The 144,166-nt window shown below is 39.1% G+C and overlaps 1 long non-coding RNA gene across 2 annotated transcripts; it reads left to right on the top strand.

Moving 5' to 3' along the window:
* Window positions 1–38,635: 38,635 nt before the first annotated feature.
* Window positions 38,636–134,707, top strand: LOC124520468 (uncharacterized). 2 transcript variants are annotated; one of them, XR_006964326.1, is made up of 9 exons: window positions 38,636–39,056; window positions 74,184–74,272; window positions 80,804–80,848; window positions 81,687–81,739; window positions 91,500–91,591; window positions 106,543–107,531; window positions 117,204–117,318; window positions 126,977–127,160; window positions 133,178–134,707. It is a non-coding gene; the product is annotated as an uncharacterized LOC124520468 (long non-coding RNA). The 2 variants fall into 2 exon arrangements; XR_006964327.1 differs by lacking the exons at window positions 80,804–80,848; window positions 81,687–81,739; window positions 91,500–91,591; window positions 117,204–117,318.
* The last annotated feature ends 9,459 nt before the right edge of the window (window positions 134,708–144,166 follow it).

The raw sequence follows: 144,166 nt of genomic DNA, 5'->3' as shown, positions 1-144,166 counted from the left end.
AATACACATTTTTCTGTACTAAATTAAAAAAAATTAATATGTCTTTATTCTATATTATAAAGAATGTCTGTATGTGGTTTTGTTTTTGTTTTTTTTACAATTCACTGTGAAATTTTGATCTTTTTTTTTTTCTAAGATTTTATTTTTAAGCAATCTTTACCGACGTAGGGCTGAAACTCACAGCCCTGAGATCAAGAGTTCCATGCCCCTGCCGAATGAGCCAACCAGTTCCCCTGAAATTTCAGTCTTAAGGAAAAGTTGCCAGAATAGCACAAAGAAAGTCTGTATCCCCCTTCATATTTCCCAATTATCAACATTTAGCCACATTTATCCTATCATTTTTTTTCTCTTAACACAGAGTATGGTTTTTTCCTGAACCATTTAGGAGTAAGTTGCAGACATGCCTTTTAATCATCCACTTAGTATCTAAACATCAGTGTATAATTTCTAAAAATCAGAATGCTCTTCTACTTAACCCCATAATGTAACCTTCAAAATCAAGAAATTAATATGGATACATTATTACCCAGTCCACAGACCCTGTTCACATAAGTTGTTCCCAGTAATGTCCTTTATAAGTCTATGCAGTCTATGATAACTCATAGTATTTCTTACCGTTTTTCAGCTTCAACCTGGAACAGTTCCTCAGTGTTGTTTTCTCTTCATGATCTTGACTTCTGACATCTCTCCGTATAAGAAACTGTAAATTCACATTGATACTTCCAATGCTAATATTGCCCCACAGGGTTTATTTTAACTTTCTTTTTTTTTTCCTGTGTTTGTAGCTCCATTCTCTGACAGAAACCTAGCTCCACTGTTCTTAATATGCTTACTAATTGGCTCAAGTCACCTATAAGAACCATTCTTCTGGGGGTGCCTGGGTGGCTCGATTGAGCGTCCAACTCTTGATTTCAGCTCAGGGTCGTGATCTCGCAGTTTGTGAGTTCGAGCCCTGCATCGCTCTCTGTGGTGGCAGCACCAAGCCTGCCTGGGATTCTCTCTCTCCTCTCTCTCTCCTCTCTCTCTCTCCCTTTATCCAAATACATAAATAAACTTAAAAAAAAAAAACAATTTTTTTGATTAGAACAATTCTGATCACACCAAGTTCTTCTGCTACCCTCATCATAGACCTCCATGAGCCAGTTGAGCATGCCTGAACTCTAGGCCATGGCCTGTTTGAGGCCACCCCATCCCTCCCCCAGCTGATGAGGCACTGCACCAACAGCCACAGAAGTACCACGTACATGCAGAGCACCAAAGAAGGAACTAGGTATTCTTCCATAGCCATATATATTCCATTCTATCAGTGAATGAACCAGAATTTATTTAATCTGTTTCTTGATGATGTGCTATAGGTTGTCAGAATTTTAGAGCATGCCTTCAGTGAGCCCAGTGTATAAAGCACTTAAGTTTGTGAGACCTTCTTTTCTACTATATGTCCACAGACCTGTAAACCCACAGGTATATTCTGCAGGTACCGGATATATCAGTCTGGAATAAGAATACATTCAGAAAAAATTCATTATCAAAATAGGAAAAGAGCTTGAAATGGATCTGAGTGTATGAAGAAAAGTGGAAATAGGAAACATCCAACTGTCCAATAAAACCTTTAGGAGAAATTACTGTTGGAGTCTAAATTAAATTATCTCTTTGAAAACCAAATCATACTTAGTAGTAAATAAGCCAGATTTAATTCAGTTGTGGAGGTTAGTCAAGAGAGAATTTTCTGGCTTGAGGGCAGTATTAATGTAGATGAAGAGGAACCTTCAAATCTGGATTTCAATGTGGTTCTAACACTTGCTCCTGTCAAGTTATTTTTCCTTTGAGTTCCAGTTTCTTTTTAGAGTTAAGTGGGAATAATACCACCTGTTTCACAGGTCTGTTGTGGAAATGCCTAGAGCACAGATAATTAGTAAAAGCAGCAGTGGACTCAACCAAGTCCCTGGGGGAAGAGCTTGGGAGTGTGTGGAGGAACCTATGCGTAGACACTCTGTCAGCTGCACTTTCTGACAATAAGACATAGGAGTTTCCCTCCAGAAGTAGGATTACGAGTAGTTTTTTCTTAGTGATTTTTTATATTTTCCAAATTTATACAGTGAGCATATGCTTAGTATTTTGGAAATACATTTTAAAAGATTTTTTTTTTTAGTTTATTTATTTTTGGGGTGGCACAAGAGACAGAGAGAATCCCAAGCAGGCTCATATGTGCTATCAGCCCAGAGCCTGCTGTGGGGCTCAGTCTCAGAAACCTTGGGACCATGACCTGAACCGAGATCCAAGAGTGGATGCTTAACTGACTGAGCCACCCAGGTGCCCCTGAGAGATGTTAAATAAGATAAATTATTCTTGTACCCTGTTTAGTGTAACAGCTTCTGAAGTTCTGTATTTTGCCACACAAATGCAAAATACTTGAATTTATATGTACTTAATTATATCTCTGGAAATTGGATAAGTTAAAATTCCTGTATTTGCAGTTGATTTATTTTGAAGTTTTTTACTTAAAGTAGGCTCCATACCCAACGTGGGGCTTGCATACATGACCCTGAGATGAAGAGTTCATGTTCTACCAACTGAGCCAGCCAGGTGCTCCCCCTGTCCCACTTTTTAAAAATTGTTGTGGGGTGGGCTTTTTGCAATTGGCTTAATATCAAAAGATGGCCATGACATTGCTCAGCTCATTGCCACAATTGTTTTGCTTTCCGTGGATCCCATCTTCATTCTGATTTTTGACAAACATGGAACATATTGAATAATTTTAATTTTCCCCCAGTTAAAGAACTCAAAGCAGCCTTTGAAATGTAAACTTGGTATAGAGGTTTCAAAATGTTTTTTGTTTTTTTTTTTAAGTAAGTTTGTTAAGTAATCTCTGTACCCAATATGGGACTTGAATTCACAACTCCAAGATTAAGAGTCATATGCTCTTGTGACTGAGCCAGCCAGGCGTCCTGGTTATAGAATGTTTTAATGTGAGATGCTAAAACTTACCCAGGATAAGTTAAACACTTGGGCATGTTGACGGTCTGGGAATAATTTTTTATTCTCTGCATCAGGCCTAGTGTGCTAGTACATACTAAGTTATTGGATAGTTGAAAGGGTGATGAGGGTTCTGGCCTTTGGAAGTATTCTAGAGGAACTAGAGGACAAGGATGGATGAGGGAAAAAGTCTGAAATGGCACCGTTGTCTGTCTAGTTTGATTACATCTCTCAGCAGCATGAGGGATAATCATCTTTAAAAATGTCAAACTCAAAGCATTCTTCATTACTGTTAGTGATTCATTATAGACCCATCACACATGATCCACTTAAGTCATCTAAACCAGTTTAAGTTAAGATCATCTCCAGGTACAGATGGGCTTAGCAGGCCCAGGTTATTTATTTAAAAATTTGAAGGGTTAAGAAACCTAGATATGAACTTTGGTAAATAGATTGGTTTCATCCCAATCTTAGAATTTAAGTTAAATTGTTCTAAATTGTGATAAGACATACATACAAAAGTGCTTAAAATGTGTGTGCAGTTTAAAGAATAATGATAAATACCATATACAACAACCCAGGTTAAGAAATAGAACATTACGGATCCCTTAGCAAGTCTTTTATACAGTAGTCCCCCCTTATCTGCGGTTTCGCTTTCTGTGGTTTCAGTTACCTGCAGTCAACCGCGATCCAGAAGCAGATGATCCTCCTTCTGACGTATGGTCAGAAGGACAGTAGTAGCCTAATGTTACGTCCCAATGCCTACGTCATTCACCTCACTTCATCTCATCACATAGGCATTTTCTCATCTATCATCACAAGAAGAAGGGTGAGTACCATACAACATTTTGAGAGAGAAACCACATGCACATAACTTATTTTACAGTATATTATAGTTCTGTTATTAGCTATTGTTAATCTTTTACGTTGCTTATTTATAAATGAAACTTTATCATAAGTATGTATGTATAGGAAAAACTATATAGGATTCAGTACTGTCCACTGTTTCAGACATCCACTGGAAGGTCTTGGAACATATCCCACGTGGATAAGGGAAACTACTGTATGCCTTTCTCCTATTATACGTGTATTAGGGTTCTCCAGAGAAACAGAAACAATAAGGTGTGTACATACGTTGAGAGAATTTATGATAATGAATGGACTCTACGATTATGAAGGCTGGCAAATTCAAAATTGGTAGGGTGGACTGGCAGGCTGGAATCCAGAAGAGTCAATCTTTCAGTTTGAGTCCAAAGGCAGTCTGTTGTAGTACCAGGAAGAGCTGATATTGCAGATAGAGTGTGAAGGCTGTCTGCTGGTCACTTGAATTGAGGCCCACACACATGATGGAGGGCAGTCTGCTTTACTCACTGTCCACTGATTTAAATATTAATCTCCTCTAAAACACCCTCATAGGCAGCTCTTTCTGCCCATGGGTCTTGTCCCCCTGCTTTAATAAAATCACCTTTTTGCACCAAATAAATAAATAAATAAATAAATAAATAAATAAAATAAAACACCCTCCCAGAAACACCTAGAATAACGTTTGCTCTGGGCACTTTGTGGCCTAGACAAATTGTCACAGAATTAACCACTACAGTGCCACCTCTCCCTCCAGAGTTAACCATTATACTCACTTAAAAAAACTTTTTTTTAATTGTGGTAAAAATACACATAACACAAAATTTGCCATCTTAACCATTCTGAAGTGTATAGTTCAGTAGTGAAGTATATTCACCAACAAAGTTATAGAACTTTTCCGTCTTGTAAAACTGAAATTATGTCCATTAAACAACTTCCTGTTTCCTTTTCCCCGTGGCCCTGGCAACCACCATTCTACTTTCTCTCTTTATGAACTAGACTATTCTAGGTACTTCATATAAGTGGAACCATGCAGTATTTGTCTTTTTGTGACCAACTTCTTTCACTTGGCCTAATGTCCTCAAGGTTCATCTGTCATAGACTCTAAGTCTAAGTTCTCTTTTGGCCAGCAGAAGAGTGGACTCAGGATTAAAGCGAGAGATGGCTAATGTCCAGGAAAAGACAAGAGCCCTGAATAAGGGTCCTTGCCCCGTTTTTATTAGGATCAGAAGGCTTACAAACATGGCGATGGACGTGCACAAAGGGATAATGAATCTGTGAATATTAACTTATGGATGTGAGGGAAAGGGGATCTTAAGGATATTTGTGGTTAGGGGTTTGGGTTAATACAAAACAAAATCTGGGCGCTGGGCAGTCGGGAGGAAGGTTGTTCACAGCGGACATGAGGTAGCACCTCTGTTTATCTTAGCTAGCCGGGGATGAGACAGATAGGGGATATAACCTCAGGGTTGGCAAAGCACTTTTTCTTTTGTTAACCATCTCCGCTCTGGGCTGCTTTGCCTGCAGCGCAGCGGTCCAGTCCATAGTTTAATTCACCCATTTACCTAACCTGCCCCTATGCTACTGTGAAAGGAACTTTTCTGTTATAGTACTAAATTGGGGGTGCTTCCACCCTGAACATCTAATCTTGTTTATTTCCTATACCTGTGTAATGGGCACCTTTGTACCATTTCTATTTCAGGCCTTTGCCTCTCCCTCTGTCTTTTGGGGGCTCTGCACCCCCTCCCTATTTTGGGTGCCTTTGCACCTCCCTATTCTTGGGATGCCAATCTGGTTTACCCAAACTCGGGTGTGAGCATTTTATGACTTTGTATTTCTTTATGCCTTGTCAACCCATTGGTGTAAGCCCAGGGGATTCCTAAGCTTATCCCCCACATTCAGCCATGTTGTAATGTGTCAGAATTTCTTTTATTTTTAAGGTTGAATAATACCCCAATGTAATGTATATGCCACATTTTGTTTATCCATGGATGCTTCCAACTCTTGGCTGTTATGAATAATGCTGCAGTGAACGTGGATGTCCTGTGTTGCTTCAAGACCACGCTTTCACTTCTTTTGAGTACATACTGAGAAGTGGAATTGCTAGATCATATGGTAATTCTGTTTTTCAGTTTTTTGAGGAGCTGTCGTACTGTTTTCCATGGTGGCTGTGTCATTTTACATTCCCATCAATAGTGCACAAGACTTCCAATTTCTGTCTTTTTTTTTTTCCCAAAACTTATTTTCTGTTTTTTTTTTTGTTTTTTTTTGTTTTTGTTTTTTTTAATGTTTATTTATTGAGAGAGCAAGAGCAAGAAAGAGAGTCCCAAGTAGGCTCTGCACTGCCAGTGCAGAGCCCCTTTCGGGGCTTGATCTCAACTGAGATCATGACCTGAGCCAAAATCAAGAATTGGGCACTTAACCAACTAAGCCACCCAGATGTCCCTGGAAGCCTTATTGATTACACAGCCGATTAATATGTATTTTGTATGTTACAAATACAAACATGTATGTTACAAACATGTATGTTACATGTTTTGTATACTGGATTCTTAAAATACAGTAAACTAGAGTGAACAAAATGTTTTGTAAATAATGAGGAAAATATATTTATAGCACTGTACTTTAAAAGCTATAAGGGAAGCTAGCCTTGGGGGCTGGTGGTGGCACTCGTAACTACCCAGGAATTCACTCACACCATCCTGTTCTACTACGTTAATTAGATCTTAGAGATTCCATAATTAGTAATTGTTGAGGGCCTTTGATAGAACCAAGTTTACCTTACATATAACAGGCTTTCTTAAGATTGTGCAATTCATCCAGTAGAGATCTAGTCTCAAGATACAGGTTAAGCAGTTTTGGGTTCCTTGCTAGATGATGTGAGTTCCCTCACAGTTCAGAGTTCCTGTGATTAGCATTGAGCCTTCATAAATTCACTTAATGCTCCCCTTTTCAGTGCAGTTCCTCCATCCTCACCCTGCCCATCTCACACCCTTCCAGTCCAGTCTCTCTAGAATAGAAGTCCATTAATCTGGGGGTGTTGGGGAGGGGATCAGGGAATCTAATTTAACCCACTTCTCTTTACTCTTCCCCTTCCCTCTCACCTACAATTCAGAGTTATCTATTGGGTCCTGAGACTTTGAGGATTTTTAGAGTAAATTATGTTGGTTCTTAGCTCTCCCAGCCATTGGCTATAATTCAGTTTTGGGGGGTTGGTTAAATTGTTAGCTATTAGTCCTCTTTGCCTTCTAGCTTCCAAAATTTTTTTACTGTTGTCTGCTTCCTTGTTCTCTCTGTCCTTGCTATCTTGACTTTTGTTCAAAAATTTCTTTCACTGGGATTTTGGGAGGAAACAAAATTTGATACGTGTCTTCCATCCACTATCTTAAAATGGAACACCTTACTTGTATTGATTTTTATAGGCTTGGATCATGAATCTCTTCCTGACCCACTTTATGAACTGAACACTCTGTTTTCTTTAGCTTAATGCCTCCATAACAGATTTTGTGATGTCCTGGCTCACTTGAATGGCTATTCTTTGCCATATGTATTTGGGAAAGTTGATTAGCTTCAATAGGAACAAAAGTATCTTAGATGAATTTATCCATCATTTAATATAAATGAAGCACCAAACTAACCATTTTATTTTTGGTTATTAATATTGCCTGCATTCACCTAGAAAAGGTGATGCTGTTGTTAGTCATGATTCCTATTGTATTTGGACTGTTTTTTAGTTGAAAAGACCTAGAATTCTTTGAAGTCCTGTGGACCTCTTATTACAGAATGCCAAGGCTAAGCTTTAAAATTGAGAAACAAAAGTTCTATTCCTTCCAAGAGCAGTTCTTAGGAGATGATTAAGAGTCAGCAGGGCATCTTAACAGTGTTGATCTAAAAACAAAGCCAATAATTTTCATCCTTTACCCAATGTCCCAATCAGTGTCCTTAAGTTAATAATGCCAGCTTCCTGAAAGGACACTAGATTCTTTGTTTTCCATTTGTGAGATTATAATTTTTTTTTAATTTTTTTTTAACGTTTATTTATTTTTGAGACAGAGAGACAGCATGAACAGGGGAGGGTCAGAGAGAGAGGGAGACACAGAATCTGAAACAGGCTCCAGGCTCTGAGCAGTCAGCACAGAGCCTGACGCGGGGCTCGAACTCACGGACCGCGAGATCATGACCTGAGCCGAAGTCAGCCGCCTAACCGACTGAGCCACCCAGGCGCCCCTGTGAGATTATAATTTAATTTGATTTTACCAAACAGTATTTGAATTTCCATTGCACAGGGCTAAATGCTGTATGATAATACAATTAATATTAAATCTGTTGTTGGATACTTCAAGGATGATCTGGATATATAAAAAGGATGTTACAGGGGTACCTGTCTGGCTCAGTCAGTAGAGTATATGACTCTTGGTCTTGGAATCGTGAGTTTAGGCTCCACGTTGCACATAGAGATTACTTTAAAAAAAAAAAAGTAGGATCTTATACTATGTAGACAATGTGTTGATTTTTCTATGCAGCTTTAACAAATTACCACCTATCTAGTAGCTTAAACAACTCAAATGTATTATCTCACAGTTCTGTAGGTCAGAAGTCTGACAAAACTCTCCCTGGGCTAAAATCAAAGTGTTTTCAGGCCATATTCCCTTCTGAAGGCTCTAGGGAAGAATAAGTTTCCTGCCAATTTGGGTTGTTGATAGAATTTAGTCCCTTCTTGCTAGTTGTAAACTGATGGCTGTTCCCAACTTCTAGTGGCCACCACACTCCTTGGCTTGTGGCCCCCTTCCTCCATCTTTAAAGCCTGTCACAGTGGATTGAGTCTTCATGTTGAATTTTTCCAACCCTCTGTCTCCTCTTTGACTGGGAAAGGTTCTCCAAATTTAAGGAGGCATATGATTAGATTGTATATCCCCTAATATCCAGTAATATCTCCCCATCTCAAGGTCAGTGGCCTTAATCACATCTACAAAGTCCATTTTGCCATATAAGGTTCTGGGGATTAGGGTGTAGACATCTGTGGGTGACCATAATCCTGCCTGTCATTAAACCACAGTTTTGTTCTGTAACTAAAAAATGAAATTATTTAGAATTGGCAAGTTGAAAATTCAAGTAAAAATGTTCCCTTAATGTAAATAAGTGTTCCATCATTTACTTACATATGTTAAAGGAGGGTAGCAGAAACAACCACCTTTTGGGACACCTGTATGGCTCATTCGGTTGAGCATCTGACTTCGGCTCGGGTCATGATCTCTTGGTTCATGGGTTTGAGTCCTGTGTAGGGCTCTGAGCTGAAAGCTAGGAGTCTGGAGCCTGCTTCAGACTCTGTGTCTCCCTCTCTCTCTGCCCCTCCCCTGCTCATACTCTGTCTCTTTCTCCTTCAAAAAAAAAAAAAAATTAACATTAAAAAATAAAAATAAAAAAAAAAGGAACCACCTTTTGACAGTATTTCTTCTCCTCCCCATATTTGGTTATTTTATTTTTGCTTTAATCTTTATTTAATCTTTGGTTAAGATTCTTGAGAATAACAAAGACTATCCTTTTGTCCTTTCATAAATATTGACTGCATCTACTCCCAAAGTGACAGCCATTGCAATGGGGCAGATAGAAATGGTGGGGACATTTTCTTTTTTCTATTCTTAGCCGCTGCATGTAAGGGAAGTCAGATTAAAATGGAGATACTGAATGGTTTAGGAGGCAAATGTTGCCTTTCTTTGCTCTTACCCAAAAACTTCAAAAACTTCAGCATGTAATCCTAAGACAGACTGGCAATATTGTCTACTGTCTTTTATCATGCTCCAAAAAGCAGTTGATTATCTTGGAAGGGCTTCAAAAGCAATTAAGAAAATCCCTTATGTCAAGTTACATTTCAGACAGGACAAATTAGATGTATGGGGAAATGTCCTGATAAAGTACTTGAGAAATAATGAATCCGTGTACAATTTGTAATTGCTCCTGAAAAAAATTTACAACATAAAAGAGGCTGTTAACCTGAGACTGGAAGCTCAGAGATGTATTTTTTTTTTCATTACAAATGCAAATGCCTTATGAAACTGAGCCCAGAGCATTTTAAAATGTCCAAAATGTAATTCAAAACATTGTTTATTACATCTCTTTCTGGGCTCTTCACTGCATCACAAGCTCCTTTGTAAATGCTGATTTTTAAGCCAGCAGGTCTGCAATGAAAAAATGACCGATTTGACTTCCTAATGTGGAACAGGCCCTACAAGGCAGCTCGTGCCAGAATAAAGGGTCAGGGTCAACCGCAGTGCCACAAAAGGGTGGTGATGGATGGTGACTGAAAAGACATTCAGTTATGTGTTTGCAAGATTGTTGTCTTTGGTTTTTACATTATGTATTAAAGATAAATGATCTTCAATCTACATAACCCTATCCCTGTGACTACAGACCAGCTCCATGGATGGCCAGTAATGAATTAATAGGGTCAGAGGTTGGTGGATTGGGTGCTGGAGGCTAGGGATACTCAGTGAGAAATAGGTATCATCTAGATAGAGTACTTTTATCACAGCGCTGAGAAATTCAAACGCAATTTCCTTCCCTTATGAACTGCTATTCCCCTGTGAATAAAATGATTTCAACTCTTCAAACTACTTGGATTTTATCCTCAATTTCCTAACTTTTGAAGTATGAGTGTGCCCATTGCTAATTTTCCCCCAGTGATAAACATTAGCAAGTGGGAAGTTATCTAGGGTTATTATACAATATTTATAGACCACTTTTTATTTGTGAAGTGTTTGAAGGTCTCTTAAATATGAACTGTTTCCAAATAACCTTGGGCTCATTTTTCATCTTGATCCAAATCCCATGGAAGCAAACCAATCATGAAGCTCTGTAAAAAGTCATTGGAAGCCCCAGGCTCAGAACCCAGCTGTGGAGCACGAACTATTAGGTTCTGTGCTGCTGGAAGCTTTGAGTAACTGAGCCACAGGGACTGATGCTCATTTAGGAATCAAAGTTGGTGCTTTGTTTCTGGAAGCCTTTGCCTGAGCTGAGGAAGGTGGACTAAATCCCTCATAGGAGTTCACATTGTGTAGACTTTACTTTTTACACAATTGCTTTTGAGATCATTCAACAAAGTGATGTCTTTTCTGTTTAAAGAACAGGGAACAGGAACAACAAACCAATGAAAAACAAACTTCAGGGTATTCCTATCTGCAGGACGAATCTGATTTCTAAGTTTGTTTTCATTAATGTTCTCATCCACTTTCATCGGTTCGTGTTTTCTCTTGGTAAGCTTTTCCCCGCTCCCATCCTCAAATCCCATCACAGGTACATACCTCATTATTTCTAACTCTGATGTGCCTTCTTCTGATTTACAGCTTGATCATGTTAATTTTCATCTGTCATCAAAGTATGATTGTCCTGACTCTCTCCAGAGTCAGCATTTGACATAATAATAGTAAAAATACTTGCTAAGTACATTTCTAACTGTTTCGCTTGTATAAGTCCATTTAGGCTCAAAATAACCCTCTCGGGTATTTACTGTTCTTGTGCTCATTATACACATGGAGGAATGGGAGACACAGTGATGATAAGCATGTTGTTTAAGCCTTGCAGCCAGCAGTTGGTAGAGTCAGGGTTCCTGCCCAGGTGACCTGGCCCCAGAGCCCACACTGTTCACTTTTGCTTTTCACTGGCTCTCATAGTGGGGAGAACATCAGCTTTAGGTAAGATAGACCTGCGCTTACAGGCAGATCCTGATACCTATATTGGCTGTTTTGCCTTGGGAAAATTAAGTAACATCTCTGTGCTTTAGTTTCCTCAGCAACATATAACTATTTGTGTGTAGAAAACAGATAATCCTCATAAGCTTTCATGGCCATAGTAGGTGCTTGAGAATGTTAACATGCAGCTAACCCTTTCTCACCCTCAATGTTCTCTCCACTATGTAATTTGCAAGTGACATTGGTTGATTTCTGTATGTTACTGGGAAAAATGGTTCAATATGATTCCTCTCTCTGAGGTAACTTCAGGCATCATGAACTTTTCAGACTGGCAGTTTTCACCCCTTCAGTCCATGTAGGCAAGGACTACATCTCTGAAGCTGTACCAAGTTACATGTTCTTACATGTACGGGTTTTTGATCTGAAACTTTAATATTTCACTTTACGTGTGCTCTTTGATATGATCTTCAGAAAATGTTTTGAATGAAGAAATGAAGTGGAGTAGCAACCACCTGCTCGTGGGTTTCTATCATATCACGAAGAGCTGGTGGGCTGGTCCAGCGCTCCAAGAATGGCAATGACCCATGGCAAATGCTCTGGCAGGAGTCAGTATATTCCCTGGCCATGGGGCCAGCTGTTTCTAACTGTACACTATGTGGTGGGAAGTTCCCTCTCCAAGCTGGCCCGTTCCTGGGAACCACACGGGCTATTAATTTTACGGTGGCGGATATAACTGCAGATGTCTGTGTGTGAGACTGGGTTGCAAAATAAACTTGATGAGTTATCCACTTTCTGGGGGACAAAACAAAGAGTTTTATCTTTTCTGTGACTTATCACAATAGCAAGTAGAATGCATAAACTCTTGCCAAATCAGTTATACTTTTTTATACGTGATAAGAATATGAGAAGAATATGGTTGAATTGTACTTAAGTACTTCCTCAAATAAGCCCTCACAATGTTTTGATTAATCGTTTGGACAAATTTCTCTCTCTGCACCCCTTTCTTTACATGGCTTTACCATATGTAAATCTGATCCTGTTCATCCACAGATGGATGTGGGTACTATGTAATTTCCTGGGTATGTGGTAATATCACAAAGAAGGAAGCATAACTCTTGTCCTAAAGGATCTTGAAATCTAGTAAGAGCCAAGAATCAAACATGTAAAGATGCTACACAGTAAACATTAATATATATGGAATAACAGCTATTTGTAAACTACCAATTATTTATGTATCCTTCCAGAGATAGCTTGTGCTATGAGCATATGTTTATATACATTCGCCTTTTTAAAAAATATGATTAAGAGCATGCCGTAATCCTTAGGTTCCTGGCTGTTTTTTCACTGGACAATATATTTTGTAGGTCATTTCATAGATGCACACATATATATGCTTCATTATCTTTAATAGCTTTGTAGTATCCCATTATATGGAAACCAGTTCTTTTCTTTTATTATTACATAAGTGTTTTAACTCCAAACATGTACATCAAACTTAATCACTTACCTGAGCCTTGGAGTCTTAAGGGAAAAAAATTTAAACACAGCAATTTGGAACTTTATTGAAACAAGTTTATATCTTTTCTTTATTGAAGGTGATGACATTTATTTGGATATATATTCTGGCTTATTTGTTTAAAAAAAGCAGCCTCATTAAACTGTAGTCATATCAACATACCACACAACTGTTAAGGGGTTCTGTGTGTGGAGAATTTGTTGGAGTAATTTTTTGTGTGTGTGCCCTCCCTGGAGTAAGTTTTAGTAAAGTATGTATCATGGCCATGTATCATGGCCACCAGTAATAGTAGATGTAATTCCTACCCTACTGCTTTACCCACATTTGAAAGGAAGGCTTTGGTTTCCTCACTCACTGTAGGTTTAAAAATTTATTCTATTGTGGTAGGAACACTTAGCCTGAAATCTACCTTCTTAATAAATTTTTAGTTGTACAGTATGTTATTGTTAATGTTGCACACTGTATAGCGGATCTCTAGAACTTATCAATTTTGCATAATTGAGACTTTATGTCTATTGATTAGCAGTTCCCCATTCTGCTGCACCCTCTCATCCCCAGGCCCCGGCACCCACCATTTTACTCTGCTTCTGGGAGTTTGACTATTTTAGGTATCTCATACAAGTGGAATCATGCAGTATTTGTCCTGTAACTGGCTTATTTTACTCAGCATTATGTCTTCAAGGTTCATCTGCTTCATATTGCAGGATTTCCTTTCCTACTTATTTATTTATTTAGGAGATAGGCTGCTGAAGGGTCAAAAGAGAAAGGAGAAGGAGGGTAGGATCCCTCTGAAGGGCAAAAGTAGAAATTCCTCACCCTTCTGGGCAAGAGTAGTTCAGTGGGTTTGCCCTGGGGCTTTGGATCTGCATGGAGGAGTAAACTTGGCTGGAGGTTGTCAGTTTCCCAAGGAGTACTAGAGTTAGTCCACTGAGGGAAAGTCCCAAGAAATTCTCAGAGAATCTGGGGGACATCCCCGGGCTGGCAAAGGCTCCCTGTACGGGCCACTAAATGTGGGGCAACCAGTTGGGTGGAAGCCTGCAGTGTAAGAATTTACCCAAGGCAGAACAAAAGAGATAGAAGCTTATTGAATACACAGCAAGGAAGTGGGGGGCAGGACAGCAAAGGAGAGACTGTCTGTCCCTTCTTTTTTAAACCTAAATACAATTCTATTGCATATATATATGACATCTTCTTTATTCATCCATTGATGGAAGCTTAGGATGTTTCCATATGTTGCCTATTGTGAATGGTGCTTCATTGAACATAAGAGTGCAGATGTCATTTTGAGATCCTCGTTTCAGTTCTTATAGATAAATACTCAGAAGTGAGATTGCTGGATCACAAAGTAGTTCTATTAATTTTTTGAGGAATCTCCATACTGTTTTTCATAGTGGCTGCCTCATTTTATGTTCCAACAACAATGTTCTAATTTCTCCACATCCTTGCCAACACTTACTTTTGTTAGTCTGATAGTCATTCTAACAGGTGGGAGGTGATCTCATTATGGTTTTGATTTGCATTTTCTGATTATATTTTTCATATATCTGTTAGCTATTTGTGTATCTTTGGAGAAATGACTATATAAGTCTTTAGCCTATTTTGAAGTTGGGTTATTCATTTTTGTTGTTGTTGTTGAGTTGTATGAGCTCCCTATATATTTTGGAAATGAAACCCTTGTCTGGTATATGGTTTACAAGTATTTTCTCCCATTCTACAGGTTGCCTTTTCACTCTGTTGTTTCCTTTTCCTCACTCTAGTTTTTGCTGTTGTTATTTTTTGTTTGTTTGTTTTAGGGCAACATAAAAGAAGATATGCTTAGCAAACTTTAAGTAGTAATTTTCACATTTTTATTCAATAATAACTGATACTTATAATTATGTTTTAGGGGTACCTCGGTGGCTCAGTCGGTTGAGCTTCCAACTTCGGCTCAGGTCATGACCTGATGGTCTGTGAGTTTGAGCCCCGCATCAGGCTCTGTGCTGATAGCTCAGAGCCTGGAGCCTGCTTCAGATTCTGTGTCTCCCTCTTTCTCTGACACTCCCCCATCCATGCTCTGTCTCTCTCTGTTTCAAAAATAAAATAAAACATTAAAAAAAATTTTTATAATTTTGTTTTAGAAATTCCAAGATGCCGGTATTACTGTTGAGGAAAGATGAAATTCATGCTAGTTTTTTTTCTTATATATATTTTCTATATGTTTCCTTTATTTTTACCTATATATTTTTAAAAAATTTTTTAATGTTTATTTATTTTTTGAGAGAGAGAGAGAGAGAGAGATGGAGTGCAAGTGGTGGAGGGGCAGAGAGAGAGGGAGAAACAGAATCTGAAGCAAGCTCCAGGCTCCAAGCTGTCAGCACAGAGCCTGATGCAGGGCTTGAACTCATGAACTGTGAGATCATGACCTGAGCTGGAGTCGGACACTTAACTGACTGAGCCATCCTTGGGCCCCTACCTATATTTTATTCTAAATTTTTCTTATGCACTTAGTGTTGTACTAGGTGCTTTACATGCATTATGTCATTGAATTCTCACAACACATGAAGTACATATTCCATTTTACAGATGGAAAAAGCTCAGAGAGACTAAGTAACTCACCCAAGATTATAGAGCAAATGGCAGAGTTGGAACTGAGTTCTGTTTGTATCCAAAGTCCTATTATTTCTGTCCTAATCTTTGAAAACTGTGGGTCTGAATAGCATACCCATGAATGCAATTGTTTATGTGCACACGTGAAGAGTGCTTATCCATTCTGGGTGGACTTTTCTTGTAGATAGAGGGTTTAGACCCCCACGGTGTAACATCCTGCTCATTTTTTCACCTTGAAAATCTTTGGCCGGCACTACCAACAGGTAAACAACTTGATTTATATGAATTTTATCTCATCTCAGATTTGCCTGTTTGGGGATGGAAGTGATGAAATGAGACAGAAGAGTGAGTTGATGGAAAAGTCATTGTATAATATTCACTATGTGCCACACTAAGCAAAGAACTTTGTAGATGTAGCATGTGGTAGAACCCTATCTGTATCATACTAAAGACCACTTTTCTTGGGGAAAACCCATTCCATGTGGTTCTTAGAGACTGAACTCCTCCTCCCTGCCTGTCAAGGAGTGGTCATTTGATCAGTACTTGGGCAGAGTACCCCATTTCCGTGGCTGAAGGGATTGGATTAGAAATGGGCAGATGATCCAGTCTGTGTTAATTTAACCTCTTCATGGGATTTTTGCTGTGACTATCAAGAGTTTTCTCTTTTCTCTTAGGAAAAATAGTTGTAAGGGTAAGCATTAGTGGCCATCTTGGCCACCATGTGTAGGCTAGAATGTAGTCTAGGAATGAAAGCTGAGAAAAGAAGAGCCAAAAGTTTGAGAGAAATATTTGAATTCCAAATGACATCAGTTGAAACCTTTGATTCAGCTATGCCTGAAGCCAGTCTCATTGCCTGGAACTTGCCAATGACATGGGACTCCTTGGAGCAATGGCATATTCCAGGGCTGGAATTATGAGATGCACATAGGTGCCAGAAAATAAGAAAGTGATCAAAAAATAACAGGGGCATGTCAAAAAGACATAGGAACCAACGTGAAGACTATCCCAATAGCCACATCTAGGACAATTTTAGCATAATAATAATAATAATAATAATAATAATAAATTATATCCCATAGAATAAATATTTGTGAATATGGACTTACAAATATTTCAATAAACTATTTAAATTATTTAAGTAAATAATGGAATAAACAAATAAATCAGGGAAATGGGTCAACTCTTTCTTCACAGTAGAATTCCAGTTAATAAATATAGGATGCATGGTGGAAACAGAAGTTTACCATTTGCCAAACACCACGCTAATAATTGTTGCAGGCAATAATCATTGTGGAGACTAAAATGAGTGAAAGTGTGATGAGAAAAAACATATTTATACTTTCCCAAGGTATCACCTTGCAAAATACTTACTTACGAAGGAAAAAACTCTACAATAGAAAAATTTTGTAGGCACTACCCTGACCAAATGATCAAAGTTAATATCACAGCAATGAGACATTGACATGTGGCTTCTGATATGATGCCCTAAGAAGGGCACAATGTCACTTCTATGGCATTCTTATAAAAAATGTGTAATCTGAATCTAAATCATGAGAAAATATCAAACTCAAGTTGAGGGACTTATTTAAAATTCTAGCTAGTATGCTTGCTTCGGCAGCACATATACTAAAATAGCTAGCTAATATTCTTCAAACTTGAGGACACAGTGTCACTTCTGTGGTATTCTTATCAAAAATGCATAAGTGATTGCCTGGGCGGCTTGGTCGGTTGAGCATTCAACTCTTGATTTCAGCTCAGGTCATGATCTCATGGTAAAGCCCCTGAGCCCCTAGTCGGGTGCTGTGCTGACAGTGTGAAGCCTGCTTGGGATTCTCTCTCTCCCTCTCTCTGTCTGCCCCTCCCCCACTCATGCTCTCTTTCCCTCCCCCCCCAAATAAATAAATAAACATTTTTTTTAATGTATAATTTAAGGGGTGCTTGGGTGGCTCAGGTCATGATCTCAGGGTTCGTGGGTTCCAGCCCTGCATTGGGCTGTGCACTGACAGCTTGGAGCCTGGAGTCTGCTTTGGATTGTGTATCTTCCTCTTTTTCCCCGCCCCCCCCTGTTCCCCCCCCCCCACCGCCACCCAGCTTGTGCTGTCTCTTTCTTTTAAAAATAAATAAACTCCTCAAAAAACTGAAAATACAACTACCCTACGACCCAGCAATTGTACTACTAGGCATTTATCCAAGGGATACAGGTGTGCTGTTTCAAAGGGACACATGTACCCCCATGTTTATAGCAGCACTATCAACAATGGCCAAAGTATGGAAAGAGCCCAAATGTCCATCGAAGGTTGAATGGATAAAGAACATGTGGTATATATATACAATGGGGTATTACTCAGCAATCAAAAAGAATGAAATCTTGCCATTTGCAACTACGTGGATGGAACTGGAGGGTATTATGCTAAGTGAAATTAGAGAAAGACAAAAAATATATGAGGACTTTAAGAAACAAAACAGATGAACATAAGGGAAGGGAAACAAAAATAATATAAAAACAGGGAGGCAGACAAAACAAAAGATTCGTAAATATGGAGAACAAACTAAGGGTTACTGGAGGGGTTGTGGGAGGGGGGATGGGCTAAATGGGTAAGGGGTACTAAGGAATCTACTCCTGAAGTCATTGTTGCACTATATGCTAACTAATTTGGATGCAAATTTAAAAAATAAAAATAAAATCAAAAATAAATATGTAAATAAATAAAAAAACATTTTTCTTAACGTGTAATTTGAATCTAACTCATGAGAAAATATCAGACAAACTCAAGTTGAGGGACTTATTTAAAATAATTAGCTGGTATTCTTGAAACTTGTCAAAGTCAAGAAGGATAAAGACAGACTGAGGAACTTTCCCAGATGGGTGGAAACCAAGGAGATATGAAGCCTCAAAGCAACATAGGATCCTGGACCACAAAAAGACAATTGTCAAAATTTGAATTTGAAATTGGTTTTCATAGTTTATGACAGTAATTTGTTTATATTTGGGGAAGCTGGGTGAAGGGTGTATGGAAACTGAGTAACATTTCTGTAATTCTTTTGGAAATATAAAATTATTCTAAATAAAAGCTATTTCCCTCTTTTGTTATTTTATTTTAGGTTTCTCTCTGAAACTGAAAATTCCATAATTGAATAAAATATACTTATTTTGTTGAATTTTCACAACAGCCCTCTATAAAAAAGCTTTAGGTGGTTTAAATAATTTTCCGAAGATCACATAGTGAATGACAAAGCCAGGATTTGAATCTACATCTGCTTGACTTCAAAATTTTATACATGTTATAAAAATAACCAACTGAGTAAGCAATCCAGCTTATTTTAAAATTTACTGGCTTTTCAAAAATGCTGCCTTGTTCCAGAGAAGACTTGAGGCAGAAGACTTGTGATTTGAGTGCAGGTTAGGAGAAATATTGGCAAAATATTAGAAAATGTTTTGGTGTTTATGTTTTATAAGCATACAGCAGAACTCTGTAATTATGTGGTGCAGGAGGGCATACCAATTAGCCTCAATATGGACTTCCTCTGAAAATAATTAACATTTGACAGACAGTATGATCTAATAAACCAGATGACTGAGGCATTTTCCAATGGGATACATACTTAGTTTAAGCCTTCGATGAGTTGTTTTTTTATATGGGAGTCGTTTAAATTTAAGAAAAAGCAAACAGTAGGGCATGTTAAAATATCTATTAACTAAACACCCTGAAAGGGTATAAAATGCCTCCAGCTGCCAAAAAACAATTAGGCTGCAAATATGCCTTTGGTTACCTAACTACACATTCCCTAAACATTTAGTTCTAATTAATTTTCTTCATTACACAACAATGCCTCTCCTAATTACACTAGAGAAATTCTATAAACCTACCAGCTATTCGAAGTCTTTATTGCACAAATTATTCTGGTAGGCCCCTATTAGAAGCAAATCCTCACTCTCTAATTTATACATACCTCATCTCAGCGGACATGGGCTACTTAGTAAACCCTTGACAGCCAGGCAAACTAATCCTGTATGTGACCATTTTCCAAATTAGTAATTTCAGCGTGATGGAACATCAAGGCTGAATAATTTAAAACATACCAAGGTAAAGGTGAAAAGCACAAGCACAAGAACCGTGTAGCATCTGAATTTGTACACATGGTGCCAAAGCTTGTGATCCCTGGATCAGCAGTAGAGGCTGACTCAGAGGAACAGAATGCCTGTGCTCTCAGTTGAGTACAAAGGGTAAGCTAAGTACAAAGGGAAGGCGGTGGCAGTCTGCAGGCACCAGAAACAATACAGCAAGTACAGTAAGAAAAAAGGACTGAAGGGGCCATAGAACCATAGATTTTTCAGGGTAGGCAAAGACCCCAGACCCATCACTCAATAAGTGAGGAAATCAAGGCCCATTGAAGTGATGTGGGCTGATAGCAGGACTCTTCGAGGTCCCGACAGAGCCAGCTACACAGCACACTGTCACTCTAGAGAGGGTTAGTACACTTTATTGGAACCTATTAGCTGTTTGAAAGTTGGGCAAAGGCAGAGTTTGATTCCTGCAAAGCCATTTTGGCTCCCTTTCCTGGAAGATGGCATGTAGGCCAATCAGTACAAATGCATGCTTAGTATTCAAAACTCAAAACCAACTGATGGTGTTTTGGTAGCTTCACTTTCTACGCCTGGGGTATGCTGATTAGCCAACCATTTCAGCCCAGGCCTGGGGATCTGCTTCTGACTTCTTTTTTTTTTGTACATATGAATTTTCTCTCATGACATTAGATAAAAAGTAACCTAGAGTTTTGCTACTCAAAATGTGGTCTGTGAATCAGCAGCATCAACGGCACTGGGGAGATTATTAGTTCCCAAACCTACTGAAACAGAATTTGCATTTTAACAAGATCCCCAGGTAATTCATATGCTCACTGAAGTTTGAGCAGCATGGGTCTACAGCAGTAATCCTCAAATTTTAGCACGCTTCCACTCATCCGGAGGGTACCCCATCCCCAGAGGTTCTTATTCACTAGGTCTTGGCCGAGGCCTAGCGCTCTCATCTCCTAACAAGTGTCTCAGGAGACTTCTGAGACAAAACCTTGGATTCTGGCATAGACTCTGCTTTGTCAGATATTTGCAGGGGTTGGATATTCAATTGCTGGAGGTTTTGGTAGACAAGTGCTCTTCATTGTTCACAAAGTGCCGATTTGTGCAGTCTTTTAGGTGATTCTGGAAATTCTACACATTTGAGAATAGCAATAAGTCAGGTAAATTGTCAACAATGCAGATTCCTGATCCCCACCACCAACCCTCCCACCTATTTTAGTGGGTCCTGGATGAGATCCAGAAATCTGCATTTTCAATAAACATCCACATGATTCTGACAAGGGTAGTCAAACAGCACACTCAGAGAAACATTGATTTAAATGCGGAGCATCTTAGGGAAGAAGCAGGATTTGTGCCCTCTCAGCAGCAGGATTTCAACGTTCTCCCAGTGCGGCAGCAAGCCCTTCTCATAATTTAGCATTTGAAGCAGTTCCAGGAAATCAGTCCATTGAGCCTTTCCCTCACCAAAGCCCCAGTAGAACTTGCTCACTCCTCCTTTCTTAATTATGTCTGGCCAGCAGTGAGCACTCCAGCCGCTGTGTTCTTTAATCTACTTATCCATCTTACAACTGCAATTAATCAGGTGCATCCATCCATCTGGTTAATATGAGGACAAGCTGTTAATTTGTGAATGAAGATAAAGGTCTATAGACAACAAACAAACTAGCAAGAAGCTCTGGAAGGTGACATTTACCCCAATCCTTGCAAAGCAGGGTGAAGGAACAGGGGAATTCATTTGTTATAATAAAAGAAGGAAATGCTTTTTGGTGGAGGGAAGTGAATATAGAATTTAGGCACCCCTGGGTACCCATGTGGCTTGCCCTAGGCCATCTCTGAGTGGAGAATCTTTAGCTGTAAAATAGGAAAATAATAGGACTTAATCTTCATCTCAGGGAAGTGAGGAGACTCCACTGAGATTAGGTGAGACCAAACACTTTGTAAAATGCAGCAGAAATATTTTTGGTCATTTCTGTGTATTTCTTTTACTCATTTAATACATATACATAGGGGAATCTCTTTTCATGCACATCTAACACTGAGATTTCTAGCAAGCGGATTGTGCACTTTGATCACATGGTAGCTTTACTGTTTTATAGTCTTCCAAGTTTTTTTGCTTTGTTTTGTTTTCTTTTTTGGTTTCTAAAATCCACAGGACAGATTCCCCCATCCTTTCCAACCCCAGTATTAAACTTAAGTGCACATTTCAGTGTATTATGGACTGAATGTGTCTCCTTCAAATTCACTTGTTGAAACCCTTACCCCCCAATGTGATGCTATTTGGAGTTGGTGCCTTTGAGGGGTAATTAGATTAAAGGTGGGACCCTGGTAGTGGGGTTAGTGCCTTCATAAGAAGAGAAAGAGAGCACCTAGGAAAGGCCCTGTGAGCACACAGCAGGAAGGCACTCTTCATCAAACTTGGAAGAGAGCCCTCACCGAGAACTGAATCTGTCAGCACCTTGATATTGGACATCACAGCCTCCAGAAGTATGAGAAATAAGTATTTGTTAAGTATCCTGCATGCCACCCCCCCCCCCCTTCAGCTTATGCTATTTTGTTATAGCAGCCTGAGCTGACTCAGATGGTGGGCTTGCAGCCATAGTTTCTGATTCAGTAGGTCTGGGAGGGGCCTGATAATTTGCATTTTTTGACAGATAACTTTCTTTTTTATTTCTGCTAGTTGTGGACGTCATTTTGAGGACCACTGCATTAAAACAAAATTTCCCCTGATTATGAAATGTAAGCTTTCTTTACTTTAAAAAGTTTATGTTCTCTACCTCATATTTCTGCTCCTCGTCTCCAATTTAAAAGGAAGCATACCCCAGATTTAGAGGTAAATGAGGTGTAGTAGAAAATATACACCTAATGACCTTGGATGCACTTTTGTCAACAACACTGCGCTAAGCACAATTTCTTTCTTTCCATGTCATTAAGAAATATTTTGAAAGCCTTTCAGCTACCCCAGGAGTTTACGATCAAGCTGGGGAGACTGAATATATCCTGTAAAACACTTGGCGAATAATTACTGAGCAAAATAAACTATAAATGCAAAACAGCCTTCCCTAAAGTCCCCAGGTGAGAACACTGTCACATTCCTAAAAGGAGAAATTGATATTTAAATCCCAAATGCTCAGAAAATCTACTTTATCACTTCAGCATTTTTTACAGCTAGCTAGAGGCAAACCTCTTGACTTCAGTTCAGTCACAGATGGGGTAAAACTTTGAGGCACTTCATTGGCCTAACGGCCTGTCCTGTGTCATTAAATAAAGTCTGAAACCACTATTTCTCAGAATGTGATCCATGGACCATCTGCAGCAGAATTGCCTTAGAAACATATTCATTGTACACATTAAAAATGACCTACCCCAAAACAACAACAACCACCACCACCCTTGGAAGCCAGGTCATGGAAATTTGTCATTTACCTAGCTCCTCAGATTAATCTTATGTTTAGTTTGAGGGGACATCCTCCAGGAACTTCTCCCTATCCCCACCCAGTACATCTGACTTTGGGATGACTACTTTGTTCTTAAGACAACACCATGCAGTAGGCATCAGTAAGCCTGCAGATGCAAGGAGATGTTTAGTTTTCAGTTTGAGTCTTAGTTTTTGGGTAGATACAGATAGGATAGGAACCTTCTGTTTGCACCTGCAAGAAACACAAAGATCTGTGATGGACAAATGGGAGGCAAGACTTTGGTACATAGATAAGAAAAGGAATCCAAAGTAAGAGAAAGGATCAGAGGATACTTGGAAGAGCCATGTTGCTGTTGGGTGAGTCCCAGGGAGTTTAACAGATTAGGTTGAGATTATAGTGTAAACCCTGACAGGTGTTGTATGTTTGTTTGTTCGTTTGTTTGTGATGCAAGTGCCTGATTTAAGCTTTGATGGCCCAGGAATCCATTTCAAAGAGGCATCCATTTCAAAGATGACTATTTCTCATAAACACATGCCAGCCAGTGAATAGGTATAGAGCCAGGCCACCTCCCCTTTATAGTCATCTTTTTTCCCCTTTAAAATATATTCTGTAATCTGATTTTTAAAATGGCTACATAGTTTCCCATCATATTGAAATTATGTTTTTTATAAATAGCCATTGATTATGGGGGGCAGGCAGTGTCCTTTGATAGTTCCCAACAAGATCTCTCTATTTTATACCAGATGGCTTTTCCTAGCTCTTGCTTAATGATCAAGGGGTAATGTTCTGATTACAGTAGTTGTTCCATTTCCCTCCCTCTAGATCACTTAAGTTCCATATCATCCTTAGGGGCTTTCTAAAAGCAACTGCAGCATTCTCAACCCCTTGTATTTCATCCATTAATTTATTTATTCATCAAATATTGAGGAAATGGAGGTGACAGATACAAACCCTGCCTTTTGTGGGTTTGATTCTGGTTTGAGCTCAAGAGCAATATACAAGTAAAAATAAATATAATACCAGGTAGTGAGAAGAATAACTTAAATAGGTCTAGACTTAATTGCTCTTAATTGGAAGGACATCTGTTATACTACAAACATCACCTTGAGCAAAATCCGGGTAGCAGGCTTAGGTCATTATAGGTCAAGAGAAGGAGGTTAGAGACACTTCTCCAATATATATACACTTCTTGCTCTGTCACTGATGGTATCCCCTTTTATGGTACTGATGGAGCCATATAAAGAGATGATCCAATTAATAGCTCACTGGATGACAATATTCAAATTAGATGGAGAATACCAAGCCTCCTTGCTGAAGCAGATCATTTTATTTATAATGGTCTTGCCTTTGGCTTGCTGCCTGCTATTTGTGTGGTCTTTCTCTCTCCTCTCTTTTTTTCTTTCTTTCATCAGTGAAGGATTTAGACTGGATGGATAATGTTGGGAGTCTGGTTGGTATTTTCAAGTTGGAGGGCTGCCTGGGTGGCTCAGTTGGTTGAGCATCCCAGTCTTGATTTCAGCTCAGGTCATGATCCTAGGATTGTGGGATTGTAGGTAAGCATGGAGGCTATCTGAGATTCTCTCTCTTTCTCCCTCTGCCCCTCTCCCACTTGCTTGCGTGTGTTCTCTCTCTCTCTGTCTTTAAAATAAAATAAAATAAAATAAAATAAAATAAAATAAAATAATAAATAGTTGAACATAATGTTATTTATTGTGTATTTCTGGGGTCAAGCAAATCAATAAAGGAGGCCAACAAAAGTTTGTCCTTCAGAAGTCACCAGCTCACTGAATGTGTGTTGTGGCAAAAGCAGAACTATCATAAGAAAGAGGGATGGATCCCAATATTATCTGACTTCTCCACCTAGACCACAAATGAAGAAAAACCTGTCTAAAAATTGTTATGTTTCCTCACTGGACTTTCAAACGCCTGTTCATAAATGAGCTTCTAATTAACCAAAATCTGGCTCCCATGAGGTCACTAAAAATCTGACACTTTTTCAGAAGTAAACTTTAGAGTGACTTTCTGGTCATTTTACAGAGTACTGAAGCATACAAGCATTTTGCTTTCCAACGGAAGTTCTTTTCTGTTAGTGTCAAACATAAAATGTCCATGATCCCTTCTGTTTTTCTAAACATCATAGCTAAACAACGAAAGGAACTTTTCCATCATTTTTCTATAATTTAAACCTAAGCAGGCTTGAAGGGAGCAGTAATGATATCTAGGATGGCTTTGTGTAGACCCCATGGCTTTTGCATATTTTCATTATGCATTTATTTGGTAATCAGTGGAAGTTATTTGCTTCTTATATATCCAATTCCTCAGACAAACAGAGTAACGTCAGAATAAAGTGAACCATCAAGTGTTATAAAATAGCCATATTAGAGGAAAATATCCTTTTAGCTTAATTTTTATGAAAAGGTAATTAGGGAGTGCAAGTTCAAAATCTGGTAAGTCTGACTATTGTAGAATCTATTTCCTTAGTATGGCATGGGTCAATTTTTGTGGGTTAAAAAGCAAGGGTGATGTATTAATTGACTTGGGCTGCGATAAGATATCATTGGCTGAGTAGCTTAAACAATAGACATTCATTTTCTCACAGTTCTGGAGGCTGGAAATCCCAAATCAAGGTGCTGTTAGGGTGGGTTTCTGGTAAGAGCTCTCCTTTTGGCTAGCAAACAGAGAAGGCACCTTCTCACCTTCTCACTGAGTGTTTACATGGCCTTTTCTCAGTGCATGCGCAGAGAGAGTGCTCTAGTTTCTTTCCCTCTTTTTGTAACGATCAGTCCATTTGGATTAGGACTCCACCCTTGTGACCTTATTAACTTTAATTATCTTGAAAGCCTTATTTTCAAATATGGTCACATTATGGGTTAGGGTTTCACCATATGAATTTTGGGGGACACAATTCTGTCCATAACAGATGGACAGAGGGACTTTTGTGTGAGATCTTTCTGAAAGAGTTCTTCTCAAGTGTGAAAACCCTGTAACCTCTATCATTGAAGTGGGCAGGGAGGGGAATGATAATTTGAAGTGGAACCTTTCCTACGTGCTGACAGAGCCTCAGACCCGAGCATTCATGTTGATCCGGGACCCATAGTCCCTGTTCAGGAGCTTTTTGAAACCTTTGAATCTACCTATGTGAGGGTCCCCTAATTCAAGCCTGGAGAATTTCCACAGGGTAGTGTGATACTTTAGTCTCCCAAAAGCTTTCTCAGCTTTCTTTCTTAAGTAAGAAATATATTTATTAATAACCAAGTCACCTTTTCCTTTACCTTTGGTGCCAATCTCCAGCCAAGCTAAACACATGTTTCTGAACTGGATTTAATGCATATCTAATGGCCACTTTTGTCAAGGATTTATGCAGTCTTCCTTGTACTCTTTGAGAAACTTCAAGTTCACATAATTTTTTTTAACCTGCCTCATTCTACTCTATACATGTCCAGCCTCTCAGTCTTTGTAAGGGAACAATTGTGCTCTCTTTGGAAATAAATGCTCTTGCTGCCAGTGAAATCAGGTCTGTTTGTTCAATTATAGGACTCTCTCTGGATGCCTATAATGGAACATTGTGTCTGGTCAGTTAGTGGTCCGTTTACTTCCAGGTAAAATCTGCATGGCCAGGAGAAGAAAATGTATTTGTTTCTCCTGATTAAAAAAAAAAAAAGGTCATGAATGATCGTTATAGAAAACAGGAAGAAGAAAAAGAGCAAACCGCACATACAAGAAAGCAAGCTCACAATCTTACGATGCATAAATAGTCATTGTTAACATTTTGGCTTATTTTCACCCAGTGTTTGTTTTAATAGTGTTGACAGAGTATTTGTCACCTGCTAAATACTTTGCATCCATTGAGAGATAGATCTTGTTAAGTTCTTAGAAACTGCTGTGCCACACACAGACTAAAGGGAAATGTACACACTCCCTTGGATGGAGTCCTCTGTATGTGTTTCTTGCTATCTTATTTTCCTCAATATGCTATTATAGACATTTAACCATGAAAATAAATAATCTTTAAAAATATCTCTTTCACCTTTGACCCAGCAATAGGTATTTATCCAAAGAATACAAAAATGCTGATTCAAAGGGGCACATGCACCCAAATGTTTATAGCAGCACTATCTACAATAGCCAAAGTGTAGAGAGCCCAAATGTCCATCAACTGATGAATGGATAAAGAAATGTGATATATATATATATATACATATATATATATATATATGTGTGTGTGTGTGTGTGTGTGTGTATTTATATATGTATATTGCTCCTGAGCTCAAACTATAGATATAGATATATATATATAGATATATAGATATATATCTATATATATATATGCAATGGAATATTACTCGGTGATCAAAAAGAATGAAATCTTGCCATTTGCAAAAACCTGGATGGAACTAGAGTGTATTATGCTAAGCGAAATAACTCAGAGAAAGGCAGATATCATGTGATTTCACTCATATGCGGAATTTAAGAAACAAAACAGATGAACATAGGGGAAGGGAAGCAAAAATAAGATTTAAAAAAAAGAGGGAAACTAACCATAAGAGACTCTTAAATACAGAGAACAAACTGAGGGTTTCTGGAAGAGAACTGGGTGGGGGGATGGGCTAAATGGGCGATGGGCATTAAGGAGGGCACTTATTGGGATGAACCCTAGGTGTTATATATAAGTGATGAACCACTAGGATGAACCACCTAGGTGTTATATATAAGTGATTTCTATTCCTGAAATCATTATTACACTATAAGTTAGCTAACTTGGATTTAAATTAAAAAAAAAATCCATTTCATACTATTACAGGCTGTAGATGGAACACGATGTATTTAATCACTTACCTACTATTGGCTTTTGAAGTTGTTGTTCCTCTTTTTATGCTGTTGCTTTCAGCATACTTGTATATTCTGCCAAATCAGAACTAAATTGTCTATATTCTGAACCTTGGTTTTACAATAGGTATCAGGGCATTTTTTTTAACTACCTGGAAATTCTCTCTTATCCAGGGTTATAGACAAGCAGATTTTGAATATGAGCATTTCCAGAAAGGGGGAGGGGCATTAAAACTACTCTAAAGATTTGAAAGCAAGATCTCAAGTCCTCTTAGATCACAACTCTGTCTATCTCTTGACCCCTTCCATCAATTCTATACACATCTGTTTGGATGCCCCTGGATGGGTAACTTTTTATTTTGATAAAATTATAAGATTTCAAAATATTTGTTAAGAGTAATAATACAAAGAAATCCCCTTTAAAAAGGCAATTTTTAAAGAGAAGTTTTAGGTTCACAGCAAAATTGAAGGGAAGGTATAGAGATTTCCCATATACTGCCTGCCCGACACATTCACAGCTTCCCACATTATCAACATCTCCCACCAGAGAGGTCCATTTGTTGCAATCGATGAACCTACATTGGCACATCATAGTCACCCAAAGACGTTGGTTTAATTAGGGTTCACTCTTGGTGTTGTACATTCCACAGGTGTGGAAAAATCTGTAATGACATGTATCCATCATTACAGTACCATACAGAGTAGTTTTACTGCCCTAAAAATCCCCTATGCACTGCCTGTTCATCCCTCCCTTTCTCAGACCCATGGCAACCACTGATCTTTTTACTGTCTCCATGGATTTTGCCTTTTCCAAAATTTCGTATAATTGGAATCATACAAGTCTGATCATTTTTAAGAATAAGGCACAAAAAGCTGCAGTGAGTGTGGGGGTTGTCAACTGTGAGCTTCACTGTAAGGTGACTTCACTGGCTATTTCATTAGGGTAACCCAGTTATCAGTATTGTTAGGTATTTCCTCTTTGGCTGGTCAGATTCCCTAGAGAAGTCTTTTATTATATCATGCCTAGAGGGTATAATTTGGGTGTCAACATTCTGGGCTCAAGTAGGGGAGGAAGGCTGGCTTCTCAGGTTCTGGTATGTAAACTTTCTCTTAATTCTCTGGCTTTTGGTAGACAGTCCCTGCCTCGGCCTCTGTATTACCCTCACTGGCCCTCTGCCTGCAGAGTAGGGGAGGAAATCTGTGCTCCTAACTGCTTATGAAACAGATAACACCAGTTTTGAGGTTTTTAGTCCCATCCTTACTCCATAGTCCCAGAAGTATCTAATGTGACAAACTGTTGTGCCTTTTAGGTTCTGATGTCAAATGGGTTGCTTCTTGGATCTCTCTACTGTCAGCTGATGATTCTGTTTCCCAGGTCAGCTAGCTAAATCAATGACCACCTTGTCTGTTTTCGAAATCCCCAAATTTTATTTTCAAGTTCACTTCTCTTCTTATTCTTTGGCCTTATGAGTTTATGCCTTTTTTCCTTTAAAATCCCTTTAGTATTGATATAGTGAGGTTTTGGGAGGCAGGGGAGATAATGTGTGTGTTCTGTTTCCTGAATTTTATTGAAAGCCTCCTAACACTTTCTTTAGATGATGATAAGACACTTTTGGTGTGTGTTATATTTTTATTCCTATGTACGTGAAGCATACTATTGATTACGAAGCCCTCCTAGTTTATCTTACTGCACCATTCTTAACAATCACAAGTGCTAGAGGAAGACAGAATTCTGTTCAAACAATGGCTCTGCCATTTGTGACCCAGGGAAAGTCACTTCATCTCACCAAACCTCCATTTCCTTACTTGTAAAATGAAGATGAAAATGGTACTTGCCTCATCTGAGTGTTTTAGGGTATAATTGAGACAATAGATTTAATGTGTTATCACAGTGCCTGCCACATAGTAGGTGCTCAGGAAATGGCTGCCTTTAGCCTTGTGCTCATCCTTAAGTCAGTGTAAGCTTCAGGAAAAGTTCGAAAGAGCTAAGACATTTTCAGGAATCGAGCCTGCTCCTGAAATGCTGGTTTCAGTAAAAAGTAATCTTTAGATCTCACTTGGATGGGCAACTCTTGGCATTTGAAGCAGTGAGACCTAATCCACAGGTGAAGGTCATAGCAATCCTCATTCATTCATTCAACAAGGAGTGCTAGCTGTGTGGAACATTTTAAGGTAAATATTATATAGCCTGTGAGTGAATCACTGAATACTTCAGAATGCCTCTTATAAAGGGAGGTTGTTTCATATTAAGACTTAATGGAATTAACAAAGCGTGCTTAATATTATCTAATATTCAGTACATTTTTTTTCAGTACATATGAAAACTACTTTGATTATCATAATTTTCATTTTCTAAATATTTGCTGTTTGTCGATTTGGTTTCCAAATGTCTTTCTGTTGTTTTTTCCTTTTTTTTTTTTCCTCAAGTTTATTTATTTATTTGGAGAGAGAGAGGGAGCATGAGCATGCGTGAGCGGGAGAGGGGCAGAGAGAGAGGGAGAGAGAATCCCAAGGAGGCGCTGTGCTATCAGCACAGAGCCCGCTGTGGGGCTCGATTTCATGAACCTATGAGACTGTGACATGAACTGAACCCAAGAGTTGGAGCCACCCATGGTCCCTGTTTTTTCATTCTTAAATCTCAATTTTCTTTCATCTCTATCTCTCCTGCCCCAGAACACTCCCCTTTCCTTTTTTTCCCCATGTTTTTGTTTGTTGAAGAAACAAGGCAGTCGTTCCATAGAAAGTCCTATATTCTGGATTTGGCCAACGCATCCTCCTGGTACAGTTTAACTTGTTTCTCTGTCTCTAGTACCCTGTATGTTGGGGGAGATAGGACAAAAGGCAAATTAATTTCCGCAACAATTTATTTTTTATTTGTTTTGGAAGAATATGCTATAGTGGTGCCATGCAGTTTTTATTTTATCATTTCATGTGATACATAATGTTTTGTTATTTAGCTATTAGTGATACTAATAGATCCGTGGTTTCAGGTGGTGATATTCTCACTCTTTCAGTGTAAAATTTCCCACCAACATTTTATTTAATTTTTCTGTCATCTATTATTGACTGTTATACACTGAATTGTGTCCTCCCAAGAAATGTATTGAAATTCTAACCTCTGGTACCTATGAATGTAGTCTTGTTTGTGACAGGGTCTTTACAGATATAATCCAGTTAAGATGAGGTCCTTAGGGTGGGCTTAAATCCAATATGACTGGTGTCTTCACAAGCAGAAGAAAATGTCATGTAAAGTCAGAGACACACAAGGAGAATGCCATGCCTCAAAGAGTGGGGAGACCTTCCAGTTGCCCTCACTCAGATGAAACATGGGCTGATCTGGCCCCCAGTGATCCAGCTGGTGGGTGAGAATGCTCCAGGCCAGATTCTGGACAATGTACACAAGGAGCCAGCAAGGATGCTTTCTCCTCCCACTATGCTCTCCCGAACATAATAGGCAAATCTTTTTATAACCCAGTTTCTTAGGTATAAGGGGGATGTATTTTTATTTCATTTTTTGAGTCCTGGCACTCAACAGAAAAGCCTTTTAAATATTCTTTTCTATTAGTTTTTAAAATGTACTTTATTTTAAATGTATTTTAATGTACTTTCATGTATTTTAAATATACTTAAAAAATGTGTATCTATTTTGCGAGAAAGTGAGAGAGCACACACGTGTGAGCAAGTAAGCCAGGGAGGGTCAGAGAGAGGGGGAGAGAGAGAATGCCAAGCAGGCCCAGCGCTTTCAGCACAGAGACGGATGTAGGGCTTGTGTGGGGCTTGATCTCCCAAACTGTGAGCCAAATCAAGAGTTGGACATTTAACCAACTGAGCCATCCAGGCAAACCTAGTTTTATACTTTATATATATTTTAAATACAACCAACCAGTCTTTTTCCTAGCTGATCATCCCCAAAGCATTGCTGTTTTTTACTAATAATGAAAATGGTTTCAAGGCTCCAGTTAAAAAAAAAAAAAAAAAAAAAAGAAAAAGGTAAAGACTGAAATAATACAGCTGCAAGCCAAGGAGTGTGCAAGGATTGATGGAGCTGCCACCAGAAATGAGGACAAGGCAAAGTAGGATTCTGTCCAGAGTCTCAAAGGGAGCATTTCCCTGCTGTCATTTCAGACCACCAGCCTTCAGAACTGAGAGAGTAGATTTCTGTGGTTTTAAGCCACCAGTTCTGTGGTACTTGGTTACACCATCCCTAGGAAACTAACACAGTGACCATTTTCCAGATTTGGTTATTTCATTGAATGTTGTGAAGTGGTAATATTTGAATTCTATCATTTCTTCTGTATTTATTAGCTGGAATTATTTTAGTAGAAACTTTTTTTCCTTCACTAAGGCTATTTTCATTGTCTTGAAAAATATTTACTCTAGAAAGGTATAGTATATGCTGATGTTTGTTTGTTTGTTTGTTTGTTTGTTTAAAGTAAGCTCCATGCCCAATGTGGGGCTTGAATTCAGAACACTGAGATCAAGAGTCACACACTCTACTGACTGAGCCAGCCAGGCAGACTTGTTCTCTCCGTTTTAATTATCAAATTTCAAAGTAATGACTTGACAACACTTAGTGATGTCCAGTGAGCTTATTTTGTTCCCCATTTTTTGTTTTGAATATATTATGGACTTATGAAGAGAGCTTATTTAAAAAAGAATGTCATTAATAAATTATTCTGGGCCTCTGGGCTTCTCCCAGTTGTAAATGAAATGTAGGATTGATATCTTGCCCTTGAGTAAAATGTATACTAAGAAAAATGACCTTGTTAGGATGTGTAAGAAAATACCTTTTGGTGACCCAGGGGAGTCTATTTAAATTCCAGTAGGGTCAAAGTTGAGTTTGGTTCAGATAATTCTCTGAATACCAGTATAATATATTAAGTATAATTATATTGCTATTTGTTTTCCAGCTAGATAAATCTTGTACCTCCTTAGAATGGCCACCGTTTTATCTGGGGAGGAATTAAATTAAATACTCTCAGAATTTCTTCCCTTCTTAAAACCATTACAAGCTATGAATAGAATCCTTCTTTTTATGGGGCGGATGGATAAAGAGTTGCATAGTAGCAACTGAATGGAGATTTGTGTTTGTTTTTGAAAATAAAAACTTGGGTTTGGGAGAATGAGTGTATTTGAGGGAAAAGCACAGATTAATTAAAATTAGAAATGTCCTGAAAAATTCTATTTTATAGTGTTAGCTATAGTTCCTACCTCCCCACAAAATTCAAGCTCCTTCAGTGCAACACCATGTCTAACTTATTAGTATATCCTCAAATCCTCAGTATCAAGATTTCACAGAGTAGGTGCTTCATAAATAAATGAATATAATTAGAATTCAGTGTAGGTAAGCCTCTTTAAAAGATCAATATATGTCAGACAAATTTGGAACATGATGTGAGGATAATGAATTGGATCCAATTACCATAAAATGATGTATTAATTGTATTCAAAGTGGTGTGGCAGTACACTGGTAAAGATGCCCACGACATAAAACAGGTTACAGCATAGCATACTAGTCCATCATGTAAAGAAAAATGGTAGGTAATATTTCAATATGAATTAAAAGAAACTTATGGGGCACCTGGGTAGCTCAGTCAGTTACGCGTCCAACTTCGGCTCAGGTCATGCTTGTGAGTTCAAGCCCTGCGTAGGGCTTTGTGCTGACAGCTCAGAGCCTGGAGACCACTTCAGATTCTGTGCCTCCCTCTCTCTCTGCCCCCCAGCCCCCGCCCCAGCTCATACCCTGTCTCTCTCTCAAAAATAAATAAACATTAAAAAATTTTAAAAAAAAACTTAGAGGAATATATTATATCTATAATGGGCTTAGTCGGCATGCAGGTAAGCAAAAAGAAACCACACAAAATATTTCAACATAAGAGATTTCATATAGGTTGGAGGTGCTCAAAGAGCAGGCAGGGTTATTGAGGTGTCACAAGGACAGTACTGTGGGGAAACAGCTGCCATCTAGGAGTGAGAAACAGAGGTTAAGGTCATATGTGATTAGAATCTCAGAGGAGGGCTGTGATCTCTGGGAAGGGAGCAATGCTTCCCTTCTGCTGGGGCCTCTCTGCTGGGATGTTGTGGCAAAGGTGCTAGGTGAGCTGGAAGATGCTGGAGACTGGGTCTGGAACTCAGTGCACTCCTGGGGATGCGTGGGGTTGCTGGAGTGACACTGATAGGGGCAGCAAGCAAATCAGAAGTGGAACTTTCCTTGCTCATCCTGCCTCCTGCTCTCCCTCTTGTGAGAAATGGGAAGTGCAGAGTCTCAAGCAAAGCATCACAAAGCAGATTATAGGAAAGTAGGTGTGGAGCCCAGAGACAAGAACTTAATAAATCATGTGGGGGTAAGGGAACGCAGACACTTACTCACGTTTATGTACTTCAGCATTGTTGAATTGGGTTACAGCGATCAAACCTTTTTCTTTTTTGTTTTATTTATTTATCTTGAGAGAGAGAAAATAAAGAGGGCAGGGGCTAGAGAGAGAGGGAGAGAGAGAATCCCTAGTAGACTCTGTGCTGTCAGCACAGAGCCCAACACAGGGCTTAATCCCATGAACCATGAGATCATGATCTGAGTGGAAATCAAGAATCAAATGCTGAACCAGCTGAGCCACCCAGGTGCCCCAAACCTTAATTTTCTTTAAGCTTATTTTTTTTATTTTTAAGTAATCTCTACACCCACTATGCAGCTCAAACTCATGACCCTGTGATGAAAACTCACATGCTCTTCTGCCTGAACCAGCCAGGCCTTATTTTTCACTGAGATATATTTCACATACCCGTTTCAGTATACAGTTAAAATATACAATACAGTGTTTTTTAGTGTATTTACAACGTTATGCAGTTATCACCACTAATTGCACAATAGTTTAATCAGCCCAAAAAGAAACTTTGTGCCCTTTAGCTATCACCTCCTATCCCACTACATCCCCCACCCTCCCCTTAACCCTAAGGCAACCATAAACCTGCTTTTCATTACTACGGAATTGCCTATTCTGGACATTTAATATAAATGGAATCATACATTATGTGAGCTTCTTTCTTTTTGTTTGGCTTCTTTTACTTGGCAAAATGTTTTCAAGATTCATCCATGTTGGAGCATGTATCAGTACGTCATTAGTTTTTATAGCTAAACTATAGCTTTATATAGTTTTTATATAATATTCCATTATATACAGCCTTTTATTTACCCACCCATCAGTTGATGGATATTTGGGTTGTTGCTGCTTTGGGGCTATTATGAATATTGCTGTTTGTGAACATTTTTGCACAAGTTTTGTGTGGCTGTATTTTTTTCAGTTCTATTTGGTATAGTTCTATTTTCTGGGTCATATGGAAACTCTATGTCTAACATTTTGAGGAACCATTTAACTGTTTCCCATAGCAGCTGCACCGTTTTATATTCCAACCAGCAATGTATGAAGGTTCCAAGTCTATACATCCTTACTAAGACTTGTTATTGTCTGTCTTTTTGATCATAGCCATCCTAATGGGCATGAAGTGATATCTTACTGTGATTTTTTTTGTATAAAATGAAATTATATTTTATTAATAATCCTAGCATCTTTTCATGTGCTTATTACCATTTGTATATATTCTTTGGAGAAATGTCTATTCAAGTCCTTTACCTATCTTTAATTGGATTGTTTTTTGTTGTTGGGTTGTAAGAGTTCTTTATATAGGACATTCGACTCTTATCAGAAATATGATTTGCAAATATTCTCTCCCTTCTGTAGGTTGTCTTTTCAGTTTCTTAATAATGTCCTTTGATGCAGAAATTTTGCAATTCTGATGAAGTCTAATTTATTTCTTTTTACTCATATTTTTGGTGTCATATCTCAGAATCCATTGCATAATCCAAGGTCACAAAGATTTACATATGTTTTCCTGTAAGAATTTTATGCTTTTAACACTTATGTTTAGTTTTTTTTTTAATCTGAGTTAATTTTTGCACGTGGATATCCAGTCATTCCAGCGTCATTTGTTGAAAAGACTGTTCTTTCCCCCAATACATTATTTCAGCGCGCATGTTGAAAATCACTTTTTTTTTCCAGATTCTCAGTTCTATTCTGATGATGTATATGTCTATTCTTACGCTAGTACCACACAGTCTTAATTACTGTAGCTTTGTAGTAAGTTTTGAAATTGGGACTAACATTGGTTTTCTTTTCCAAGATTGTTGGCTATTTGAGGTATTTTGCATTTCCATATGGATTCTAGGTTCAGCTTGTCAATTCATGCAAAAAAAGCAGCTGGGATTTTGATAGGGATTACATTGAATACCATGCTTACTTTTAGCAAAAACATTTCCACTGTGACCAGAAAGTCTGTTTTTCAAGATGCTAACTCTCTTGGTAATAGGCGGTAAGTGTAAACTGCATTAAGTTAGCTCAGATTAAAATCAAGATTTTTGTCTCTCTTTTGTAGAACAAATCACATTGATAACTTTAAATATATTTGGGTGAAATGCATATCTGTGTGGTTTGGTGAGGGCAAGGACTGTATCTAGTTTTGCTGACCACTGTATCCCCAGGCTAAGCCCAGAGCCTTATATGTAGAAAGTGCTCAGGCTTGTTAAGAAAGGCAAGCATCTTCCCTAACAGGTGAGGGAACAAGAGCAGAAGGATATATGGACTTAGGCTGTCCAACGTGATGCCCAAGGGCACTAGGATGTGTAAAAAGAACCCAGCTCACAAAAGTGCACACATTGTCTTTTTTATATGAAATGTTCAAATGTCTAGGGGGTGGGAATATGGACTGACTGTAAAACAGGTTTCTTTTTAGGTTGATGGGCATATTCTAAAATTAGATTATGGTGATGACTGTACAACTCCGTAATTTTACTGTAATTCATTCAATTATATACTTAAAGGTGGTACATTTTATGATATGCAAATATCACAATAAAACTAAAAAAAAAAAAAAAAAGAAGAAGAAGAAAGAAAAAGAAAAAAAAACCCTAACATAGAACTCCAGCTTGAGACTGGGGCTTCAGTCAGTTTCAATTTTTACTGGGGAAAGTGATACAGACGAGGTAGGTCAAAGGGGGCTATATTTCACTGGCAAAGGAACAAAAAAGGAAAATAAAAAAAAATGGAGGTGGAGTGATTGAAAGGAATAGTGGATCTGCAAAGAGCAGTTGGGACTGAGGCTCACAGAAAAGGTAATGAGGGATCAGGGGCCAAGATTCCTGTCGGGAGTTGGTCTATAAAAGGGCCTGGAATACAAAGTAGAGAACGGACACTAGGTTGAAGGGAGACAAGGGACTGGAAGGCTAACCCATCTGCCCAGTTTTTGACAGCGAGGAAACAAAGAAGGTCGTGGGCTTGCCTTTCAGCGGCACTAGGGGGACCACATTTGAAACACTCCGGGGCAGGGCTGGTCACCCTGGTGTGAAAAGACTGTAGCGGCAGCCGGAGAAATGTGGCGGTGGGAAAACCTTCTAGTTAGGAGCCATCACTTCGCCATTCACCCTTGTCAGCCCAGCTGCTGGGATGGCTCAGCAGGGAAGGGAAATGATCGATAGTGGCTCCTGACAGGTTACAAGGGAAGAAGTAAATGTTCTACAAATGGCTGTGGGTCATGTTGGCCAGGCTGTCTGACTCCCAATCCTGCCCTTGGTCTTGATGCTGGAGCGTCGGCATCCCTCACAGCCACTAAGTCTAAATCACATCCGGAGGCTTTCTGGCTTCTATACTTTTGCTCACCCCAAGCTAAAATTCACCTGGCCTTCAAAGCCTGCTTCATTTATTTACAGTGCTAGCTTTCTTATCATTCTTTAACATGTGTGATGTGCCAGGGACTATGCTAAGATCTTTCTAGGCATGCATACATTCTCACACAAACCCGAGAGTTAGAAACCGTTGTCCTCATTTTTTAGATTAGAATATAAACAAAGATGAGAATTAATTTGCTGAGATCACACAGCTGGTAAGTAGCAGAGGTGGGCCTTGATCTTGGGTGTGTCTGATGCCAGAGCCCATTTTTCTCACAGAGTACTGTCTTGTCTTTTCAAAGTGAATCTTCAATGGGCCACTCTAATTGCAGGACTGATTAAACACTAATTTCTTACTTCTAAAGGTGGAGTAAATAAACAGCTAATTATTTCCCTTTAACTGAATTGGGCATTCACAGAGAGCAGCAGACATGCCTGATATAAATAAAACAAACACCAGCTATTTTGCCCCCTGGTCACTAGTCGGGGAGTAAGGTTCTCAATCTTGAGGCATGGTTTCGGGCATTGGGAGTTGGGACTGGGGATTTGTCACAGCCTGCAGCCTTCAGAAGTGCTCTGGTTTCAGTTTGTTAGGACCCAGCTGTTCAGTCAGCAACTCCCAACACTGACTCTGGGAGCATGGACGGGACAGCTATTGTTGGGCTCCCCTGGGGAGGAGCTTGAGGGCTCTTCCCTTTTTGTAGCAAATTGGCCTGATTTCAACCCTTACTGGGAAGAACCAGGCATGCATGTGTTACTAAGTCACAAAGCTCAAGTAACCTACTCAGTTTTCAGATTAATACCTAAAAAATCACATTCACAAAATTTAAATCTAATACTTGCACCCAAATTTAAACTAGAATATCATGGTAAAAGCCTGCAGCCTTCAACTAATCTTGAGGAAGAAAGCCTTATCTTATCCCTCCATAGAGTGATGGTAACGATTAGATAGAAAGCATTATCCTCATTTTACAGGTAAGAAAGTTGGCTCAGAGAAGTTTCTATCCTGAGTGCACCTGACACCTTGTTTTATGTCTATAGATACTCCATTTTAAATATCTGTTCATTAACTGACCCCATCTCCCTGTAGTCAGTGGAGGAGAGAAGAAAATATAGGTATTATTTATGTAGTTTCAGGTATAATGTTTTCTCCTTTCTGTCCAGTTCACCAAGCTGGAGAGTTTGCCTTTCTCCTCTTCGTCTGGGCACGGAATTCCTGCCATTCCCCCAGGAGATACTTACCCAGGAACAGCTTCTGGGATTATCTCGCCACAATGGATCTGCCATGCCAGAGTGTGGCGGCACAAAACTAATGGTGGAGCCAATAAATGAGTGGAAAGTAAAAGGTCTTTTTTCCACCTTCGTGGGATCCATGCAGCAAGGCGGTGAGGTGCGAAGCCAGGTATGGGCATGGTAGCAGGGAAATGACTGATGTCATCATTAGGTCTGAGAGTTGTGCGTCCTTGGTACTCAGCTGCTTCCTAATGACATTTTTCCCCTCTTGATTTCTTCTCCCTTTCATAAGAAAACTCAGTGCAGAGCAGAATGAAACCCTGAGTCCAGGGTCTGATTTGAATGGAGGTTTTAATATAAGTGATATTTGTGTTCTTTAAAATGAAAGTTTTTTTCATATATTGTTCCATGTTATAAATGATTTATGTTTATGAGAAGTACAATTTTTAGTCATAACCTTTCAAGCCTCCTTGGCATTATGTTTTTAAGCCACACGAGGGCAGTGGTGTCACATGTAAAAGATGCCTGCCTTCTGCTTTCTGAACAGATGGCACATTTGTTAGACTTCATTGGATGTATTTTTCCTTTATCGAAGCACAGGGGAATTTCACATTTGCAGGTAGAATGGGGGAAGATAGTTAAAATTTTATGCCGTATTTTTATCTCTTTGTTTATGCTGATAAAGGCTGCAAAAGCAGTTGATTTATCCTCCTTTTTGCTGTTTTGAGAGATTGTTGTGCTAACAAGCTGGGGTGGGTGCTCATTACCACCGTGACCCTGGCAGAAGATATTCTGTTGATTTTGCATTTAATTGGAAATGTCACAATGATAATACATAAGCCCATCCTTCTTCCAACCCTCCACACCCTTAGATATGACTTAAATTCCTGCTGTTGCTTTCAGGAAAATTTTGCATTTAGTCTTTCTCCATACCTATTAGGTAGGCAGAATCTAGCCAGCTTTCTCTGAAGTTGGGACCCTGTGACCTTCCTTACCCCACGATCACAGAACCTCTGAAGTAGCTCTTTCACAGATAGGTCTAGTCCTGCTGGGTTCCAAATGTCCCCTGGCCCTTGTGGATGCAGAGGGTCTTAAGTCAGAGCTAATCCGTTGCATCTTCTTAAGGTGGGATAATGCAAAGGTTGCTGCAGAACTGTGGACAGTTCTAGCATGTGTCCTTTGAGCATAGTTGGTTTGTCATGCTGTATTGGCTCATGCAGTATTTAATTTTTAAAAATTGCTAACACTTAAATGCAAAGAGTTCTATTAAAGATCCAGTTTCTTGCTTTTCTTGAAACACTGGACAATCAGAATGACTAGCCTGCACAGTCTCTGGGTGACAATTGGCCCACAGCCACCTTCTTTGTGGCTATATGTAGTCATTACATACCCAGGTCTCCCCTTTTGTTTCCCTGACACTAGAGAGGTGCTCATTAGAACCGTGTTTGCACTGTTTTTGGTACAATAAAAAGGAAAATGAGAATTTAATACCCATGTCAGTCTCAGAATAGAAAAATGGAAGGTATAGTCATGGAGCCACATGTCTCAAGGAAAATGAGCCTGAATGTAGCCTTCCCTGCTGCAGCATTTAGGGAAACTACCTGCTCTGCTAGCACCTTGAATTTCCCACGTGGGAGAGCTGTGCCTTTGAAGGTGGGCAGGTGTGGGGCTGACCTTGGGTAAAGTACCAGCAGCACTCCGGTGATCTTTTTATCCCCTTGGTTGAATGGGGATAATCTCATTTAACTCCCACAGCAGCCCTGGAAGGTAATCACTGAGTTATCTGGGCACACCGCTTAGCGCAGTATGGTCGGCCAGCTCCTGGCTTTGTCTTACCTTCCTCTCGGGGGCGGTGGGTTTTCAGGCTGGTGTGCCACGGAGCCTCCTGAACGGGCACTCTTTGGTAAGTTGCAGATTCACTGCCTGACCCGGCTGGGGGAAGAAAAGGTTAAGGGAGAAGTGGGGCGGGCGAGGAAAGCCCTTTGGACGGGGTCTCAGACCCGGATGTGGCTAGATGCCAGTCCTGGAGCCTCGAGGTGGCAGCTGAGCTCCGCAGGGCTCCAGGAGGATTGGAGGAACAGACAGGAAATCCATTCTTGCTCTGCGGATTCATCGGCAAAACGCCCAAAGCAAACAGCAGAGGAAGTTTGCTTTAGTGGAGACAAACTCACAACTTTGCTCTTTCAAAGCCTCTGTTTACAAGTCAAAGCCGAAGCTCAGGCGGGCTTTCTATGCACACTCACCTGCAGGGGTGCTGCCTGCAGCGCGTTTTGCTAACTCTGGGTGCCTCCGCAGCGGGGCTCCGGATAACCAGGTGGGGCAGCTCGGGTGGAGCTCTACCCCTTGGGGATTCAGGGCTGTTCACCCCAGGCCTCCCAGGGTCAAATTTGGGAAGAGGGATGAGGAAGAAGAAAAAAAAGCCCTTAGCACTGGTGAGTTTTCCAATGGAGCATCACCTGTGGGTTATGGAATGAGGTGAGCAGCAGGAAAATAGGAAAATTGACAGATGCTGGCTTTAGGGAATTGCAGCTTGAACAAAGGTGCTAAATAAAGCATGCTGCTCACGGAAGAAGCCACAGAAGATGTCTTTAAGGAGGGGTGTTGGTTCTGTTACCTGAATGGTGTCTACTGTTGTAACTGGATTGGGTATGTCTGTTACCTTGAAATAAAATAAACTGTACTAGTGTCTGGAAGAAAAATATGTTGGCTAAAGGGACACCTGGGTGGCTCTTCAGCTCGATCATTGATGAGGTTTTTTGGGGGTGATAGTGGAGTTTACAGGGTCTGGAGCTGACGGCCAACAAAGAATTCTTGAAAATGTCTTTGGTGCAAAAAGGTGATTTTATTAAAGCACAGGAACAGGACCCGGGGACAGAAGGAGATGCCCCAGGACCAGGAGGAGAGACTGCATACACTGTGGAGTTGGAGGAGGTAAAGTCCAGGGGAAGTTTCCAGTGAGGTTTTCATATGCTAAAGAAGAGTCACAGGATCCTGGAGGCCTGGCTATTGTCAAGCTAAGGTGGTTTTTCCCCCAGCAAAGCATTAGCATTAAGACAGTAAGAGAGTTCCTGGAGACACATTTTACTCTGCCCTCCTCAAGTCTTTGCCAATGGGCTGCAGGTTATAAGGAAATGTAACTTTATGTGTCATTTTCTTCTGCCTTTGTCTGCCACGTCAGTCATGATCTCACTGGTCATGGGATTGGGCTTCATGCTGAGAGTGCAGAGCCTTCTTGGGACTCTCTCTCTCTCCCTCCGTCTCTCACACTGCCCTTACCCCACAGGTGCTCCCTCTCTCTGTCTCTCTGTCTCTCTCAAATTAAATAAATAAGGTTTAAAAATATATCTGCGAGAGGTGGAGTTTGGTGAATTTATAAAAAACAGTATCACAGATCTTACGTAACTTTGTATTCCAGTGAAAGATTTTCTGTGGGAAGGGAGGCCAAGAGAGTGCTCTCTGCTTCCTAGTGGGAAAATGGAGACCTGAGGAACCAGGGGAGCTATGAGATTGGTGAATCACTGAATTTCTCGCCTTGAGGGGCTGCTGATGAAAATGTCTTAGAGATGGTGTGATATCATGGTTCAGCCCTAGGGTTCTGGAGGCAGCTACCTGTGTTTTGAATCCCGGCTGTGATGCTTTTTAGCTGTGGAATGTTGGGCAAGTCACATTCCTTCTTTAAACCTTCATTTCCCTGGCTAGAGAGGGGCGGAGAGAGACTGAGCATCTAAGTCACAGTGATGTAGGGCTGGAGGACAGTGCTGACATTCGCACTGAAGTGTCTGATTTCGAAGCCCTGGCTGTCTACTGTATGTACTGCCCATCGAGTTAAAAACACGTCCCACCTCCCCACCCCACTCCATCCTCACCAACATTTCCTCCCAATTTAGATTTTGAACTCTTAGATTCAGTGCATTCGGTCTTTGCTGCTTTTGTGATTCCTCGGTGCAGGAACCTCCCACCTTCTGTCCCTCACTTTCTGGGTCCTTTGTCATCTGTCCCTAATTTTTTTCAAACTGAATCTCTGACCCTTCCCGGCCATAATTTCTAGTTAATGTTTGCCCCTTTTCATGCCTTTTTTCTCAGGCTGTCCTCACTTTGTGTAATACTCTTCCTTCTCCTGAGAAGGCCTGTGTGGGTGTGGTTCTCTGCCCCTGAATTTCTTTAAACTATTCCCTCCTAGAGTGCACCCTCTGAGGGTCAGTGGCTAAATAAGTTAAGAAAATGGTTGCTTGTTTAAATGGAGTTTTATATGCTAGTATGTGTTATAAATCCTTCAAAAGATGCTATTGCATGTAGGGTTTCTCACACTGTTTGGACCTAAGGAATTTAAAACACTTCCTCCTTTCTTTCTTCCCTCCCTCCCTCCCTCCTTTCTTTTCTTCTTCTTCCTTTTAATATTTCATGGGGCCAGAATGTCATGGTACATGTTTTGGAGGCTATAGCACTGACCATTATAGTTGAGGTTATTGAATTCCTACGTAGGGGAGCCCAAGGCCAAACCCTGGGACCAATTGTGTTTCCAAGTGGGGTATAACAAGGGCATCAATCAGCCCTGCTGTTGCTCTTCTGGGAAGTCATATTTTGCATCTAGTACTGTGCTCTTACCATCTTACCTGGTAACCAAGTCCCTATCTCATAAAGCATTCCAGTAAGTGCATCCCTGCTCTTGGTCTCCTGTCTGTTATCCCAATTCCTGTGGCTTTATTTGTGATTCCAAAGTCTGGCATCCTACTCTGTCCCCAACCTTGATTCTATGTTGCTTGTCTCCCCACACAATGCCAACCTATATCTTTCAATTTGGCTTGCCCTCTGGGCCTCTTAGGATACCTTGGTCTTCATTCTTGGTCCCATGCCCCTGTAGTCTTACTTACTCTTTTCAGAGTTGATGTGATTTAGTTGCTGAGGGGTTCAGGCTCTGGGATCTGATAAACTGAGTTCTAATAATAATTGTAAACTCTTGAGGGAGTTATTTAACTTTGGGCTTCAATTTTTCTCATCAGTAAAGCAAGCATAACTCCCTTATACAGTCCTGATGAAGATGAAATGAGATAGTCCATATGAAGTGCTTCTTGTACCACCTGTTACAGAGTAAGAGATCAATAATTATTAGCTATTATATTATTCAAGTCCCAAGGGCTTCTTTGATCAATTTAGCCCATACCGAGCTCTCTCATCTCTAAATATTATAATTAGTGTCACGGACTTAACACTTGATTTTGTTTGTGACTTAGTTACAGCTCCCCACACTAGATTTGCACTTAATTTTTTAAAAAAATGGATGATTTCAGGAGTGCTTGGGTGGCTCAGTTGGTTAAGCATCTGACTCTTGATTTCAGCTCAGGTTATGATCTTACAATTCATGAGTTGGTGCCCTGCATCAGTCTCTGCGCTCGCAGTGTGGAGCCTGCTTGGAATTCTCTCTCTCCCTTTCTCTTTGCCCCTCCCCAACTCATGCTTGTGCGTGTGCTCTCTCAAAATAAGTAAAATCAACTTAATTTTTATTAAGTTTAATTTTATTAATTTTTACTTAAAAAGTTTAATTTTACTAATTTTTATTTAAAAAAAATTAAATGGATAATTTCAAACGTACCATAAGTAGAGAGATGAATGGCATCCTTGGTAGGATCCTATTTTTTTAATGTTTATTTTTCAGAGAGACATAGCACAAGCAGGGGAGGGGCAAAGAGAGAGAGAGGGACACAGAGAATCCGAAATAGGCCCTAGGCTCTGAGCTGTCAGCACAGAGCCCAATGTAGGGCTTGAACTAGTGAACTGCGAGATCATGACCTGAGCTGAAGTTGGACGCTTAACTGACTGAGTCACCCAGGTGGCTGTAGGGTCCCTTTGTATTTGTCACTGGATTGGGTCTTTTGTGATAGTCCTTTTTCATTCTGTTCTGACATTAAATCTAACGTTGCTCCATACACAGGAGATGTTGACATAGGCTGTAACGGAGAACAAGCCACCCACTGTGTGTGAGGCTGTGCCTAGGAAGTCTCTCTGCTCAGACTTTCCTGGAGGATGAGATCACCAAAATGGCTCTCTTTTCTCTTTCTCTTAGATGTAGAGATGGAAAAATAGCAGCCTACTTCCTAGACGATATTTCATTCTCCAAAGCAAAAGCATTCCATCTCCCCTTTTCTGTTCTTCAACTGAGTCTGGGGCAAAATAATTTTTGAATCAGTGATTTCCCATTTTCCCCTAAAGTTTTATCAGAACTGCTTTCTGGTATCAGGTTTGAATCCCAGTTCTCGACCTTTGTGGCTTAAAGCGGCAGACTTGAAAAGACAGATCTCAGAGCTAAATCTCCACCCTCCCCCCCCTTTTTTTTTGCACTGGGTGATTGACATCCAGGGACACAGCATATTGACTTCTCTCAAGATGTTGAACAAAATAAAAACTATGTGCAAGAGGAAACATGATCCTACATTTATTAATGCGGCATCAGTGTCTCTGGAAGCATGTTTTATGCCACAATTCCTCTTGATGGCACTGGAGCCTTAAATATCATAACCAGTCTGGTCTTTCTCATTCTAAATCCTATTATCTAGGTTAGCTCATCTGTATTCAAAAGATCAATGTTGCATTATTACAAAGATCCTTTCAAGTGTAAAAAGGATGGCACTTCATTACAGAAAGTAAAAGAAACTAATCAAACTTTCTTGGTGAAATCATTGACTTTTTTAAGTAAAGGGCAAATTTAAGAATTTGAAAGTCCGAGATGCGAGAGAACTCTGTGGTTTGGGCGCACTCCGGCATGAATGCGTCTGGTTGTAGCGTGTGGGTCTTGGATAACCTAAAGAAGAAAGAGGCTTTCTCGAAAGAGTCTCAGTGCTTGCAGCTATTCTCGTTTCTTCTGTCATTGCCTGGTTATGTGTCTTGGAAAAAATGAGCTGCTGGTGGGAAGACTCTGAGTTATAATCCATGGTGTGCCCTATACAGGCAACACGTCAAGTGACTTGGTTAATAGAAATTGTTAGGAAAACACTGGTAAATGTTATTTATTCATTGTCTTAGTTCTTCTGTTAACAGACAGCTCTTGTTTCTTATTATCACCACTTGTGTTCTGTGGCTTGTGTATTAACAGGGAGGATGTTTGTTAGGGATGCTTTGAGGGTCAACACCTGTGGAATGGAGGGGAAAGAAGTGGGATGGGGTAGGGGGAGATCCACAATGCATGCCCAAGGATACATACATAAGAAAGAGCGCCTCTGGAGCAAGAATGGCTTTTTGGTGCTGTCTTTCCTAAGGAGGAAGAAGCCTGCCCTGTCATATAAACAAACAACCTTGGAAAAGGTGCTTGCTTTTTAGCCAGCCTTTGGTTTTTAGTTTGAGCAGTCCCCAAAGGGAGATGATAGTTGAGGGCTATTTGCTGGCAGCACTCCCAGTAGCCTGGGCAAAATTCCTTTTATTTCTGAAAGTTGGATCTGGGCAGCACATCACACTCTTTTTATTATTATTTTTTTAATGTTTATTTATTTTTGAGAGGGTGGGAAGGCAGAGAGAGAGGGAGACAGAGGATCTGAAGCATGCTCTGTCTGCGCTGACAGCAGAGAGCCCGATGCAGGGCTCGAACTCAAGAACTGTGAGCTCATGACCTGAGTCAAAGTCAGGTGCTTGACCCACTGAGCCACCCAGGCGCCCCCTACCACCCTTTACAACTTAAAGGAGAATGTTCATTGACCACCTTCCAGGTACCAGAACTGTTCTAGGTCCTGGATCTTACAGTGATGAATAAGGAATAGTCCTTGCCTTAAGGTATTTCTAATCAGCCTCTTCTGACTTGTTGATTAGTATGACATGCCAGATGTAATTCCAAGTACTCTGTATTCACTAATTTTTTTTTAATGTTTATTTATTTTTTAGAGAGAGAGAGAGAGAGAGAGAGACAGACAGAATGCAAGCAGGGGAGGAGCAGAGAGAGAGAGAGAGAGAGAGAGAGAGGGAGACACAGAATCTGAAGCAGGCTCCAGGCTCTGAGCTGTTAGCACAGAGCCCAATGTGGGGCTCGGACCCGCAAACGGTGAGATCATGACCTGAGCCTAAGTCAGATCCTTCACCGACTGAGCCACCCAGGTGAAAGGGCGGGCCTACGCCAGCCGACTCCATCTTGTTCTGTGTCCTCCACCTTGAGTGACTATGTCCCCGACATGACCCCTTTTCCGAGAAAATCGCAGAAACCTCAGACCGCGCCTCCTCCCCTTGAGTAACCTCCCGCTCACCCGTTCAAACTTCCTGATCAAGCGACCTGTGTAACAGGACTCTGACCATTCCCCAGCAAATTGGCCGAGGCCACGACCCTTCCCCAGCCAATGGGCTGAGGCCACAGCCATTACCTCACCAACTGCCCCTAGGCCCTAATAAAACCTTTGTGCTTTTGAAACTCGCTCTCTCTCTCCGGTATCTCACCACTGCCTCAGTGCAGGTAGGGGATTGAGCTCGAGCTAGCTCGAATAAAGGCTCTTTTGCTTTTACATCGGACTCGGCTCCCTGGCGGTATTTGAGGATCACGAATTCTGGGCATAACACAGGCTCCCCTCACCTGTTCTTTTTTTTTTTTTAAATGTGACTAGTATAAATTTTAAAAATAACTTAGTAGCTTGAATTTGTGGCTTGCGATTTGTTTTTACTGGACAGAGTTGCCTTACAGTATCTGAGATTCTTCCTATGGGGAAGTTATTTTGCTCTTAAATTCAAAGAAAATCCTATTTGGTCTGGTAGTAGGATCAGGTTCTTTTGATATGCTTCATTTAATTTGTATTTATTAATAGGGATTCTATCCACCAACAGCCACTACTTGCTGGTTGTTTCGTGATTGTTGAAAACTAGTTAGAAGCAGCCTGAGTGAGATGAATTAAAGTTCTATTGTTGTAGGGGAACAAGGTCATCAACTTGGAATTAATCAACGGATTTCAAATCACCAGGAAGGGATATTTTACCCTCAGCTTTACAGTTTCAGCATGTAAATTGCTGTTTAGAGGAGAGTCTGTAAAATCAATCCAGCCTTTTTCCCTTCAGAAATTAAAAGCGATTTATTTCTATTTTTGGCGAATCCTGGGAAACACTTGTACATCCAACTCCTTCACCCTGATGCCACCTGTATTGCATGTTGTTTTGGACCTTTGAGTAGGGAGGTGGAAAATTCGGTTGTCTTGGTGTCCCACAGGATTTGGAGGAGACCCCTCTGATCCCTGTTGGGGAGCCCATCTGTCTCCACCTGATACGTTTTATTTCAAATGAGTCAGAAACTCTAAAGCTCAACTTGGCCAAAGTAGCGCATATCATGTGGACTCCAACCAAAGCCATATAAATCATCCCCAGATCATACCAAACTTGGCCCCCAAACTGGGCACAGATTTTCCAATCTGGTCCTGGAGTTTGCCAGAAGGCAGGAGGACCGCAGGGATATGTGGGTTGCAACTGGCTTTTGTCCCAAACTTCTGTGGTTAGTGAAGCTTGTCTGATCTGGGATTGGATATAAACACAGCTTGTGTACTCGAAAGACACCAAACCACCTTGAAGGGTCATTTGGTCCACGCCTCTGCAGAAATCATCCTCACAAATAACTGTGTATCCAACCACCCAACATTAACCCTGCCCACTGTGCCCTCACAAATCAAGAAAGATCCAGAGATGGTTTGTAAATACATTAAGTATTCCAATTTATTGTTCTCTTAGTACTTTTTAATATCAGTACATTGCTGATAAACCTAAACTGGAGACCCAAGTGAATGAATTTTTATATCTTTCTGATTAGATATGCAGAGGCTGCCTTATTTGGTAAAGTGACTCCAGAATATAGCAGCAGTGTATTTTGTTTATCTGATTTCTAGGGCAGGTTCTTTCTTAAAGTTTTTACTGTTGTTATTGTTTGTTTGTTTAATGGACAGGAACAATAATGATTAACTTTAATAATTCTTTGTTTTCCTTGGGCCAATACAATTTACTTTCTAGATTTCACTGAGGTGGCCCTGTGCTATATCGTATTTGTCTGATTTGTGAAGTAACCTGTTTTTGGGGAAAGAAGATGTGGGAAGTTGTAAGTATTTTTTGTCTTAAAGTTTACCCAGGAGTCCCCAGATAATTGCATCTCTCCATAGACAAGAGAGGTACTTTATCCTCAGTTTGTTTTCTTTTCTGTAACACAACAAATTGACATCCCCTTTGATAGTTAAATAAGGGCATTCCTGGAAACAAAGGAATAGGTCTGGCTGGAGCTTCCAAGGAACTTCTCAGTTAAAAGGAAGTCACTGCTTTCCGTGTGAAGGATTCCTCAGTCTACCTGAACAACTGGCCAGCTGGGTAAGAGTGTAGGATTTTATTGGCTGTGTGTTTGGGCAATGTACTTAACCTTTCTGTGCCTCAGTTTCTTCATCAGTAAAACAATGATAAGACCTTGTAGAGTTTTATGTGGTACAAAAAATACTGTAAAATTAATGCAGAGGTCTGGATTATCAAGTGTAGGAAAGAGATTATCAAATGCAGGTGGCAGACATGGCAGTGGAGGATGATCCTTTTCAGTCCGAAAGCGTTTCCACAAAGTTGTTTTTGTTTTTAAATACCGGAAGACGTTTCTAGTAGCGTTTGTGCGATGAACATCCTACAAATAGAATACGTGTAAAATTTCTAAGGAATTAGTTTTGTATAAGCATAGTGTAAATTGGAGTCAGGGCTATGATTTTGATTGCCTCCTGAGTTAGTATTTTAGGAATAGAAATGAGCATAGCTAGGCTACCTTTAGTTCAGACACATGCCTATAAAGTCAGTTGTTACCTTTCTGAATCACACAGTAGGATCGCAGCAACCTGGCCATACTTCTAGTTTTTTATCTTACTTTAGGCTCATTTTCAACACCCAGCCTGACCGGACATCACATGTGCCCATTTGAACATGTCCAGACATTGTTTCTGATATCACAATGATGCTGTTTTCATTCTTGTACCACAGTGATAACTGGCACATTCTTCTTTCTAGGAACTGTGATGTTTGCCACTTCCTGTAACATCTGGTCTTGGTCTTAGATCTGTCCTTTGGAGAATAAAGCTGTTCTTGAGCTCACATGCCAGAGTTTCAAATATTTGTGGATGGTTGTTATACTTTTCTGAACTATTCCATTGTCCAGGCGAAATTTAGTTTGTTCCTTTAATCATAACTCAAGTGGCAGGAAATGGCTGGTAAGAAAGGAACCTCATATTTTAGTTCTTTATTGTGTAACACACTGAATGAATAAAACCACTTTCTATTACATTAATACTTATATACGATATAATAATATATAAAATGATGATTATATCATTATCATATCTCAATCAGCTGGTTCTTCCTTGAGTCTCTCAAGTGGTTGCAATCAAATTGTAAGTGGGGTTGGCTTGACTTGGGCTGGCTGTCCAAAATGGTTTCACCACCCACATGTCTGACTCTGGTCTCAGATGATTTGAATGTCTGGGGCCTGAAATGGCTTGAGATTGGCTGGGCTTCTTTTTCTCCAGAAAGCCATTCCCTTGTCTAGCTTGGGCTTCCTCACAGCATGGTGGCCTCAGGGCAAGATGGACACATTACATGGTAGTTCAGTGCACAAAGACGGAAGAAGTAGAGGCTGCCAGGTGCCTTAAAGTCTGAGGCTAACAACTGTTAGAGTCAGTTATGTTCTATCGATCAAAGAAGTCTTAGAGCCCACTCAGATGCAAGGAAAAGGAACATAGATTTTGCCTCTCAATGGGAAATCAAAAAATTTACAGCTGCCTGCCCCTCCACTCCCAGCTCTCTTGGTGCTAATGGCTAATGTCACCTCTTAAAACAGCTGCAGTGTTCAAAACAGGACAAAATAATCTACCATGCTATCAGAGAGGCCACAAGATTTTCTTTTTTTCTTTTATCTTTTTTTTTCTTCAATTTATAATCTCCTAATAGCTTTCTACTAGCTATCGCCCACTATGGGCTCCTAATAAATTCATCATTCACTAGATCCTTTAAATCCTTATTTCACAAACTGTTATCATGTTTCCTATTTGCATAACTTCCTTTTTTCACAAAAGGCAGAATATGATTTTTGGTAATTAAACTTGTTGATTTGCGCTTGTTATTGTTCTGGTAGTTTAAGATGTTTGAAGAGTGTATTCACAGTTTGGACAGAGTTTGTGGCCTTGCTTACTCTTGCCAATCCTTGGCAGCCAGAATGAACTTGCCACAACACAAATCTAGTTGTGGTTCCCCCTGCATAAAACTCTTCACAGCCCCAAGATGTTGTCCTCAGGAAAAAGTCTGAATTTTATGTATGAAAACCTTGTAAGGTTTTTCATACCTGTCTCCCGACTATACTCTGATTCTCATTTCTTCTTTTCCTCCCACTTCCCCTTCCCCTCCTTCCCCTCCTCCTCCTCCTCCTCCGTCTCCTCCTCCTCCTCCTTCTCCTCCTCCTCCTCTTCTTCCTCCTCTTCTTCCTCCTCTCCTTTCTCTTTCTACTTAGGAATATCCATGTGTAGATCTTTGTATGGATATATGTTTTTATTTTTCTTGAGTGAACACGTAGGAATAGAATGGCTGTGTCATATTATAGGTGAATGTGTAATTAAAGAAAAAACTGCCAAGCTGTTTTCTAAACTGGATGTCCTGTTTTCTGTTCCCATCTGCAATCCATGTGGAGTTGCATTTGCTCCACATCCTTGGCTCTACTTGGTATGATCATCTTTGAAATTTTAACCATTCTACTCTGTGTATAGTGATAACTCATTATGGTTTTAATTTGCATTTTCCTGATGACTGATGATGTGTTCCATCTTTCCTCTGCTTCTCAGCTATTTGTACTTCTTCATGAAGTGTATGCACAAAGTTTTGGCCTATTTTAAAAATTGGATTATTTTATTTATTTTTTTTTTTAATTTTTTTTTTCAACGTTTATTTATTTTTGGGACAGAGAGAGACAGAGCATGAACGGGGGAGGGGCAAAGAGAGAGGGAGACACAGAATTAGAAGCAGGCTCCAGGCTCTGGGCCATCATCAGCCCAGAGCCCGACGCGGGGCTCGAACTCACGGACCGCGAGATCGTGACCTGGCTGAAGTCGGACGCTTAACCGACTGCGCCACCCAGGCGCCCCTGGATTATTTTCTTATGCTTGAGTTGTGGTGTTCTTTATGTATATTCTGGTTACAAGTCCTTTATCTGGTATATGTTTGGGAAATATTCTCTCCCAGCCTGTGACTTGCTTTTTTGTTTTTAAAAATGTCTTCAAAAAGCAGAATTGTTTAATTCTGACATCCAATTTATTATGTTTTTTTCTTCTAACGACTGGTGTCTTATATGTTCTATCTATCTAAACATTTCTGTCCACCTTGAGGTTGTAAAGATTTTCTCCTGGTTTCTTCTAGAAGCTTCATAATTTTAAGATTTATATGTAGGTCTGTGATCTATTTTTGAATTACTATTTTTGTATGATGTGAAGTAGGGAACTGATGTTATTGGATTTAGTTTGCAAACCCTTTATTTTTATTTATTTTATTTTATTAAAAATTTTTTTTTTTTAATTGTTGAGGCAGGGGCAGGGGCAGAAAGAGAGGGGGACAAAGGATCTGAAGTGGACTCTATCCTGACAGCAGAGAGCCTGATGTGAGGCTTGAACTCACAAACTGTGAGATCATGTCCTGAGCCAAAGTTGGAAGCTTAACTGACTGAGCTACCCAGGCACCCTTACTTTTTTTAATTAAAAAAAATTTTTTTTATTCTAGAAAGAGAGAGAGTGGATGAGTGGGGGAGAGGGGCAGAGGGAGAGACAGAGAGAGAGAGAGAGAGAGAGAGAGAGAGAGAATCTTAAGCACTGGGATCATGACCTGAGCCAAAATCAGGAGTTGGATGCTCAACCAACTGAGCCATCCAGGCACCTCTTGATGCCTTTTTTAGTCATACTTAGTCATAAGTTATATATTTTCATAAGGAAATTATGTTTATCTTCTATTTTTTTAATTGTTTAATGTTATTTTTGAGAGAGAGAGAGAGAGAGAGAGAACAAGGGAGGGGCAGAGAGAGAAGGAGATACAGAATCTGAAGCAGGCTCCATACTCTAAGCTGTCAGCACAGAGCCCAACATGGGCCTTGAACTCACAAACTGTGATATCATGACCTGAACTGAAGTCACATGCTTAACTGACTGAGCGACCCAAGCAAGGTGCCCCTATTGTTTTTATGTTTTAAAAATTACTAACCTAAAGGTATTATGTTTTTGTTTGTTTGTTTTTACTGCCTGTCTTATTGTTATCAGTTGAGAGCTCACTGAGAGCTGTGACCAAATGGTAATTCCTCTTCCTCCTTATGAAGTGTATTGAATGATACCGTAACATCCTAAAGCAAATGAATAGCATTCCCTTCTGGTGGCATTCCTTGATGACAGCTACTCAAATAAGTTCATGTGTAATCCAGACAAATGTTGCTTTCTGACGGTCTTGCTTAACTCCAAGGTATAATTCAGAACATGTAGCCTAAACATTGATTCTCAGAAGGATTACCAGGTTCTTTGCAAAAAACTGTGAATTCCTAAACACTGTCACACATCTAGTGCTTTTGAATCTCTAAGGATGGGACCCAGGAGCTGAATTTTCAATTTTTTTTCATTTTAACCTACTTATTGAAGTGCAATTTATATACTACTCAATTAATGCAGTGGAAGTGTACATTTCAATGATTTTTCAGTTATTCATGCAGCTGTCCTATTATCACCACAATCCAAAGGATGCTGCATTTTTAACAAGGGACTTCCCATGAAATGGTTGGGGCTCTCAAGTTGAGAAACCCTGTTTGACAGGATCAAATGGATAAGCTTCACCCAATTTGCTTTGAGCTTTAGTGTTGTTACATAGGTCTTTGGGCAGAAGGGAGTTCACCATTGTTTCACAGAAATCTGGCAATGAGAGATTTAACAGTTTTGCTTTCAGTATCCTCAGGTGATTGTATGAGCCCATTAATGCACTAAAATTTACTTTGGCTAAAGTACAGATCTGAATTCTATTCACTGGGTCATCAGCTAGAAGACTGAGTCCCTCAGCTAATGTGTGATTCTAGTCAACTCTCCAGCATCCATATCTCAAAACAGTTTGTATGTGTTGTACTCGTAGGCACGATAGCTAGTTGTCTTGGAACTGGTAAATTGGGCTCCAAATCAAAGCTCTGATTGTCAATACTGGAAATGCAAGGCCTTAGATGTCTTTCATTCCCAGACAGAAAATAAAAATTTTGGATGCATTTAAAAAGTATGCATGTTGGGGAGGGATGGAATGGGTAATGAAATGTTAAGTTACCTGCATTAGCAATATAGGGATTCAGGAAGTTTGTGGCATTAGAAATGACAAGGTACCTTACGAAGGGTCTTCTCCAGCATTTCTCAAAATGTAAATCAGCATGTTCCTTGATATAATGTAAAGAATGAGATTTGTGGTTTAAATAACTCACAATCCCCTGAAAGGTTAATTCAACTAATTTCTGCAAGCTGTTTCACGTCTACTGTATATTGTAAATCTCTACTGGGGTCATGTGTTTTATGGTGGAATTTAAATTTTTCCATACAGCATCTTTGCAGCAGTGTTGGCCAGTATTATTTTTCCAGTCTCAGTGTCTAATTTATCTTATTTTGATTGCACAATATTGAGAAAATTATAACTCACAAAGATAAGTAGTTGCAAACGGTAGCAGTTTTTGAAATAGATTGCTTTGCTGTGTCAAGATGCTTGTCAATTAAACTAGGCAAAAAGTGTAAAAGAGGAGCAATAGGACATTTTTGCCTCGATTGTCTATGTTTTATCTTCTGTGCATAAATTGTTTATGTCTTTTGTTTAAATACATCTATTTTGGGGGGCGCCTGGGTGGCTCAGTCAGTTAAGTGTCCAACTTGATTTCAGCTTAGGTCACAATCTCACGGTTCATGGGTTCAAGCTTCTCATTGGGCTCTGTGCTGACAGTGCAGGGTTCTCTCTCTCCTGCTCTCCCTGTCCCTCCCCTGTTAGCTCTCTCTCTCTCTCTCAAATATAAATAAAAACATTAAACATTTTTAAAGTCTCTTTTTTGATCAGTGCCTGATTTGAAGCTGTTTTGTACTACTGACTGAGATAGATAGGATCTATATGCTTTTTACTAGTGTTACTTAAGTTGTAGTATGTAGACCAGTACTGTTTGTTACTGGTCTAGGTCAAGAAAAGAATAGAAATTGGGAATTATAATTTAGAAATTTTTACAGCAATTTGTCACTGCCCTGACATCCAATCAAGTGGTCAGTGGATTCTTTTTGTTAATCAGGGTCTCATCTATCCAGGTGTTGTCACACTCACATGATGAATCATGTATAGTTCAAGCTACTTATCATCATCAACCTCTAATGGAATGGCAGTTAATAAACAAAGAAATAAAACCAGACTTGTCCTTTACCACAGACAGGTTGAGAAGAACTGGAGTAGAGGACAATTAAGCTGTTGGTCATGTGTAATTAGATACAATTTATATATACTTTTGAAAGGAAGGAATCAGGTTGTTGCTATATCCATGGCATTATAGATGTTATGCCACTAGAAATGCTTCCATACACATTTTGAAACCTTCTGAGGTTTCTAGAATTTTCTACCAGATAAAATCCAATTTTCTCTCTCAGAGCCAGACCCAGAGGTAGTTTCTTTCCATTGGGAATTTTCCTATCACAGGACATCGGAAGCACCAAGGGGGTTGGTCTACCCCCATTCAATTAGTTATTCACCCTCTTACCATTTTTAAAATATGGTCCATTGGAATTTTCTCAATTTACAAATTCTCTGAAAGTAGAGCTCAAGCCCAACCTTCTTTCAGATTGCTTCCTTTAGTCTCTGCCTGTATAGAAATTCTGGAGCAGCTATGACCTATAGATATTGGACTTTAGTGCTCTTCTTTTTCTTTTCCTTTTTGGCTAACACTTTTACAACTACCACTGTGACTGGATCCTTGTAAGAGCTCAACACACGTTAACAATTACTAAAATTATTCTTTGATTTCCATATGTGAAAAAAGACAACCAAAGCATTTTTACAAGGAGAAGTGTGGAATTGTCTCCTTATCTGATAATTTTAGAAGACAATCACAATGATAATCACGTAGGGAGTATTTGATGGCTTAGTTATAATTGTTAAAAATATTATGCCTGAATGCCTTCACATATTTCTCCTTCAGTAATGTATTCTTGAATTTTTTAAAAATGAGAGCTTCTTGCCTTCTTGATTTTCCTTTTCCTTTCTCAATATTGACCTCTTTCTAACATTTATATGGATGGGATGAAACCTTATGGCTTGTTTTCTAATTTAATTTTTCTCACTTAATGATATAACTTGAGCTTTCCATGTTGGTATAGTCAATATAAGTTCACCTCATTTTTTTAGATGGTACTTGAGTTTTCTGTTGAATAGATGTACACTTGTGGGTTCTCTTACCCTCTCACTAATAGATACTTAGGCTTACTGGCTAACCCAATTGTCTTTCTGACTATATAGACTAGTCATGTTCTAGAATATTAATGCAGATAAAATATTTTCTCATCATGTAAATTACCATGTGCTGAAGGGACTAAAGGAAATCAGCTTGGCCCTAAAGGGAAAAAGGCAGCAATTTCAAAGACATTTGAACAACAACTCTAAAATAAAATTAATTAACTTCCCTTTAAACAAATTCTTTTAAGTTTTCATGGCAATTTGTGCTTCTGAAAAAATTCTTGGCATGTCTTCTATAGGGAAGACATTTATTCTCTGTAAGCCCTAAAGATAGGAGGAAAGGAGGATAACTCCAAGTAGAAAGGGAAGACTGTTAACACTGGACAGAGCCGAAAAATATTTTAGTTGGATGATTGTTTGCTTAAAAGGCCCTTTGAAGCAATCTTGAATTGCAGTGTTAATTCCATAGTAAAATTTCCCCATGGAATATTACAATACAGGCTGGCTATGAAACAGTGTCTAGTTTGTTTTCAGGCACATTGTAGGTGCTCAATTGTTTGTGGAATTAATGTGGTTGTGAGAGAAATGACCCAGAAACAGTGATATGACTGAGGTCTCCTTGTGAGCCCACAACTGCATGGACCACGAGCCCTGAAGAATGGTTGGCTGCCCACTGACTCTCAGATGGCCTGAAAATTGATCCTAATATTCAAATAATCCCTATGATCTGGAGTGTAGGGAATAGGATAAATGATTCAACCAGGGTCTTTAACTCCTCAGGGGCCAGTAAAAGATAGAGGTTCCTGCTGCAGAAGAGCCCTTGTAGGGACCATGCATTGACCCAGCAACATAAGTTTCTTACAAAGTTGAAGGATGATGATTAAAATTAATGGGTGCTCTCCTTTTGGGATGAACACTAGGTGTTGTATGGAAACCAATTTGACAATAAATTTCATATATTGAAAAAAAAATTAATGGGTGCTCTTATAAGTAATGTAAAGCTACTATAGAGATCATTTAAAAAGTAATTGCTAAGGGTGCCTGGGTGGCTCAGTCAGTTAAGCATCCAGCTTTAGCTCAGGTTATGATCTCACGGTTTGTGAATTCCAACCCCCCGTTGGGCTCTCTGTTGTCAGTGCAGAGCCTGCTTCAGATCCTCTGCCCCCTGTCTCTCTGCCCCTCTGTCCCTCACTTGCTTGTGCCTGCTCTCTCTCAAAAGTAAGTAAACATTAAAAAAAGTTATTGCCATACATTTTATTTTTGTTTTTAATTTATTTTTAAAATTTATTCTCGGCATATAATTGACATACAATGTTATATTAGTTTCAGGTACCATATGTTTTTTAAAAGAAATTACATTTTTATTTTAAGTTTTTATTTTTATTTTTTTATTTTATTTTTTAATGTTCATTTATTTTTGAGAGAGACACACACACAGAGTGTGAGCAGGGGAGGAGCAGAGAGAGAGGGGGACACAGAATCCAAACCGGGCTCCAGGCTCTGAGCTGTCAGCACAGAGCCCGACGCGGGGCACAAACCCACCAGCTGTGAGATCATGACCTGAGCCGAGGTGGGACACCCAACCAACTGAGCCACCCAGGCACCCCAAGTTTTTATTTTTAGTTTAGAGGGAGAGAGAGAGAGTGTGAGCAGGAAAGAGGGGCAGAGGAAGAGAGAGAGAGAATCTTAAGCAGGCTTCAGATTTAGTGTGGAGCCTGACGTGGGGTTCGAGTCCATGACCCTGGGATCATCACCTGAGCCAAAATCAAGAGTTGGATGATCAACTGACTGAGCCACCCAGGTGCCCCTATTCCAGGTGCCATATGTTTTTAATTGGCGTCTGTTAACCATAGAGTAGATCTGCAGTGTTTGACATACACAGAGAAGGAAAACACAGACTGAGAGACTCCAAAGAATATTTGACCCTTCTGCCTTCTAATTGATGTGGTAAGATATTGTTTGCATCATGTGATAGATAATGATCTCTTTAAATTATCACCTTGGCAACAATGTAGCATGATGTAATAGGTCAAGTAGAATATCTGGGGTCTAGTCCTCATTTTTGCTCTTTAACTACTTTTATATCTTTGGGCAAGAAACTTAGCCTGATTAGGCTTTATCATCAGGAAGCTGAGAATAAAAATACCAGTCCCGCTTATTTTGCAAGGTTGTTGCAAGGATGAAATGAAATAAATAAATAAATATGAAAACATTTTATAAACTGCTGTTATACAACTATAAAGTCTCATTACTTGCTGAGATTACAATATCCTCAAATTTTAGTGTGTAGATAAGAGTCATTTGTGGTGCTTGCTAAGAATGCAGTTTCCAGAACTTCTATTTCCAGCAATACATAAGGCAACAGAGCCCAAAAAACCCTCCCGCTACACAACTCCTAGAAATGTTGGATAAAGTATATCCAACGTCATTATAAATGCATAACTGAGCTTGTGATCAAGAAATGAAAATTTCTAGGGCCAGAAACTGGAAGAGGAAGAAGTGACTCAGAGAGGTAATTGGGTGCTAAAGACACAGCTGCCTTGAGGGACAATAATATATAGTAGAATGTTTTAGGCTAGAAGCAGACAGAAGACAATGTCTGTGGCTCACCCAAGGTGTAGAATCAGACCCGCGACCTCCTGTATATCCACTTCTCATAAAGGGCATTTTTCCTCATTAAAAAGGCAGACTAAAAGACAAATCTACCATTGACCAAGGGAAGGGACAAGGAGCCTAACCCTCCTAGTGGTTTACAAAGACCCCAGCTGTGAAATTAACTCTAAGCTCCTGAGATTGTGGAACTGAAGCACCAAGGGCAGAAGCCAAAGGATGTTTCCTTGTAGTTATGTCCCCTCTGCCCAAGGGTCTGTGGATTGTAGAAATAAAGCCCCGTCTAACATTAACTCCAGTTCCCAAATCCATTTGTAATAAGACCTAGCAGAAATATAGACACTCAAGGACTTTAGACATTGGATATAAGGTACAGAATGTAAGTATGTATAAAATGTTTGAAAAGTGCAGATACCTGGGTGCAAACGAATCAATAGTTGGGGTGGGCCTGAGAATCTGCACTTTAAGAAAGCATCCTAAAAGAGTTAAGATGCAGATGGCCTTCAGAAGACCCACTGGGAAATGTAGCTTTGCCAGTTTTCCAAAATGGATTCCACTGGCCACTTTAAATACTAAAAGGTATTCATATTTGGCTCTACCTCCATGTTAGTGGGTTAAAAAGAGTAACTTTTAGGGTTTTTTTTTTTTTTCGAAATATTTATTTATTTTGAAAGACAGAGACAGAGAACACAGGGGAGGGGTAGAGATGGAGGGATCTCAGGCAGGCATGCTTCCAGCTGTTAGCGTGGAGCCCAATCCCACGAAGCCATGAAGTCAGGACTTGAGCTGAAATCGAGTCAGACACTTAACCGACTAAGCAACCTAGATTCCCCTAAAAGGAATACCTTTTAATGAGGAATTTTCTTTTCTGCTCTGTGGCTAATCAGGCTTTATCAGTTTTCTGACTTAAGTGGATAATTAGGTAGCCAGAATTTTTTTCCTTTGGCCCAAAAACAACCAAAGAACAACAACAACAACAAACAATGATACTCAATGAGTGTGCCTGGGTGGCTCAGTCCGTTAAGGATCTGATTCTTGATTTCAGCACAGGTCTTGATCTCAGGGTCATAAGTTCAAGTCCTGTGTTGGGCTCCATGCTAGATGTGGAGCCTACTTTAAAAAAAAAATAGCTAAATAAATAAAAATAATGATACTGAAACAACATGGAGAGTAAATGGAAGTGCCATTCTCTTCCCCTCTTTTGCCAGCTGCTTCTCTAGTGGTCTCCCTTTATTGCTGCTGAGTCTGCTCAGGCTGAAAATGCCCCTCATCTTGTTATAACTTATGGAGGTTAAAATGGTGCATAATGGACGATTGAGGCAGATGGTGACTTTCTTTACTGTTTATGTTCCTCCCATATTGAAAACTTGTAGCTGCTCCAGGTGCATTTTGGCCTTTGGTGAAGGGTTGGGGAAGGGATTGAGAAAGGGTTAGAGGAAGGTCTCAAGAGAACAGCCACCAGAAAAATTTTAGTCCTGGCTTCCCATCTTCCTTTTCTCCATCACCTTTTTATCTATTGAACTCAACATGAGTCAGGTTTTGCTTTTGAAAGCTCTGTGCAGGGAAGAGTTGTTTTTCCTATCTTTGAGCTGTTCAGCCATCTGTCCCAGTTTCTTCCTGGTTTCCTGTTATTTTCATTCTGCCTTTATAAAGATTAACATGCGGTGCAACCACATATTCTATTAAGCTTGTCTCCTCACTACTTTATCTCATTAACTGCTTGATCACTATGAATAAAAATAATCTTCCATTAAGTCACAACTTCAAACGTCTCTGAGACTTTAGATCAAGCAAACCTTCAACAGCTTAAAAAAAATCTCTTTAAATCCAAGAGGTTCACTTCAAAGGAAAACCTATGGGTGTTCTCAACCCAACTGACAGGTAAATAGTCATTTGTAACTAAAGATATGCAAGTAAGGAAACACAGCTTACTCTGGAGTTTATACCTTTTCTTAACTTTTTCTCTACTTAAAAGGGCAACTTAAGACCTGGCTGGAGATAGGATTGGCTTGGATAACACAACATTGTACACATGGAAATAGGGTAGTATTGGAAGCAACCATACAGCTTTCTGTCCTATTTCATACTTTTTTTTTCATATTTACAAAATTAATACACAAAGAAATAAAAGAGAAAATGGGGACAAAAGGAGGCAGTGTTGGTAGGGACAAACATCACCCAACCAGAGATAACTACTATTAATAATTTGATAGTCCTTGTAGTTTGTGTGTGTGTGTGTGTGTGTAGATAAAAAAGGATAAAATGCATATTCTTTCGTAGATATTCTTTTTTTTTTTTTTTTTTTACATCCATATACTTTCTTCATGTGAAGGATAACTTTGTGTGTGCTGTTTTCTTTGCCTGGACTGTCCTTCTTTTACCCAAAGAACGCCTTTCTTCTTCAGAACTCTACTCTGAATCTCCTTGCCTTTGGGAACCATTTTTGATCTGCTGACTTTTTTATTCCCCACCGGATGTTTCCTTTGCTTAGTGGTCTCCTTCTGGGCACTGATCATAGTTGTAGTTTTTTATTCCTGTGTGCTTTTTTTTATTGTTTTGTCTCTCCCACTAGACTTTAAGCCTCATAAGGGTACAGGTTGGGTATTCTCAGGGCCCAGCACAGTGCCTGACACAAAGTAGGTGCTTCAAGAACTTTGGTTTGGATGAAAGAATGGTAAGTTTTCATATATTCTATGCTTGTCCAGCTATCATTTAACTTTGAGGCTGCTTATTGGCTAATATAAACACGATAATGGGCATCACTGTATGAAACAGCCTTGCCCACAGCCTTAGTTATTTCTTTAGAAAGATTCCTAGAAGTAGAATTACTAGACTAGAGAGTATGGGGCACTTTAGTGCCTTAGATACATACTTCCAGAAATATGTCAATTATTATAGTCTTTAGTAGTAGAAAAGAATGCCTATTTCCCCATATTGTCATACTTAATTCTAATTTGTAATTTTTTTTTCCTGCAAATTGACTATTCCTAATCTTTGTCTTTTTTTTCCCTACTTGGATATCTGTCTTTCTGTATTTATGACAATCCTGCGAATTAAGATTCTTGGCCATGTATCACAGTCTGTCTTTTGACTTAAACCTTTTCTTTTTTAAATCTATCAATTGATGTATGTGTATTTATTTGCACAGATGCAAAACTCTCCGTCTTTTTTCCCTTGTTTTGTTTGTTTGTTTGTTTTTATCTTTATAAAGCTTTTCCCACATTAAGATTATAGAAATAATAGCTGGGGGAAAAAACAAACAAACTAAGGGTATATATATGAGTATATAGAGGGAGAAGACTGGATTAATCTATAAATGAAGGTGGTTAATTGATCAATTATATGGAAGGGAAAAAGTTCGTCTCATCTAACATCTTACATGAAAGTATGCTTCAGATGGATTCAGATCAAATTTTTAAAAGTATGAAAGAATTGGAAGAAAGTATTGGTAAGTACCACTTATCTGTCTTAATTGAGTACTCAAATAAGAGTTAAGAATCTAAGAATTACTTTGGATGAAAAAATAATTTCCCATTGTTAAAAGTTTTGGTTAGAGATTTTGATCAGAGATTTCCCAAGTAGTTCAGTGTTGAGAGGGAGATTCTAACCTTGCTCTCTAAATACCAACTACTTTTTTCTGAGCTCCACAACAACACTTCTGGTTAAAGTAAGCCAGGGAAGTAAATAGTGTGGTAGAGAAAGGCCCTGTACTTGCAATGAGAAGACACAGTGTCCGGTCCTGGCTGTATCTCATTGCTCATCACATAGTTAGATCATCTGGGGAGAACTTTTTCTTAGACATTTTTTTTTTTTTAATCTGTAAAATGTATAACAAAAATCTCTGTGCCATCCACTTCACAGAGTTGTTGGGAAGTTCAAATCAGGTACTACAAATGGGCAGTATTATTACTGAAGAGTGCTGTACATAATAATAGCTCAATGTGTTTTATATTGTTCCTCTTTATGTCCCAATCTATCTTTCCTGCAAAACTATTTCTTTAAGAGCAAGTTTGTTCCTCCCTGCATTCTGAAGCTGTCTGGCATGATGGCTTTCCTTAAAGATTATACTCTGCAGTAATGAAGAGCCTTGACTGGAGTCCTGCTGAGTTTGGTTTGAATCCAGGTTCTGTGGTTTGTATTATTGTGACCTTGGGCAAGTTATGTAATCTCTCTTATGTTTCAGTTTTCCCATCTTTGAAAAGAGGATAAAAATAGCACTTGTCTTGGTAAGTCAAGGCTCTGGTTATGTCAGTAATCCAAACTATGGTTGTTGAAGTAATAAAGGGAATGCAGTAGCTTATCAATCTCTATCTCTGTCTCTATCTCTATCTCTGTCAATATCTCTATCTCTATCTCTATCATCATCTCTATCTCTATCTCTATCTCTATCATCTATATCTATATCTCATGTGTTTCTGTCTCTGTCTCTGTATCTATCTAGCTGTACTTTCCAGGAGTGGTTAGTTAAGGTATGATCTTGTCACTCTCTTTTGTTTTTTTTTTTTTGTTTTTTTTTTATTTAATTTTTTTTTTTTCAACGTTTATTTATTTTTGGGACAGAGAGAGACAGAGCATGAACGGGGGAGGGGCAGAGAGAGAGAGGGAGACACAGAATCGGAAACAGGCTCCAGGCTCCGAGCCATCAGCCCAGAGCCTGACGCGGGGCTCGAACTCACGGACCGCGAGATCGTGACCTGGCTGAAGTCGGACGCTTAGCCGACTGCGCCACCCAGGCGCCCCAATCTCTTTTGATTTGCTTTTTCTTTTAGCCTCAACCTCTTTTGATTTGCTTTTTCTTTTAACCTCAACCTTTTATTTTTCCCAAACAAGATTTATCTACACAGCAGAGAAAAAGGTGTTATAGTCCCTAATTTACGTCAAGTAAATGTATCAAGTTCTCCAACTTGATATTTTAACAATTCACACATTAAAAAAAAATCCGGGTAAAATGTCTTCATTGGTTCTACTTTGGTCATATTCTCACCCTGAATTAACCATGTGGTCTGGTGAAGGGGGTGCTTTGGTTGTTTAGACTTGGTTCCCCTGTCCTTTTATGACTGTGGTCATGTGGGTTCTAGGAGTGTCAGTCCTCCCACTATCACATGATTAGAGAATGGGAGAAGCAGTTCCCCAGAGGAAAGGGTGTATTAACACACAAATATAACCAATGTCTATGAGTTTCCTCATAGGACTGTTGTAAGAATTCAGTGATAGAACTTTTTGTACCATTGGTACATAGCAAGTGCTCAAGAAAAAAGAAAAAAAGTTAGCTTTTACTAGTATTATGATTCAGTGGAATGTTATTTGTTTCTAGGCATCTTGCAGATATCAGTCACCTTCTGAATTGTTGCAGTTAAACAGCCTTTGACTAGGTTTAGTGTAAACATCTAGGAAAGAGTTGTAGGAGATCAGGTGATAAGAAGAGAAAGGAAAGGAAGCCATCATGACTCCTTACGGGAACCAGGACCCAGAAGGGCACTGGGGCTTAGAGCAGGGGAAAGAAGCCTGTCTTTTCTGATGAGTGGTTCCTCATAATAAATGCTTATTTTCAGTGGCAGCTGTAGGAGTATGCTAGCCTTGAGTCTCTACTGCCATTCCCAACCTCTCTTCAAGAGTCAAATAGTTAGGCTTAACCACGATTACAGTGACATAAGACTCTGGCTCCTCTGTTTTTGTTTTTTCCTTCCAACTGGTTAGTCTGTTGCCCCTACATTTTTGCCCTTTTGTCTCCTCAGACTTGGATTTATCTCAGTTTTGACTTTTTCCTTTAGCATGACTCTGGTCACATACAGATAATGCCCAATAATAATACCTAATGAGAAAAATGGAATTTAGTTTAGCTTCCTTGTATGTGTTGCATTGTTGAGACGAAAAAAAAAAAAGGTTGAATCTTTTGACTTAGAGCCATGGAAACACTCTTCTTAAGAACCATCAACTTGAAGTTGAGGCTTCCAACTGGCATAGATCTTCACAGCAAGCAGGCAAATCTTTTGAAATAAAACCAATCTTTTCTTAAAGACAGACATCAGGAGCACATAAAAAATCACGTGCACCACAATGTATTTTGGGGGTAATTTTCCTTGATTATAAACAACATTTTGATGTACTTGTATCTAGAACATCGATGAGATAGAGTTTGAGTGAATAAATAGTTTCTGCATTTCATGATGTGATTTTAATTCTTCCACCTTGGCTGCTTAGGAATAACAGCTTAATCTGATATCACTGAAAATAAGATATATCTGTATTTCCGTGATCACTGAAAGTTCATATTGGATTGTAAGCTCAGATAGAACTGACCTGAGGCTTATCAGAGCTGAGCAACGGAGCTGCATGAGAACAGAATAAGATTTAATCAGAAAGGAAATTCTGCTTCAGAAACAGTCTTTGCCTCACCAAACGACACTTGGGGAGGAAGGAGGACAGGAGATGAGAAACAGAAAAAAGGAACATTTCAAACACTTTTAAAAAATAGCACTTTTCCCCCCTGGTAACTTCTCCACTCAGTTAGGTTTAGTATAAAGTAATCCTGCGTGTTCCTGAGGAAATCTTCTGGTTATGTTCTCGAAGCAGGTGAATAATGGAGATATCTGCCACACTGGAAAATAGTGCCGATCAATAATACTGTGATTTTTGTTTGCCATGCCTTTTTTGCAGCTGACTCACCTTCCCTTCTCTCTGGAGCTTGGATGCTTTATTTAGAGATGGGGTTTTTATCTTCTCTTTTCCTAATGGCGATGTTTGGAGGACCAAGGAAGCAGCTATGAAAGTGACTCTGGAGGGCAAATACCCAAGCCTTTAGTACTGCAGTGATTTCCTGAACTCACAACCCGTTGCGGGGTTACTGTGTTACTGAGGCCGCAGCGCATATACCTCACCCTGTTCTGATACTATTCAGGGCAGACAGATGTGGCCATCAAAGCTATTGCTATTGGAAGATTTTTTCTGCTCCTGCAGAATGATGTACTGTAGCTAAAACTTTAATTTTAGCAAGTAGGATGATTGTTACTTCTCTAATGCCTCTGATTAAGGTCAGCAGCAGACATTACTTGGGAACTAAGATTGCTCTCATGAGCAAATGACACAGGGGAAGAAATTAAAAAAAAAGTTTCTGTCTTGAAAATGGAGGATACCAGAGGGAAATGTGTGGTGTACAGATTGTATCAGTTTTCTCATACCATGTGGTATGCAAGACATAATGGCTTCAACAACACCAATTTATTTACTTATACTTTTGCCATTTAGATAGGGCTCAGCTGGTCTGGCTCATCTCTGTTTCCTGTGGTGTCGGCTGGACTCAGTATGTGTTTGTGGTCAACTGGGTTTCTTGTACAACCTCTCCGACATGCCTAGCAATTGGCTCGGTGGCTCTCCTTTGAGTGACTCCGCAGCGGGATAGCCTGGGCTTCTTCACTGCATTAACAGCTTTCCCAACTATGTACCATAAATCTCAACCTCCATAAAGAAATATTTCACCACCTTCCCTGGACAATTTCCTGTAGTCATGATTGTTGTCAAAATAGACCCTTCCACTGAAGCTGTCCTGCTCTGCCAGCTACTTCAGATTTTGCTTGTCCTTCCATGTGTATTCCAGCATGGCAGGGTTGTCATTGCAGTCATGTCTTAGTATGTACCTTCATCCATGCACTGGGCCCTCATACCCCTAAAGCAGTGTGGCTCTCCTGGGCAAGGTGGCAACACTGCTCCTTCTCCCTCTGGACTATTATTTTATTTTATTTAATTTTTAAAGTTTATTTATTTATTTAGAGAATGAGCAGGGGAGGGGCAGAGAGAGAGGGAAAGAGAGAGAATCCCAAGCAGGCCCCACATCATCAGCACAGAGCCCAATGTGGGGCTCAATCCCACAAACAGTGAGATCATGATCTGAGCCGAAATCAAGAGTCAGACGCTCAACCAACTGAACCACCCAGGCAGCCCTTCTCTGGGCTACTATTTTAAAGGGGCTCCATGCAGGACTGTCGTATCCGCATTTTGTTCCCCTTTCTTCATCCTCTGTTGTTCTTCTTCTATTTTAGACATGAATCCAGCATGGGCTTGGCTGGGAATGAATGGATTTGACTAGGGCACACTACTGAATTAAACCAATGGGATTTTACTTGCTGAAGCCTATCGTGTCCCATTCTTTCTATCTTTAGGATGAATTCTCCCAAGGTCCTAATTTTCTAGATAGCAATCTAACTATCCAGCTCGGATACCCCCTGTTTCACTCATCATCACTTTCTCCAACTAGCACCATTATCAAGTGAGGTTTGTCCCATTTTAAAGGTGAAGAAACTAAGTAAAGGAAATGGGAAATTTAATTCCCTTGACTTATGCAGCCACTGTAGGTTAGGGGAAAAAAAAATAAAGGCGACATTCCAGAACTCTATTTAGTCCATTCCTCAGTTGGCAAATCCTCCTTATCCTAAGAAATCAAAGATATCCTGTGGGGGTAGCAACGAGATACTCCATATGGTGTTCTGCTCTTTCTCACCCTTTTAATTTGGCTCATTGTTCAATCTTAATTTGCAATTGTCACAGCTGCGATCGCATTCCCAATGTTCCACCAACTCCAAAAACCCTTGAATCCGAACCCTCGGTGGTTTTAATTTTATTTTTGTTGAGAAAGGTTATGTTGTCACAATGGGTAAAGGTAGCTCTTCAGTGAGGGAAAACATTTTTTTTTGGGGGAAAAAGATACTTCTAATTTCGTATTAAGCTTCAGAATGGGCTGCCACTGTGGAACCTCAAGTGCAGGGGAGTTGACAATTCAGCCATAATCAAGCTAACTGAATTGGACAGAGCAATGTGAGACATAATTAGCAATTCCGTTCAGCGAGCTGTCTCCTGAAAAACTTAAAATACCTTCCCTGCCTCATGCATATTCAGTGCCTCATTTGCTATTGTTTTTATCCAACAGGTTGAAATTCAAAAGGAAAAAATTCTGAGTTGTCTGTCTCATTTTCATCCCCCGCATTCTCTCTCTTCAGCAGCCCCCCCACCCACCGCCTGCCCCGCCACCCAGCCAGTCCCATTTCAATACAGCAGGGTCACCACAGTGCCAACTGCACACTGATGAATACAAAGTCCTGAGCACATTTTTTCTCTTGCTAGTACCTTTGTTAACCTTTCCTCTTAATTAGATAAACTGAGCATGTATGTTTGCACTGTGGAATTATGACCATTCGGTTGTTGTGGTCAGGCTTCTGTTGGGCATTCTGTCTGTCACATGGTTATTGGGTCAGGATAGGTTTGTGCAGAATTGGAGATTGATTGATGATCCCATGCTTTTCCTCCTGATCTCTATCCACCTTGATGGGTTAAGCTTTCACTTGCCTTGATGTTTCAGGGGGTTAGACTTTTGCCTTGTAGATGTGCAGCAAGACGGAGACCGCAGAAGTAATGAGAGGGAAGGGAAAAAAAAATCAAACACATTCCCTTCTGTTGCCTACAACAGTGGTTAGCTGAGCCTACAAATTCCCCTTTAGAAGACTGTCTATGGGGCGCCTGGGTGGCTCAGTCGGTTGAGCGTCTGACATCGGCTCAGGTCATGATCCCGTGGTCTGTGAGTTTGAGCCCTGCGTCGGGCTCTGTGCTGATAGCTCGGAGCGTGGAGCCTGCTTTGGATTCTGTGACTCCCTCTCTCTCCGCCCCTCCGCTGCTCATGCTCTCTCTCTCTCTCTCTCTCTGTCAAAAATAAATATAAACATAATAATTAAAAAAAAAGACAGTCTATACAGTGTGTTGGGTGTGAATACTCTGGAAAGACCCCCTGAAGGGGTTGTCTGCAGAGGCAGTATGGTGTAGTACAAGCAAGAGTTGGAGTTAGATCTAGGGTCAAATCCTAGCTCTATACTTATTAGCTGTGTGGTCTTGACCAAGTTACTTAACCTCCCTAATCCCCACATGCTTCATTTGTACAACAAAGATCATACCAACCCTGTGTGTGAGTATCATTATGAGGAATACATGAAATAAGCTATAGGGAAGACCTAATTGAGTGTCTGGCACACTCAATTGTGTTCAATAATTGTGTCCTTCCTTTTCTTTCCTCCCCTTCTTTATATTAGTCGTTCCTTTCCTTTTTCTTTCTGCTTTATTATATTTTGTAGTCTGAAATCAGAAAATGTAAAATATTCTAAAATTTCTGGAAAATTACTCAGCACTTTACATCTCGTTCCCTACAAAGCTTCTTTATCTTAAAAGACACATTCTAGCAATTAGTACATGCTGATTTAAGTTTCATCTTCTTCCCCCTCCCCCATTAATATCTGCTAAAGGTGACAGGCCAAAGGTATAAATTGAGTTAAATGAGAAATTAAAAGTTTTTCTAATCCTAAATCCCCAGAAGCATCACTATATTTCATCACTTCAAAAAATAGCTTCTTTCAGATTTTAGCTTTTCCATTTGGGGAGCATTAGAATAAGAAAAGCATATTGATAAAATTTCATGTTAAAAAATTTTAATTTGCTGACCTAACTTGGACGGTTTAATTTTCACATCTTTTTTTTTATGTGAAAAGTAGGAATTTCAGGCAAACTCAGGCTTGTAAATATTTTAGAAGAAGCTGAGATATACTCTAAATGGATTCTGTATCAAATACAACGGTAGTGTTCAAAAGAGAGTTCTAACGGGAAATAAAAGGAGAACAAAGGTCGCCAGTGTTGTAAATCAGGGGAGGAGAGTTGGGAAGTTATTCTTTTTCAAAGTTAAATTTGTTGTAGCAGGTTGGCATCTGAATAAGTTGGTAGGATGAGAAATGAATGCAAAGACTAGGCCAAGTAGAGGTACTTTTCCTCCCCTCCTTCCTGAAAGCATATGTGTCATACCAGTTGGCAGGTGATTTTAGCCTTCATTGATTACCATCACACACTGTCCCCTGTTTTCCAAGCAAAAGTCTTGTTTTGTTTTGTTTTTCAAAATAATGCAGAATACTTGAGGGGATGGGTCACCTCACTTATTTGATGTGGCCTCCCACAGCTTCTAGCCCACCCTATATATGTGTTAAGCAAGAAAGGAATCTTTGCACACTGGAACTAGAATGAGAGAAAATGAAGCCGTGAACCTATCTTCCATCTGCAGTAACCCTCACGAATGTGTTACGGCCAAGGCTATGAGCCACCAGCCTCGCCAACAGAAATGGATGTACAGGAGGGATGAAGAGATGAAGGCCAGATGGGAAGCCTTTGAAACAAATATGTTGAACTCCAACACTGGAAAGAGATAAAGAATGAAGTGAAAATGGAGAGAATGTGCAAGATGAAAGAAAAGAGGTGGTGGCTCACCTCCCACGGAGAGAATTTTGACTGTGACCAAGTTCCAACACAGTTTCCATGTCATACATGGGGAGGGTAGAGGAGGGACTAGGAATCATGACCCCTTGGACTGAACACCTTTAGTTAGGTCTTCAACATAACCTCTTGTGTCTCTCAAGCAGGAACTTGATAAGCAATACTTTTGTTTTTAAATATGAAATTTATTGTCAAATTGGTTTCCATATAACACCCAGTGGTCATTCCAAAAGGTGCCCTCCTCAATACCCACACCCACCTTCCCCGATAAGCAATACTTAAGGGAGACTTGAAGGAGCCCATACCCTGAATGGGGTATGAATAGAAGAATGGGGACAGAATAGAAGCAGGCATTTGAAGCGTAGGGAGAGATTTGCACATTGTTAGTAGTGGAAAATATCATCCTTTGCCTCTGCCTCCTTGAGTAAAACTTCCCAGAGTTTTGAAAGAAATTAATCTGATGTTTCTACTTTAACCCCAATAGAAGCCTAAATCCTGAAAAGTCTCTGCAACAAGTTTATTTTGTTGACAGGTTATTGTATAGGGTATAACCTCCCACAAAAAATCTTGTCTAAATCCACCAGAATGGTGAAAATGAATGATACTGCATCAAAGTCATGCCTGTATTTGTTACATAGCCTTCAATTTTTTGCTTCTTTCTCCCTTATACTTTTTAAAAGCAGGGAGTCTATTGAGAAATCTTATTAAAAATCACAAACTGAACAGCAGACCCCCCTTTTTTTTTGAGAACCAGAAACAGATTTTAAATGACAAAAAAAACCCTCCTTTAATCTTTTTGTAACATCTTGACAGTTGTGCCAGAAGATGTCTGCTTCTGCCTTCAAAGTATAATTGCTTTTGGTCTGAAATAATTCATTTCCCACTCTTTTTCCTCTACTAGAAATCTTTGCCCTTTAAGCTGGATATTTCCCCTTAATTTTGTGTGTACTTTTTTGGAAGGTAATGGAAAGGGGTAGGGAGCTGGTAGTCTAAGGAGTCCAGAGTGAATGTCACAACACAGTACCTTGTGAGGGTGTAATGTGGGATATAGCATCCGTGAACCAAGGCGGGCGGGAGGGGGGGCGAACTAACAAATTTTGTCATAAAAATGAGGTTAACTGTAACAATGTTGGCTATCTAGTGTCATCAAAGGTATTTGACCTTTTTAAATCCATCAGAGCATGTTTCTATTTGTTCTGTTTTCAATAATTCAAGTGAAGTCATATCACAGTTGAAAAGCTTTTTAGCAGTATAGTGTCTTAAAGATGCCAGATCTTGTTTTCTCCAAAGAATCCTTTATAAACATTGGAGTAGGAGTGTCCTCAGATTTCTGTAAAATCTATATCTGTGGACTCTTTAGCAGGAAACATTTCTGATTTGGGAAATAAGCCTAGTGGGCAATAGAAATAGGTGATCTCAGCAAAAGGGGGATCTTCAATGGTGGGATGGGGAGGGTAGGCAGCAGTGAGAATCCATAACTGCAAAGTGGCATGGTATGTCCTTCGATTGCCTAAATTCAAGTCCTGAATCACAAACTACTGAGAAGAAAGATAATAAAGGGAAAAAGAGGATGTGAAAGAGAATCAGAGTGTTGACCATCACAGTAAACTTAAGAGTTTTGGGCTCCTTGTCTTGTAGAGTATCTTTTTTCCCATATATATCTGTCATTTCTTTTTTCCAAACCAGTTCTGTGAAGGTACGTGTAGTCCATCAGCTCTTTTATGACTTAGTTGTACAAATGCTTTTGGCTTCCTTGCATCTACCTTTCTCTATATTCACTAAAGCCCAGAAAAGGACTATGCCATGCACGTCGTGGGGCTTATGGGATTAAGCAACTCTCTGCTGCCAACTTCTGTCCAGATTTGATGTGCTGGATGAATGAAGATTTGTCTAATAGAGTATCTTCTCTGCTTTTATAATTGCTTGCAAAAATAGGAAATATGTGAATAAAACGGGCTGGGGGAAGGGAACTCCAAGCCTCTGTTGCAGTACTCTCAACTCCTTGGAAGCTATCAGGCACACTATTGCTTCCACTTGCCTTGACGTTACTTAGCCACTGAGAGGCAGGGTGGAGGTGGTGCATTTCATACATAGGCAGGAATTTAAGGTACTTTTGGAGAAGCAAATCTAGGCCCAAGTTTTCTTCTTTCTTTGGAAACACAAGGATGAGAATTAACATGCACTGAGCACTTAACTATGAGCCAACCACTGTGCTTGATGCTCCTTATAATATGTGGTTGGGCCTGTATCCCATTTCCCAGTAAGACACAATCACCAACATTCTGGGAAGGACCAGTTGCCTTAAAATTAAACCCATGGTTTATGCTATACATTATTATGGTCTCTTAGGAGATTCTCAATGGATGAAAACAAAGACTCAGTCTTGCTAGCTGGGTCCAAGACATAGAAGAAGAAACTGATTATTTTCCTTAGGTTTTCTTCCAATCCAGGACTTCATATGTCTTTTTCACTTCTCTTTATTAGTTATTTAATGCTATCTGTCCTTCCTGGGATATAAGATCTGTTTAATTCTGAGTCCCGTTTCCAGGATTCCCACTATACTCTATTACTTGTAAGTCCACTTTCCTTCTGAGGAGCATGGCTCTTATCTATTTCAGTCTTTGGGGATCCCAGGAAGTTTTATGCAAAACTAATGATCTTTTATTATTATTAAGAGGTCTCGTTTTCCTGGAGGATTAGCACCTCCTAACTCTAGAGACCATCTCATTTTATCCTTATAATAGCTTGGCAAGGTAGGTTGGCACAACCTTATTTTACTCTGAGGAAAGTAAGTTCAGAGTTAGATAAGTTGCTTAAATCACGTAATTAGTAAATGGTAGAGCCAGAAGTTAAATATGGGTCTGTTTGGGGCTAAAGGAACTATGTATGTTCCTTTTACACAATCATCTGTTAAAATCTAACATTTATTGAATGCCTACTGATGGGTCAAGCACTGTGCCAAGGCTGCTATGCTGAGGAATTCTGAAATGGAGTTGGCATCAAATGGAGTTGGCTTTCTGAAGTACTATGATGAGAGAGATTCTGTGATCTTGTCTACACTCAGTGGGAAAGGATGTTGGGATTCATCGTTAATGTCTGTCATGGGAGCATGATAAGGTGGCTTTGCCAATTATTCACCTTCTCTCACAGAGCCACCCAACATCAGGAGTAGGATAATATGATATTTAAGAGCTAGATTTGACCTGTTACAGACCAGATTCAAGTCCTGAATCCAAAATGTAACTGCAATGTCTTGAGGAAATCACTTAAACTGAGTCTTCAGTATCTCGTTTTTTTTTTTGAAAGAGAGAGCATGAGCATGAATGGAAGTTGGAGGGGGGCAGAAGGAGAGGGAGAGAGAGAATCCCAAGCAGCACCCCCATCCCTTGTGGGGCTTGAACCCACGAACCATGAGATCATGACCAGAGCAGAAACCAAGAGTCAGACACTCAACCAACTGAGCCACCCAAGAACCCCTCCATTATCTCATTCTTTATTATTTTGTTTATTTATTTTGTGTGTGTGTGTGTGTGTGTGTGTGTGTGTGTGTGTGTGTGAGAGAGAGAGAGAGAGAGAGAGAGAGAGAGAGAGAGACACTTGCACAAGCTGGAAAGGGGCAGCTTTCCATGAGATATCGACCTGAGCTGAAATCAAGACTCAGATGAGCCACCCAGGTGCCCCTCTCATTCTTTAAATGAGGATGATCATGATATTCACTTTGGGTTACTATGAGCCTTAAATGTGACAATACACTAGAAGCACATAATGCAATGCTTGGTACATTAGGTCTTTAGTAAATGTTACCTGTTATAAATGCAATGCAAATGGAAGGTTAACTTGATAGACCGCTTACTATCTTTTTCTTTTTCTAATTGTATAGAGGTTACTTCTCTAAGGATACCTAGTTGACATATTTTTCACGGTGAAATAAAAGAGTAATTATTTTTCCCATTTATTTCTCTGACAGACTCCTCTTCACTTCCTTAAGATTAGAAATCCTGATTTGGCTAACTGATCTGGTCATAATGAGCACCAAATACTGACTGGGAGACTCAGGTAAGAAGTCATCTGCAAAACCACAGATGAAGGCCTGGTACATTTTGAAAAGTCAGGATGAGTGTAATAAATTTAAGGGGCTTATAGGGGATGCAGGGCAGAGAAAACTCTAATGTCTGTGTTTTGGGTGAAGACGATATTGGTTTTGCAGACCACAGTTTCTCTGTCTCTGCTGCCGTGTTGTGAGATAAGAGAAGTATGAAAGGGTTTGGCGAGGGGCTGAGACTGAGAAATGTAGCCACAAACCAGTTTCTTGTCCGAGTTCCATTAGCACCGTGCAGGCGTGTGCTCCAGTGCTGTGAGTGTACTTAGGGAGCTTGTAATTGCCCTGTGCTTCAGTCAAGAGATGGGTAATTGCTCCTATGGGCCATGGATTTCCTGCTAGCAGCAGCTGATTGAAACCAGCCATTTATTGTGGTTAAAAACCCCAGACTTACTGCAGTGTTTACAGATAAACCTTCTGTGCGACAGTCATTTACTCTACCCAGCCATCCATATATTAAAGATATTACATACTACCCCCTCCCTTTCTCTTGAAGACAGATCAACTGTTCTTTTCAGTTTGATTAAATTTCAGTATGTAGTGTTGACATGCCAACTCTTGTATTTTATAGCTTATGCTTTAAATAAATTTGCATTTCTTTGGACCAAAGTTCTATTTTGGGGGTGTTTGTTAATAGACACACTACTATAGTTTTAGTTAGATACTTTTGCAAAGTTGCTTTTCCTCTTTTCTGTTCCTCCTGTGAGCCAAACACAGATCTTAGCCTGTGTATCTGTTGATGCTCTCATGAGTTGGAACGTAGTAAAGGTAGGCCACTTACTCAGTAGTCATAAATTTTTAAGTTTTCGGGAAGCTGAGAGAGGATTGTGTGTTTTCTAATTTCAGTGGCACCTGCATCTACAGCAGGTACAATAGATGCTGCTACATGATATCACAAGGTGGAAGACATTCTGTGTCCACTCTCACCTTACTGGTTTCCCATTCCGCTACCCTTGCAGTTCTATTGAATTTATTTTTGGGGGGCACCTGGGTGGCTCAGTCAGTTAAGCACCCGACTTCAGCTCAGGTCATGATCTTATGGTTCGTGGGTTCGAGCCCTGCATCGGGCCCTGTGCTGACAGCTCAGAGCCTGGAGCCTGCTTCCGATTCTGTGTCTCCCTTTCTCTCTGCCCCTCCCCTGCTCATGCTCTGTCTCTCTGTCTCTCAAAAATAAATAAACATTAAAAAATAATTTAAAAATTTTTATTTTTTACTTAAAAATGTTTTTTTTAATGTTTATTTATGTTTGAGAGAGAGAGACAGAATGCAAGCAGGGGAGGGGCAGAGAGAGGGAGACATGGAAACAGGTTCCAGGCTCTGAGCTGTCAGCACAGATCCTGACTCAGGGCTCGAACTCACAAACTGCGATGTCATGACTTGAGCTGAAGTTGGACACTTAACTGACTGAGCCACCCAGCTGCCCCTTAAATTTAGGTTTTAGGGGTTAAAAGAGCAGATTGATATCTGCATATGATTCAGGTCTGTCAAGTGGATCTCAAGGTTTTGGGTGGTTTTAATTCAGTTTCTCTGTTTATGAATAGGAACAGTGATATCACCTTCTACTTGCTCCCTTCGTTCTTGGGCCAAGAATGAACAATGAGCACAGTTAGGGATAAACCAGGAATGCCCTGGACTCGTGAAACCAGAAATTCTGTGACTTCCAACCACGGCCCCCCTTTTTTAAAACTTTCCTACCAAACCTTGGTAGAATTCATGAGTGATTTATGTTCTTTCTATAGCAGTGGATGGGATTATCTGTTAATCTTGACATTTATGTGTAAATTCTCTAGTTGATCGGTGGGAAAATGGTTGATCCATTTTTTTTTTTAACGGAGCAACTGTGAAAAGTTTATATTATCATGGTCAGACCTGGTCAATTAACAAAAGAGGTGAGATGTGTCTTGTGCATGTCTTCTCTTCTTGCAGCTGTATCTCCCCTAGACACATGGAGCTGATGGATTTGTTTGTAATGCAATGTTAAGGAATATATTAATTAGGACTCTCAGGTCTGTGTCTAAGCCTGTGTTCCTGGAACCTCAGATAACGACTACTAATTTACCTTCTAAATTCCGAGGTTGAAATTAATGGTTTGAGTAGAAGCCAAATGAATTAAAGCAAACACTTGCCCCTAGCATATGAATATGGGAATTTGGTCCCCTGGTAGATAGCAGATGGGGTATGTATGTCTGGGTGTTTAAGAACATGCTACAGGACAAGAAAACAAAAACTTGACTCCTATGATGGTATAGTTCTGTGACTCATTTCAGCAGATTCAAATTTAACACAAAGATTAACGGAGTAATAATTAAATTTATAAAAATAGTTCTTCGTAAAAGACCGAGGGAAAAAGTTAATGAATGCTTGCTTCTAGGCCCTGCTACTTTACTTGATGTCTTCTTATTTATTGTTTCCCTGATGAGGTAGATGTTTTCTTTTCTTTTTTTTAATTTTATTTATTTATTCAAGCAATATATACACTCACCATGGGGCATGAACTCACGACCCCAAGATCAAGAGTCTCATGCTTTTCTGACTGAGCCAGCTAGGCGCTCCTAGATGTTATTTTCTTAAAGACGAGGAAGCAGAGGGGCGCCTGGATGACTGAGTTGGATAAGCATCCGGCTTAGGCTCAGGTCATGATCTTGCAGTTTGTGAGTTTGAGCCCCGCGTCAGGCTTTGTGCTGACAGCTCAGAGCCTGGAGCCTGCTTCGGATTATGTGTGTGTCTCTCTCTCTGCCGCCCCTCTCCTGCTCATGCTCTGTCTCTCTGTCTCTGTGAAAAATAAACATTAAAAAAATTAAAAAAAAAAAAAAAAAGATGAGGAAGCAGAGGGTCCCAGGGGTTAAATAACTTGGCCTATGTCATAAAGCTTATAGGAGGATCAGTTGGGATTCCAGTACAGGCAGGCCTGGCTCCTAAATCCATGTGCTTTCTATTATTCACCCAGTCCGTGAAGTTTTCTTATTTCTCTGAATATCCAATTTCCTAGCGCATTTATACATGATTTGATTGATCAGCATTTGGTGTCACTTGGCTTTTTAGGAACTCATTCAATTATTGATTCATTCAGCTAATATTTATTTTTGTATCTCCTGTATGTCAGGCTCTGCTAGGCACTGAGAATACAAGATTAATGAGATGTGGTTCCTGTTCTTGAGAAACTTTCAGGGAGAGAACAGATATGTAAAAAAAAAAAAAAAAAAAAAAAAAAAAAAGCAAAAAAACTTTTGATCCAGTTTGAGAGCCACATTAGAAGTACAGTAGGACCCGTGTCCCATCCATGGTTTTCCTTACAGGGTTTCAGTTCCCTGTGGTCAGCCATGGTCTGGAAGCAGATGATTCTCCTGGCGTGTCATAGCCTAACACTGTATCACAATGCTTGTATCATTCACCTCACTTCACCCAGGCATTTTACCATGTCCCATCATCACAAGAAGGGAGAATACAGTACAATGAGGTACTTTGAGAGACCCATATTCACATAGCTTTTATTATAGTATATTGTTATAATTGTGCTACTTTATTATAGTTATTGTCGCTAATTAATTTTATTATTAGTTATTGTTGCCAACCTCTTACTGTGCCTAACTTAGAAATTAAACTTTATCATAGTTATGTATATATAGGGTAAAAATAGTATATATAAGTTTTGGTACTATCTGTGGTTTCAGTCATCTGCTAGAGGCTTTGGAATGTAGTCCCCCCAGATAAGGGTAGACTAGTGTATGTCAGGTTTCATGGGTGGAAAAACAAGTAATTGACATGTTTGTGAGAAGAGGTTGTGTTTGGCAAAGGGTTTTTGCCAAAAAAAAAAAAAAAAGAGCTTTAACTGGAGTATTAAAGGATAGTGATGATGATAATGATGATAGCAGCGATAATAGCTAATAGTTTTGAACACTGAGTATGTTTATGAAAGCTACCTGATTAAAGTATTCCTTTATTTAACCTCTCAATATCTCTAGGTGTTATTCCTTTTCACATCTTGGTGATGGGGAAACAAAGGCACAGGGAGTTTAAGTAACTACTAGATGGTAGAAGTAGGATGCAAATCAAAGTTGGCTAGTTCCAAAGCCAGCCCCATTTTGTGGTTCTGTTTTACTGAAGCAGTGCTGAGCGAGGGTTTACCTAGAAGATGGTCAGGTTGGGGTAAAGGGAAGGTTGTGGAGTTTGGAAAGTTTTTTTTTTTTTATTTTTTTTTTTAATTTTTTTTTTTTCGACGTTTATTTATTTTTGGGACAGAGAGAGAGCATGAACGGGGGAGGGGCAGAGAGAGAGGGAGACACAGAATCGGAAGCAGGCTCCAGGCTCTGAGCCATCAGCCCAGAGCCTGACGCGGGGCTCGAACTCACGGACCGCGAGATCGTGACCTGGCTGAAGTCGGACGCTTAACCGACTGCGCCACCCAGGCGCCCCTGGAAAGTTTTACCTGAGTAAATGAGCAGCATGTGCGAAGTCAAAGAGACGGGAAGCCATGTAGCACATAGTGGATGTTTGTAAGGAGCAGCATATGGCTGAATGCGCCTTGTGTATTGAGGGTTGTTGAAGAGGGTTGCCCAGATCAGGAAGAACCTATTTGAACATGGTAAGTTTAGATTTGGTGACATTGAAGGATTTTAAGTAAGGGAATGAGATGATCCCATCACTTTTCATCACTAAGGTATACACAGGAAATGAGGAAAAGCCGAGGTATCAGGGATTTGAGTTAAAGCCCTCAAAATACATTAGTAGCAGGAATTTGACAACCTCAAGTTAAAATCATTTTAATAGCATACATTATTTATCTCAATATTTAAATATGTGATAACTTCCACTTTTAAAGCCGTGCATTCTTTCTAGTCAAAACACTTCTAACAAAGAGGTTAGACCAGTTCTTGGAACTGAAATCTGCAAATGCCATGATCATTTATGCAGGTTTCAGACAGGCCATGTCACCTGAGAAAGACACTCATTCTAGATCTGAGCTTTAGAGCAAATTGCTTTCTCCTAAAAGAGGACCTCATGGAGAATTTGTAAATCATAGATTTAGCGTTTTTGTGTTTTTAGGAGCCCATTCTAATGTTTCACAGACCATTAGCTAAATTCCAGGCTCCTGAGCCTACATACACGCACTGACAAACCAATTTGGGGAGGGAGAGCCATGGCTGAAAGGGCCACCAGGGTTACTGGTTTTGACTGCTGCCTTTCTAGGCACTGCAGTTATCAGAGGGAATGCACCACCTGAAGATTTAAAGCCAATAGCAGTCTTTGCCTCTCCTGATATTTTCCACCTTAGATTGGATCAAGCATTGCCTGACACTGGTGGTTGTTTTCCCTGACTTGCTTTGCTGTTATATGATGACCTTTTCTTTGTTTATTGTTTTATTTGAACTTGCTGGGAGTTTATATAATTGATGGGCTTGTATGCTGTAGTATGTCTGGGAATCTGCTGCTGATACACTACAATGTCTGAATGTGTAATTTTTCTTCTTTCATTCTCCCCACCCCCACTCTTACCCCTGATGTCAGATAGTCAACATCCCAACTGGTTGAGCTGATATGGTAATAGAGATTCTTCCTTATCTTGTAAGCAAAAGGTTTCAGTTAATCAGAGTCACCTAAGGGTCAGTGTATATTGGAAATTTCAACATTTTGTTGACAATCTCTCAAGCTCTGGTATACTACCTGAGTTTTAGGTTTTGATGTATTTCTGAACCGAGATCAGTCTCTGCCTATATTACCTCAGCTTTACTGGGGTATTGAAATGTACAAATCATGCAGTTGTTCATTACTTATGAAAAATAAGTAGTATGTAGTTGTCAGTATATGTTTGCTAGCTAATCACTTAACATTTTAATCTGATTTTAAAAACTATAGGCATTAGAAAAATTGGGGCACCTGGATGGCTCAGTCAGTTAAGAATTTAACTCTTGATTTTGGCTCAGGTCATAATCTCTTGATTGTGGCATCAAGTCCCATTTCAGGCTCCATGCTGGGTGTGGATCCTACTTGAGATGCTCTCTCTCTTTCCCTCTGCCCCTCTCCCCCCATTCATGCTCTCTTTCTAAAACAACAACAGCAACAACAATAACAACAACAACAAAAGTGTAGTCATTAAAGACAACAAAAATGAAAAAAAAAACCCACAAATTAAAAACAGTACAGTATATAGGTTCCCATTTTTGAACTAAGGTATATATGATCTTGAATGAAAAAGATATGGAAGAAAAAATATCAGAGAGCAGTAGGCATAATCTGGGTCATGAGGACTTTCTGTGTCATTTCTCCCTGTGCCAGTACATGTGTAATTTTTCTTTTGTATTTAAAAAAGCTTAAAAGCCCAGGAATTATTTATGATACTGGCATAACTCAAAAGCTTGTAATATGCAAGAGGATTGAGTGACTAGCAAATAATTCAAACATGTTGTATGTTTCAAAAAAAAAGTTAATTGTTGACATGGTTAAGCGTGAAGTTTCTTTGTTGTCTTTTCAACTGTGCTTGGGTTTTGCAGCAATGATTGAGATTCTTACATCTTGGCACTAAGGAATCAGGCTTGGTAAGTCACTACTTTCATATTCTTAGAGTCTTATTCGAGTTAAACATTAAAAACACTTCCACTAGTTTTGGGAATTGATAGGCAAACAGATATACTTGTGATACCTCTTGCTCACCTGTGATGTTAGCCTTAGTCTTATCTCAGTACCTTCTCTGTCAGTCAGTCGTGTCCAACATCTGTTGGAAGCCAGTGGTGTGCCAAAACTCATGACAGGTGTTCAGGATAAAAAAGGCATGGTTCCTCAAGAAGCTCACAGTTGCTTTGAAAAAGAATCCAGGGTAAATATTGAATTTCATTGCTTACATGTGTTTTCCTATAGAGAAGAAGGTAGTTTCTAAAATGGGTTATGCTTTGCCATCCCTTCTGAGAGGTGCTCTAAAACAAGGCATAACTGCCAGGTGAGGCTGTGATTGGATATTTTATCAAGAGCATCTAGTTAATCATTAGACATCTAGTTTGGTGCTAATTTAGCAACAATTCTCCATGAATATTCAGAGGTGAGATTTTCTTTTTGTTCTTTGAGAGTGAATCTGGATTCTGCAGGCAAGAGCTAACGTGTCTGATTTGGTTGAAGGGCTCTATATGGAGGGACTTTTTGTTTTAGGAGTTTCTGTGGGATCCTGTAAAGTTGGTTCTTCATCCCTCTTCATGGAATAATACCCTAAATGAGGAGCTTGCAAGAGATAAAAACCAACAAATAGGCAGTGAAATGGGCAAGAGAAATGTCAAACTCCGAGGGCATTTGTCAAAGGTTTATCAGTGTTTTAGTTCATTTGGGCTGTTTTAGCGAGGTAACAGAGATTGGGTAGCTTATAAACAACAGAAATTTATTTTTCAGAGTTCTGGATGCTGGGAAGTTCAGGATCAAGGCACCAGCATGGTCATATTCTGGTGAGAGCCCTCTTCCTGGTTTATAGTCAGTGCCTTCTTGCTGTGTTACCATATGGTAGAAGTGGTCAGGGATCTCTCTGGAGCCTATTTTATAAGGCACTAATCCTATTCATGGTTCTCCACCCTTCATGGTTTAAATACCTCCAAAATCCCGACCTCCTAATAACCATCTTTGGGAGTTAAGACTTCAACATATGAATTTGGGGGGCGGGGAGCACAAACATTTATACCATAGCCATCAGGTACTCACCGGTCCAGAGTGGTCCCAAGTTATCAGGAAGGGTTGGATCTTTGTGATCAGAAAAACCAGCAGGGGGTGGGGGTGGGTTGCATGTTGTCATAGTACTCAAGGTTGCTCCTTGAGTTCCATATCTCCTACAGCAAATATGTTTGTTGTGTTTATGTCTTGATATGCAAGATATCACAACACCAAACTTAAAAAAATAGTAGAAAAACCTGTGCCAGAAACGTTTCAAAGTTAGAGAAGTATGCTATCCTTTAATGCCACCGTTTTGAGAGAAAGTATTCAGATTTTTGAAGGAAGTTAACATTTTCCTATAATATCTGCATTCATATATAGATTTATCTTTCTATCATTGACCTCTCCATCTATCTGGATTTGATCTACATGCATATATGAATTTGATGCAGCTGTTTGGTTTTAGCATAGTTATTTGCTGCACTCTCATGTGTTGAAGAGTAAAAGGTAGGGGATGATTTTAATTTAGCATTTTAATTTGCAGGATACAATTAATAAGTATTAAATAATTTAGAAGGGGAATGAGTCTTTCTGGGCCAGACTTTTCTTCTGAGAAATGACTGTATTTTAGATTTTACTTACATCTGCTCAGGGTCAGAACTGTGTCATACTGTGGTTTATTTACAATGTATGGTTTATGTTATGGGAATTTATTGGGCAGATGACACCAGTAAATTTACTGGGGAGCTGACACTTTGACTTCCCTCATTCTTTCTTGTGTTCTCTGAGTCCAGACTCCAGGAGAATATGTATATTGGATTCATAATTTGTATTTTTTGAAATCATATTACAAAATACAATAAAAAAGAAAGAGCCTTCACCATTTTCATCTTAATTTTCTTTTCTATTGTTTTTTACCTAAATTTTCTGAATTGAATTTCTTCTTTAATAAGACGGGGATGTTGATGTCCCTCTCTTCTGGTTTGAGGATGTGGCCTGGTACATTACAGGCACCCAGATCAGTTTGCGGAACTAAGTTTTAAGTGCTTAGCAAACAATAAGGTGTTCAACAAATGTTATGTACCTTCCACATCTTTTTGGGATCTGAAGGTGAATGAGACACAGTTTCTGCTTTCAAGGAGCTTGATACCTAGTGGGACAGAAAACCAGGTCAACAGAGCCAATAAAACCTCTTATTCAAAGTGCTTTTTGGGACTAAGGAGGCAGTGTACTAAGGATCTTTGTGTTCTCAGCCAGCCAGAATTGTCCAAGTCAGCCATATTATTTACAGTATACAACTGAGTGTTTGCCCAAAAGACCTAAAGTCATTGACAACCTATAAAAAAGGTTGTAGTGGTGAAAGCTGTTAATGTGTACACTGAGTGGAAAACAACTTTAGCCATGGGTCCGTACTAGTTTACTAGGGTTGTTGTGACAAGGTACAACCAACTGGGCAGCTTAAATGACAAAAACTCATTATCTCACAGTTCTGGAGGCTAGAAGTTGGAGATCAAAGTGTCAGCAGTGTTGATTCCTCCAGAGGATTATGAGGAAGGCTCTGTTCCATGCCCTTCTCGTAGCTTCTGGTGGTTTGCTGGCAATCTTTGGTATTCCTTGGCTTCTGCTGCATCACTGAGATTACTGCTGCATCACTTCATCTTCACATGATGGTCTCCTTGGGGCCTTCCTGTCTCTTTAAATGGTGTTCTCTTTCAGATGTATTGAGTAGGGGCCTACCATACTCTAGTATGACCTTATATTAACTAATTACATTGACAATGATTCTACTTCCAAATAAGGTCACATCGTGAGGTAATGGAGTGGGGAATTTAACATACACATTTTATGGGGAACACAACTCAACCCATAACAGGGCCCTTTCTGATATTACAAAAGTGCTTCTTTTTTGTGTTTTCCAAGTGACAGCTGACTAGCATTTCTCCCAAATGCTACAGACACTGGAAAGGTATATATATTAACCTGATGAGAAAAATGGAAGAGCAGGTATTGGGAGAGAAGGGATGGAGCCATGCTTCATTGGACACTTTTTATAGCTTAGCCACTATTAGGTTCTTAGTCTATGTAATTTCACTTGACATAATTTAATTCTGATTAAAACATGTTTATAAGATCATCTTCATGTTGCCGGTGCAGAAACTGAGGCTCAGAAACATGGGATAACAACTCAGAGTTGGGAGGCACAAAATGGGGTAGAACTGAGATTTAAAAGCTAATACATTGAGTGCCAGGAAACATGTTCTTTCTCTTCTAGTCTGGTGTCCTCCCAAGAAAAGCTGTGATGATAATATAGGATTGTGGAAGCTAAAGATCCTAGAACACCTTTCACATAAAAAGTGTTTATCCCCAGGTGAAGTAACTTTACCAGTTACATTCTTGGTCATATTTTAAAACTATATAATGGGAGCAGATACCTCAATATTCTTTAATTTTTGCCAAGATTGTTTGATAGGCAGATATTAGAAGCTCTTCAATCTAAACTTCAATTAAAAAATTTACAATTGTCTACATTTTCCTATCCCACTCATCAGGTTGTTGACCATGATGGGAAAGAGCTGAATTCACAATGGAATTGCAAGGATAGACTGTTGGGATAGTTCACATGGAAACTTTAGGCACTTAAAATTTGACTTTCTTCTGTTTGGCATTCAACATGTTCTATTTCTCCCCCATTCCCCTTTCTTCTCTATTCTTGTCCTACCACATCCGTGTCATGAAAATGGCTACTGAAATAAATTAGTTTAATTTGCGAAATTACATTATGGTTCTCTCTGCTCATGCCAGTTTACCCAGATTAGCCCGGGCAGATGGCTGCGGAGTTTCATTGCTGGTGAGAAAAGGGGCCCTTTCCAGAGATGAAGTACAAATGTGGGAGAAATGTCGTGGATGCCAAAAAGCTGTATGCTTGAGTTTTTGGGCGAGCAAAAGCAGTGCCGTGCATCAGGGCGACTCTGCCTTCTCAACAGAGGGCTTACTGAGAGCTAGAAGCAGCTGGTTCTGGAGAAAAGATGGCTTGAAAAGAATCAGAGGCATTATGAGTCTTAAATTATTTAAGTTCCTCCTGTGGCAGCGAACTGTAATTGCTTCCTATTTCTGTAAATATTAGCAGCTGTGAGCCTTTCAAGTAAGAAGCTAAAACAGCGCTCAGTGTATCATACTTAAACTCTGGAATATTGTTAAATATCTGACCTTGGGCTGTCAAAGCACACTCATTACCCACACTAGTCCTTCTGCTGGGGAGCTGTTGACACACTCTGAACTGGTACATTATTTTCAGCCTGGTCTGTAATAGCCTCAATAGATGCAGAATCGGCAAAGGGAATTGCGAGTTACCAAGTAGCAATGTCATGATCCATTTCCTCGGGGGAGGTCGCCTTTGTGCTTGCTGCCTTTTAGTTGTTTTTACACCTGTGATTCCACCTATGACTGTCATGGCGAATCCTTTATCAAACTGGCAAAAAGTTGAAACAGGACTAATTCGAATACCAGCTCTTACCTCTTTAGTCTCAGTTGATCCCTCTGCCTTATGTTCAGTGGTTTAGTCATACAGAATTTTTTTCCCCAGCCTTCAGATTCATCATATTCTCACTTGTCTCTTGCACTTGGCTTATGCTGAAAACTTCTATCTGGAACACACTCTGCTTGTCCCATAACATCTCCATACTAGCTTCTACTTATTCTGTTGATGACACCTGCTCTTGGAAGCCGTCCCTGACCATCCGTATGTGGGCTAGTTATGTCTTCATTATCCCATTTGTGTGGGCACTTTACCCATAAGAGCACACATCATATTGGATTATAATAACATATTTAGTGGTCTTTATCTGCCTTCGTATAGTGGGCTCCCTGAGGGTAAGAAAAGTATCAGTTCTATCTGTTGTTTAAGTTGCAGGGTCTGTGGGGAGACTGGTAAACAGAAAGTGATTGACAAATGTTTGTTAAGTTGAATTCATACTCCTGTATCTAACATTTCTGGGATATAATACCTTTGGGCTTAGTCTTGAGTAGAGCTGCCAGAGCAATCTGTGTATGTGCCAGAATCTCATAGATGTCTTCAGATAGCCACTTAGTCTTCTTCCTTACGAATATATTTGTTTGGGATAGAATGTGCCCAGCTCGCATAGGTGAATCAAGATTGGCCTAATAAGCCAGTTACCACAATCTCATTTCTTTTTGTCAGTGGTTGGTGAAATATGCCAGGAATTGTTTCATTTCTGGTAGTGAAACATAAAGAGAAGTATGTTGAAGGTTTTGGGAATTATTTTTCTTTTTATTAATAGAGTGATGTGAGAAGGAAGCCATTTTTACTCTCATCCCTCCTTTTTAAAAAAAGATTTTATTTTTAAGTAGTCTCTATACCCAATGCGGTGCTCAAACTCACAACTCTGAGATCCTGTGCTCTACCGACTGAGCCAGCCAGATGCCCCTTGTCCCTTTTATTTTACTTGGAAGCTTTCATAGAAGATAAAAAGAAATGCTACAACTATTTGGCAACCATGAAAAAATAGAACCCCAAATGAAAGCAACACATGAGCAAGGGAAATTGGAAGGATGGACAGTTCTTAGGTTCTCAGTGATGTTGACCCATCAAAATCAACCCTGAGACAATTCATTTCTGGATTTCTATAAAGTAAAATACTCTTCTAACTGAAGCTACTTTTGCTAGGTTTTGTATCATCCTAACTGATACAGACACCAGGAAAAGGAAAGTGTGTGCATGAAATTTGGGGCTCATTTAAAAAATGGAGACTATGCTATGTAGAAATGAGAGAAAGCAGTGTAGAAAATGTCTTGAGCTTGGGATTGACACATCTTAGCTCAACTGGGTATTTCTTGTGTAATTCATCTTGGATGAATCACTTATCTCTCTTAATTTTTAGTCGGGCAATCATTTATTCAACAACTACAAAAATTGTATTTAATTGCCAACTGAGTATTATATACTATGTTGAGTGTTTAGGAAAATGGAGTTGAACTAGGTGATCTCTAAGCTCCTCTGTTTGTAAAACTCTGATTCACCTTTTACTTTTACATCCTTCCTTTCTTTATTTTTTTTAAGTTTACTTATTTATTTTGAGGTGGGGGGAGTGGCAGAGAAAGAGAGAGGGAGAGAGAGACTCCCTAGTGGCTCCACACTGTCAACACAGAGCCCCATGTGAGGCTTGAACTCATGAACTGTGAGAACATGACCTGAGCTGAGCTCAGATGCTCAACCAACTGAGCCACGCAGGTGCCCGCATTTTTATGTCCTTGAACATAGTTTTAGGAACTGTGAGTCTGTAAAAATCCTGTATATCTTTCCCCCCCTAAATCTGCCTTGATTCAAATCATGTTTATCATTGGCCTTTCTCCTCACCCAAATTTCTTATGGATCCCTGTATGAGAGAATTTAAAAAACAAAAACCAAAAAACAACAAAACCCACAAGCATCTGTCTCTAGCAAGCATGCTCATGAGTCACATCTCCTCCTCTGCAAAGCAAAGTCTCATGAAACCAGCTGATTAAAAGGAGCCCTTAAAGAGGAGGCAATCTGTTAAATTTATTTTAGGTCTGGCCCCCTAATTTCCATTCCACATGCACTCATTTATTTAGCCACCAAGTCTTGGCAGATGCAATCTATTCAGGTGACCCTGCTCAGGCTCACCTCTCAAATTTCCCAGCTGGAGAAAAAAGGCTATTGAGCTGTCATCAGAGGTTTTAAAGCCACTGCTGACTAGATTCTGTGGATGATTTGCAACTGGTTCATCATGGCCTTGCCTTGATTAGGACAGGGCTCTGGATTCAAACTACCATGACCCTACAAGTCATCTGTGTGTGGTAACCTCACACTCTTGGTAGTAATGGTGGGGTGAGATTACCCTTGTGTCAGGCTGTTAAGTGGAGGATCATCCATGCTTAACGGGAGCCTGGGTAATCTCCAGAGCAGAAATAATCATCACTCCAATGGGACTGAGGATTATGAAGAACCGACCAACAGCAATTGGTGGTTGTGAATTTTAGGATATTGGTTTTGGCTGCTGAGTGTAAGCCATCTAGGACTTATATAGTGGATCCATGGTGTGGGGACCCAGCAGCCTCTGAACACCTTCTGCCGCTCTTCATGCTTGGCATGTGCTTTCACTATGTTTGAATTCCAGCAAGTGGGAAGAAAGCCAGAAAGAATAATAGAATTTCACGTGTCTTATTTTTTTATGGATGTGACCAGAAAGTTGCACAAGTAACTTCTACTCATATTTCCCATTGGCTAGTACCTGGTCACATGCCACATCTAATTTTAGGGAAAGCTGGGAAGTGTAGTCTTTAACCTGGCAGCCATGTACAGAGAAAAGACTTGTATTAGTGGGAGACTAGAAATCTCAGGCACAGTAGTCCTCAAAGGATGGCCACATGAGTAGCATCTTGGTGAGACTCAGCATCTATGCAGCCATAAATTCTTTATGGAATGATTCTGGATGCAGTAACAGCTCTAGTTCCCCTCTTGCTCTTCTTCCTTGTTTGTGTTCTTGTCTCTTCTCCCAACTTGTTTCCACCTTGTAGGAGTGGAAAAAGCCTATTTTTTCACTGGACCTTTCTATACCGGGCTTCGGTCAGTGGCGTTTTTCATGAGTTAAATAGTATTTGCACAATAGCTTATGTTTTTACAATTTGGAGAAGCAGACTGACACCTTAACAAATGCCTTGAAAATATAATTCTGCCCCATCCTTTCCCTAGATATGTAGCAGAGCCCTTTGCCTTTAAAGGAGAGAACAAAACCCTGGTCCCAGCTGGGAAGGCATGAAAAGACATTTAGAGGCAGTTTTTTTGCCTGGTCAGGATGTGTTCTCTGGAGATGCATGTGCCTTATTAAGAAAAACCAACCAAACTGTTTTTGGTCTCTGTTTAAGATTTGTAAAAGACAGCAGCAGGTAACCTGCTCATTGCATACTCTCCAGACACTTCTACTCTCCCTGAGAGCTAAGGAGAAATGACATGTTATCTGTTTCCTGACAACATGATCCAGGAATATTCCTCCAAGAACAATTCTTGATTTGTACTTTATTTTGTCCTTTTAAGAGATTCACTACTAGGGAATTTAAAAGTTCACTACTAGTGAATTTAAAAGTTGTAATATTTCATACATGAGGGATGAAGATTTTTTCCCTGCCCATTATTTTGGTTGTGAATTAGTGACATTTGCTCATTCCCCAATGAATCGCCAATATTTCCTTACAGAGATTCATGAGCAGAGAGATCTATGCTCTGGTTTCTTTAGTGAGTGAAGAGAAATTCTGAGCAGTCCTCCTATAGTGTTCTATATATAATTAATAGTTTAAAAAGTGAAAAGTTTATTTGGTTGACTTATGGTTGTTTAGAGAAAGGCAGACATTGGTGGAATTTTATTTTCTTATTGTGTGGATTTTTCTTGTGGAGACATGAGGAGAATCAGGACTAAGTTGGTGTTATGTGGGGATTAAGCACTGGGAGAATACCTGGCTCCCATTCCCTTACAATGTTCTCTTGATTTTTGGTTCTGAGTTTGCCGGAAAATGCCATCTTGGTACCAAATGTCAGCATCCTCTTTTCTAGAGATGCACTAGGCTTTGGATTTCTACCATCCTCTTCCATGTGCACAAACCTTGTGTCGTTTGTCTTATGTCTTCAGAGGCCAGTTCTCTGTGAGATGAAGGGCTGATCAATGAAAGAAGATGCTCTAATGTTGGGAACATTGGGTACTTAGGTAGTTGCGCTGAGGACATATTTTTGGGTAGATTTTTTTTTTTTTTTTACACTCCTGTGAGGCTCAGTCCTGTCTGATTTCAGAGCCATGGACTTTCTTGAGGTAAGACAACTCAAAGATTAAATATTTACACGTGAGTGAGGAGCTGAAAGAAACTTGAGGGATGGGTTTTTGACAGTGAGACAGTTCCCTATCTCTCCTTTTTATCAGCTTTATTTTATTTTAGAGAATATCTATCTCTATATATGTATCTATCTACCTATCTAGAGGGAGGATTCTCTATGTAGGTATGCTGCCCCCAGACTTGCTTTTTACTATTTAAGTAAAGATTGAAGATTTACTATTTAAGTAAAGATTTGACTGCCAAACTGAGGTTGATATCAGTATAGATTTATTGATCCAGTTTGTCCTTGTGAGAGTAATGATCTTTTGTAGAATCAAAGCATTTTTGCAATCTGCAGAAATCTGAAGACTATCTTGTCCAACTGCTTATTTTACACATGATGGAAACTTCGAGGTTCAGAGATAAGTGACTTGCCTAAGGCCACACAAATAAATTGCTCTGTTGCTTTACTTTTCGAAAGTAAACTTTTTATTAAAGGATACATACATTAAGAAAAGTGCAAAGATTTTCCCAAAGGGACTAGATTTTTGTAACTAGCTTGTAGATCAAGGATAGAAAGCTACTCCAAAATTCTCCCATCACTACCCTTTTCCCCTCTCCAAAAGGTAACTATTATTCTACTTAAAACATAGCTTAATGTTGCCTGTTTTTGAATTTTGTGTAAATTCAATCATACAGAATCTGCTATTTTTTTCGTTTCTTTCTTTCTTTTCTTTTTTTTCTTGGTCTGGCTTTCTCATTCAACATGATGTCTACAAAATTATCCATTTTCTATGTTGCTATATAGTCTATCCATTTGCATTGCAATACTTTATTCCAGTATGTGAATATAATGCAATTTATTTTTTCTTCCCCATTGCTTTGTGTTTAAATGACTAGAGATTCCTAGTGCCGATTTTCATGTCTATTTTAATTATTTTGCTTCTGGATAGTAGTATTTCCTCAAAATCAACCTATAAGGCTGATTAAGTATGAATCAACCTATACATCGAATCCTTAATTACAGCAACCAGGAAGCAAAAATATATCACTACTGATTATTTGCTACAGCAATTCCTGTTTTTCTTTGGCCCGTCTTTCTCTGACTACTGAAAAGTTAGTTGAACAAGAGTCAGATGACATTCTTCCCCTTCTTTTTTATTCTTTATTATGGCCTTTTGCTATTAAGAATTGATTTACACTTGGGGTTTTGAACAACTCATGTGAAAGTGGCTTCTTTAGAGGAGTGACTTTCCTTGTTCATTTTCTCCAGATCCTCTGGGAGAATCCAGATGGTTCTTGCATTTTTAGTGAATGAACACTTGCCATCTTGCATAATCTAATTGTTTAAAACTGCCCACATGCTTACCATCTGAAGGAGTGCTGTCTGCCAAAGGTGTCAGGTTATCTTTCATATGGCTTTAAGAAGGAAGGCATTGTAGCCTGAAAGCGTGGCCTCAAAAATCATCTCTCCTGGGTGGCCAAAATTGACAGTTCTTCAACTCCTTTATTAAAAATACAATTCACCAGTCTGAAAAAGAAAATCTAATTATTTAACTGCTAGCAGTTTTTCCTATGGTAAAATAAACCTTAAGTGTTTACAATCAAGTTAGCTAGATTTCAACCAATTTACTTATTTAACCAAGTATTAAAAAAAATCCATACCATACCTTGTAAGTTCTCCTAAACCTTTTTTTTTTCTCATTGATTTTGATTAAATAGGTAATTGGCAGTTGATCAATTGGCACGATCCTGATGGGCTGTTTTGGCCCAACCTTCTGTGTGACAGAGCTCCAGGAAGAGGGAACCTAGAGGTTTGCTGACACTCCAATCTATCTTCAATGAATACAAGCTGGCTAATAAATATTTAATGGGCAGTTGTTTGCAGTTTAATAGAATTAGATAATTCTATTAGAATCCTGTTTGCAGGCCTACAGGTATCATATATCACAGCTGAAGACATGGTTAATAATTTAAGCTAAGTGACTAGTAATTAGACAGTCAGATTAAGAAGGAACTTTTGGTTTTAAGCCATTTGGGAATTGTGTGTGTGTGTGTGTTTGTGTGTGTGTGTGTGTGTGTGCGCGCGCGCGTGTGCGCGTATGAGAGAGAGGAAGAGAGAGAGAAAGAAAGAAATTATGTAGGATTTTAGATTGTAAACCATTACAAGGATTAGCTAATGCAGCAAGTCTGGGCCAAGCCTTAAACGTGATAACAAAGCATGAGGCCCCTGGGGTTTATTTAATATCTCATCCTCTTAGTTAATGAGATGGAAAATAGTTCACTGTTTATCTACAGTAGATTGAGCAGATGTTGCCAATTCTGTTTTATGGAATGTAATCTTGGTAAGATTGTCTTCTGCCCATTACCTTTTCATGGCCTCAATCTCTCTTGTACTCTTCTTATTTGGGGGGATGTAGATACCCTCCTGGCCATGGACTAGATGAAAAAATCTCTGAGTTAGGACTTAGTGGCCTTTTCACATTCTGAACACTCAGTCACCTTTATTATGGCAAAGTTGGTTGGTTGACATAGAAAGGTTTGCTAACAACACAGGACTTATAAACTGTGCAAAAATTTACAAAACTTTATAAAATGTGAAGACTGTTAACTTTCCTAATTACTGTTTATGAAATTCCTCAGGTTTGTGACTTTATTTCATTTGCCTCTTTTACATGTCCCTATTTTACAAATGTATAATATATTAATTGGAGATTGAGTCTAAGAAGCCTAGTATGATCTTTTTTTTTTTCCTGGTAAGCAATTTTAATTTTTCAGAACCATGGAGTAATTAGTATTTTCCTAAATTGTGATATCAGGATAAAGTGGCTAATATTGGAATATAAGGTAGTAGAGATTTAGTTAAAGGCATTAAAGTTACTTTAGGATGTGGCCTACAGATTTGTTAGGACTTGCCTTTGTCTGTAGCAGAAAGCTGAACTTGTAATAGGCATAAAACATATAAAGTTTTCATCTTTCTCATATAAATATGTCTGGAGGTGTATGATGTCTGGTATTAGATGAATGGTGCAAGGATATGAGCTTCAAAGGCCCTGGGATTCTCTTACTTTTTTTCCTTATGTTCCAAGATGTCTGCTTCGACTCAAACCATTGTTTGCATTCCAGACAGGAACTAGCAGATAGGAGGTTCCAAGAAATTCCCAGGAGACATTCACTTATTTCTCGTTGGTCATAAATGTGTCACATGCATGCCCTTAGCTGCAAGGACATCTGGAAAGGTGGGTTTGTATCTCTCTAGTTCTTATAGGAGCAGAAGGAAAGGAAAGGGAATTTGAATAAGTATTGCATGAGCCAACCTACACTATTTGCCAGATTCTTTAAGGAAATTTCCTTATTTTGTAGTAAATACTGACATAAATCTCTTCTACCAGAGAACAAAGCCTTCAGGATTTCTTCAGGCCCAGTGTTCTAAATGCTATTTATGAAGTCTTGCATATGGTATATTGGAAATTCTTAATAAGTTATGCTATATTCTTGGGGGAAGGAAGTAGAAAAGGGAAGAATTAGGGCAAGAGGTGGAAGGCAAGGAACAAAGGTGATGTTCATTTATGTGTAACTAAAAACAAAAAAAATATTATACTGAATCATTAGAATGTTCCAATCCTTAACTATCCCAATAATTCTGGTTAGTTAAAATTTTTAAGTTCAACTTTTTTTTTTAAGTTTATTTATTTTTGAGAGAGAAAAAGAGAGACAGACATAAAGCACAAACAGGTAGGGGAAGAGACAAGGTGAGAGACAGAATCCCAAGCAGGCTCCACACTGTCAGCGTAGAATGTGACTCGAGACTCAATTTTATGAATCATGAAATTGTGACCTGAGCTGAAATCAAGAGTCAGATGCCCAAATGACTGAGCCACTCAGGAGCCCCTAGGTTCTATTTTATTTATATTTACTAAGAAGTTGTTATTATTGAGATGTTATCAAGTAATATTTCCACTTGAGTTTTTATTAACCTTTTTTTGTCTTACTGTATTAAAAATATTTACTTTTACCTCAAAGTAATGTATAGCTGTTGCAAAATTTTTGAAAACATATAGATAAAAAGAGGAAATATTCAAAACCTCACTAACGAAATATTTTATTGTAGAATAAGACCTTCTATGGTGCAAACTGAAGCAAGTGGTGAAATGATATGGTGCAAATATCAATGATAAATTTCATGTATGGATTTGAAGTAAGAATTCTCAGGGTGCTTGGGTGGCTCAGTAGGTTAAGCGTCCGTCTTCGGCTCAGGTCATGATCTCACGGTTTGTGATTTGAGCCCCACGTCAGGCTCTGCGCTAACAGCTCATAGCCTGGATCCTGCTTCAGATTCTGTGTCTACTCCTCTCTCTGCCCCTCCCATGCTCATGTTCTGTCTCTCTCTGTCTCTCAATAATAAACAAACGTTAAAAAAAATTCGAAGTAAGAATTTCTCAAATTAAAAATTAGAGCATACAAGGGTATACTTTCAAAGCTAAGGTCCAATAGGAATTACAAAGGGGTGTTTAGGGCTGAGGGTTGAAGTCATTATGGTTGGTAATCCAAAATCTCCAGTCAGAATTAGGCTTTGGTGGCTCATTTGCACTGAAGTGACCACCCTAGATATCTTCCTTTGTGTGAGTTGTGTTTACCTAGATAAAAATATAAGATTGTGCTCTATGTGCTTTTTTTTTTTTTTGGCAATATCTTATTTTAAATATTTGCCTAGGTTGTTATCTTATCTTGTCCTGAACAGATTTGCATAGGCCAGTGAAAGAAATGTTCAGAAATGCTTGTTATCATTAACAGTAATGATAAAGGACTTGCCATACAATTTATTCTCCTTAGTTTTTTTTTTAAAGTAATACAAACAAGGTTCAGATTTAACTAATGTTTATTGATCTCCAGTTATGTTCCATGCATCATGCTAGGCAGAATTACAAGCATTCATTCAGTAAGTGCTCAGAAATAATCCTGTGTGGTCATGTTATCTACTTAGCATTATCCTCAACTTCATTTTCTTTTTCTTTCTTTCTTTCTTTCTTTCTTTCTTTCTTTCTTTCTTTCTTTCTTTCTTTCCTTCTTTCTTTCTCTCTCTCTTTCTTTCTTTCTTTCTTTCTCTCTCTCTCTCTTTCTTTCTTTCTTTCTTTCTTTCTTTCTTTCTTTCAGATTTTATTTTTCAGTAATCTCTCCATCTAGCATGGGACTCAAACTCACAACCCAGAGATCAAGAGTCACATGCTCCACTGACTGAGCCTTCCAGGTATCCCTCCACTTCATTTTCTTATCTCTCATATCTAAGTGGCAAATCGTACTGGCTCTACTATCAAAATAAGTCTGACTCCGATCATTTACTATCTCTACCACTATTACCTTAGTCTAAATCACTGCCATCCTTTGCATAGGTGGCTTCAAGAGCCTCCAAGCTGCTCTTTCTGCTTCCACTCCGCACCTTTCCTCCCCTCCCCCTGGTCTGTAATCATTTTCCTGCAGGGAAGACGCAGTGGGAAAGTGTGCCCTGGTTAGTACAGGAATTACTGTACTGCTGCTAGCACCCAATGTATGTGGGGAGAAGAGAAGACAGATTTGAAAGAACTTTGTACATTTATTGTTATTTTTAGAAGAGTTTTGTACATTTAAATAATCAGAAATATAAATTTATTGAGGTTAGAGTGGAAGAGAGCCAAAGCCTAAGAGACTCTTAAAAACTGAGAACAAACTGAGGGTTGATGGGGGGTGGATGATGGGTATTGAGGAGGACACCTTTTGGGATGAGCACTGGGTGTTGTATGGAAACCAATGTGACAATAAATTTCATATATTGAAAAAAAATAAAGTTATAGAAGGAGGATTCAGTTTTTACTGACGTCTAGTCAAAATGGAAGTGTGGAGGAATATGTTTCATTATGTAATTCAGGCAGCTTAAATGCATCATGTTTTTTCTTTTGTGAATCATGAAAACTGATTTGTCAGAGTTTCTGTCTTAAAAGAGGACAGATCTCAGTACTACAAACCGGGAGTACACCTGTGTGTGATGTTGCACGTCATCCCACCTTCCGTGATGAATTTTGATCACTCTGCTAGAAGAAAGACTTGAACTACCTTATTATTCCCTTGAAAATTAGAGTAAAAACCTATTGTCATATGGACAGGTGATCAAAGAGCAAGCAGATAAAAGGAATAGAACAAAGTTATTACAGAAGTGTTATCAGTCAGTTAATTAACAAGAACATTAGGATATTTTTCTGGGTTTTGTGGTATTTGTGACACTTGTCAACATTTAAAGATTTGCAGTTTGCTGTGATTTCTCTTTTTTGATACTCACTTTCATACTTAATTTTGCACTTGAAATTAAAGAGATACCCTCACTTTATTGTTTAAGCTCTGGGCCCTACAAAACCTGGATCTTGCTTTATTTTTGTGAGCTATCCAGAGGCTCCTTCTCACTTTGAAGTGAGTTTCTGTTTCCTACAACACAGAGCTTTGGCTAACATAAATACCTTTAAAGAATTAGTGGCAGAGTGGGACCCAGGGGAAAGAAGAGGACATGTGTGGCAGGTGGGCAAAGAAAAGTCCCAATTATAGGACAGTTCTCAGGGAGAACATGGCTATAGAGGGATGGGTGGTGATGGCCATAGGGTTGATGGTATTCCTAAAGATCCCAAAGCAACCTCGTAGTCACAGGACAAAGAAAACTCCCTAGCTCCCAGCCCCACAGAGAAAAAAAGCATGGAGGGAGACTGGAGCAGACTGGAGAATTCAGCCGGCAGCCAGTCTGCTCCTTTGCAAGTTGTACACACTCCTCAATACAGTGTGTTGACTTTGTACAAGGAGGCTGAGGTGCTGCTAGCCATTCAGACAACGCTGGTGCGTAATGAAAGCAGAACAGCAGGAGCTGTACATTGGAGAGGGCGCTTTTGATTTGTGGCTCCTTTTGTTGCTTTCCTTTTGAGTTTCCTTGGTTCTGTGGTTTGGACCTCCACAGACCTAGAGGAGTTCAGAAACTTGAAAGGGAAAAAGCCCTTCCTCCCCAGGGCCGGCTCCTCCACTTTCATCCTGTGTCAGGTGTTCACGCCTCACAAAGATGGTGCTAAATGGAACTCTCTACAACCTCTGGGTAGCTGGGAGTCCCTTTGAGATGTTATGTTCCTGCAATAATGGAGTCTTGTCACTACAGGCTGTTAACATACACCCTTCCATTGTTGAAGAAAGACATCCAGGCAGCCACAAAGCACATGGCTCCCAGTAGCATCTCAGGCTCGAGGATCTCTCAGGGAGTTTGCTTCTTGAAAGGAACATAGAAATCTCAGGCCGTTACTTCTCACAGCTCTTTCCCTCTCTTTCTCTGAGTAAGCTGTTTAATTTTATTTCTATGTTTCGAAACACAAGGGGTTTATAGTAGATGGTTGTAGGAAACAACCAACAAGGATAAGCAATTTCGGGGAAGGTGCTTTGAAGTGTAGTTGTATTATCTTCCTTGAAGGATTCAGATTCTAAATATCTATATATTGATTCCTGTATCTATATATGTTACCTATATCTATATCTACACAGTAGGCTAGATACCTTGCTTTCTGGAAATTTTCTATGTATTCTTCTTCTTTAACTAAGAAGGACTATATTGTAATATGCCACCATGCTCTGTCTTTGTAGACATTGCTATTTGATCATGGCATTTATTCCTATAAAGCTCTGATGTAGTTTCCCAACTATTTTCAAAGACGATTCTAGATAGTCACCTTCAATCGACAGAAATTTGTGCCTTATGAAAAAGCTTGTCTAGGGGATGAAGTTCTCTTTATGTGATTCTAAGATCCTATTACCAAAGGCATTTTTAAAGGCCAGACACTTATTTGCCTACTTCCAAGATAAAAAAGGAGAATGTGAAAGCTCATAGAAAGTTTAAAATAAACATGGGATAGTAAGGCTGGTGAAATGTGAAAGAGAGAGAGAGAGAGAGAGAGAGAGATGTGTTTAATTTATATTAGGTATTTTTGTCTGCTAGGCTGTTTATAAAAAAAAAAGCTACCTTAGCAAATCAATTATAGTTAGAATGACAGGGTACAATAGTAATAGTTGAGACAAGCTTCATTAGGCATTTGTGAGTGTGTCTTTTTTTCTTCTCAAAGGTCTGCCTGGGTCACTGGAATAACTGTGAATTTGGGTCAAGGACCCGCGTAAGCAGGGGAAGGCTCATTTATCATCAAAGAAGGGTGAGACAACTGTCATCACTCCATTTGACTCCAGCTGTGAAGTGAACAGCTTATTTTTGTTTTAGTGATGATTTGAGAGACCCATCAATAAAATCACCAATACTCTTTGCAGTGCGGCCATCTATCTGCGTGTCAGTGTATGCACACGTGTGTGGATGTGCACATGCGCTTGCTGAAAGCAGAAAGGGAAAAAGTAGGGAAAAAAACTTTACCTTGGCACACGTATTTATATAGGATTCCCTTCTTTGTGTTCACTCATGTTAGGGACTCATCTCAGAGTCTCCAGCTGGTTCATCATTGTCCCTGATGGTTAGCATATCAAGCTGGTTTCACAGCTTTATTTGCTCAGATGTGCTGTGGCTGCCTACTGTGTTGCTCCTAAAACCAAGCCCAGAGGATTCTTTGAGGAAAGAGTGATTAACTGGAAGAAATGGACTGACTAGACTGTCATCAATCACTTTCCTTTATTTTTAAGAGCTCATCTCTTGAAACTTAATCATTCTGAAGCCTCTAAAGTCCTTGTCATAATTTCCTGGGTACTTACTAAGCTAACACACACTCAGCACTTAAGATGTATGAGGCCCTGTGCTTTCTTTTTTCATGATTTCATTGACCCTCCACTACCACACAGTGGGGTAGGTACTATTATTTTCCCCAGCGTTAATTAGTGTAGCCTAACTATTCTAACAAATAGGCCCAAAATGAATGATGGCTCAGATACTGTAGAAGTTCTTCCTTGCTCACAAAGGAGTACCGTGTAGGTGGAAAGTTAGAGAGGGTCACCTGCATATCCATACAGTCATTTGGGGACTGTATGAGAGAGAGAGAGAGAGAGAGACAGAGAGAGAGAGAGAGAGAGAGAGAGAGAGAAAGGAACAGAGGAAGAGGGATAGAGTATCTTAAACAGGCTCCATGCCCAGTGCAGAAACTGACCCAGGGTTTGACCCCACAACCATGAGATCATGGCTTGAGCCAAAATCATCAGTCAGATGCTTAACTGATTGAGCCACCCAAGCACCCCTAAACAAGTAGTTTTTAGGGTCACCCTGGGGGATCATGTCCATTCTAGCCAGCTGAAAAGTGACAATATGGATAGAGTACTGGGTGGGGTCTTTATGTGTCAGGTCTGGAAGTCATGGTCATCAATTCTGTTTACATTTAATTGGCTAGAATTTAGTCACATGACTACCACTCAGGGTAAGAGGAACTAGGAAATGTAGTCCCTAGCTGACCAGCCACTTCTCTGAGACAACTCTACACTATGTGGGGCAGTGTAACACAGATTTTTGGTGATCTGTTAGCCATCTTTACCCTACTTCGTTCCTCTGGCTTTTAAATATTTCGGAACACCTTTCTTCACATACTGTTCCCTAAGAAAGACAATCCAGAATCCCATTCACTTACCTCATCCAGGTCAAAGTCCAGGCTTTCAGGATAATGCACTGTCCTATGTCCAGTGTGGATGGATGTGATTCCTGGTGCCTTGAAATCTATGAATGAAAAGCTAAATTATCTTCCCAACCCCTACTGTACGCTCAATAAATAATGACAGTATAGCAACACACACATAAACTTCATCTTGGAAACTGAAAGCATGGGAAACTCACAGCCACTATGGATCTGCTGCAAAGATGAAATCATCTCTGGTCAAGTATATGATGGACTTTTGAAAAAAATGTTTTATAGGCATTTGAATGCAATGTGTCTTCTCTGTTTGGTACACACAGACACATGTATACATATATAAAATATATTATAGGGGTGCCTGGGTGGCTCAGTTGGTTAAGTATCCGATTCTTGGTCATGATCTCATGGTTTGTGAAATCTCTCTCCCCTGCTCTCTCTTTCCCTCTCTCTCAAAATAAAGTTTAAAAAATGTATATTACATATTTAATTCATATGAATTTATAACGGTCTCTATGAATATATTATTCATACTTATATATGAAGAAAGAACATATATGTAATGGTTATGAACCTTGTTATTCAAATCCTCTGTATCTTTACTTCATTTTAAACCTTTTGGTTATGTGAAATAAAGCATGCATTAAAAGAAGTGCTTACACAAATGTACAGTTTAACACAGTAATGACATGAGCATCAGTGTACTCATCATGTAGATCAAGAAATAACATTACCAGCACGCCAGAAGCCCCTCTCTTCCATCACTTCCTTATCACAGGGAAGTTCTATTTTATTATTGCCTAAGGTAATTACTCTCCTGACTTAATGAGACTCGCTTTCCTGTTTTCCTATGGCTTTACCACCTAAGCATGCATTCTGAATGTACACACTTTAAATCTGTTCGTTCTTGACGGTTATATGCATGGACTCATACTGTGTGCATTTTTGGTGTCTTATTCTTTTCACTAAACATTGTAATATTTGTTGAATATTGCTGTCATTGACTTATTTTTTATTCATGATTTAGTAGGCTTATCTCTGGGGTGCCTGGGTGGCTCAGGCGGTCAAGCATCGGACTCTTGATTTCAGCTCAGGTCATGATCCCAGGGTCATGGGAATCTTACCCCTCCTTGGGCTTTGCACTGAATATGGAGTCTGCTTGGGATTCTCCCTCTCTGTCAAACTTTCTCTTTTCTCTGCCCCTCTCCCCCGCCCATGAGTGCTCTCTCTCTCTCTCTCTCTCTCTCTCAAATAAAATAAAAAAAATTCTCTAGAAACTGAATGCTTCAATTTATTTTAAAATATTTTAGTGTTAGAAGTTGCTTTCTTACTAAGGAGCACATAGTCTTATCTCTTAAGCAAGTGAATAAGCTCTTATTCTAGCTGTTACCTTTTTCTTTTTTTTTTTTTTAGAAAGAGCACATGAGAGCCTGACATGAAGAGGGGAGCGGTAGAGGGAGAGGGAGGGAGATAGATAATCTTAAGCATGAGATAGGGATCTGAGCCAAAATCAAGAGTAGGCTGCTTCACTGAATTAGCCACCCAGGTGCCCCTAGCCTGTTACATTTTTAAGTCCTACATTTTCAGGAAATATATTTAATCTGCTGCTTTGCACTGTTTCTTTGACAAAAATTAATCAACAGTAACTATCTTGTACATTGATTCTTTTTTGTTTGTTTACTTCAGCTTTTTTCTTTTTTTTTAATTCATTTATAACATGTATACAATAAAGTACACAAACTTTAAGTGCCTAGCTTGCTGAATTTTTACAAATGTAGGTACATGTAACCACCACCAGGATCAGGTTCTAGAACTTTCTAGCACCCCAAAAGACTTCCTCATGCCATTTCCAGTGCGTACACACCTTCCACAGACACTGACCATTCTGATTTCTATCCTCATAAACTAATTTTTCCTTTTATTGAACTTCATATAAGTGAAATCATATAGTAAATTCTATTGGTATCTGTCCTGTACTTATCAGGATATTTGGGGGTTTAATTTGTGTCATTAGGTCTAACAGTAATTTGTTCCTTTTTATTGCTGTGTAGCTTTTCACCGCATGAATATATCACAATTTGTTTATCCAGTCTTGATTATAATGAATAAAACTGCTCTGAGCAGTCTTGAACATGTGTTTTGTGGATATATACTCACTTATCTTAGAAATATACATAGATGTGGAATTGCTGTGTAACAAGACAGCTGTGGATTTAACTTTATTAACACTGTGTTCTAAACAGTATCGGAAAGTGCCTCTAATACTTTACACTCTAACTGGCAATGCTGCACATTCTGGTTGCTTCTTATCCTTACCAACACATATGTCGTCAATCTTTGAAATTTTAACCAGGAGTTGGAAAATTTTTTCTGCAACTGGACAGATAGTATTTTATTATTTATTATTATTTTTATTTTTAGTGTTTATTTATTTTTGAGAGAGAGTGCAAGCAGGGGAGGGGCAGAGAGAAAGGGAGAGACAGAATCCGAAGCAGGCTCTAGGCTCAGAGCCAACAGCACAGAGCCCCATGCAGGGCTTGAACCCATGAACCATGAGACCATGCCCTGAGCCAAAGTCAGACAGTTAACTGACTGAGCCACCCAGGTCCCCTGATAGTAAGTATTTTAGACTTTATTGTCCATAAGGCCTCTATTACACCTATTCAACTCTACCATTGTACTGCAAAAGCAGCCTGTTGACAGTAAGTAAACAAATGGGCATGACTATTTTAGATGATCTTTGGTCTAAAATATCCATTTCCATAACATTTGCATTTCAATTAATAGGAAGAGGAGTGGGAAAGTGGAAGTCATTCTTTTCAGAAAATGAGTTACAATTGCACATATCACTTTCATCCACATTTTACTGGTGAGAATTTTGTCACAAGACCGGTTTGCAAGAGAGGATGACAGATCATTTGGCCTGGTCCTCTGTGATTAGCTAAAATTCTCAGGGTTCTATTAAAAGAAGTCAGGGAGAAAGGCTATTGGTGTGCAACTAGCTATTTTTTCCACAGTGGGCCATGTCCTGTGGAACATTTCCTTAGGTCAAGGAAAATTGATATTTATTTCTTTCATTATATTCTCTGTACATGTTTGTCATTCTTCTAGAATTCATGGTAGACAGATACTGGCTTTCTGAGATCTATCTTGAAAGATCTAAGTTCTTAGTTCTATCATGATTCTTGTTTTTAGTCTTATAATGTCTCTCTTTGATAGGTTTTCATGTGGTTAATTCAGTTTTAATTGATCTCCATTTTGGTATTTCACTGATTTATTTAGTGTAAAAAAATCTTAGCAATTATAGTTTTAATTTGCAGACTGAGGATTGATTTTCAAAGAGCCCTTTTATAGCTATAAATCCTATCAAATCTCTTGAAGATAATTATTACATATTTAAATTTCTATTCCATATTGTTTATAAGCTCTGTTTATAGGGATTGGTTATTTTTCTTTTCAGCTTTTATTACTTTGGCATTCTTGCTTATATATAGAATTTGGAGTTTGGAATGGGTTTCTCCAGCACAAGTGAAAATAGGCATTCTTTTGGTAGATAATTCAGTCATGATTATGGGATGAGCGGCTCTATAGCTATGCAGGGCAGGAGAACAGAGAAACATTTGGCTGTGGAGCCTTTTCTTTAGTTGCATGAGTAACTTTAGTTTGGGATGGGTGGTTTCATGCAACACTACCATTATTACAATGACATTGTTCCAAAGCTCATCTGGGGGCATTTGGAGGCATATCCTCCACTTTATTTAGAGTAATAGATTTGAGGCTTGTCATTCAAAATATAGTGAAGTCACCGTGAAAGCAGGGACCAATGCAGTTGTTTTCCAGCACTTTAATTTTTTCATGGGCAATCACAGTATATGTTGTCTCTGCCAGGGCTTGCCCACTATGCCTGATTCTCTTATTTGAGGGTTATTCTGTAATTCTGTTCGTCTCCTCTTTTGTATGCATGGGATTGTAGATTTCTCATTTCTTTGGGAGTGTGCTGTCAATCTTATGACATGTGTTTTTTCCTTGATGAAGTTCCTTGATGATCAGGTTGTCTTGTGCTCCATCAACTATCATGAAGTTAGACTGCCTCTATCAGTTGGATTTTGTTAGAGCTATTGGAGAATGAGCCAAGAATCTCAACAGGGTTCTTGGAATAGGCTAAACTTTGAAAGCAATGTCCTTTCTGTGTTTCAATAACTTGTTTAAAAACATTCCAATAGAATGTTTCATTTTGCTGGAATCTTTTGGAAGGACAGTTTTGTGGTAAGCCTGGGAGGTATATATCTGGAAAATAGTGCAGAGTCTGGTATATGAAGCACCATGGGACTGTCAAGGGAGCTAGTTTCCATGCCAGTTAAGGCCTGGAGGAATGGAACCAAGTGACCAAGTGGGAGATGGGGGAGGCCTCATATTTTAGTTTGCTACATTGGTGCTGTGGTTTTGTTTGCCTTTATTTAAAATTAAGCCCATCGACTAATTTTCAAATTGATTTTTGGCATTTTTATAACATTTAGAGGAACAAAGTTATAATCTAACTATTGTTTGCATTCATTAAAGAATTATTCTATGAAAACAATTATTTCACTTAAGCTCTCATTTCCTTAGTTAAGTTTATTATATTACATGTTTGCTTTCCTTATTACAAAAATAAAGTATGCTCAATTATAAATATTTTTAGAAAATGCAGATAAATTAAATAAAAGTAATTTAAAGCCTAATCCCTCCATCCAGAGGTGACTACTATTTACTTTAGAAGATCTATCTATCTATCTATCTATCTATCTATCTATCTATAGCTCTTTTTCCTTCATGTGTGAATTAGGCTTAATAGAAATTAAGTTACTTACTGATGATCATATAGTAGGTAATGAAGCCATGATATAGAACAAGGCAGACTTATTCCAAAGCCTTTGCTCTTAAACACTACAATTTATACTTTGCCTAATGGATTGAATCCTGGCCTTAGGAAGTCTTGGAAGATGTAGGATTATGGCAGTTTGTAGCCAGCAGCCAGGGGCTGAGGAGAGGAGGTTGAGGACTGTGAAACATTCTGTCGGGTCCCAAAGGGAGTGTTGCTCTTTAAGGAGTATGCTTCTCTTAGTTTTCCAAGGGTCCTACTCTTGTTGATGACTCCAATCTTGTTGGCTCTGAAATTCTACTCTCTTCCAAGCATCTTACAGAGTGGATTCATTATGTTTAGGCTTTTTTTTTTTTAATAGAAACTATGCACTGTTGAACTCTATAGAAAAACAAAACTCACATGGATTCTAATCTTGTAATTATCGACTTGGGTGCAGTCTTCTCCGTGAGGTTGAGCAAAGATAGAGGAGGCGCTGTGTATACCACAACCTTCTTCATTATCCTTTGATTTGCTCATCTTCTTGGCAGGCTCATAGATGTTCACAAGGACTCAGAGAACTGGGTTGCCATAACATCTCTCTAAGATTTGCTTCAGGCAGTGCATTTCAGCAAAGAGCAAGCCATGTAAGATCACAGGTATCAAAAATAGCAGGTGATGGTCCAAATTCTTGGCTCCAACTATAAAATACTGATTTCTAACTCCTATTCTCTGGGCTTTCTTGCTCTGAGGCCAGGCTGGCACTGTTTGCATAAAGTGCTGTTCCATTTAAAAACAGCTGTGCCTAGAAGCAGATGAGAGTCGGCAAAGTAGGGATCATAAGTCAGCAGAACTGTGCTACAGAGGCATTTTCTGTTGCTGCTTTTGGTGGATGCTGACTAGAAAATCAGATTCTCTATAATCAACAGAACTTTACATCATGCATTTTAGAAGTTAAAAATCTAAGCCCAGAGATCCTTAATGATTTACTACCCCGGACAAAAGTTGCAGCTCATAGAGTCTGTGCTTTATGGCACAAATATTATGATCTCATTGAAACAAATGTTATCAGAATGCCCCTTTTAAACAGGTTTTTTGAAGTTTGCTAAGTTATGATTACAAGGTGTGTCTTTTCCTGCTCTCCTGAATGTCTCGTGGTCTCATTTTCCCTACTTGAGTGACATAAGCTACTCCTACCGGCTGTCCATAAGACACATCTTGGTGGGGCTCTTAGCTATACACAGGGACAAAAGAGACACTGCCATTACAATTTTATAAAGTGGGGATTGGTGGTTCTTATCACCTGTACTGTGAACACTCTCCTGCTTCCTTCAGTGTAGCTCCTGTGAATGACACTTTTTGGGGTTTGTTCTGCTTTTACATTGATCAGTCTGTTGTCTTTTTCCCACGAAGTCCAGCCATCCCTGGATGCTCCATCACTTGTAAAGGTGATGTACAAGATACAATTCAAATAAGAAATGTAAGCCAAGCTGGAGTCTGAGACTTCAACTGATATGCCGCGTAAGGCATTCTTAACACATCTCTTCCTTCTCTTGCATGCCATCTATCATCTTGGACCACAACCTCTAACCATCATCTATACTCCCCTCCCACAGTTAGCACAGCCATGAGTTGTAACCCTGATTTTGGCACGAGTGTGGACAACCTCTTGATGTTGATGGCAAAGCTAGTTTGGACTCACATCATGATCCAGGTTCCTGAGGCAAAGTTAGACATTATAACCAGGCTGTCACCATACTGGATATGAAGCCTGGAATCAGAGTCGCCAAAAAAGTGAAGACAAATCAGTAGTTTCTCTTTCCTCACAAGAAAGGCAATGGTACCGTATTCCTGCTTCTATTATTACATCTGGACCTAATAGTGTACCTGTGGGTATCTTTATTGTCTGGTTGGATATCCTCCAATATCTTGAAAAAACAAATTCAGCACGATACTATATAAAATTACTAATGATGAGGAGGTAGGAATATGTGATGTAACACTTCTAGTCAATGATAAGGTACAAGTTAAAATAATTGGGATCTAAAAACAGCTCCTAAGTAGAAATATTTATATAAGAGAGTATGTGATTGTAGAAGAGAATAGCTCTCCAAAAAAATTTAGTGCTGTGTTTTCCATGGTACAGGATCCACCTTGGGAGGAAATTGCCCACCTAGGGGACTACATTTCCTGGTCCTCCTTGCATGCAGATGTGGCCTTGTGAGCATTCTGGCAAAGGAGCAGAAGTATTATTTCCTGGGCCAGTTTTAAAATGCCAGTGTCTCTCTTACTCTCCTTTCCCCTGTCTCTCATCTGGATACAGGAGATTCCAGAGGCCTAGGAATTGACCGAGTCACAAGATGGAAGGACCCTTGTTCTCTAAATCTCCATGTGGAGGAGAGTGGCCTACTCACCAGGAACACTTTCATGGGATGTAACAGTTTTATTTTTAAGAGCAGCTGGCAGTACCCTAAGGAATACAGTTGGAGAGGCAAGTTGGGACAATGTCCTTGCCTGTATTTGTGTTTTGCATTTCCATAGTCCAGATGATGTTGTATCCAGATGCTAATGTCCAGATGCCCCAGCAATTGATATACTTATATAAGTTAAGCTACAGGATCCTATTCCTTTGCCACTTTATTTACTAGCAAATGCTTAAAATGGAATGCTCTTCTTTGTCTGAACACGTACTATCAAAGTTTTTCATCTACCGAGAGTGGTAGAAAACATAACTAACAAGTCTTATTTCTTTTAGAACTATTTTGGTATGTCTCAAAATATGGGATATTTTGGTGTATTCTCAATGTCATTGGTACTAGCCTCTCACACCTAAGTGATCATCTGGCTTTCCCTAACATAGTTCTTTGATTTCATTGAGAACAGCCCTTTGTCAGATTTAGGTGGCATATGTACTAATCATAGTTTAATTGGTCTCTCCTGGTCTGTGTTGGTACAGGTGTGATGCAAATAAAACATATATGTGCAATGGAAGTGATTGGAATTATGGTCAACTGACAGGAGCCATCAACCTTTCAGTGCTCGAATCGCTGGTTTATTGGATAAGACAGGACAATTACCACAACTGGCCTGTCAAGATGGTTAGAGCTCCCTACAGGCATTGAGGCAGGTGTTTGTGCCTTCAGTTTAATCTCTTCCTTTCTGGTTCCAGGCTGGATGCAGCTCTTGGCGCCAGCAGAAGTGTTTATACAGAAATGAGGGTCACCTGGATGCCCAGCCCAGTGGATCTGTGTGCTCATTGCCAAACAAGGCATGAGCTCCCTGTAATGCAAGCTCGATTTCTCTGGGGTAAAGGTAATCTGACTTGCAGTCTTTTTTGGATCATCTGTATGTTTGATTTAGTAGAGTTGTAGAAATTGAGAATGCTTTTCATTAGCTCCAATGGACCTCCTAGAACCTATGCTGTTCAATCTCTCATTTTACAACTGAGGATTCAGGGTCTCAGAGAGGTTAAGTGGGTGCCCCAAGCATGGCCAATCAGCAGGGAGCCAGGACGAGGTTTTAGGGCTTCTCAGCCGGTGCTGATTACGTGACCCACAGCTGCTGTTTTGAACCTGTTTTCATTACCTGTCAGCTCCTGTTTATAGGAGTTGAAGCTTCAACAGCCTCTAGAGATTGGAGAAGCAAAACAGCTCCAGAAGAAGTTGTGAATAACTGTTTACTTCTTTAATGCCTCTTTGTCTTTCTGCAAGGATTTGTGTATCTCATCTCAAAGCATGTTATTCCATGCGTTTCTTGCTTAAAGTTGTTTGAGACCTTTGACAATTCTGCCATTCTAGTTCATATATTATGATTGATCATTACAGTTTTATTTCATGGACAACATGTTTGGTAGTATTATTATTCATATTCTTAGAGGTACCAAAACTAGGTTTGAGGACTATCTTAATAACTTTCCTAAGGTCACTTAGGCATGGCAGAGCTGGGCTTTGAACATGAGACTGGCCTCCACCAAACCTGTGCTGTTGACCTCATCATACATGATCCTGCAGAGCACTGAGTATTTCTTTTTAAAAAAAAATTTTTTAATGTTTTTATTTATTTTTGACGAGGAGAGAAAGAGAGAGAGAGAGAGAGAGAGAGAGAGAGAGAAAGAGAATGAGTAGGGGAGGGGCAGAGAGAGAGGGAGCCAGAATCTGAAGCAGGCTCCAGGCTCTGAGCTGTCAGCACAGAGCCTGATGCGGGGCTAGAACTCATGAACCACGAGATCACAACCTAAGCTGAAGTCTGACGCTTTACCGACTAAGCCACCTAGGCACGCCCTGAGTATTTCTATAATAGTTTAACTTACTCCCAGAAAAAAGGCTCAGCCTTGGGAGAATCTGTTTCTTAAGGATGAGATTTTTCTCAAAACTCCTCTTTCATGATGAAGATTCAGATGAAAATTTTCTTATTCGAATGTGTAGCCTGAGCATTGTTTCAGTGATCGATATAGGCTCAAACTTGGGGTTACAGAAATGGGTCAGGGTAGCGGAAAGATCTAGAAGTCTGGGTGATGGTACAGCCTTCTTGAGAATCTCTGTCAAGAAAATCACTCTTAAATTGTGTTAGATGTCATTTCATCCTCATCTGGAAGTAACTTAGTTCCTCTGATTTTTTGGCAAAAATTGGTCCTGGCTATATTTTCCGTATTTGTCACTTTCCTTATAGAAATAAAGTCCTTGCTACTCGGGTCATTTCTGTCAAAACTAAACAATTTCTAGGCTAGTAAAAAAAATGGAGTATTACTGTTTTATGGACCAATTTGTAAAACTGTCAACTTTCTAGATGGTATTTTTTTATTTGTGGATTTTTCTCAGAAAACCCCATGACTTGAAACAATATTTATTAATTTATTTTTTTACAGTTCATTTCATACCTTTAACCCCCCCATGATATCCTTGTGACTATATACAATTCATCCAGTTTCTCTTATTCTTATTTCAAAGAGCAAAGGGGATAAAGGTGGTAGAATGGCTTAAGAAGAGTCAAGTTCTGGGTGGCTCAGTTGGTTGAGCATCTGACTTTGGCTCAGGTCATGATCTCACGGTTCATGAGTTTGAGCCCCACATCAGACTTTGTACTGCCAGCGCAGAGCCTGCTTTGGATTCTCTGTCTCCTCTCTCTGCTCCTCCCCTGCTCTTGTTTTCTTCTCTCTCTTTCAAAATAAACAAATAAACATTAAAAAAAAAAAGAAAGAAAAGTTAAGTTCTGGGAGAAATTGGAAATTGGAAGACACCACTCAATTATTGGTTTAGGAAAAATGCTTCCAAATCCTTGTTTGAATGGCAGGACTGAATGTGAAATTTGGGAGGTGTTCTAATCCAGATAGTTTTCTTATTCCTTGCAAGTCTACGTTTTCTTCTTTTCTGGAGGATGGAGACAGAAAATGAGAGATAAAAACTTAGTCTTGAGTTAGCTTCATATTGTACAATTACTCTATTCCACCTATGTTTCACATATATTGCTTCTCATAATCACAAGGTAGCATATTTGAATATACAAATGAACATCACCATCTAGATAAAAACATTACAGTTTCAAAGCTTGGGGTACATATGCAAAAAACTGTTGCCCTGTATAGGGGTGCTCAAGATGAAGATAACCTTGACATTGTTGTCCTTTCTGCGAGGAACTTGTTCAATGCCTAGGTGTGCACTTTCCATGTAACTATAAAGTCTGGACCATTTCTTTTTGCCTTTTTTTCCCCCTTTCTGTTTTCTTCTACAGTATTATCCAACATGTGTTCTGTTTTCCTTTTCTTAATTTTTTTTCTTTTTTTTTAAGTAGGCCCTACACCCAACATGGGGCTTAAACTCACAACCCTCAGATCAAGAGTCTCACGTTTTACTGGTTGAGCCAGCCAGGCAGCCTCATTTTCTTTGCTGTAATTCTCTGTTCCTTGGTTGGCAGATAATTTTATAAACTAAAAGGGTTTGTAATAAAACTTCTAATAGGATGAATGGAGGGTTTAGATACTTGCCCAGAATTTATCTTTACCTTTTGATATAAGAAAATTGGATTATTAGTTTGATTAAAGGGAGGAGTTTTGTTATAATAAAGGTTACATGAAGGAGGAGAGGCAAAAATGATGAGGGTCTTGTTTTGTCTTTCTGCTTCATATAATGGAATGGGTTTGAGTTCACTTATTAATGGGTCCCTGGTCTAAAGTTGCTATAATTTCTTTAAATGTTTGTTTATTTATGTTGAGAGAGAGAGAGAGATCACAAGCAGGGAAGGGGCAGGGAGAGAGGGAGAGAGAGAGAATCCCAAGCAGACTCTGTATTGTCAGTGTAGAGCCCAATAGGGAGCTCAAACTCACGAACTGTGAGATCATGATCTGAGCCAAAATCAAGACTTGGACTCTGAACCGACTGAGCCCCATTTTTTTTTTTTTTTTCTTATAAGAGGCTTCAGGGATTCTGTGTCCAAGCAGTGGTATTTCAGGCCTACATGTCAGAGTATGGCACAGAATAGAAGAGAGGGAAGTCTCTAAGCACTGTTTTGGCATCTTTGGAATTGACATCTTGGAAAATTCTCTGCTCTTCCATGGATACTGCCACTCACAGGGTGGGTGTGGTCAGCAGTTGCTGACGAGAAGCCCAGAACACCTATGGAGGCAGTTGGCACAGAGAGGGAGAACATGACAATTTTGTGTAAGGGCTACAGTTGACATGTTGGTTCGCGAGTACATGTGAGGCATTCCATTGGCAGTAACAGGGACTGGGGAATGTATTTAAAAATTTTTTTAATGTTTATTTTTAAGAAAGAGTGGGGAGGAGAGGGGTAGAAGGGCACAGAGAGAGAGACACACAGAATCTGAAGCAGGATCCAGGCTCTGAGCTGTCAGCACAGGGCCTGAGGCGGACCTCCAACTCACAAACCATGCGATCATGACCTAAGCCAAAGTAGGACGTTTACCCCACTGAGCCACCCAGGCACCCCATGACTGGGGAATATTTTAAGCACACCTGAGAACCATTAAAATTCAGGAGTCAAGTAATTTGTTATTTTTGTGAGGGAAGAGTTGGTCATACTCAAGTTACATGTTAATTCATAAAGCCTGGTGAGTGTCCAGAACTGCGATGGTCTGAAATTTTACCCTACTTGCAAACTAACAAGTCAGCCCATGACAGTTTCATAGATACTGGCTGAAGATATGAGACTCCTGGGTGGAGACAAAAGACTTTATCATTTATAGCTGAGCAGACAGAGCTCCACAATCTCATTGGTTCCCCTAGACCCCATGTCCCATAGGATGATGCAGAGGAGGCCCTAGGGGAATATTATGCATGCATTGAGCTTATGTCACAGTTGAGGAATGTCATGCTTAGGAAACCCCAATTTTTAAAAAAGGGCTATTGGAAAACCTGACCAACCTTTGCCTTGGAGGGAGATGTTATCTTTCTTAAAGTGGTCAGAAAACAAATCTGTCCTCTGTTTCAGAGGAAAACTGACTCTATCTTCCAAGGCTATTTGCTATTCAAACATCCTTGACAAGATGGTCTAGGGAAAAAACTGTCAGTGCCTCTGTTCTGAAAACTTGCATGAAGGTAAGAGACCCATGAAGAATCCTCCCCAAATATGTTCCAAAGACCCACATTTTTATAATTTTTGGAGGTAGATGATGCCTGAAGTCAAAGGAATAAAGCCAATTATGATAAAGCAAGAGGAATATTTTGGGGACATGCCAGTTTTTTGTTCACCAAGTCATACCCACTGAGGCTTTTCCTCCTGTGACCTGTAACTTGGATACATTTTCCAGGGGAGATACCTCTTTTATTGTTACCTAAACTCATCTGGCATGCATGCTTAGGATCTGTCCACAATGCTAATAGATTTCAGCATTAGGATGCAAAGGAAAGTCTTCAGATGAAATGTTCCAGTGTCCATTAAAGAGTAGTGACAGGGACCAGAAGATATCTTACCATATCCTGTCACTGTATAATATGCTAGATTGCTTCAGCCGATTAACTAGGGAGTAATGAAAAGTCTGTGTGTGAGTGAGTGACTGTATGTGTGATGTGTGTGTGTGTGTGTGTGTGTGTGTGTGTGTGTGAGGAGAAGGAAGAAGGCAGAGGAAAAGAGGGGAAGAGGGTAAAAGAGATGGAGAAGAAGAGGGAGAGGGCTACCAATCACAGCTTATATTGAGAAAGAGCATGTGCACTTATATGTTTTGACACTATTGGGCTAGTGTCGTTCACGTGAAAGGCATTTTTAAAGCTTTAAACTTATTCTGTTATACTTTCAAGACCTGTGAATGATAACCCATGCTTTTTGTATGGTGATTTTATTTGGTAAACATGGAATTAGCCTTAGAAACAAACCCCCTTAATTCAGACATCGATTAAGTCGAGGGCTCAGTAATACAGAGTCTGAAAGATTTTGTAGGTAGGTAGGAGAAAAGAAGTCAGTCTTTTAATTACATATTTGAAAACAAAGTGAAAGAGGGAAAATGATAAATAGTTTATAGGAAGAGGCTTTTAGGCTTTTTCAAAGCTAATTTGTTGGGAATTCTTTGGCTAAATTGGAATAAATGTATTATCAGAGAAGCTCTATCGAGCACAGTGTGATGGTAGCTTAATCTGACTGTGACTGTATCTCACAGATCACTGTACCCAGTCAATACTCTATTATTGCAAGTTAAGTGGTTTGCTACAGTATTCCACACACAGGGTATTAGGAGCTCTGTTCCCTAATTTCCTAAGCAATAATGGTATAAGCAGTATGCATTTTTTATTATAAAAACTAACAATTGCCTCCACAGAGTTAATGGTTTTTTATATATTGTTGGTACCCAGGAGATTCAGTCATAAATCAGAGCAAAATTAAATGTAAAATGTACTAAATTTTGGCAGAATTAGATTTTCTTTGCAGAGGCTGAAGTCTTCAGTTTTCCTTGGAATCAAACTTTGGTTTTCTTCCTGGTGCTTTTATTTTCATTTTATTTAAATGAGTGTGTTGTTTCCTGATTAAAATTGATTCTGAATAATTATACCAACAGTAATTCACAGCATGAGCCTGGGCAGCATTCTTTATAGCTCCTGGAGGCTGTCTTCATCCAGCTTTTCTGAGCTTGCCAGTTTTTCAGCGTTAACTATATTCTCTGCGCAACAGGGTTATGAACCACCCAACAAAGACTGTAGAGTGCAGGATCATTCCTCCTTTCAAATGGCTGCTGTTTTTACAGGTTGGGGACTCTGCGCAGGTCAGAATTTACTTGGTGAATTGCTTATTTACTCATTTCACAGTAAATAGTAGGGAAGAAAGGACAGTGGTTTGGGGTGCCTGGGTAGCTCAGTCGGTTAAGCATCTGACTTCCGCTCAGGTCATGATCTCATGGTTTGTGAGTTCGAGTCCCACGTCAGGCTGTGTGCTAACAGCTCAGAGCCTGGAGCCTGCTTCAGATTCTGTGTCTCCTTCTCTCTCTGCCCCTCCCCCACTTGTACTCTGTCTCTGTCTCTCTCTCTCTCTCAAAAATAAATAAATGTAAAAAAAAATTAAAAAATAAAAGGACAGTGGTTTCTCTTCATTAAGATACTTGGTTAGGATTGTTAGTTTCCATGTATCAGGAGCTGGTGGCCCAGGAAGGAAGGGGGGAGAAGTGGGTTACTCAGAAGGCACGTGAGTGTTTGGTTCAGACTAGAGGTAGAATTAGAGCTACTGGTGGGTGATAGGAACAGGGTGTTAAAAGTCAACACAGTCAAGCTTACACTCTAATCTCTCTTAGAGGTCTCTCTTTTGCTCTTGCTTCGTTTTTCTTTATGCCATTGGACATTTTCCTGCCTATTTCCATTTGTGCAGAATATGGTGGCATCACAGGGTCCCAGACTGCACATTCTCATTCTCAGTGACCATTCAATCCCACTCACTAGGCCAGAGTCAGGCCCAAAGGCCTTCAGGAGCTGGGCCACATTTCGGTTAATAGTGAATGATGGGACAGTGGCAATATGCAGAATGCAGTTCTTGCTTAAAAGCATTCAAATTAAACAATATTAATGGCAAAACTAAACATAGCCACAGTCTGCAGACCAAATGTAGTGTTGAGGCTACATATAAGATCCCTTGACCAGTCTTTATTAGACCATTTCCCAAATTCATGGGACACCTAGCTTTGTCGGCAGAGATGAAACTAAGATGAGGCAGTAAGGCCTTGGGTGTAAAATTTAAGGTGATGCCCAAAAATATCAATAATACAGATAAATAATATTTCAATGTAATGTTTTTGTTTTTTATTTATTTTTGTTTTTTAGAGAGAGACCACGTGAGAGGAGGGAGGGGGCAGAGAGAGAGAGAGAGAGAGAGAGAGAGAGAATCCCAAGCAAGCTCCATGCTCAGCGTGGAGCCTGACATGTGGCCTTATCCCACCACCCTGGGATCATGACCTGAGCCCAAATCAAGACTCAGATGCTCAACTGACTGAGCCACCCAGGCACCCCTCAATGCAATGTTTAAAAAAATACAAATTAATACAAAAAACTCCATGATGAACAAAATACAAAATTATAAATATAGACAGGATCACTATTGCTGATTTTTCCTTTTGCCTCAAGCTCCAGTATGTCTCACAACAGCATGGTTCACTAGGTGTCTACTCATAAGCCAGTCAGTTATGGACAGGAGAGGAGTCCCATCAATACCCTGTGGGTGGAGGAGTCAGTTGTCAGCAGTAGGGATATGCGCCAGGCAAGCAGATCCCAAAAGATGTCTCTAAAGGATGTTAGAGCATGATACTTTGTTCTGGGATACAGACTTTATTAGTCAGCTGGCCATAACACAATACCATAGGCTGGGTGGGAATCTAAGATCAGGGTGCCAACGTGTTTGGCATGATTCTGGTGAGGAGTCTCTGGCTTACAGATGACTGCCTTCTCACTGTGTCCTCGCATGGCCTTTTTTCTGTGTAAGAATGTGGGGGCAGAGAGAGAAGCCTAGCTTTCCTTTCCCTATCTCTCCCTATAATCCTATCATAAGGGCCCCACCCTCATGACCTCATCCAACGCTGATTACCTCCCATCTTCACATACCATTACGTTGGGGTTGGGGGTTCAACATGTGAATTTTGAAGGACATGAACATTCAGTCCATAACAGCTCTACATATTAGGGATGTGCTCCAAATATTCTTAATTCCTCTTTGTAGTCTTCCTTGGACTTCCTATGTATTAGTTACTCCTTACTTTTAAAAAATCTAGTTATCTTTTGACAATTGTGCCAAATATAAACCCAGTAAAGTAAGTTAAGATTTTGTCATTGACTTCTTATTCCAAGTTAGTTGCCACAGGAGTATCGTTTTACAAAGCTGAATTAATCATTAGAAGAATGACTCAGATTTAACTAGAAGATGAAGTTTGGGTGCTTAACCATTTCTGAAACTCCTGGGACCTGACCAATAATTACACTTCCCATCCGTAAGAAGACAGAAACATTTAGCATATGGTTTTTCTTTTCCATATAAAATCAATCAGAATATGTCACTTTATGGCTTAGTGTAGTTAGTCAAAATGTTGTGCCTAGTTCTTCTAAATGTAAATCTCCTAAAGACATTTTTCAGAAAGTTCTGTCAAATTATTAAATGACAAGAATGTTGGTAGAGAAAATAAATTCCTTTAGATGTCTTATAGGAACTAAAGAATTAAATTCTTTTTTTCTTTTTATCTTCCCCCCCATCTCCTTAGGGTTTTTTTTTTTTTTTCCTGGTTTTGATGTTCAAACACCATATTGGAAAACATTTAAACTGTGAATATAATTCTGCAAACACTTTGAGCCATGACAATATCTGTCCTGGGCAACCTCGTATCAAGCTGGCAAAACAGATCTTGGAAAAATGGGGAAGTATTTTTGTTTTCAGAATGCTTTATATGCAATTCCCCAGAAACAGTTCAAAAAGATAGATACTCTTTTCTAAAAGGTTGCTGTTTTAGCACTTCCCAACTTATAAAGGTTGGAATTTCCCACTGGCTCAGCGGAGAGATTTGTATCAGTTATTTTAGATTCACTTAATAGCACATTTGTGTTTGAGATGAAGTGTGAGTCCCATCAGACAAGTTAAGATTGTTCTTAAAAATTGGCCTCCTTCTCCCTCCCCCCATGTATACTCAGATCTAAAGTAGAGTCTTCCAAATGTTATTCCACAGCTAGGTATGACATCCTATCTTAAAACAGCAGCAATAGCTGCTGTTTCTTTTTGTAGAGAACATGGCTGGGTATATAGCAAGTGAATCTGTCAAGACCGGTGATTTTTCAGTTCTTTAAGTGAAGCCTTGATTATTCCCCCCTCCCCTGCACCGTACTGGTATAGATGGAAGTGAGGAAGGTGGTAACACATAGAAAAGTACCTCCAATGTTTGTACAAAATGCAGTAACACTTGCCTAATCACCTGTGACTTCAGTATAGTTATTGCATTTTGTTTTTACTTCTGCATTCATCATGTTCTATCCTTTTATTTTCCCTCCTGCTTGTCACCTTATTATGTTTTTTTTTATTTACTTTTTTAGAGCAGTTTAAGGTTCATTGTAAAATAGAGGGGAAGATAAAGAGTTTTCCCATATACTCTCTGCCCCCAAACCTGCATAGCCTTGCCATTAATTGATGAACCTACATTGACAGATCATAGCTACCCAAAGCCCATAGTTCACTCTTGTGTCACTCTACGGGTTTCGATAAATGTATAGAGACATGTTCATTATAGTATCATACAGAGTATTTTCACTGCCCTAAAAATCTGTGCTCTACCTATTCACCCTTCCCTGCCCACCTTAAACCTGGCAACTGCTGATCTTTTTACATGTATTATACTATAGCTTTTTCCAGAATGTTATATAGTTAGAATCATAGCATACATAGCATTTTCAGATTGGTTTCTTTCACTTAGTAATATGCATTTAAAGTTCCTCCATGTATTTTCATGGCTTGATAGTTCATTTTGTTTTGCCACTGTATAATATTCCATTGTCTCAGTATACCACATTTTATCCTTTTACCCAGTGAGGAACATCTCAGTTGCTTGCAAGTTTTGGCAATTATGAATAAAGCTTCTATAAACTTCATGTGCAGGTGTTTGTGTGGACGAAAGTTTCAAGTCCTTTGGATAAATACCAAGGTGAGCGATTGCTGGACTGTATGGTAAAAATATGTTTAGTTTTGTAAAAAACCACCAAACTATCTTCCAAACTGGCTGTACCACTTTACATTTGCACCAGCAATGAATGAGTGTTCCTATTCATCCACATCCTTATCAGCATTTGGTTTGGTTTTGGAATTTGACCTTTCTAAATAGGTGTGTTGTGGTATCAGGTTCTACCTTGTTTGGCTCTTAGGTTTTACCTTCTCTGCTAGTTTACATGCTTCTTAAAGGCAAGGGTTATGCACATCTTTTTATCTTCAATCACTCCTTGTGTAATCACTTGCATGTAAAGTTCACTCAGAAGTGTGCCAAAAGACTGAAGATGCTGAATGTGTTTGAATTGGTTACAAGTTCAGTTACAAGGAAAGGAATCATTTCTTGAATAAATATGCCAAGCATTTGAAATACTTGCACTTTTCCTGTTAATCCTCACAATAGTCCTATGAGAAAGACAAAATTATTCCTACTTTGCTAAAAATGGACAAACTGAGTCTTAAAATAGTAAGTAAATTACCTACCATCAGTAGAGTCAGCTAGACCCATGGTTCTAAACCAGGTCCATTGGCCTAAAGCTTCATTAGGCCATTAGGATGGGCTGCGCCTGCAATTAGAGCCAAGATCCCAATGTTAGATGCCCATGGGGCCAGGTGGAAAGGGTAGGATGCTGGTCAGGGGGGAGGGGTTGGGGTAAAGAAGTGGGCAGTCTCTACTTAGCTGTAACCAACTATTAAACATTTTTAGAAACAGGAATCCATAAATCTGGATTTTGCAAAATCTTCCAAGTTTTATATTTTGACACCTAATTTAATAATAATACTTGTAAAAGTTAATATAGGTCTGTGGGCCAGATTTAGGCCACAAAAGAAAAGTTTCTAGCTGTTGTATTAAAGAGTAGTTTTTAAAAAAAAATTTAATGTTTATTTATTTTTGAGAGAGAGAGGGAGATAGATAGAAGAGAGATGGGGGGGGAGTGGGGGAGAGGCAGAGAGAGAGGGAGACACAGAATCTGAAGCTAGCTCCAGGCTCCAAGTTGTCAGCACAGAGCCGGAGGCAGGGCTCAAATTCCTGAACCTTGAGATCATGACTTGAGCCAAAGTCGGACACTTAACTTATTGGGCCACCTGGCACCCCTTGAAGAGTAGTTTTAAAGGGTTGCAACTCCTTTTCCCCAAGTATGTATTGTGATCCCAAATGATGTAAAGTATTGCCTGTCAAGAAAAATTTAGAGAGCTGTCATTAATAGTTTACTCTTTTGTTGGTAGGTAAAATGTTCACAGATAATACTTGTTAAGAAGTAGTTACCTGTCTACTACTCAGTGTGGAGCCCAGAGTGTGAATGACGATGGTTACTATTTTACTTACTGTAGTTGATATGAAGTTCTGATCTAGAACTTCGTGAAAATAATAAAAGCATTTATTGAGTTATGAACTGATGCTGCATACTAAACTATACATAATTTTCTAAGTATTTTATGTAAATATATGCACTCTCCCACAAGAAATTACAAATGACATGCATATGTAACCATATGTAGCTTTGGTGTTAATTACTAGTTGCCCATTATGAGTATGTAGATGAATCCCTTTGTTAGAAGCAGCTAGAGTGATCTCTTGTTCTTCCTCTTGGAGTTTTCTATCTATTGTTTTCCTGATCCAGGTCACCAGCCTGTTTTATCTTTGTCACTGGCCCAGAGTGTTTGAGTCTCTCTTTTGACATAGTGTTGATAGGATAATCACAGAAAAATTCTATCTTTCTGTTACATCTCTTGCAGTTTGCATCTGCACAGAGTTTAGTTGAATTTTTATGCTTTAACAATGTTTATTCCTAGCAGCTCTTTCAGGACATGCTGCAGGGAGGTGAAGTTCCCTCACTGTCAATGTTGGCCTCTAAATGTCCCCATTGGGCACTCCTTTAGAGAGAGAGATTTGATGAGACTCCATGATTTCTATGTAGAAAAATAGAATGTCTTCTAGGATGCTGCTAAGGCTCAGATTTGTGAATATGTTCTTTAATGATCATGCCCCACCTTTCATTGTAAATATGTCTACTTTCCTATTGCAAGGATATTTCTTGTCCCTGTATTTTTCAAGTTTCCCTGCTCTTTATTGTTTTCATTTTTTAATTTCTTTAATGTTTGTTTTTAAGAGAGAGAGAGAGATAGAGCATGAACAGAGGAGGGGCAAAGAGAGAGGGAGACACAGAACTCGAAGTGGGTTCCAGGCTTTGCATGGTCAGCACAGAGCCCAAGGCAGGGCTCAAACTCACAACCTGTGAGATCATGACCTGAGCTGAAGTCGGACGCTCAATGACTGAGCCACCCAGGCGCCCCTCAAATCTTCCTGCTCTTTTAAAATGGTGCTGTGTTCATTTACTTTAGTCCTGCTTCCCTCTCTTCTGCTCTTCTTGTTTTGTTCTTCCAGAGAAACCACTTTAGTTATTTTAACTTATTTTGGAATTTAACATCATGCTTCTAAATAACATGCTTTTATTGCTATTTGTTGATTTAAAAATTTTAAGTGTTATCTATGCAGTTTCAAATAAGAAAGCTCAAGGAAGATTTAGCTCTATTTCATGCTTGATCCCTACCACAAAATGAAATCGTATTTTTCCAATAAATTTAGTTGAAATTTGTTAGATTGGTATTCCAATATGCAATGTATATATTATTATGGCTTTATAGACACTGTTCACAATCAAGCCATTTAGTATGCTCTGATGTATTTTTCCTAATGTTCTGAAATTTTCACATTGATGTGTTTTGATGTACATTTATTTTCATCCATTTTTCTGGTAACTTAATATACCTTTTTAAATTTGGAAGCTTATATCCTTCCATTATGGGAACTTTCTTGAATAATAATAATAATAGTTCTTGTTTGGATGGTTCACTTATCTCCATTTCTTTTATTTTCTTATTCATTTAATGATGTTGGACCTCCTGGACTATACCTCTAATGTTATTATCTTTTTTTCCCTATTTTCTTATTTTCAGTTTCTATATCTTTCTGTTATGATTTACTCTTTCCTCCTTTGTCTCCTCTTATGTTTTCATTGGGTTTAGTTTGCTCTCTTTCTCTCTCTCTTTTTTTTTTCTAGTTTCCTGAAGTGGAAAGTTAGGTTGCTGACTTAAGGTCTTTCTTCTGTTTTAATATAGATTTTTATAGTTATAAATTTCCTTTCTTGTATTACTTCAGCTACATCCCATAAATTTTGGTATGTTGTATTTTGTTTTCATTCATTTTAATGTATTTTTCTAATTTTCCTTGTGATTTCTCTTGACCCATTGGTCATTTAGAACTCTATTGTGTGATTTCCACATATTAGTCAATTTCTCTAATGTCCTTCTGTTATTGATTTTTAATTTCATTTCATTGTGGTTGGAGAACACGTTTTGTAAGATATAAATCCTTATACATGTACTGAAAGCTGTTTTATGGTCTAGCATATGGTATATCCTGGGGAATGTTCCATGAGCCCTTAAATAATTATATTTTTCTCTTGTTGGGTGGAAAGTTCTATAGATCTTGGCGTGGTCTAGCTGGTTAATAGTGTTGTTCATTTCTTCTGTTTTCTTGTTGATATTTTGTCTAGTTATTCTATCCATTGCTGAAGGTGGGGTTTTGAATCCTCCAACTATCTTTGTTGAATTGTGTATTTCTTACTTCAATTATGTCAGTTTTGACTACATTTATTTTGGGGTTTTATTAGTTGAATATATTTATAATCATGTCTTCCTGATAGATCGACTTTTTTATCATTATAAATTGTCTTTGTGTTTAGTGACAATTTTATCTTAAGGTTTATTTTGCTTGATATGAGTATCACTCTAATTTTTTAAATTTAAATTTCTATTTAAATTTTAGTTAACATACAGTGCAATATTGGTTTCAGGAGTATAATTCAGTAATTCATCACTTACATACAACATCCAGTGCTCATCACAACAAATGCCAATTTAGGACCTGTCATCCATCTAGTCCGTCTCCCATTCACCTCCCTCCATTAACCCTCAGTTTATTCTCGATTGTTAAAAATGTCTTGTGGTTTGTTTCCCTCTCTCATCTTTTACACCTTCCCGTATGTTCATCTGTTTTGTTTTTTAAATTCCATATATGAGTGAAATCATATCATATTTGTCTTTCTCTAACAGACTTATTTCACTTAGCATAATACACTCTTAGCTCTATTAGTGTCATTGCAAATGGCAAGATTTCATTCTTTTTGATGCCTGAGTAATATTACATTATATGTATATATATATATATATGTGTGTGTGTGTGTGTGTGTGTGCGTGCGTGCATATATATATGCATGCCACATTTTTTTTATCCATTCATCAGTCGATGGACATTTGAGCTGTCTCCATAGTTTGGCTATTGTTGATAATGCTGCTGTAACATCAGCGTGCATGTACCCTTTCAGATCTGTATTTTTGTAACCTTTGGGTAAATACCTAGTAATGCAGTTGCTGGATAGTAGGTAGGTGTATTTTTAGTTTTTTGAGGAACCTCCATACTGCAGACCTGCACTGTTGCTCTGGGGGAGGATCTTGCTGTGTTTTGTCATTTGCCGGCTCCTGTGAGGAAAGCAGTCACATGACCATGCAGTGGTTCAGAGTTTATGGCAAAACAGAGCAGAAAGCCAGCATCCAGCTTGTTGCCCTCCACCTGAATCTCTGCCTGGGATCTATGCCTGGGAAAAGTGCAGCACATTGTCACCACCCTTCCTTCTTGTGATGCAGGAGTCCTCAGACCATGCTGTCACTCCTGGGATTATGCCTGCTTTGCCACCTTTAGGCCAGGCATGTCCCCCATGGTAGAGGACTTCTAGAAATTCAGATTTTGTGCTCTGCTGCTTATAATACTTTGCAGTAGCTTCTGTGAGCAGACTCCCTCCTCACTGCCTTATCCATAGCTATATCGCTCCCGAGTCAGCTCTTTGCACCTCCTACCTTCCCAGAGGAAGTTGCTTTTCTACTTGTAGACTTGCAATTTTTGTTCTCTCCAACATCCAGTTGCTTTCTTGGGTGTTTAGAATGATAACTATCTAGCTGTTTTAAGGATGTTTGAGGGATGTGTTTTGGGATGTTTTGAGGGATGAGACAAGCTTAGAGTCTTCCTACTCCTCTGCCATCTTAACTCCTTCTCATCACTCTAACTTCTTTTGGTTACTCTTTGCATTGTATATCTTTTACTGTCCTTTTACTTTCCAGCTATTTGTGTCTTTGGCTCTAAATTATATTTCTTGTATCTCTTGATCTGTCAATCTCTGACTTTTGATTGGAGTGTTTATGCCATTTACATTTAATGCGATCACTGGTAAGGTAAGATTTATATGTGCAAGTTTGCTATTTATATCTTTATGTCTTTTGTCTTTTTGTTTCTCTGTTTCTCCATTGCTGTTTTGCTTAGTGTTAATTAGGTTTCTGAGTATACCATTTGAACTCTCTAAGGCTGCTTGTTTCCACTGCTCCTGTTTTTGTTAGACTCTTATTTTCAGAGCTATTGCAGAATTAGGTAGAGGGTGATGGGACTAGGCTAAGTTAGAATACCACAAACCTCATTGTCCTTATTGAGACTCAGATGTTTTCATTGAATAAAGAATCCTTGAATTGTTTTATATCATTGGTTAATTTCTGAGTTCAGAATAAGTTTGTCAGTTTTTGCCAGTGTTCCATTGCTTTTATGGGTGAGAAAATTTTCAGATATCCTTTTTCCACCATTACAGAAGTGCTTTCAGAGATTCCTTGAAATCTATTTTCAATTCTTTCTTTTGGCCATACTTATTCTCTATTATTATTATTATTTTTAAATGAATGTCTGCTCTTGTTTCTTGTACACAACGGCCAGGATATTTTATCTCTCTGAGGATATTCACATAAGTTAAAAAATTTTCCCCTACATTATCTCTATTTCTTCCAATTTGCTTTAGCTTCTTCATTTTGTCTTCTCTTCTATGTTACAACTCTCTTCAGACAACAATGGCAACTGTAGTAGCAGACATTTATTGAATACCTACTATGTGGTCATCACTCTTCTAGTGCATTATACATATTAACTTACTCAATACATGTTAACTTATTTCATTCTTACATTAAATATTAGAGGTGAGTATTATCAATTCCTCAATTTTACACATGAAGAAGTTGAACTATAAAGAAGGCAAATAACTTGCCTAAAGTTACACAGTAAGAATTGCAGAGTTGGAATTCAGGTCTAGTCTAACTTCTACATCCTCTTTCTCAGATGGCTCATCCTTAGGTTATCTGTTTATGTGTCCAGTGGAGCTATGAACATTCTGGTCATATGGGTGGGACTTATTGACTATGTAGGTGTCATCTGTGAAGTAAATTGGGTTTTTCTTGGCTTTTCTTATTTCTACTTTATATTGCTAGCTTTTTCTTGTCTCCTAGTTAATTATCACTAGTCCATTAGCTTTTTATCCTCTAAATTTTTTTTTTCTGTTTTTGTTCTCATTTTTTTTTCTTTCTACATGTATGAGTTTATGCCTTATGGAGGAAAAAGGTTTACTATCATTTTAGTAGGGCTTTGGGAAAAGCCAGAACTAAATGCATGCTTTCAATACACTGCCCTTTTAATCATTTTAAGCATATTTTTTTTGAAAAAAAATCTGTTATCTGAAGTTCTTGGAAGTCTAGTCCTTCTGTTTATCTGCTGATTTAACATGAATACTAGATTTTTCCTCTTCAGCTCTATAATTTTGTTTTGCATGTGCATCCTCAGTGGGAGCTTTATCTATGGGATTTCTGTGTGATTTAGGCTGAGTTTTTCTTCATCTAAATAAGTTTCTCATTTTCTCCTGCTGGGTGCTCCAGGATGTCTTTTTATGTTAATGTCATGCCTTAGGAATACAGGACTCTGCAAGGAGAGTGTAAAATAAAACCAAACTCATGGGATTCTGGTTAAAAATTTTTAGGAGGGTTCCTCCCCTCCTCATGCCTGAAATGTAGAATTGCACCAACCTCCTCATTACATTTCTTTTCCAGTGAGAACACCATTTCACTGAAAATGCAGTCCTCTAAAGTTCCTGGATTAAGGACGAGGGTCTCATTTCCAGCTTTCTGCTTCTCATAGGTTCCAGGTCTTATGTAGTATGTGGTCAGCTATTAAAATCAAAGCCCCTAGGCTGAGACCAGACCCATCCCTTCCCCAATCACCAAACCAGGATAACATGATACTATCTCACTGAGTTTTATCTTCATTTTTGACCTCTGGGTATTTCCTGTACTTTTATTTGAGTTCAGACATGTATTTAAAAGGATATTTGTGATATTTTAACCAGAATAGCTATATGTTTTATAGCAGAAGATTTCATGTTAGCTGATCTGATATTGTTGCCTGAAGTCCTAAAATTAACTTTTCTTGTTGAATTACTTCATGTATACCCCATGAATGTTATCCTCACTCTGAAAGTGTGTGTCCATTATATCACTGCTAAGTCAAAGAATGTATTTTCCCCAGCTTCGTTGAGATATAATTGATATGTAACATTGTATAAATTTAAGGTATATAACATGCTGACTTAACACATTTATAAGTGGCAAAATAATCACCAGCCACTATAGTGTTAGCTAACACACCCATTATATCACATCATTACCATGTCTTTTTGTGGTGAGAACATGCAAGATCTACTCCCTTGGCAACTTTCAAGTATATAATACAGCATTATTAACTGTAATCACCATGCTGGACATTAGATCCCCAGAACTTATTCATCTTATAACTGGAAGTTTGTTCTCTTTGACCAATATCTCCCCATTGCCCCTATGACCTAGCCTCTGGTAACCACCATTATAGTTTCTGTTTCTGTAAGTTTGCCTCTTTTAGATTCCACATATAAGTAGTATATAACATTTACCTTTTTTCTGTGTGGGTTATTACACTTAGGATAATAAGGTCCGTCTGTATTGTTGCAAAAGGTGGGGTTTCCTTCTTTCTCATGGGTGAATAAAACTCCATAGTATATATACCACATCTTCTTTATCCATTCATCCATTGACAGACACTTAGGTTGTTTCCATATCTTGCCTATTGTGAATAATGCTACATTGAACATAGGAGGGCAGATATCTCTTCCATTCTTTTGGATAAATACTCAGAAGTGACATTACTGGATCATGTGGTAGCTACATTTTCAATTTGTTTGAGGAATCTTCACACTGTTTTCTACAGTGGCTGTGCCAATTTACATTTCCACCATCAGTGTTCAGAGGTTCCCTTATTTCCACAAACTTGCCAACACTTGTTCTGTCTTGTTTTGAGGATAGCCATTCTAACAGGTGTGAAATGATATTTCATTGTGATTTTGATTTGTATTTCTGTGCTTAGTACTATTGAGTGCCTTTTCATGTTAAAGACTATATTTTTAAAGAGCCTAATGGAATTTATGACCAGGACAATAGAGGTAATAGTTTCTTTATATTTTGTGCTGGCAAGACCTAACTAGAACATGTCATTGTGTTCTGGATACTGCACTTTACAGAATATTAATAGACTTGTGATATGTCATGACAGGGACAGTTAGCATAGTGAAACATTGGGATACTATGTCATATGAGGATGAGTTTATTATTTTATTTTATTTTATTTTATTTTATTTTTAATGTTTATTTATTTCTGAGACAGACAGAGACAGAGCATGAGTGGGGTAGGGGCAGAGTGAGAGAGGGAGGCACAGAATCTGAAGTAGGCTCCAGGCTCAGAGCTGTCAGCACAGAGCCTGACGGGGCTTGAACTCCCAAACCGTGAGATCATGACCTGAGCTGAAGTTGGTCACTCAACCAACTGAGCCACCCAGGCGCCCCAAGGATGAATTTAAAACACAGGGAGATTTAGCTTGGAGAAGGGAAAATTTGAGGGGGTATGATGAGTTGTGTTGTGGAACACCAATTAGATTTATTCTTTGTATCTCCAGAGGGCTTTATAATAGGCAGAAGTTATAGAAGGAGATAAATTTTTTTAACATAATTTATTGTCAAATTGGCTAACATACAGTGTGTACAGTGTGCTCTTGGTTTTGGGGATAGATTGCTGTGGTTTATTGCTTACATACAACAACCAGTGCTCACTCCAGCAAGTCCCTTCCTCAATTCCCATAACCCATTTCCCCTTCACTCCCCCCCCAATCAACCCTCATTTTGTTCTCTGTATTTGTTCTCTGAGTCTCTTATGGTTTGCTTCCCTCCCTCTCTGTAACTATTTTCCCCCCCTTCTCTTCCCGCATGGACTTCTATTAAGTTTCTCAAGTTCCACGTATGAGTGAAAACATATGATATCTGTCTTTCTCTGATAACTCATTTCACTTAGCATAATATCTTCCAGTTGCATCCACGTTGCTGCAAATGGCATGATTTCATTCTTTCTCATTGCCAAGTAGTATTCCATTGTATATACAAACAACATCTTCTTTATCCATTCATCAGTTGATGGACATTTAGGCTCTTTCCATAATTTGGCTATTGTTGAAAGTGCTGCTATAAACGTTGGAGTACATGTGCCCCTATGAATCAGCACTTCTGTATCTTTTGGATAAATTCATAGTAGTGCTATTGCTGGGTCATAGGGTAGATGTATTTTTAATTTTTTGAGGAACCTCCACACTGTTTTCCAGAGTGGCTGGACCAGTTTGCATTCCCACCAATAGTGCAAGAGGGTTCCCATTTAGAAGGAGATAAATTTGGGCTTGATATGAGGGAAACTTCTTGCTGAATTGAAGCATCTGTGCAAGAAAAGATAGCCCACCTTCCAGACGGGTGATGACTTTCTCCTTTCTTCATCACTGAGAGGGATAAAACGTAAGTAGGCATTATCTTATCTATAATAGTTAAGATCTCAGACTCTGAAATCAGATTATTTGAATTCAAATTCTGGCTTTATAATTTATTAGCTTTGTTGCCATGGCAAGCTATTTAACCTCCATGAGTTTCTCTTTGCCTATCTGCAAAATGCCATCATAATGGTAACTGTGTCATAAGGTCACTGAGAAATTTAAATGGGGTAATACATATAAAGTTGTTGTGATGGTGCATGGCACAGAGTAAGCCCTAAAGAAATGTTTATCAATATCATTATCATCTGCCAATGATATAAAGGGGTGTCTAAAATAAGAAGAAATCACAGGACACTGGAGTTGTGAATGCTTTATTAGTTTCCCACGGGTGCTGTAACAAGTTACCACAAACTTGGTAGTTGAAAACAATAGAAATTTATTATTTCATATTTCCAGAGGCCAGAAGTCTGACATCAGTTGTAGTGGGCCAAAATCAAGCTATCTGCAGGGCTGCATTGTCTTTGGAGGCTCTAGGAGAGAATCAGTTCCTTTCCTCTTACAGATTTTGGTGGCTGCTAACATTTGCTGGCTTGTGGCCACATCATGCTTTTCTCTGCTTCCATGGTCACATTGCCTTCTCTTCTGTGTGAAGTCAAATCTCCCTCTGTCTCCCTCTTGGAAGGATACTTGTGATTGTATTTAGGGTCCACCTGGATAATCCAGGACAATCTCATTGTTTCAAGGTCCTTAATTTAATCATATCTGCAAAGTTCTTTTTTTGCCATATAAGACAATATTCACAGGTTCCAGAGATTAGGACATGAATATCTTTGGGGGTCTATTATTCAGCTTACCACAGCAATCTTTGTGGACGCCAAACTATCTTCTTTGCTCTGAGAACACTCTCTACTACATCCTGTGTAAATGTCCTCCAGTTTCCCCTTGAGTAATATCAGTGTTAGGGAACTAATATCATTGGCTGTTAGACTGTACTATAATAACTTTTAACCCCTTCCAATTCTCAAGAATCCATGCTTTTGGAGTCATTGTTTTTAAGTTCTTTTTGAGATCTGGTTTTATATTTGTTTATGGTCTCTTTGTACAATGTGTATAAAAAAAGAATGTGCTAAATTGAGGTCAATTTACCCAATCCATGCCTGAACAATTATTGAGGCTTCATAGTGACCTGTAACACTTAAAATGAGGAAAGTATGTCAATCAAAATTTTATGTTTGCAAATGTTCAAAACTAACTGAGTGAGGTGCCTGGGTGGCTCAGTTGGTTGAGCATCCGGCTCTTGATTTTGGCTCTGGTCTTGATCCCAGGGTTGTACGATCAAGCCCCACATTGGACTCTGCACTGAATGTGGAGCCTGCTTGGGATTCTCTGTCTCTTCCCCCCTGCCCCTCTTTCCTGCTCTCTCTCTCTTTCTCTCTCTCTCTCTCTCAAATTAAAAAAAAAATAACTAAGTGACTAACGCAGTGATAGGAATTTATTGGTTTATATACCAGAAAAACCCTGGAATACATATAGCTTCAGCTGGATCCAGGTACTGAAATGGTGACTTGGTTGCTCAGGAGTTGGTCTCTCCATCTCTTAGTTCTGTATGAATTTATTTAGCGAGCTAATGCTAAGATGACAAGATGATCACCAATGACCCAAGCAACTGCTATCTTCTTAGACATCAGTGGAAAAAGCTTCATTTAAAACAAATATTTCCAGGGGCACCTGGGTGGCTCAGTTGGTTAAGCGTCCGACTTTGGCTCAGGTCACAATCTCACATTCTGGGAGTTCGAACCCCATGTTGGGCTCTGTGCTGACAGCTCAGAGCTTGGAGCCTGCTTCCAATTCTGTGTCTCCCTCTCTCTCTGCCCCTCCCCTGCTCACGCTCTGTCTCTCTCGCTCTTAAAAATAAATAAACAAAATTAAAAAAAAATATTTCTAGAATTTGCATTCATTGGGCTAGGCCAACCTTGAATTGAGCCAGCCTCAATAAACTCCAGGGACATTGAGTAAAGAATGATGGTCTCCCCTAAAATATTAAAAAGGCACTATCAGCAAAAGGGAAATATTTGTTGGTCAGGCTACAAAAACAGATGTACTATGCAAAGCATCACATGTAATATGCAAAACATTACATATGCTATATGTAATCATAGTTTCAGTGGTACGTTTTGCTGGAGGCTTATGGAATCAATCCCAGCACTCTATAGTTGTATGTCAGGCTCTGTGTACATTTGTTTGTTTATATTTTAGATAAAATTTACCAGATGGGAGAAATCCATTGGTGATGCCTAGCTGGCTTGGTGGAAGTGATCAGAGGATGTGGGTAAATTCATCTTTGAACAAATGAATTAAATATGCACAGTAAATGGTTTAATGCACAGCAGGAAAGTGGCGCCTAAGCGTTGGGGAAGAAAGCAAAGCCAGCAGAGCAGCAAGCCTCGCGCAGTTACTCCTGTGGTCAGGTCTGAGAGGTGGCGATAGCCAGGAGGCTAGCAGAGTGCTTTGTAGCACAGGGCTTGTCTGAGTGTGCAATATGTTACCTACAGCTGGGTCTGGCATAATCATCCCTGACTAATGGGAGGTGAGAGGAGGGGGTTCAAGTGCTGAATAAATAAATTACTTAATTACATATTATCAGAGAGAAGAACAGATGGTCAGCTTAGCCCATCTCCTGATGCCTTTGGCTTCAGAATGGAGAGTAGATCTCATGAGACTGGAGCAGGTTGGGCTCTTGATTCTCTTTATCTGCTGGTCCTACCAGAGGTTCATGGTGTTCAGGAATAAACAGGCCTCATTTCCCCAAGGCTGGAGGGCACTGGGTGCTCCAGTGCCCATTCTGAACTAAAGCTGGCAGGTCTAAACTACTCGGCATTTTCTACTTTGTTAATTTTGGCACCAGATGGAGGTAAAAATGCATTTCATTTCCTGTAAAATGGTTGAAAAGTGATTTTCAATTGAGAATCTAATAAAATGTGAAGGGGGTAGTTGAGCATTTATTTTATGTGCTCAGGAGTATCTCCTATCATGTCAGACCATACACTTGTTTTCCTTGGCTTTCGATGTCCCCGTGGAGAACCCACTTTTTCTGTGTACTGGTTGCTCTGGTGTCAGAGGGAAGGGTGGCTGAGGTTGGATTCTGGAAACACCATGTTTGTTTTCAGATGTCTCAGTTTGGCATGGGAAGGTCTTCAGAGAGGGTGGCTGGTTCCCAAATGCTGGTGTGGGGATGGTTGCCAGATTGGCTGCGTTGGAATCACCTATGTTGTTTATTGAAGCTATTTGTTCTTTAGCTCCAAGCATAGAGATTCTGATTCATTAGGTCTTGGATAGGCTCTGGGAATCTGTGTTTCTAAAAAGCTTTACAAATGATTATGAATTAAGTTTGGAGATCACTGTATCATATCAGTTGGGTGGCAGGAAATGGAAAGTCTCTTTGAGAGGTTATTAAAGACACTTTAATAACCGCTTATTTACAAAGGTGTGAGCAAGTTTAGGGGGAACTGTTAAGGGATGATGAGCCATCCTAGCAGTAGTAGGAAATAGGTGCAAGGGGAGGAAGTAGTTACCAGAACTTGGTGGGACTTATAGCTGTAAGAGAAGACCCCTGCACAGGCACCATGGACAGCCATCGTCACCCCATCCTCTGGCAGGGAGGAAAACTTCTCTCTCCTTTGGCCCTTTGATCTCTTTCTGGTGCTTTTCATTGGCCAGATCCATAGGGCCACGAGTCCAGGCAATGCAGTCTATAAAAGTCAGACTTCTGAGACACCAGACAAGATGGAGAAGGCTGGAGAGTGGAACTGAAGGAGCAGATAAAGAATATCTAGCACATGTTGGTATAGATGATATTTTCTAGTTACACATTTGTATCAATATGGGAATGGCAAATATGTGGATGTGTTTTTGTTTATAGACACATTTTTTTTTGGGGGGGGGGTATGAAATTGCCTTCTCAGCGATTTCATCATAGAGACCAGAAACTCTTAAGGAACAGGGCTGACGTCTTTAGAATTATCTTCCTGTGCCCTGCCCATGGTTTAGCCAGTTAATATTCTTTCTCTGGAAAGGGCTGTAAGGAGAATATTTTGGAATATTACACATTTTAGAGAATGTTTTGGAAGTTGTGTACCTGGTTGGCAACTTTACATTTAACAATATATTTTTGGGATGCTCTATTCTCTCTTATTAAGTTATTGTGGCTCTATCGTTCCATATTCTGTGAATTTATTTATACTTTATAGGAAGCTGTTTATATTTGTAACCAATACGATCTTCATGCTGAATATGTCTCCTTAAAGAAACCACCTTTCTATACTTCCTAAAAGATTGAATTTAGTTGTATTGCTCTTTTTCTTCTTTTTGGTTTTATGTCAGAAATTTATTTCACTGTATTCGAAGCTTGCATAAATGCTTATTTGTGAGTATAACGCCATATCAGAAGGATTGGATTAATTTTGATTATAGTGTGTTGCCTGTGAAGATTTGAGCATATCTTAATATAGCAGTAAAAAAAAAAAAAAAAACAACAAACTTTATAGGAACTGTCCATGGAATCCCTGGAGATTTATCTACAGCTTCTGTTTTAAGACTCCAGCTCCTTCCCCCCCAGTGAAGAAGTATCTGGCATGTAGAATCTCCCTTCATGATGCAAACTAACAGCTCAAAGACAAAGTCTTCCACTACAGCTATTCATTAGGTCTCCTGTGTCTGGTAAAGAGGACAGTTCTGGTCTCACACCAAGGGAATAATATGCATACTGATTGCCAGCATCTTTTAGTACCTAATGTGTCCTGGGCACTTGACATACAATTTAGTTCTTCCAGTTGCTCAGGAAGAAAGCTTTGGAGTAAACTTTGAATCCCTTTTTTTTTTTTCTTCACATACCTATATAAATCAACTCCAGATTGTCTATAAAACAACTCCAGAAGTCTCTACTTTCAAAATATATACAGAATCTGGTCACTTCTCACCACGTGCAATGCAGGGTGCTAGTTCAAGTCACCATCATCTCTCCCCTGGATTCGAGTAGTGACCTCCTAAATGCATTGCCTGTGTCTCTCCCTTCTCCCTTCCATCTTTTTTTTCTATAGAGCAAGCAGAGAAAGGCCTGTTAAAGATCAGATCATGTAGCTCTTCTATTTATAGCCCTCCAGTGGCACCCACCTCACAAAGTCATTACCATAGCTTCTAAGGTGGAACCCTATCTTTTCTTAACTCTCTCTCTGACCTCATCTCCTTTTGCTCTCCTCTCATTATATCTACCTACAGCATACTTCTGCCTTTGTATAGGCCATTCCTTCTGCCTAGAATCCTCTTCCTCCAGTTTTTTACTCTCTTATTTCATTCAGGTCTCTTGAAATATGACCCTCTGAGAGAAGCCTTCTCTGAATACTGTATATATAGCAGCAACCATTACTCTCCTTTCACCGCATTGTGTTCTTTTTCCTTGTATTACATATCAGCACCTGACATATTTACCTGTTTGTTTCTTCTGCACGCAAATTAAAGCTTCTTAAAGGCTGAGACCTTTGAGGTCCCTGGTCTATCTCTGGCACCTGCTTTAGTAAATGGCACATAGATAGTGTTCATCAAATATGGGTTATGTAAATGAGTGGATTTAGGAGTAAATCAATTATTCTTAAGAAATATATTATCTAGCGTTTAGCAAAAATAACTCAGAAAATTTTCATTTTAAATAATATTGTATTGAGTACTTACCTGATACTTTGCTAAGCATTTTATCAGCCTTATTGCCAATGAAGGATGTTTTGGTTTATTGTGAAGGAGGGGAATATGCGTATCACATACACACACATGTGCACGTGTACATGCAAATATACACATACATATATGTTATGTATGAATGTGCATGTTCATGTATGTATGCATGTATGTGAGTGTGTGGAAGAATGTGCATGCGCTTTGCATGTGTGTGCATGAGTATGAGTATGTTTGTGTTTAAAACTTTTCTTGGCCCAGGAAGGAGATACCTTCCTACTCAATACTTCATTGGAAAATCTCCATCTTCTGTCCTAGGAGCCGGTGCCAAAGGTGGACATGGAAGAAGGAGACAGTGGGGATCTGCACATGAATGAAGAGACCTGACTGTGGAGTATTAGAGGATTTATTAAAGGATTGGACAGTTTTCCTTTATGGTCTTTGTGAAGCCTCGGAGTTACTAACTGCCAGTGCACTATGGTATCACAAAGATAACAGCCTTTACTAGAAGTTCAGTTTTCTATTCCTACCTTGGAAAGCAGCAGCTTAACAAACCCAAGTGGTCAACGTTTATGGTACTCCTGTCTTTCTTCTAGGACCCTTTGAAATATATGTCTTTTGAATTTAGTTTTGCTGGAAAAATCTGCATCCAATTTGAATGAAATTGAATATGTTTCAGGGCTCAAGCAGCATGCCTTCCATCTGAAGCAAAATGGAGATGAATTTCAATTAGATGTTCCCATTATAATCTGTCTCCACCTGTAGTTTTCCATAAAAATTGCTAGGAAGTGTGGTATAATGTATGATCAGGATTTGCCCACTGGCAGCAGTGTCCCATTATCTTAGTAAAAAAGCACAAAATAATTAGTCTGATGCATATAGATAGCAGCTTCTTACAGCGAGTGACTTTAATTGTGGTGAGTAATATATACGGAGTTTGAAGTATTATATATTTCCCTCCCAAGAAGATACCAATTACTAATTCAGTTGACAAAGTAACAATATTTCAGAAGATTTAATGCAAACTGAACATTGTAGTCAATAGCCACTGTAAAATGTCCATTTTATGGTCTTATTTTTGCCTGAGCTTAATTTATGGTAATTTGGTAGTTGCATATAGCCTGGAAGTATGCTGTTGGCTTGAATTAGTACTTGGGTATTGCATAAATCATACTGAATGTGTTGGCTTCATCTAATGCCCTTCTTTCTCCTACATTTGGAATCCTTCTTATCTTGTCATTTCTCTCTCCTCAATCCTACCTGTAAATTCATGGGGCTCTAAGAGCTCAGTATTTAGGAGATCACTTCCTCATAGAGTAGCATCTTCCAAATGCCAGATAGAGTTCTGTGCTTCAGAGGGAGGGAATTTAGCAAAAATTTTTTTTTGTGGGATAGAGTATTTGTATTATCCCACCTTAAGTGCTTTAAAGGAAAATACAATTCCCTCTCCCTGTCCTATTTGCCTCTAAAATCCATGCTAATATAAAAGGCAAGGTTTGAAAGTATTATATTATTTGAACTAATTTTTCCAGTGCTGGTTTATATTAGTTTTTTCAATTTTGTTTTTTAATCTGAAACATAGGACAAATATGCCGGCATGCTCTAAGCTCACAGGTAATCTACCTGGGGACCTAAATAATATGAATCATCCAACTGTATGGTAAGATTTAGTTTAGGTAACTGGGCTTCAAAGAAATACATTGGATGTTTCAGAACTAATGAGATAATTGGCTATGTTCTGCTGTTCTTTTATACTTGTTGATAAAGATTTTCAATTTTTAGTTGTGGTTAGTCATTTTTAAAAATGATTAAAAATTTTAAGTCAATAAATGTCACATAGACATCTAATTGTGAGCAACCTCATTTTAAATGTTGTAGGAAACCATGTTTTAAAATGTAGGTTCTTCTCTTGAACCCATAAAATCATAATACAATATTGACATCTCTTCCTAAGTTGGATAACAATATTCTTCTAATTTAGTTACACAGCTCTGTTCCTTTACTTATAATCATAATAGTTAACATCTGTACATAAATTATACCGAACTTTTATAGGCATTACCAGTTTTAACCCACATGTCAGCCCCCCATGTTGTAAGAATTATTATCTACAATTTAAGTGAAGAAACAAGCAAATTTAAAATGGTATATTTTCTAATTATAAAATGACAAATGTTTATTGTAGGAAATCTCAAAAGTGTCAAAAGTACACAGGTGTTGTTGGGAAGACTGACCAAACAACAATATAGAAAAGACCCAAATTACCAATAGCATGAATACAATAAGTCGATATCACTACAGACCCCACAGATATTAAAAGGACACTAAAGAAATGCTACAAACAACTCTATGCACATGAATTCAATATTCAATAATAAGAAAAATGTACTAATTCCTTAAAAAATACTATTACCAAACTCACTGAAGATGAAATAGGTAACCTGAATAGTCGTATCACTTTATTAAAAAGCTGAATACATAGTTTAAAACCTGTAAAAGAAATCTATGGCCCAGGTGGTCTGACTGGTAAATTCTAGCAAGTATTTCAAGAAGAATGAACATAAATTTTATACAGTTTCTTTTTCCTTTGTCAAAAGTATAAATACACAGATCATTGGAGAGTCCAGAAATAGATCAACACAAATATGACCATTTGATTTTATTTGCATTTGAGCATCTTATCTATTTTAATGAAAAACTATCTTTAAACAATTTTATATTTACAGAAAAATTAAACAATTTTATATTTACAGAAAAACTGAGAAGATAATAGAGTTCCTATATACCCCCTACCCACAGTTTCTTCTATTATTATTTATTTATTTATTTATTTTTAATTTTTTTTTTAACGTTTATTTATTTTTGAGACAGAGACAGAGCATGAACGGGGGAGCTCACAGAGAGAGGGAGACACAGAATCTGAAACAGGCTCCAGGCTCTGAGCTGTCAGCACAGAGACCGACGCAGGGCTCGAACCCACGGACCGCGAGATCATGACCTGAGCCGAAGTCGGACGCTTAACTGACCGAGCCACCCAGGCGCCCCCAGTTTCTTCTATTATTAACATCTCACATTAATGTGGTACATTGGTGGGGCGCCTGGGTGGCTCAGTCAGTTAAGCGTCTGACTTCCACTCAGGTCACGATCTCGCGGTCCGTGAGTTCGAGCCCTGCGTGGGGCTCTGGGCTGATGGCTCAGAGCCTGGAGCCTGCTTCCGATTCTGTGCCTCCCTCTCTCTCTGCCCCTCCCCCATTCATGCTCTGTCTCTCTCTGTCTCAAAAATAAATAAACGTTAAAAAAAACATATGGTACCTTGGTTATAATTAATGAACCAATATTGATACATTATTATTAACTAAAGTTCATACCTTTTTTATTTAAAGATTTCTTTAGCTTTTACTTAAACTCTTTTTTGTGTTCCAGAGTTCGATGGAGGATACACATTACATTTAGTTGTCACGTGTACTTAGGTTCTCTCTTAGCTGTGGCAGTTTCTCAGACTTACCTTGTTTTTGTTCACCTAGATAGTCTTGAAGAGTATGGTTGGGTCTTTTGTAGATTGCCCCTCAATTGGGATTTTCCTGATTTTTTTTCTAAGTGTTTATTTATTTATTTTTTAATTTTTGAGAGAGAGGGGGAGAGAGAGGGGGAGACCGCGAGTGTGAGCAGGGAAGGAGCAGAGAAAGAGGGGGACAGAGGATGTGATGTGGGCTCTGTGCTGATAGCAGAAAGCTTGACATGGGGCTCAAACCCATGAACTGTGAGATCATGACCTGAGCTGAAGTTGGACGCTTAACCGACTGAGCCACCCAGGCGACCCCCTGAAGTTTTTTCATAGACTGTGGCTTTATTTTTGGGGGAGGAAGATCATAGAGGTAAAATACCTTTTTCATCACATTATATCAAGAGCACATACTACCAATGTGACTTACCACTGTTGATGTTGCCTTTGATCGTCTGGCTGAAATATTGTTTGTCGTTTTTCAACTGAAAACTTTTCATTTCCCCTGTTTTCCATACTTAACTATTTGGAGGCAAGTTGCTATACCTAGCCCATACTTAAGGAGTGGGGGGTTATGTTCCCTCCTCCTTGAGGAAAGACTATGTAACTAAACTATCTGAAATTCTTCTGCATGGAAGATTTAGCTCTTTTCCCTATTTATATCTATCTATCTATCTATCTATCTATCTATCTATCTGGGAGTATGGGTCCATGAATATTTATTTTATGGGTTATAATCCAATATGACTTTGTTTTGTTGCTCAAATTGTTCCAAGTCAGAACATTGGGAACTCTTTCAATTGGCTCCTGTTTCACTTTCATATGCCCTGATGGTGTTTTTTGTTTTTTGTTTTTGAAAGTACTTCCTTAATTCCTGGCACTACAAGTTGCTCCTGGCACATCTTGTACATTTCCTACTAGGAACCTCTTCTATATTTTCTGTTTCAGCCCTAGAATCCCCCCATTCCTTCATTCTCCAAGAAGACCTGGTTCTTTTTCTTGGATAGTGGTATTAGAAACCAAGACCTGGACACTAAGTTTGTCCACTGCTACTGAGATGTTACTGACTCTAGGCCCTTTGGTTGATGGATCAGGGAAATTTATATTTGTATACTGTGTCTATACATGTGTTTATAACTATTTCTGCATGTAATCATTTTAATTGATATTAAGCTAAACAGGAGTTAATGATGTCTCCAGCTCTAATATCATATGGATCTTTCTAGCTCCTTCTCTTGTTTATCCATAGACCCCACTCCAACAATAAGAACTTGGGTTTCCATCATTCACCATTTATACTCTTAATTGTTTAATTCCAGTATACATGTATAGCTGAGTTAGATTTGTTAACCTTTTCTTGCATGGGAAAAATTTTATCAACTAAAGCATAGTGTTTACACTTGATCTTAGCCAAAACGATAAGAAGTGACTGAGCATAGCATTTAAATAGAGTTTCTTTTACCTTTAATTTTATAAATTCCATTAATTTCCAAAGTTACTTAGGTCAACATCACCTCTTCCAGTGAGGTAGTTTTATACATTTGTAATACTGTTAGATTGCTTTGTCACATTCTATATTCCATTCTGGGATCATATGTCATCCTAAGTAATTTTTAAAATTTTGCATACATTAAGGTCCATTGTAAAGTTTTATAAGTTGAATGGCTTTGACAGGTGCATAATGTCATATGTCAGGAATCATACAGCATAGTTACACCACTCTAAAAATTCCCCATGCTTCAATTCTCCCTTCTAAACCCCTGGCAATCCCTGATCTTTTTACTGCCTCTATAGTTTTGCCTTTTCTACAATGCCATATAATTGTCATCAGACAGTATATAGCCTTTTCAGACTGGCTTCTTTTACTTAAAGATATGAATTAATGATTCTTCCATGTATTCTCACAACTTGATAACTCATTTATTTTTGCTCATAAATAATATTCCATTGTATAATTGCCATTTGGCTTTTTCAAAGGTGACTAAGTGATTCAATGGAAAAAGTATAGTCCTTTTGACAATGTTGGAACTATTTGGGTCCATTTACAAACCATGGCACTCAATCTTGTATAAAATCCTTGTATAAAAATCAACTAAAAATGAATTGCAAATCTAATTTTAAAATTATAAAACTTTTAGAGGAAAATATTCAAGACCTAGAGTTGAGCAAAGTGTTCTTAGATGGAACTCCAAAAGCAAGATCCATAGAAGAAGTTGATAAATTGGAATTTATCAAATATAATACCTTTGCCCTGCAAAAGACACTATTTAGAGAATAAAAAGACAAACTACAGACTGGGAGAGAACATTTGCCAACCACATGTCCAACAAAGGACTTGCATCCAAAAAACATAAAAACTCTTAAAACTTGGCACACTGGGGTGGCTTATTAGGTTAAGTGTCTGACTCTTGATTTTGGCTCAGGTCATGATCTCATGGTTTGTGAGACTGAGACCCAATCTGGGCTCTGTGTTGACCGCACAGAGCCTGCCTGGGATTCTCTCTCTCTCTCTCTCTCTCTGTCAAAATAAATAAATAAACATTAAAAAAATTCTCAAAACTCTATAGTAAAGAAACAAGCAAACTAATTTCAAACTTGGGAAATATTTGACTTTACCAAAGAATATATACAAATGGCACATGAAAAGATGTTCAACACCATTAACCAACAGGGAAGTGAAAATGTGTGGTCTGTCCTCTTGGTACGTCTCTGAATTCCTCTCCTGTGTTTTCCTACCTCACTTGCTCCACAATCAGCCACAAGCATATCTTTGCTGTTCTTAGAACATCCCAGATACAGTCTTGACTTCTACTTGAAATGTACTTCATCCAAATATTCCCAAAGCTAACTCTCACCTTTTTCAAACTTTGCTAAATGTCACCACCCTAATGAGGCTTACTCTCTCCATCACGTTTAAATTGCAATCCCCTGTCCCTGTGCTCTCAGCTCCTCCCTGTTTTACTTTTTCATAGCGTTTATTACCTTCCAACAAATTGTATAAAGTACTGATGGTATTTATTGTTTGTTGATTACCTTTACCTACTAATATCTAAATTCATGGAGACAGAAATTTTGGGTTTTATTTACAGATGGACTCCAGTGGTTTGCTTACAGTAGATTAATAGTAAATATTTACTGCTTATATTAAAGAAATAAAGTTATTGCCCACCATTTTATAGAATGTTTATATTATGCTCTAAATATCAAACATCATTTTTATGTGCTTTAAATCCTTATTAATTTAGTGGTTAGTTATAGGGGGTAGTTGTGTACCATTACATTTTTCTGTATGTGCATTAGAGTGACGTGATGATTTCACACAGAATCACTAATTCTAAGACTTATGACTGAGTATTCTGCTTTCTCAATGTTACTTTATCTTTCTATATCTTTCTGTCTTCCTTCTTTCTTGTTTTTTTCCACAGGAATTTATAATTAGGATAGATTAGTGGTATTCTTTTTTAAAAATTTTTAATGTTTATTCATTTTTGAGGGAGAGAGAGAAAGAGAGAGAGAGAGATCAGGAGCAGGAGAGGGGCAGAGAGAGAGGGAGACACAGAATCTGAAGCAGGCTCCAGGCTTTGAGCTGTCATCACAGAGCCCAATGCAGGCCTGAACTTATGAACCCTGAGATCATGACTTGAGCCAAAGCCAGACGTTTAACCAACTGAGCCACCCAGGTGCCACCCAGGTGCCCCAATTAGTGGTATTCTTTTATTCTTCTTCTGCAAGTATGAAATAATGCTTTTTTAAGAACTCAGGAGTTTACGATAGTATTATTAAATACTATTTATGAAAATAGTCTGTTTTTCACAGTAAGGGATAATGTTGCAACAGAACAAGGCTTTGCCTTTGTATTCACCTAAAATATGGAATTGGTACCAAAGCACCCAAGTAGAACCTATCAGAAATAAACAAGTAGATGTTCATTTTCCCTGAACAAATTAGGTAAGTTCATGGAAGCAGAAGTTTGGCTAGTTCCATTTTTACCTTATTGCTTGTCCACAGTCAAGCTTTTTGGATATACCTTCAATGAGAAGAAAAGAACAAGATTTTTGGTTTTGCAAAGTGTTACTCAAAACACATATTATGGGTGTCTCAGCTCTTAGTTCAGTTCTTAGCTCAAGCTCATGCTTGAAAGTACTGATGTTGTTACGTCTGTATAAAATAAAGCAAATGGCACAGGTTTAAAAAACCTACACAGGCAATCTTTACATTGAGAGCTGTCTAGGTTTAAATGGCTATTTGTTCTTTGACAAATCTCTCCAGAAAGCAGTAGAATGAGGACTACCTTTGGAGCCAGAAAATGCTGGGATTCAAGAGGAGAAAAGCAAATTCCTTGGTTTCCCCGTGAGTACAGCCTAGTGGCGGGAGATGGGTATTTAATAAAATAATCACAATGACATGTAACCACAAACTAGAAGAGCTTCCCAAGTAGAGTAAAGGGAGCTATAGAGAGGATTAGAGAGTGGTGGATCTGTCTGGGAAGCACAAGGCAGGTATCCTTGGGTGTTTTAGTTGTATGTAAAAAGTGAGAAAGTGTAGAAGGTGATGTGAGATGAATGGGAAGAGTTTCCAGCCCGAGGCAACAGTATTAAAAAATCCTGAAGGCAGAAAGGACCATGGCATGTTGGCAGAGCAGGATAAAGGCCAATAGGTCTAACGTATAGAGAAGGGGGCAGGGCGGGGCATGTTCTTAGATAAGAAGTAGGTAAAGGCTAGATCAGGCATTGCCTTACGGGTGCCAGTTGGAATCTTTATCTATATTAAATAATTCCTAACAGTTTTGGGAATTCATAAAAAGGTTTTATACAAAACTCAGATGTTTAGAACTTGGTTTCAAAATATCACTTGACATTACCAAATGTAGAAAATCAACTTAAGGGAGCTGGACTGGAAATAGGCTAGTTAGGAGGCTATGTAGTGGTAGTAATAATCAGGTGAGTGATGGTTTGGAGTAGAGTGGTTTGGACGAGATCAGTCAGGAGGCTTCTATATTTAAAAAAAAGTTTTTTTTATGTGCATTTATTTTTGACAGAGAGAGAGAGAGAGACAGAGCATGAGCAGGGGAGGGGCAGATAGAGAGGGAGACACAGAATCCGAAGCAGGCTCCAGGCTCCAAGCTGTCAGCACAGAGCCTGACACAGGGCTCGAACTCACGGACCATGAGATCATGACCTGAGTTGAAATCAGACGCTCAACCGACTGAGCCACCCAGGCGCCACAGGAGGCTTCTATATTAATCTAGGCAGGAGATGAGGGTGATTTGGACTAGAATGGTTGTATAGGAGTTGGAGAGGGACAAATGTGTTCTCCATAGCTTTCTTGTTTCTTCAGTGTTGTATGGACCAGTATAGGCCGTCCATGTAATTAACTGATGCAATGAATTAACTGCCTAATGTCAGTTGATAGGAAATTTTCAGGTGTGGCTATGGTTTAATTGATCCATTTTGGAGATCAAATAGTGCAGTTTTTTAAAGGACTGGGATTTCTATCAAGATTTTCCTACAGTTTTAAGAAGATGGCATGATGTTATTAGGAATAACAGTGCAGATAATCTGTCAAAGCTCTAAGAAAACACCAGAAGAGGAGGGCCCTTGATTCAGGAATTGATGCAATGGCTGGCAGCTAACACAGCAGCAGAAGGTAGGGAGGTGACAGACACGCAAGGCAGATGTTCTACTGAGCTCCTCCATCTGGATGGGGCCTTTTGGTTCTACTGCTCTTTCCCAGCCATGCAGGAAGCAAGTGCCAATGATGCATCTTCATTAGGATGAACAGGACTTTGGATAGATGAAAAGCAATTGCCACTTACCGAAAGCCCAGGGTCAATGAGCACCCAAATATGGTATTGATAGCACTGGGGGAAAGTGACAGGACCATAATCTATTCAGCAAGTGTCTTCTTTTGAAAGAGGACTTATCGGCATCTAATCCCAACCTGCATCAAAAATACAGGAATGAAATATGTTAACAATAGCTATATTTTGATCACTCATTCTGCCAGACTCTCTATGATCTGCTCCATTCCTTTCCCCTTATTTCTCATTTCCCCCTACTCCCCACATTGACCACTGTACACAAGCCACCACAACTTCCTCATTATTCCTTGAAGATCCCAAGCATGTTGCCATCTCATGGAATTTGCACTTGCTGTTTTCTGTTTAGAATTATCTTCTTCCATGTCTGTGCATGACTTGTTCTATCACTTTAATAGGTCTCCTCTCAAATTCATCTCCAAAGAGAGGCCTTGCTTGATCATCCTATCCCCAATTAGTACCTTTGGTTACACTCTAGCCTTTCGCACTGCTTTTGTTTCTCTACATAGTTCTCTGCACTGCCCAACTGTAAAATGGACATATTTGTTTATCATACTGATTAGAATGGAGGTTCAGTAATGTGGAGATTTTGACAGTTGTCTTCATTGTGCGATCCTGAGTATGTAGAACAGTATTTACACAGAGTAGGCACCCAAGAAGTACTGGGGTGAATCACCCAATGGATCTTATTTAATATCCACAGTGCAATCTGAGAAATAGGTGTTATTGTTATCCAATATAACAGAAGAGGGAACAAGATTAAGTATTTTATACAAAATCAAAAAGATACTGATTTTAGAATCTGCTCTTTTTACTTAAACCATTTTGTTCCATTTTAATCTTTGATTTTCTCTGAATCATATAAAGTGAAGAGGAACATCAGATAATACTACTTACTTTTGTTATCAAAACTATCCTTTTGCCAGGCCAGAGGGTATAATACAGAGGATGATGGTATGGCTAGTGTTTAGGTATAAGAAAACCCTTTTGATACTGGAAGTAGAAACAGAAAATTGTTATGGACTAAATATTTGTGCTCATCAAAAGTCCTATGTCGAAACCCTAACCCTAATATGACAGTAGTAGGAGGTAGAGTCTTTGGGAGGTTTAGATGAGGTCAGGAGGCGAGTCCTTATATTGAGATTTAGAGCTCTTTTAAGAAGAGATAAGAGAGAGTGACATTTCTTTCTCCCTTTCTCCCTCTCTCTCTGTTTCTCTACCATGTGAAGACACAGCAAAAAGGTAGCAGTCTGCACAGGGGCTTTCACCGGCAACCAAATCTGCCTGTACCTTGATCTTGGACTTTCCAGTCTCCAGAACTGTGAGAAATAATGTTTGTTGTTGAAGCCACCTAGTCTATTATATTCTGTTGTAGCAACCCAACCTAAAACAAGAATATTCTCTGAGCATTTATGCTCAAGGTTGCCTCTTTTGCAAGTTATACAAGAGACTTTATATGTATATGTCTCAAAGAAGAGGCTTGGCATGATGCTTCTGAGGAGCAGACAATGACCTTTCTGGACAAAGGACAAATGAAAGAAACTGAAAATAAATGTCCAGGAGATTCTCAGCCTCTAGCTAGAGTTCCCCAGGAAAGAAAATTGTTACCTCTCAGTCTCCTGAAGATGAAGCTCAGAAACACCATTTTTTAATTTAACAGTCTGTGTGGCCAGAGGCAGAGAGTGGCATCACTGATGAGGATTTAATGATGTGAGGCTCTATTTGTGTAAATAACTGTAGGAAATCCCAGAGTTTACAAGTGGTAATGACCGTAGACTCCAGCTTCCTAAAACCAGGTGTGCAGTGTAATCTTTTCATGCATGTTCTGATCTACCTCAGGTTGAATGCTTTTGGTGAGAGCCATTATATTAATTTTCCTTCCCTATTTCTCAATTCCAGGTTAGCTTGTATGGAAAACCAGACACTCTCCTCACAGAAAGATCTAAGCTGCTGAACTTCTTTGTGAACTATTATGAGTATGTCCTTG

Source organism: Lynx rufus, unplaced genomic scaffold (assembly GCF_022079265.1).
Source record: "Lynx rufus isolate CCGP_SWC_20201006 ecotype Redwood Valley unplaced genomic scaffold, mLynRuf1.p SCAF_1, whole genome shotgun sequence".
Lineage (NCBI taxonomy): Eukaryota > Metazoa > Chordata > Mammalia > Carnivora > Felidae > Lynx > Lynx rufus.
This window is presented reverse-complemented; position numbering and strand designations above follow the sequence as displayed.